This window comes from Mya arenaria, chromosome 15, assembly GCF_026914265.1.
Source record: "Mya arenaria isolate MELC-2E11 chromosome 15, ASM2691426v1".
Classification (NCBI taxonomy): Eukaryota; Metazoa; Mollusca; class Bivalvia; order Myida; family Myidae; genus Mya; species Mya arenaria.
In genome coordinates this window covers 34,612,258-34,756,436 of record NC_069136.1, presented here as the reverse complement: position 1 = coordinate 34,756,436, position 144,179 = coordinate 34,612,258, and the positions used below count along the sequence as shown (strand labels likewise).

Genomic DNA, 144,179 nt, shown 5'->3' with positions numbered 1-144,179 from the left:
TGAAGCAGCTTGTAGGCTTCTGAGGGACTCCAGATTGAATAAAGATACATAAGCCTACACCTGTCAGTAAGTCCTTTTTTCTGTTTAGCTTAAACGACCCGCTCTCTTGTAACTCGTAATAACGACTTCGTATCTCGTTTATTAACGACTTAGTTTTACGTCAAAACGCCAAGTATCTGCTTCATAAATCACTACGTATCTAAGATTACGACAAAGTATCTCGTTAAAACGACATCATATCTCCTTTGAAATTTGAATCATCTCGTAACATACAAATTCGTCCGTACGACAGAGTAACTCGTGTTAACGTGTTAGCATAAAATACTGAAGAAAATTTATATACTTTGACATGTACCTCAACGAAATTCCAAGGTATGTCTCCCACAAGAGCAATATTTCCACCACGTTCAATCATTGTTCATCATTCTTAACTGTAGAGAGTTGAATCTTTGTTTCCTTTTTGAAATAAATTGACCTTTCAACCCGCTGACCCAAAATGAAATCCCAATGCAGGTCTCCTTATGAGCTTATTATATACAAGGGCCCTCGTAACTTCGCCGTTACTAGAAGGATCAAAGACAAGAAGGGACGACGGCGAAAACATGAAAGAACAAATTTACGAAGACGAAGGAACGAAGGCGCACACGTGAAGACACGAAAGGATGATGTCAAAGTACCTAAGTACGTAGGCGAATGAGCGAAATAAACCAGTTTTGGAACTGTATATTCGTGTTTTCGCCTTCATGTCTTCACTCTTTTGCCTCCCTAAGTTCGTACAAGCACTGTACAATTAATTAGAAGCAAATTGACTAATTCGCTGCGGAAACAATGCAATGTTACTATAAGGGAAACAAACTAGTTCTACCGTTCAGCCAACTGTGAATACGATTTGTCTTTCTTTTCAACGGCGGATCATATTACGTGAGAAACTCCTTCATCTGCCGTTCGTTTAATTCGTTTCCTCTGGGATTCTACATTTCTTGAAGAACAAACACTTTTACACGAACATTACTGTATACATTCCTCAATTCCGATACAATTTTGTTCAGTGGCGTACGACTCTTGGCACACTGTTGTCGCAGCAATTACGTACTGTTTAACAATTAAATCGTTGACAAAATGTTTGCATTATTACTTGTTTTACGTTTGAAGTGTTTAGTTATAAAGATAACACTACCAACGCAAAAAAACAAAGAGTACAGCTCGGTCAGAATTCATACCTTGGGGGGTCAAAGTTGGTGAGAAGGTTGTCCTCCTGCCCATTTTATTCATTTGCTTCATGAAAATATAATGATTTGAAGAGTAATATAAATTGAAATGTAGTTTTGAACTTGATCTGTTTTGGTTGACTCCCTCTCTCTCTCTCCCCCCCCCCCCCCCCCCCCCCCCCCCCCCCCCCCCCTATTTTTTTAATCGTTATTGTAAAATATCGCATTTTTGTGTTTTCTATGTACTTTGAATGATTTTTTATACATTTATTATGTTTTGATTTGTTATTATAGTAATGCCAAGCCGATTGGTGTGGGAAGGGGGGGGGGCACGGGCCCTACGTGTGACTATGGGCCCCTCGCTCGATAGACCTGCCACTGTTTTAATTAAACACTCATATGAATTTGCAAATAAAATAAAATACATGCAACAAACATTTATCCTTTACAGACACCATTGATATCGGCATTTATTCATTTTTTTATATATATTTAAACAATAATATTAATTGTGATAATCTTATTTCGGAGTATGAGTGCATCTTTAGAGGTGTAATATTTTTGTGAATTGTTATACAAGTTTAGTATTTTGTGACATAAACTGTCATCATTAACGTATTTGTTATGTAATTAAATTGTATGTTTCACACTGAGGACTAGTTTATGTTGGGTGTGCGTGACAAATCACATATTAAATAAATCCTTGCGCGTAGAAATGAATGAATGGAATTCGTAGTAAATTTACAGCTACTATAACGAATTATTTAAAGGCCCAGTACGGTTTGCATGCAAAAATACAAGCCTCGTTACCGGCTTTCCGCACGTGCCCTGGGGTCGTATTTTATCATGTGAACTAACAGTAAAATACTAATTGACCCTACCTGGAACTACTCTACAAGAGCTTCTGAAACAGCACTGTAAACAGAACTAATGTGCTTGGTTTTATTTTAACTGTGAAATTGAAATAAAGACAAAATTAAAAACAATGAATTTTGACATAAACGAAGAAACAGATGCATATCCTTTTAAACGAGACCTTGGAAAATGATACGCTGCTCGGATTTTCCCTGTTTTTTTAATATCATAGCAGATAATCAAAAATACAATAGCGAATATTAAAATAGTATACAAATGTAGTCAGTTATCCTGCCTAAACTCTTTCTCACTTGTATTTTGAGCATTGTTAGTGTACTCTGCGCAAGAAACTATACTCTTTTATCAGTTCTAGCTTGCATTACGATCAATGAAAATGCGCAACTTTTACACATATTTGATAAACCGGAATTAAAATATTAGTAATTGGTTTTGCAGCTGAATCCAAGAATTGTACAATTAGAATATTATTTTGTCGCGTTCTTCTCTTGCGAAACCTCATGATATTTATAAGTTTAGCTGTGTGTGCATAATAACATTACACGAATGAATACTGCTGTGAAAAACTACAGAAACAAGCTCAGTTGCGAAAAGTATAAACATAAATCCGGTTTAGTGTCACTGGGTAAACGCCAAAAACAAAAAATCACAAACAAGAAACATAGAAGAACAGCACAAAAGTCCACAAACAGCACAAAAACCACACGTAAATAAATATAAACATATTTCACCGATGTAAAATATGGTTTTATGTTTTCGAATCATTTGCAATGTAAATGATAATATACATGAAGAAATTATTTCATTTAATATGTTGATACAAGATTTTGCTGATTAAATATATATTGTTGTTCTCAATCAATTAATTTTAATAGTTCTCATATTTAGATTTTTTGTTATCAGGCAAATATATTTGTTTTAAATCTTACAAACATTTATAGGTTAAAAAGATATAAGTGAAATTAAATCTAATGAAACATAGTACTAATCATAAGAAATGTATTGATGCATTTTCAATACGATGCATGAAACTACTAAATCATTTGATTAAATTGAACAATTTCAGTTTCATGCTGCCACTCAAACTGTTCGAGACAATCATCCTGGAGCCATCCCTCGAGACGGCCACGGTATACGGACCCCTCATGTCAACGTTTAATGACGTTAGAATGTCCCCGCTGGGTGATATCTGCACGATGGAGTTTGATTTCTGACTGCAGACAAATATTGAGCCGTCGGGGCCAACACAGGCGTCTCTCGGTTCGCGTATCCGTCTATCTTTCAGCTCTGTTTCCATGCCGGTCACTGTGTTGTACAGGTATACCGTGTTAGCATATCTAGCAGTAAGAACTACTGTGTTAATGGATGGGATGTAGGTACCCCGACTTTCATTGATCATATACGTTTTTTCAGGAAACTGCACGTTATTGAAATCGCTCACCTTGCCGTCCATGTCGATCATTCGGGCAGGCCGTGGGTCGTTCCACGTGCTCACCACGAACGTGCGGTCGTTTAGTGGACAGATGGAAAAGCAGTACGTAGATATGGTCAGCGTCTTCATTAGCGTGATCGTGTTGCCATTGCACACTTTCAACAGGCATATTGCTCTGACATCTCCGGAACTGATGGTTATAGCAATATTGTTATCAGAGTAACATGTTACGTCCCTAGGAAGTGCCTTAAAGGTATAGTTGACATCCAATTTCTGCAGCGTGTCACTCATAACAAAACATTTCCTATTGTTATTCACGGCAACGATCATTCCGTCCGGTAGAAAGTCTAGTCCGGTAATAAACGGCTCTTCATCTGCGATCCTCATGGTCGTCGTTACCTCCAGTCGTACTGGTGTACAAGGAAATGGTTGTTTATCCGTTCCTGCGTATTTATTAATGCTCAACAATTCGTCAACATATTGTTCGTCATACCTCACGACTAAATGGCATATATTCTCCTTCAAAGACAGCAGACACTTTACAGTCTCATTCCACACCAGATTCATGTATACGGCGTGGTCGTCTTGAAGCAGACCTTCAATCACTCTCCTAGACTCCTGCAGTCTTTTCTTGAGGACTTGTTTCATTATGAACTTTTCAGTAGCTGATCCGTCTTTGTTTACAACGACAAAAAAAGAGCGTGTCATATCAAGGGAGCCTTTTGCCAGGTTTGCCTCCAACTGTCTACTTTCTTGACGGATTTCTTCTTTGTTTGTCGTATCAGTCATCTTCTTTATGGCCTGCTCCTTGGCACGTTCAAACTTAGATGTGATATTTTTTTTGTAAGCGTCAATTTCAATACATATTTCACTCATCTTATTTGTTGTTTGTGTAACGGAATAAATACTTCGCTTGACAATGTTTGACGCTTCGTCAATGGTTGAATTAACTTCCTTGTTAAGAGTCAACATGTCTGAGTTACCTTCCTGCACTAGCTTTGCGACCTCTTGAAGATTGTCACACTTCCGATGATAGGCGAGGGCGCATATTTCACAACACAGATCATCATGATCTTCGCAGAAGAACACAAACAGTTTCTTGTGTTCAAGGCACCGATCCAGACCTTTCATATCGACAACTTTCTTGACACTTTCTGCTTCGCTAGCGAGACCTATGTCGTGGTCTCCGGCTTTGTAGATCGTGTGACTCTCGCAGTAATCGCTACACAGGAACTCTGAACAGGTTTTACAAAACTGGTCAGCAAGGGAGGGCCGCTTCTGGTGACCACACGGATCACACTTTTTTCCACTTCTCCCACCGACCGCGTCATCCGCATTGTCTAACATAACGTCACCTTTATTAAATTTTGCAGCCATTTTAAAATCAGGTTTCACAAAAAAAGTCCACGTACTTTTAAACTGAATTTATAAATGCTTGCACATAAAATGTCCTTCTTTTGATGTACGCTGCTTAATAGTGAGTACAGTCGTTAAATTCAAGTCTATGAGATATATACCCGAGCGTAACGAGGGTACATCTCATAGATACGTCCACGAGGAGTCTATCCGACTTAGACCACGTGAACTAAAGCAATGAGGTTTGGTTCCTGTCTTCAATCTAAAGACTCATAAAACCCAAATACCATTTAATTTTTAATACCGCAGACGATGAGTATTTTGGTGTGGCTCAATTAAGAATTTGCTATGGTTAGAGAATTAATGTGGGAAATTATGTTGTTGTTTTCAGTAGTATTAAGTGTTGTTTGGATGTATAATTGTCACCATTGAACTAGTTACCAACGCTAAAAAATCGGTAAAAATATCTAAAATTAGAACACCCTAATGCACAAGCCAGTCGTAAATACGGCACAGTAGTTGGTGCAGCGGGAGTGGGTCTTTCGGGTCGACCTGATATTTATACATCGGACGATACACCACAGTCGGGGTTGAGAACGCCACCCTTGGACTTTCCTCATGCCAAAATAATTTTACGCAATCATCAGGTTGTCTAAATAACCTATGAGTTCGAGCTAAACACACCAACCCCCGACCCTTACCTAGTGGGGCAAAACTACTATAGGTGCATTTCGTACTGTTATATAATAGTTATGTCGTGAACGACTCGTGTAAGGGTTTTGATAAATGTACTTGTGTCATAATATTGTTCATATTGCACTTTTAGACGGAATTTAACATGGTAGCAACTATTATTTTTTTAAACTAAAATAGCGCTGGATTTGTTTATTTACATCTCAGTTTAGTTACATTTTTTGTATATTTCCAGTATAAAATACTGTTTCCACTTTGTATAAAATTCGTTTAACCAAAACACGCTTTTAGAATATATTCATTGATTATTATTATTAGACCATGATAAAAGTTTTTTATCAAAAATAGTTGCCCAAAAAAATTACAGATTATTTTTCTTGGCCTATAAATACAGTACTAGTATCATGCTAAAATGTTCATCAAAATTGATCCATATGCCTCGAGGAAATCGTGTTTTAGGAGTTGTATTTATACTTCTGATGGTACAACATGTATATGAGAAATGGAGCAATGAAATAGCGAATGCCGATTGATTGGATTAGAGTGAGCGTAATCTACTCGTTGTCTATCCTATACGTAGAACCTGATACCATCATATACAGCCGATATTCGTAGGTTTTATTATGTTTATATAGAGTAAACGTTTGTGAATTTAAAATAGGGTATGGCTATATATTTTGTCTGCATATAGGTTAACTTACCTATTTGAATTTCACTGAACATTTTAATATGTATCTTACTCATAATCTTGTTTATTCTAAACAAAGAAAGTGAATTTATTCTCAAATACAAACGTAAAGATCAATCGGGTTAACATTGTCAAAAAATTTCACAGCAACTTTAACAGGGTGGTACTTGTTAAGTGAGTCTAATGCGATTTAAATGAGCATTGTTAGAACTTATTTCGTATGTGGCGGCGGATAGGTAGAAATCGCCGTATTTTTTTCATACTCAAGAAAGCAAAGTCTGGTAAAAAAAATGGAGAATATAAGCGTTATAATTGTAGTCAGTATATAACACAATTTAGTACCTCAAAGTATATATAAATGCTGTTACTGGAAAGCTTTACCTAATAATCAGTTATACTGCCATAAAAAGGTACCTAATGTTTGTGGGTGGATGGAGGGATTTGGTAGGCCGGATTAGACTCTTACAGCCGACAGGATTAGAATTCTATAAGAAAAGAAGCAACCATAAATTACAGAAATAAACTGACTTTCATTAAAAAAATGGCAACATTTTCGAACAATACATGCAATGTTGTTTTTTACTCTTTGACATAAAACGATAAATTTACGAACTATTACTAGCCACTTAAATTACATATAAAAGTAAATTTCAACAATATTGGATATGTGATTTTAACTGAAAATAACAATAATCATGTATGTGATGTTTATCTATACATTAGTTTAGTATGCATATTGACAGCGTATCAAATCATACATATATACATAGATTTTCCACGCGGTTAAAAAATGATATTGCTTCCATTTAGTGTAGCTTTAATTGTATATAGCTTTGCAGGGCATGGAGATTGTCGTAAATCTGAGAAACGACTAGACTGAGCTCGAAGTGCATAAATCTATCAAAATGCAAAGCACACGACTGTCGTGGTTCAAAAGTTTCAAACATCCGTTTTTACAGTGTATATGTAATGGTGCGACATACACAAACATTCTGTAGCATTCCAGAGTGTTTTCTGTCGTCATTTATATATTTTTATGAATCATATGTATACTATTGTTCTAACAGATAATATCATGTAACAGATTTGATTATGTATTTATTCGTGCTTGTCAAAGATTTTAGCAATGTAGGCATAGAAAACGCGGGAATACAATACTAAGGGTCGATTGTACAGAGCTTTGTTAAAGTTAACAACGTGATTGTCGAAATCGTTGTTAACTTTTAAGTGTAAAATATTTGACGATGTGCTCAGATATTTATATAAAACAAGTATATCTAAAACTGTTGTCTCCAATCTTGTTAGAAATACTGCAGATCATAAGTGTATCCATTAAACTTCCATAGCAATACAGATTTGAAAGTTAACAACGATGACGTGATCAACGTTGTTAACTTAAACAAAGTTCTGAAAAATCGACCCTAAGTGTCTTAGATTTCTAAATATTAATCCGGATTCAGTTCAAATGTTAGCGGTATTATGGATAACCTGAGAAAGAGGTAGACACTCCCCACAATAATAACTTAAGTCTAACAGGATTGGACTACATATTAAACGCATTAAAACATGAAACATACGATACACACACATTTTCTTCGGAACCTATTTAAAGCATTAAACACCACCACCGATAGAATCAATGACTACATTTAAAGGTCTTTTAGTACAAGTTTATCTTTATGTTATGGATGTTTTTACATTCTAATAGTGACAATTTATAAAACAATCCTCAAGAGTCCGCCATAAACTGTTTATTTACCCGTAGGGTAGGCACACTGAAACAGCTGCATATAATACTCATAAACAGCATTTAATGTATTTAGTCTCCACTCTTTACCTAATTTTACTCAAAATATTGGACTTAAAGCTGCATTCTCACAGATTGACCGATTTGACAAGTTTTGTTGTTGTTTTTTTTGTCTCAGAATCAGCTGATCAAAACTCAATCTCAACTCATTTTTCCACCTTACACTATGACACTATTGAAAAGCATATTCTCACATGCATTATGTTGATTAACATGATTGCTCAAAATCCAAAAAAAAATCATTCTACAGCACAAAATGTACTTGAGTAAAACTCAAAAATAATAAATTGGACTCATGTACATTTTTTGTTCTCAAACTTTTTTCATTACAATATTTATTATTGTTTTTATCAACATGATGCATGAGAGAATGCGATTTTAAAATGGGTAAACATATACAATTTTGAATCATGTTTTGCTGTAATTTAATAAAAAGAGTTGAGACTGAGATTGATTTGACTCGAGTATTTTCGTGATATTGAGGCCAGATCATTACTGTTTGGAAAAGTGGCGAAAGGTTTAGTTTCTGTCAAACCGATAGTAAAGCTTTTAGCTATAAAACATGAAATTGCGAGCGTAAATATTAAAAACTGCGACCAGATCTTTCATAAGCTGTCTTATATCACCGATTTTCATACATTTAATCAAAGTTTGGCACATTCCAAGACAAAAAACTTGTCATAAAACGGCCAATCTGTAATCTGTGAGAGCGCGGCTTTAACACCGAACGCAAAGCGGTCGCTATTGTTTTCAGAGTTGTTTTTGTCATATGTTTAAACGTTTCTTTTGACTACAAATGCTTAGTGAAAGCTATCCATTGCTTTTAAACGCCAATGACCTGAGATGAAAAAATGTTCTCGTTACATCCATATCAAATATACGAAATTATTGTTTGCATGAGACGACTGTTCATATATGTTCGAATCAAACGCTTTTTAATGTCTATAAAAGTGATATGATTGTCACTAATACGCCCTCCAAAACATCCTTTACTTTCCAACAAATCGTGAAACCGTACGTTGGTAAAAGTATACATGTCGGAGAATCCTTCAAATGGTAAACGTGATGTGTTCAATCATTAAATGGATATAGAATGTCCGTTAAAATTTAAATAAAAAGTTGCGTGTCCTTCGGGTGGGAAAACATTGGGTCAGTAAAACTCATCAAAATACTAAACTTTGATTATTGTGTTCTTAAAGCTGCACTCTCACAGATTGAACGTTTTGACAACTGCGAAAATGCATGGAAACCAGTAATATAAGACTGCAGACAAAATATCAGATCCGTGATTTTCATATTTAATTCAAATTTATATTTTATGCATTATCTTACACCGTTAGTAACGGTTTTAGCCATAACATATTAATTTTTGAAAGGAAATATGAAAATCTGCGATTTGATCTTTTGTCAGCAGTGTTATATCACTGGTTTGCAGATATTTACACAAATATTGGCTTATTCCAAGACAAAAAAAAAAAGTTGTCAAGACGACAAATCTGTGAGAGTGCAGCTTTTATAAAAAATGACCATGGCCATTATTTGACCGATGTGCACTAAGTACTGGAATTGAATATTTTCATAAAGTGCGCAATCTATATTAGGCAAATATGTCTCTTACATGTGAAATGACACTCGTTAATAATAGCATGTACTATAATTCGGTGTAATACGTAATTCCATGACAACTCTTTGACAAGAATGCGCAATGACCATTGGCTAGCTGGCAAAAATGTGACAAACAGCCGGACAGTAACCGGCTGTTGCTGACATCAGGCACCATGTCACAGGTTGAGACCACCGACGGTCATGGAGGTATGCGTATAAAATGGAAGTATATTTTGTTTTGGTCGTTGTTTTGTTTTACGTTCCTGGAAAAGTAAGTTGTTTTATCTTATTATGACATTACACTTAAATATGATTGAAATATATTGTTATAATAACATAAAAAATGTATATACATGAGGTATTTTTATAATCAACAGTTACTGTAACATATTGATTACAAACTTTGTTTATCATGAATTGCGTAATTCTGTAACTTGTTTGTTTTTATAACTGTATTATCTCTCGATTATAGTTAATTGGCCTTTTTATTGTTTCCGAGGCTTGTGCAATACTTTACAATATTAAATTTAACTGTGTAAATTCCTATTATCTGTTTTACCGTGCAAGGCACGAATTGGAATTCATTTGAGTAATTTTTCGAAATGTTTTTTTGTCTTTAGCATTATGCCAACTTCTTTTCAAATTACATTAAAAACCGTCAAATCCGTTCAGTAACACGCAAACTGCATTCAAAACGATTGAACGTGGTAAATATTAAAGGCCGATAGGCGATTAAATTGGCTGAAAAACTAGGTCGTTATCTAATAGTTACTATTAACTCTTATAACAATAATAATACAACGAACTATCTCAACATCTGAGTGTAAATACTTGCATATTGTTAAATCGTAAAAAAAATCAATTAGAAACTCTTGTAGTGTAAAAACTGACATGCAGTTAAATTTGGTAAATTAGACATAGATAAAGCCTAAGCTTTTATTATCACAAGAAACAAGTTAATGTGGCTTTAAGTGTGAGGTTCAGTACTCGTAAACTGGCTAAAACTCTGCTACCCCATCCCAAGTCAATTCCCAGTGAGCTCCTTTGTCACTTCCCGTTAAAAGGCTGGTAACCAAATCATTTAATATAAATAAAAAATATATGTGACGTTTGGTTTCGTCGTTTTTGTGACGTCGATTTTATAGGTGTCTGTAAGGCCGGTAACTTGTGGCTCTTAACAGGGTATTCGATTTATTTATAAAGTGCTGGGCTGGTCCCTATCGCTTTCATTTTATTTTGATATATCTGATTGCAGGTAAACCGAAATGATGAAATTTCTGATAACTCTGGTAGCGCTTGCGCTAATTGTCTCCCTTGGCGAAAGCTTGATGAGCCCTTGCTACGGACAGAAACCCCGACCAGTGGGCTTCTGCCCGCCCGCTAACAAAGACTACCTTTGGCACTGGAATGGGAAAAGATGCGTGCGACTTCCGGAAGCATGCTATGACACCAGGCCGGGAGACAACGCGTTCCTGAGAGAAAGCCAATGCAGGAGCATGTGCGACAAGTGGTTGGCATCCTCTGGTCAATAATTCACTGACATCAATTTAATGGATCTATATTAACGATGACAGACTGATACTACTTTATTAAAGATGCTCTCTTACTCCCAAATAAGATTTACCAAACTTAATACAATTTTTGAATACACAAAAAAGGATGAATACATGTCAAAAACAATGTTTTTTATGAAGGATACAGAGTTTATTTTGAAAGAAATGTGCAAAAACGGTATTTCTACGGTAGTAGTTCACAGTAAATTTTAGCACTCACCAAACATTTAATATTTCTGCATTTTCAGCTATTAAATGCACGGTTACAATCTTGTTATTAGAAATGAATTGTTTCTATCAATGCATTATTCAGTATGTAGTTTAAAGTGTATCACTCAAAATTTATGTTTGTTTTACATGTTTATGTATTGATTTTGAATAAGAGTGTCACTTTAATGATGAGAGACTGAACTCCATATTAATTGAAATCTAATCCATTCGTCAATTACATATCGATTTATTATATTGAAATGTTAATGAAATATATTGGATAAATACAGTGTTTTTATTTCATTCTATCAGATCAATGTACGAATAATCATTAACTGTCATTTGAGCTATTCGATGTACATAAATATGAGTTTTCGATGTTTGCATGGCGACCCCTTGCAATTTAAGGTATCATATAAAATGGTCTCATGTGAAGAGGGGGAATATGTAAATATGATATATAAAAAAGACCAGAAGTCAAATCACTTTCGTCTAAATACGTGGATAATGCAAGTTTTCCTAACATTTTAGACTAACTATCCATTTGCGATCCAATTTGGCTAACCTATGTATTGCCAAACTAAATATATTTCCAGTAAAAAGGCAATTGTTGGCACATGCGCAAGACACAATAAGCGTCGTAACCGGTTAACGCACGTTCCCGCTCGGGTTCCATTCTTTACTGATTTCAGAACGCGTATTGATTCAAGTTCAATTTTGATCTCAAATAGTTCCGCTTTAATTGCGTTTTAAAAGCTTGCTTACTTTCATTTTTGGATAAAAAAAAATATTGCATACTTACATATATAATCGATCGAGCTCTTTTGAAAAGCCATGATGTATACAGTAAAAAAGAGAACGGGCGCGTTGATGCAAGCGACTCATCTGGCATGGTGGGGTAATGCAAGATGGTATTTTCCTGCATACCAATTTATTTGTGCCAGAAAGCACGTAGTCTGGAGTACCTTCCCCTATCGGTACTGTATGGAATATCAGTAAGCAGGGAACCAGACTAGAAAGCACGATGCTGCTGCTGCGAAGGAGATGGTTAAAGACGACGTGTGATCACCTGAGCGCTTGGTTTACCAGCCGACAATTGTTGCCAAAATGGCAGCAAGATACGCGATTGTCAGTTAAAATGATTTATTGACATTAGAAACACCAAAAGTAAATGACCTTGTCACTGTAATAGTTATTTGTTATAATTTGTTCAAAATTAAATTTTAAATATATATTGACTGCACTGAGTGTGAATGTGCATAGTGGCAACCTTTGGAAAATACAGTCTGGTTAATATGCACTATATGCCTTAACGTAGTCAATAATAATAATAATAATAATAATAATAATAATAATAATAATAATAATAATAATAATAATAATAATAATAATGACGATGATCATAATATCAATAATAAAAGTAATAATAATAATAATAATAATAATAATAATAATAATAATAATAATAATAATAATAATGGAAGCATAATTATTAGTGCCTTAAACATAACCAAGGGTAAGATCCCTCAGACGCATACAAAAGTGAAGATAGCAGGATTACAGGGTACATTAACTATGGGGTTACAATAGAATATGGTTATAAGGTCTGCGTTTTGATCAGTTAATGTTGTATTCGACTCGAGTGGACTTTTTCAGAGGCCAAAATTTCCAAAATCAAATAGGACATTTCGGATCAAAACGCAATTCTAATACTCCGTTTATTATATACATTACTGGTTTAAATCACGTAAAAGACAAATATTTCATGGTAAATGTCATTGAATTGACGCACGTGTTTGTTTTATGACGCCATTTTAACATCGCGCAATGATACTTGTTATGACGTCACATGTCGCCAGCAGAATGAAATTGGGTCGTATTGTACTGGAGTGTATTATAACCAGTGCGTGGACCGTGTGTGTCTTTTATGTTATTTACCATGTGACTTGAACTTGAATAAGCTTTGTAGATTGTAAAGCTCCGCAGCTGGAATAGCATTTACTTTAATTATGCACCATAATCTTACTAATGTTCACTTCACAAATAACCTTAGCGAAACGTTATTTGCAATCAGCTGATTTTGCACCGATGACGAGGTCATGTTATTCTGCCCAAACCAAGTCAGTCTCGACATTTTATACCCTGTTGAAGACGTCGAGTTGAGCCTATTGAGGTATGTCAATCATTTCAATGGCACACTCAAACACCTTAAAACGCAATTGGACAGTTTTGTCACGTGATACTTATGGATACGCAGGTTATGTTGGATTGGATTGCAGTTATCACCGCCACTTCTCAATGATTCAAAACGCTTAAATCGATTTGCAAACCGTAGTATTGGGGCCCAAATGACGTAGCTCATACATGTTATTTTTGCCATTCGGAATACCTCGGCCATTTTCCATCGAAAACAACCTCGGATGTGTATGGACGGTTTACAATGTCAGAAATCTTGACATTTAACTACGCTGCAAGTAGATCGAGTAGTAATTTCAATTTAGCAGATAAACTTTTTTTTGATTTTGCGCTTGGTTATCTTACTTATATATGCAAAAATAGACTTCACTGGCAATCAATTTAAACTTAGTTATACAAAATAAAAAAATACATTTGATTAATACTATAATTTAAAATTTTACGAACTACTTCTTCTGATGTACCGGTAAACATCCGTGGTTGATTTCGATGGAAAATGACCGAGGTGTTCCAAATGTTATTTTGCATTTTGCTTGAAGGCACCACCTGTGGTATTTCAATAATTACGCCATTAAGGACACCATCTTCTTGGTGGGCGTATTTCTTAAAAATGTAAAACATAAATTCCATTACAAGACAAGGAAAATAGTACACACAGAATAGCGATCGACAATTAAAAAAACAAAAACATTTAATCAACATCATCTATTCAACAATTTATTACACATATACATCAAATCAAAAAACAATGTCAACAATATATAAAATAATGTTTATGATCATATCAATAACACTTTACGTTCTTAAAAGTGTAAATATCTAAGAATTGTATATACAACAAAAATCGTCATAAAAATCCATTATAACCCTTAGCAGCCAAATAGTAAATTTAAACAATACATACATTATATAATACAACTCTTCTTGAAAAGGACATTCCCCCCACCCCCACCCCAACAGATAAATGTCTGCTCTGAGTGGCCGGACCAATTTAACAGGTTTGCCCATACGTATGCGTACCAATGGAACAGGTTAAAGGGACTAGATACCAGATGATACAAGTGAAAGAAAAGAAAATTAACATAAAATTGATATCGTTGTGTATCGTTGTTTCCTGGTGTATCATATCACTTACGAGTTACGACACATGCATCTTTCGCAGTTTTTGCGTATTGTTTTCAAATTCGAAATTTACTTGGTATGTCTACCAAGTATATCCAAGTAATTTAAAAATAGCATCGGTATTTGTATCTGCACTAATCATGTTGCTTTCACATGCTAAATATACACACTATAAACTGGAAAACCATTATCAGCTATTTTAAAACGAAAGTGAACTCAGCTGAGCCATACACAAAATAATTTATAAATCATGTAAAATGATATATTATCAGCCTTATAATAGCTCGTATTGACAATTCTAGGCTTGTTTTGTGGAAATAATGTATTTGCCGATTTTGGGACAACCTGGTGTCTAGTCCCTTTAAAGGATATATATAAACAATAACATTTTGACAATTAATGTGTTGGATAATTTATAATGCATTGTAAAGGGGATAACAGTGAAAAGGTATGGAATGGTTGATGTAGAAATTCAAATATAACTGTATACATGTGTAAGTATCTGTAGAAAACATTTAAAAATGATATACTTCAAACTATATGTTAGCAAAAAATAATCTTTGGAAATAAAAGCCTATTTCATAAAATTACAAAATCATGAACCAACCACAATTGTAAATTCAACGACCATGAGGTAACAGTGCATGATATGAAATTTGTCTTAAATGACATTAAAAAGCTTGGTGTTTAGGCCAATATAAATCAATAGCTAGATATTAGTCCATTTCCTTTTTAAATGGGAATGTGTTGGCATTTTTTTTTGATGACTGTTTCACCATTGAATATGTCTTCACGCTCTTTCTTATTGCATAAAGGACTATATATATGAGTAGGAAGATACTCTTAGTCTCATTGGTAGGACTTTATATATGAGTAGGAAGATACTCTTAGTCTCATTGGTAGGACTTTATACATGCGTTTTAATCGAACCACGAACACATCAACACCGAAGCTATTAATTTACGCAGTTCCTCTTAGGTGCAACAGAGCAAATGGGGCAGATGGGATGAAAATCTAGTAATTAATCTATAGTGGCCTTAAATGTTGTTTGCCATAAAATAATGTACCACTCCAAGAATGTTTTTGAATGACATGTTACTTAATTCTGCTAGCCAAGTTTACAATCAATTAAAACAAAATATTTATTTACTTGTTATATTTTTGTTCAACGTGGAACAAAACAGTATGATGTATTTACATATGTCTACCAAAAACTATTAATTTTAAAATGGGTAAAAGCAAAAATGATATATAAAGGTATAAAAACCCCAACTTCTTTCACCTCTAGAATTGAGTACTGTAAGCTTATGAGCTCTGCAATAGTGGAATGCTACTTTTTTCAAGGTAAACTTGAATCTTCTTCAGCTGAAAAAACTTAAGCAGCTTATTTTGGTTTAGCAATTTTTCTAACTTTAACCTGATTTTGATAGATAAAACTAAGCTTTTTGTGCTTATCAGACATTTAACTTCAATAAACTGTCAAAACACTTTTAAAAATGGTCAATAAATAACAGGTTATAGTGGAACAAAAAATTAGTGAGCTTAGCTTAAGCATTTTATTTAAGGATTTGTTGATTTTTTTCTTGCCTTTGTGCTGTATCAACGCAGTACTGAACGCGCGCTATAGCGCTTCTTGGTAATTTGCTCGCTTGCCCTACTGCATTCATACAGCATGTGTGCAAGAAAAAATGCAATCAATACTTATATACATTAAAATTAGCAGTACATTCTGCAATTGCGTTAATGATTTAATAGAAATGTAACCAACAAAATATGTTTGTATAAAATTATAGCAAACTTTGTAAAGTCATACATCTTTGGTTTAACTATGCTTCTCTAATACAACCTGAGCGCAATATTGAGACAAACCATGAGGTAAAAGCTACTTTGGTGTTATGCAATATTAATGTCAAGTTTCATCTGTACAAAAGACTAGGCAAATGTTAATAAAGCAGACTTAAGTAGTTTCAAAAAAATAGCACCAGGCCTGTTAACCTCTTTCTCTCAAATATTTTCAGATTTGTCACTAAATCATTTATCTGCCTTCATGTCATGATATTTGCCACTGTGTCATGCTAGTTGATCATGGAAGAAGTGTAAATGTTCGTGATCATACCATATTTTACATATCATCATACAAAGAAAAGCATCATTCATGGAGCCAACCCAAACTATTATCTCGTCCTGATATCTTGAAACTTCTTAAGCTTAATAGGCTTAGGTAGCTTATTTCAATTGGCCAAAATTCATGCTTGAATGCAATTTTGATAAATTAAAAATGGTTTAATGTAATTAACATACAGATAATTCCTTTCTAAAGTATAAAAACTAAATATATTTCCCTAACTATTGAAAACCAAAAATAGCGAGTTTAGCTTAATCCTGTTAAAAGGGACTTAAGAAGTTTCGAGAAATTGGGGCTCAATAAGTATTGCACTCCCATACTATTGTAAATTCTACTGCTGTGTCTACATCTATGTCATGTGATTTCTCTAATTCTAACAAAGTGAACCTAATGATCATATAGTCCTAGTTTGTCATGTTCCGTACAATCTAAAATATTTCAATGTATAATAATACATTTTACAATTATATAAGGCCTAAGCTATCTGCTCTAGAAGGTCGTTTTACCAGGCCTTTCTACTACCAGATTGGATTCACAATTCTGCCATTCTTTTCTTGAGAAATTCAATGATATTCAACATGTCTGCTACATGTATGTTTAATACAAACGTACATACATTCATTCTAAATTTAACCTAACAAATACATATGCAATGGTGTGGTATTCATAATACATCTTAAGTCATTTCTTAACTTAACTCAATTTCCTATGATTTTCATAGATTTCAAAGAATAGTATAAATGTTGTTTTTTTACATAAAAATATGTATTTTGAATCAAATAAATAAAGAATTTCAGATCTTATGAAGTGATTATTTCATATGATAAATGAGATACTTAAGAAAATAACTTAAGTTAGGAAATGATGTAAGCTTGCCTGCTCTGTTCTGTTCTGAATATTATTTGCCCATGTGTCAGAAGTTCTCTCAGACATTTTTATATCATTCAAATGGTCAATGAGCTATGCAAGTTTAAGTTAGCCAATAATATGTTCTATAAGCAAGTGAGAGTTGTCAAGTGCTATGTATACACAAATTCCGGTGTTTATACAGTAATGGTTTCCACCCCTCATCCAAAATACTGCGGGACCAATCCCCACTAAGGCACTTTCTCATAACCTCTCAAAATGGACACCTGTTAAGGTTTCTGCATAAAAATCAAAATGGTTCCATTTCTTTCGTCACAATCAAACTTTTAACTTAAACAATGTTCAACTCTGTCAGGTGTGTCAGTGATTCATGTTTTCCATGGATCCCCGATGCTGCTCGTTTTGTTTCTCCGCGGCGTCTAACATGGCCTTGAACTTAGAACTGCTGCTCGCCATCAGATCTTTGGGGCGTCCATACTCCACAACCTGGTAAGAAGGAAAAGGAAATTACATACTTAACTTGATGAATTCATACTGAACTGAATAGTTTTTAGGCGTCTTTAAGACTCAAGACTTCAAGGGAAAGGTTAATGTTTTGCATGACAATGATGCCAACAATGAGGAGACCAATGCGACTTTATAATTCCTAACAACGTAATTTGTATCCTTATCCTTAGACATGCCTCAGTGATTCCACTGAGATTAGTTGCAAATTAATATTATAGTCCTATCAAAACCTGTAGATTCTACTCTTTAAATTTAAGTTAAATCTAAGACAATTAAAATACAGCCACTGGACATTTTTTTAGGACAAAAAATTAAGGGCATATCGCCACCTTCATGCAAAAACTCAATAACGGCTTTTATTTCCATATGCAGTTATTGAGTTATTGCACTAGCATGTCAATATAATTGAAGCCTAATAGGACAACCATGTGACATACCAGCCCATCTTCCATGACCAGGATGCGGTCACACCCAAGCACTGTGTTCAGCCTGTGTGCAATGATCAACATTGTACAGTCAACAAAGGCTTCCTTGATCGTCTGTTGTACGAGGGCATCTGTCTCCGTATCAATAGCTGCAGTGGCCTCATCTAGCATCAGGATCTATAAGACACAGAATATAATAAGCCCAGAGATAAGTTTTTCATTTTTATGGTTATTAAGTTATGGCACGGACTTGTACATCTCATTAATAATCACACCACAGATCTAAGATTGAGATCCCGCTGCTTGCATTAGTTTGAGCTAAATGCTATAGGCACTAGAGGGAATTTCAAAGGTGTATAGGTCCGTCGATATGGCCAAAAGTTTTGCATGACTTCTTTAAACTTCCAAGGGGGATAACTTGACAATTATTCAAGGCAATGGCCGTTGCTACACTTGTGTATTGTAAAACCAGTTACTAGCAAATGTGTATAAAGTTCCATGTGAATAAAAAATAAATGTTTTTTAAGTTATGTCCAAGGTAAAGCTTTTGCATGACTTTTTCAAACTATCCAGAGGAATAACTTGTGAATCATGACAGCTAACATCAAGGTACATTCTGTACTTGTGTGTGTTTATTTGACAATATATAAACCAGGTTCCATTCCAATATGTCTCGTTGGAACAATTTAACCCGAGAGTGTGGTCTTGTGTTGTGGGGAAAACCGGAGTATAAAGGATTCCAAGTACACCAAAATTAATCAATTCATTGTTTTTGCTGATGTTCTTTGACAAATTCAAAGTAGGTACATTACATTGCAGCAGTGCCCACACCTTACACATGAGGTGAAATATTTCAAGTATTGTAGGTAGGTACATTACCTTGCTGTTGCGTAGCAGTGCCCGCGCCATACACATAAGCTGACGTTCTCCGACTGAGAAATTCTCCCCGTTCTCTACAACCTGGTGGTCCAACTGCAACTCCAGTGACTGGATCTACAACATTAAGTAAAATTAATGATAAGGTAAATATGTAATGCAACACTAAACCATACTGCAACTGCAATTTATACTCTAATGATTCACTCTTCATACCTAAGCTGTCAATAGAAAGTCAGGAAACTTTAACAGTATTTTTCTACAAACAATTAATTTAAAATTTGCAGCTTGAATTCTCAGCCTATAGTGTAGAAGCATTACCAGTAGTAATCATTAGGCTGTAACAGCTGATGCGATTAGGTGGCTACATTTCTTTCTTTTATTTCATAATTACATAACTTCAATTTAGCACAGTATTACAGCAACTTACGGTGTCTTTAATATGACATTTCCCGAGGGCTTCCCACAAGGCACTGTCTGCATGCTGACCAAATGGGTCTAAGTTGTACCTGGGAAAACGATAGATCGGGAATTTAAGGTAAGTTTGATTTGAAGTCACTATGGCAAACAAGTAAAATAATAAGCTCCGAAGAACGTTTAAAGTTTACATAATTTAATGATTTAAGGGCTGATCACATTTTTTCGTTTTATCATTTTAATAAAATGCAGGAGGGCACGTAAGCAAATCCTTGAATGGCAGTACTAGCACATTCTGGAAAATTTGCAAGCTAGCACTTGTATATTATAACAGCATGAATACACCAAAGAATGTGATCAATCCTTAAAAACTATCAATAATTTATTGTAAAAGAAAGCTTATCAACAAAAGATGTATAAAAGACACAGTTGATAACAGTTATATGCAAATCTTTAATAGTATGAAGTTGTGAAACAATTTATTACAAAATTATCTCAAAGCTGCACTCTCATAAATTGAACGTTTTGACAACTTTGTCATTTTCTGTCTTGGAATGAGTGAGTTCTTGAGTAAATGTCTGGAAACCAGTGATATAAGACTGCTGACAAAAAATCAGATCAAAGTTTTCATATACATGTATGTTTTAAAATTGAAGTTTTATGGCTAAAAGCGTTACTAAAGAAAAATAGGTTTTCTGACAGTTTTCCATCAAAATTGAGATCTGTTCTATTGTGAGTTATCTTTTATGACTCAATCGAAGGCATTGATGCCAAAATCAGCTGATTCTAAGATAAAAATTTAAAAAAAAGTAAAGACTATGAATCCATGAGAGTGCAGCTTTAATATAAATAACTGTAGATGGCACAATGTAACCACAAGTATGGTAATACTAATATGCTATGGTGGACATGAATTCTTGAAAGACAACCTACTTGTCCAGCTTGGCACTCTTAACAAACTGTAAACTAGAATATTTTTTTGAAAAATAATATCATTCAACAAGCGATCTTAACCTCAGTATTGAGCATTACCTAACGGTGCCAACGAATAGGACGGGATCCTGGGGAATGATGGCGAGACGTGATCGAAGGTCCGACAGCCCGATAGTTGTGATGTCGACATCATCTATGAATATGGTGCCTGACATAGGCTCTACTAGTCGGAATAAACCAATCCCCAAGGACGACTTGCCTGTAAGATGCCAAAGCTAATCTATTGTTGTCGTTTTTACATTCACACAACTAAACAAAACATTCAAATCAGAGTACTTAGACTTTTAACATGTATATGTGTTTATGTGTATCAACGCTGCATGTGAATATTTTGAATGGTGTTCTAAGTAATTTTTCAATAAAGCTGACCAATAATATTAAGTTTCCTGGTATATGCATGGTAAATCTAATTTGTAACGTCATGAAAATCATGCCAAATTGGAGCGCCAAATTTATTTGCATATGGCTGCAGGACTCACGTAAAATACATAATTAGCTTCTTTTGATTTAAATCAACTTGGCGTACTTTTATAATTTTAAAATGATGTCATTTCCTGTATGACATCGTGCTCTATATTACATTTACCATGTTAAGTCTCAAAATGGAAAAAAAATTGTTTCTTTGTTAGTATTTTGAAAAAGGCCTTAGTGCCGAAAGGTCAAGAAAGAGTTAAAACTGCACTCTCACAGATTGCACGTTTTGACAACTTTTTTTTTTTTTGCCTTGAAACGAGCCAATTTTTGCGAAAATCAATGGAAACCAGTAAATATATAAGACTGCTGACAAAAAAGCAGATCGCAGATTTTTTATATTTAAGTTAAAAAATTGATGTTTTATGCATTTTTCTTAAACCGTTAGTAACGGTTTAAGCCATAAAACATTAATATTCGAACGGAAATATGAAACTCTACAATCTGATTTTTTGTCAGCAGTCTTGTATCACTGGTTTGCAGATATTTACGCAAAAATTTGCTCTTTCCAAGACAAAAAATAAAAAAGTTGTAAAAATGGTATATCTGTGAGAGTGCAGCTTTAAAACTTAAATAAGGAATTAATAATTAGTTTCAAATTAAGATTTGGGTGCTACTGTATGCATTTGTAAGGAAACAGAAAAATATGAGCCAAGCAATCGATACATTTTTTATATAATATTATTTTAACTTTCAACAATGAAGGATAATTTCCTCCATTATATCTACCTGAGCCTGATCTTCCTACAATTCCAACCTTGTCCTTGGCCCTGATCGTGAACTTTAACCCTTTTAGTGCAAGGGGCAGGTTGTCACGGTAACGCATCTTGTAGCGGTCAAACCTGATTTCCCCGTTTTTGGGCCAGTCCGCTTGCGGGCGATGATCTTTGATGATTTCTGGGCCTTCTGATTCCACATTCTTGGGTAGGGTAAAAAAAATAATATAAGAAAGGAAAAATCACACATTTTTCATGTTTTGTCTGATTTTAAATCCCTGAATAATCATCATATATGCTTAACATCCATTACATGATTAATATTAATCACATTTGTCTAAAAACTAAAACATTGATCATAGCACGCCTTTCACAATATGCCATTCAAGTAAGTCTTCTAAGTATTCCTAAAGGCTCTAAAAATGCGGTTGGAGAGCAGTGTCCAGCAGTTTTGAAACGTTTTAATTTAAAGATTTTCTTATAAGTACAGGTATAGACAGAAATAATATTACACCGACTGAAACAAGGGGTCAAGGTCTTATGATTCTTTTATTATTAAGATTGTGATATCATGAAGATATTGCCAAATTGGAGTGCCAAATGAAGCAATCTTTTAAGCCCAATTGTCGCTCAGTGAAAGCAGTATCTGGCATTTCTTACGAAACACACAATAAATGTGTTTGTTTCAATTTGAATTAACTTATATACGCGAACTTGGAGCACAAATATTTATAGTAAAATGATATGATATCATAGTGTGTTTTGAAAAAGAACAAAAAAATTAACATTGAAAAAAATAGACCACATGAAAGCTTTTCTTAATCAAAATTTTGTTAATTTCCTTGTTGAAATATAAATAAGCACTATTCTCTCATTTGAAGCCATCTTGGAAACTTTACAAAATTATTTCTCCGTGAGGAACATCATCAAAACCAGACAAACTAGGCTAGCATGTGTTTGTAGGAGTTATCTTGCATGGAAAGGAAATCATTAATAAAGAACAAATCATACCAATTCTGAGGTGACTACTAAATTTTTCTTCTTTTCTAACACATGACAGTAAATCAAAAGCATGGTTTGACCATATCAGACCATTGGATGCTTTTCATCTTTATAGGCTTTGAAGCTGATTGTTTTGTCATTTCAAATGCTGAATCTACTTCATTTTTTGTTTAAATTAATTTTTTACCGCATTGCTTGTGCATCTATGTCAAAATTTGGTCACTTTATCAAATTGATAGTTCTTACAAATGTATGTTCAGCCAATTTGATTTTTCTTATAATTTTTGATAATGTAGTTAACTGCCCGCTACTACTCTCCATCTCTAACTGCTTTAACCAGTACCGCCCCCTTTGAAGCTGCACTGTCACAGATTGAAAGTTTTGACAACTTTTTCATTTTTTTGTCTTGGAACGAGCCAATTTTTGCGAAAATCCATAGAAAACAGTTAAATAAGAATGCAGACAAAAAAATTAGATCGCAGATTATTTATATTTAAGTTCAAAAACTGATGTTAATTTTCAAACAGAAAAAAATCTGCGATCTGATCTTTTGTCAGCAATCTTATTTCATTCGTTTGCTGATATTTACAAAAAAATTGGCTCATTCATTCCTCATTCCAAGACACAAAATAAAAAAGTTGCCAAAACGGTTCATCTGTGAGAGTGCAACTTTAAACTGCTCCTTTATAGAAAACTGATCATTTGAGCAAATCTGATAGTTTGTAGGACCTTGCAAGCCTTATAAAACCCCATTTCTTTCCTTTAAATTCCTGCTCGTGTTGCTACAAACCGCCCCATTATTTCCCACCTACCTCCGAGTACTGTGTCAGCCTCTGGACAGCAACAAACTTGGCCTCACTTTCAATTGCCTGCCTGATTGTAAACTGGAACAACCCTGTCATCTAGAATGATCGAATAGATAAGTTTGTAAGGAATATTGCTTCCATCAAAGTATCATCATTTATACAAAACACATGAGGTTACGGCTGAGTAATCGTCCATACAGTGGGAGGAATAGGTCGCTTATGTTGGAGTGTCACCATCTATTCAACTGGTGGATTTAGGATAAGGGGGTAGAAATTACATGAATTACACGGAATATTAAAATGTTTTGTAATGTGGCTGCACCCGCCACCAGTGGTCATCATTAGTATTTCAAATACAAAGAATACTGTTTAAATGTTTTTGATGGTAAGATGCAGCCACATTATTATTTAATTAATATGCTTCGCAGACAACACAAAAGGTATGACATACATTTAGACTGCTACGAAGGACATGTATATTAGTTTAAACTTATTTATTTTTACAACGATTGTGAAACAAGTTATTTCAACTTATATTAATCAATCTCGTTGGCACAATGTTGCACGAGAGTGTGGTCTTGTGGTGTGAGTACCAGAGTACCCGGAGAAAACCTACTTGTCCGGCTTGGTGACCACAAACCAAACTCACATACGCCCAGGCCATGATTCAAAACCTGATCACCTAGGTAAGAAGTGAGTGCACTAACCACTGCCCTAACCAGACAACCAAATGTGCATTCAACTCTGAATTTATATGTATGTATACATTCACCAGACACATAAACATATCCAACAGTACATCAACTCATTGACAGAAAATACACCACTAAAAACATTTACAACAAACAAGGATAAAGAATCCATTTTCTAACCTGTATTGCGAAAGACATAGCGAGCCCAGCCATGGCAGGGTTGATGCTCTCGTATGTGAGAACGATACACAGGCCCGTTAACGCCACAACACACGTGCTGATCAAATCGAGACGGAAAGCCAGCCAGCGGTTTGAGCAGAAGAACAGGTAGAAATATACACTGTTCTTGTCAACCAGCGTGTTAAACCTGAAATAGTAGATGATATTTATAAGCTTTTAGCTTTCGATCAAATTCCTTAATATATGAACAGAAATATTCGTTCTCGTTTATACATTTTCATGAATTACAATATGTTTCAACAAAACCTGGAATATGAAAAGATGTACAAATGTATTAAAATATCTACTTTTCTTAACAGTGGGCTTATTGCTGATTGCTTAAAAACTTTGTTAAATTTAACAGCGTTGTTAATCTTAGCTTTGTTAACCTTAAATCTTTACTCATCTGGTACTAAAATGGACATATTTGTGATCTCAAGTATTTTCAGGGCTTTTTCTGCCCATTTTGGGAAAAAGACCCTAGACATTTTGGGAAAATTTGCATTGTGAATATGTCAAAATTGGGAAATTGCACAGTTAAAAGAACAAGCTTTTCAGTCTCCTGCGAATGAGGAAATTATAACATAATTAGTTTCTTTTCCCTTTCAAAAGACTCAAAACGGCTGAAATAGCAATCATTGGGGTGTATTATATCTATTGCTATCATGACAGATAATATTTCGTACTGATCTCTGAATGTGATGAAAATATTTTTTCCGAATTCAATTATCCCCAAAACTTTACATCACATAATTTATTAGGATGTTGAAAGAACGAGTACAGGTAAAAAAAAAAATTTTTTTTTTTTAACTTTTGATTGGGATTATTTTCTGAAGCTGGGGAAAAGTATCATATAATTGTCTTTGGGAATGGGTCCGATGGTCGGACTTGTGGGTACTACAGAAAAAGACTTGATTTCTTACACAGTTCGAGACAGCAGTTTCTGATATATGTGTTTTATCTAAATATATGAGCAAAAAAAAATAGTTACAAAATGTTTCACCTTTTAAAGTTAACAACAACCCAGTTAACAACGTTGTGAACTTTAACGAAGTTCTGAACAAGGTTGTTAATATTTCTGAATAAGATTGAGCCCCATTTATCAGTTCTAACCCTAAATCCTATATACTGTTCTGGTTCTCAATCGTATTAATCATGCAATAAATATGTTTAAAGTCAATTGTTTAGAACAAGATAAGCCAACTTATGATATCTTAATTGTGCAAAATTGACATATTTCCTGTTATTTATTTTTTTAAATTTGTTACAAATTTGCCACTTAAACTTACAATATTTTTTCTACCTATCTCAAGAAAAAAGTTTTTTTTTCTTTGATAAAAAAACTGTTTCATAATTTAACCACTTATTCTAAAATAACAGTGAAGTAAGGTTATCCCAGAAACATCAATATTAAGAGTAGAGTGTTAGTCTTCAAGGGGCTATACACCGTATGATGAAATAGCTAAAAAAAAGAAAATTGTCGAAAACAGACATAAACTTGTTATCGATGTGTACAATGCATTGAAACTAACTAACTGAAGTACCACATAGTTTACAACTAATTTGTTTTTCGCAGTTTTTTCTTATTTTTCCATTAAAAAATATTACTAGATATGTATACCTAGAAGAATTCATTCTTATGCGTGATTGTAGTCGATGTTATCACATGATATTACCAAGTTAGGTATATAGCTTAAATATTCCAATGGTTAAGGGTAAGCCTTCCTAGCACAGTGGATACAACACTGGTCTGTAATTTTGGCGACACCGGTTCAAAACCGATCTCCGACTCAATTTTTTTACATTTTTTTTTTTACCATTATGATATCAAAGAGTAAAACATTTTATTAAATAAATGTCCTGAGATTCATTACAGAAAAAAACATTTTTTGGTGCCAATCTGGTGTATAGTCCCTTTAACTAAATAATATTTGAAAGCACATTGTGCCTACTTATTTAGGAACTGGTCAGTTTTCCCAAAGGCGTGGATTGTACTGATTCCCTGGACAGAGGCGGTCACGTGACTTATCACCGGCGACTTGGTAATAAGGTTCATCCTCATCAAGTCACGCACCTGAAACATGAACAACGCAACGTATTAGAAACTTGTTAATAAGGTTCATCCTCATCATGAAGACCTTGTTTAGGATCAGGAAAAATTATGAATACCTAACCCTGACATGAAGACCTTGTTAAGAATTGCATTAAACTATGAGCACCTTTCTCTCAAGCGAAGACATTGTATAAGATCAGGAAAAATTATGAATACCTACCCTTGAAGTAAAGACCTTGTTAAGAATTGGGATAAAAATTATCAATACCTACCCCAGACATGAAGACATTGTTCAGGATCGGGAAAAATTATGAATACCTACCCCTGACGTGAAGACATTGTTAAGGATCGGGAAAAATTATGAATACCTACCCCTGACGTGAAGATCTTGTTAAGGATTAGGAAAAATTATGAATACCTACACCTGACGTGAAGACATTGTTAAGGATCGGGAAAAATTATGAATACCTACCCCTGACGTGAAAATCTTGTTAAGGATCAGGAAAAATTATGAATACCTACCCCTGACGTGAAGATCTTATTAAGGATTGCAAAAATAATTAATACCTACCCCTGACGTGAAGATCTTGTTAAGGACCAGAAAGCAGATGAAGAGTGGCAGAAAGGCAATAAGGAACCACTGGGAGACGTAGGCGATGATGCAGAGAGAAAATAGGATCATGAAGAAGTTCTGGATGAACATCTCGCTAGAGCTTGGTAACCGCACATCAACTGTTAAAGGGAATGTGGGAGGTAATGTAATGTAAAGACTAAAGAGCCATCTTAACATTGAGAGTGTCGTTCAACCGTTTTATCGAATCCTTGATTCTTGGTTTTAGCTTGCATATTTTGAAACAAGTAGGTTGGTAGTATGTTATTTCAATTTGCATATTTTACATGAACTCGATATCTGAATCTCGCTAAAGAATTCAATCCTTTCAACCTTCCGATCTTTAATCGAAAAGATGGGCCCAAAAAATTAATGTATTTCAATGCATAATGATGAAATACACATGTATAAGGCTTGTATAAGGCTCATTAGTAGAAGTTACAGGTGACTTCTATCATACAGGTCTCAGAAAAATGTATTGGTGATTTTTCCCCACGGGTGTTTTATAAAACACAAACTTAAAGGAGAAGATTTCTGGCACCCATTTCTCATCCCCCAAAATGGAATCAAGTTAAGCTAAGCTCATTATTTCTGTTTTGGTATAAATTCTATACATGTATATTGTTTTTCTTTTTAAAGAGTTTCGAAACATTCAAAGAAAATTATTTTCCAAATAAACAAAAACGATGGTTTGGTTTATAAAACTGATTCAACAAGTATTTTTTTAAATGAATTATAATACTTGATCCTTTTATGCTTAAGATATTTTAAGAAATTTGGGCCAGAAGTCTAAAAAAATATATTGATATTTCTCCATAAAGCAGTTATATCAAAAACTTCATGAGATACGAAAAAAATGTTAAGTTATAAAAATGAATTCACTCCAAGTTGATTTAATCAAAAATAAGACTTAGTTTAAAATTATTTATCAAAATTCCTTCCTTCAAGTCACCGTAGACAGCTGTATATAATAATCTGTCGATTTACTCTTGCTGAAGTTTGAAAGAATCTATCAATATTTCTGCATACAGGGGTCATATCAAAGCTTCATTTATTCATTATGTATTTACTAACTAACAAGTAGATTTACTCTAACCTGAAGTCTGAAAGAGTCTATGAATATTTCTGCATACAGGGGGTCATATCAAAAGCCTCAAGGGAGAAGTTACTATTTTGATGCATTTACTTTAATCGAGGTTTTAAAGAATATAATAATATTTCTCCCAACACCTAATGGGAGAAGCCATCATACTCCTACACTAATCTTAAGTCTGAGGATAATCTAAAAATAATTCTCACCAAGATGATCATATAAACAACTTTATGGGAGAAGTTATTATGTATGGTAACCTATTTTTATCAAAATTGGAAGGAAACTCACTTATAATTATCCCTACACGGATCATGTAAAAAATCATGGGAGAAGTAATTATGTACTGACTCTCATCAAAGTCAGAGGAGAATCTATTAATAATTCTCTCCAAAATGATCATATAAACAACTTCATGGGAGAAGTTATTATGTATATATTTTCATAAAAAAATGTAAGGGAAATAACTTATAATTATCCCTACAAGGGTCATGTAAAAAATCTTGGGAGAAGTAAAAGTGTACTTACTCTCATCTAAGTCAGAGGAAAATCTATTAATAATTCTCCCCACAGGGGTCGTATCAAAGAACTTCATGGGAGAAGCCAGTACCTTCTTGAAGATATTGTTGTGCATGTTACTGGAAGCCCTCAGGGTCACCTGAAATTGAATCAATAAACAAATAAATATAACTTGAGTGTTTCTGAAAAATGGATTTAAGTCAAAATAAAGTTAAAATTGCTTGTGTCAAGAACTGTACACAGAAAAGAAAGGCAAAATTGAAAACAAAATCATGATGCTTCATATTATCAGTTTTATCCAAAGCATATTATAATACTACTTTACACACATTCAGCTTCATAAAGATATTTATTAATATTAAGAAAATACTTCTATAAAGCACCATTAATAAAATTGATACTTGATATATATTTTGATAAATACTTTAGACTAGCATACCTTCATGAACAAAAATGCTCTAAATGCTGTAGTTACAATCATGACTCCAACACTGGCTCCGTATACAGTCGTGTAAAAGTGTAGATTAGGATGGTCTGATATGCTTTTACTGATGTATGTTAAGTTGCCGTCTGTTATTGTTGTATTCTGTAACAGAAAAATTACCAGAGTTTATTTTAGAGTGCTTTCTTTGATTTCCTCTCCTGGTAGAATGTTCAATTCTGTGCGGATCTATTACAAATTTGCCACACATGTTTTCCTTATACCACACATTATTCATTGAACATTATCCTTCACAACATGGTTCAAAACATTTACGTCACCCACAACCCTTGTAATTGATATTATACCCTTGCACTAAAACATTCCAGTATAATCTCGATAACTGCTCTACATGTATTGGTAATATCCACAAAATAAATTCCTACCCCACTGCCTTGGCTGAGCCAGAAGGACAGCCACCAGTTTGCGAATGACTGAGAAGCTATGGCTATGAAGAATATGAAGATGACAAATGCTGACAGTATGTAGCCTCCGGCTGCCTTCATGTAACTTCGGTACACAGACCAACCCACTCTACCCTCTTGCTTCTCTTCCGCAACGATCAGCTTACCACCTAAACATAGGGTGAAAAAAGGAAGTATTGTTACACCTAACTAAGCATGGGATGAATAAGCAGTATTCTGACACATAATCAAAGGGGAATAGTAAATATTGTAACATCTAAACATAAGGGAAGTCTTGTAACACCTAAACATAGGGTGAATACTTAAAGCAACTATTGTTTCACCAAAGCAAAGTGGGGATAATTAGTCTTCTTACATAAAACATAGAAGGCATAGTAAGTATTGTTACACCTTAACATGAAAGGCAAGTCTTGTTACACATAAACAGTAACTCCTGTATCACCAACTCATAGGGTGAATAGCAAGTCTTATCTACAGAAACATACACATAGGGGAATAGTAAATCTTGTAACACCGAAACATAGGAGGAAGAGTTAGTCTGAAAAACCAAGACATGGGGGGAAGAGAAAGTCTTCAAACACCAAGACAAAGGGGGAAGAGTAAGTCTTCAAACACCAAGACATAGGGGGAAGAGTAAGTCTTCAAACACCAAGACAAAGGGGAAAGAGTAAGTCTTCAAACACCAAGATGTAGGGGGAAGAGTAAGTCTTCAAACACCAAGACGTAGGGGGAAGAGTAAGTCTTCAAACACCAAGACGTAGGGGGAAGAGTAAGTCTTCAAACACCAAGACGTAGGGGGAAGAGTAAGTCTTCAAACACGAAGACAAAGAGGGAAGAGTATACTATGAAACACCAAGACATAGGGGGAAGAGTAAGTCTTCAAACACGAAGACAAAGAGGGAAGAGTAAGCTATGAAACACCAAGACATAGGGGAAAGAGTAAGTCTTCAAACACAAAGACATAGAGGGAAAAGTAAGCTATGAAACACCAAGACTTCTCAACCCCTCACCCTGTAAAATTTTCTCCAACCCATTTTATTAATAAATTACCCAAAATTTAAAGCCCCTACCTTTTTGATCCTTTGGCTCATCTACACTAACAGTTCTGTTGGACATCACACTGAACTGTCGTAGGGGATCTGGCCTGCCCTTGCTACGGCGGGCGGAGCCAGGGGACCCCTGGGACCCAGATGAGTGGGTCCTCTGTCGTATAAGGCCCTGGGACCCGGATGAGAGAGTTCGTTGTCGCATTAGATCCGGCCGATCGACCGACCACTGCCGCATGGCTGACTTTGGATGACCTGAGGTAACATGCAAAACATTAGCCAGAATTTCTAAGTCAATTAGTAAAGGAATATTTTAAGAATTTTATTCAAAATATTGTTACATAATTTCATTAATTAAATAGGTTGGATAGTAACACATGGCGTATTTGGTGAGATAAAGATAAGGTGCTTACATGCAAAACTTTAACCAAGATGTGATGCTGGCACTAGGGAGAGTAGAATAGCTCTCCTGTTTGAATAGTCAATCTCAAAACACAATGCTTATCAAGGGAAGTCACTGCATGGAAGGTGAAGTGTTTAGGGGCCATCATTAATTTGGTCAACACGATTGTTCCCGAAACTGTCATTCATTGATCATAGTAATAGTACGCCATTATAGCACTTGTATTTGTACCACTATGAGCAAATCTTTGAATTTATATTGTAAATGGGGCATTTTAAAGAGTATTCACACCAATTTCAACATTTATTTGTAGCTCATGTCATGAAGCCGTACAATTGGGTTTTCTAATGGTACTCAGGTTTCCCCCACAACAGAAGACCACACTCTTCCGGAAAATCGTGCCAAGGAGAGTGAGTTAGTATATAAGTATTCATAACTTTCTTCACAATTGTTGTAAAATATATGTTTTAACTATTTGTAGCTCTGTAATACTCATTATAATCTCCATAATAATGTCCACTGACCACCGAGGCTGTCCATGCTTGATTCCTTTTCCTTTTCTTGCGTGTAAAACACCTTGATGAGTGCTGCGTACTCTGTGTCTCCCGACATGAGCTCTTTGTGAGTCCCAGCATCCGTTATCATTCCATCGCGCATGAATAACACTCGGTCACACTTTGACAGGTACTGAAAAATAAAGGATACAGGCACCATTAATTAAACGTCACTGACCGAACATCTGGTAAAATTTGAATGTGTATTTTTATTATCAAATGTATAAAACTAAATATGGAACCACATTTTAAAGTCAAGTAAAAGCTGGCAGTCCTTTGTAATTAATGAAATAACATAAGCTCGATAGAAATTTTGTGGCATTTAGTGACAGACATATGTCCAGTTTTAAAGTCTGCTATAAAGAAAGGAAGCAGAGTATAACTGTTGTTCGCTCCACAGAGCTCTTGATGTCTTATGTTGAAACGTATTCCACATTGCAAGCAAATTTGCTCTTCAACTAAAAAATGCATATGACTCCAAAACTAAAAAGACAAAGCATTCACCTGTAGTTGATGGGTAACAAACAACACAGTTTTCCCCTTCAGCTGTTTCATAATGCACTCAGAAAAGATATGGCTGCCCACATGTATATCTACGGCAGAAAGAGGGTCATCCAATAAACACACGTCCTTGTTACTGTAGACGGCCCGCGCCAGACTGATACGCTGCTTCTGACCCCCAGACAGGTTAATGCCTCGTTCTCCGATCTGTAAATTTGACGGATGACAGGTAAAGAGTTTTATCTGCTTAAAGTTTTAACATAGAACTGTTAAGCTTTCATTCTACAATTTGCCAGTGGTTATAATAATTCTTTTCATGAGTTTTTGGTCAGGATTAAAATTCCAGCCTGGTGCTGTGAGAAAATAACAAGTGGCTTGTTGCTGCGCGTGACTCATCTGGCATGGCAGATGCCGGACAAAATTTTCCAGCATGGCCAAATTCGTGGGAAATGTCTGTTATGTGTGCAAAAATAATGTTTCTTACATACAGGGGTTCTAAAAAGCTGAAAATTATCATTATTAATTCTGAATTCTTGAACCCCTGTTTATAAAACAAATTGTATCCACTTCTTCGAATAATAAACATATTTTTCATCTCAATTGACTGTCTGAAATGTAATTTTCAGTTTCGAAAACAAAACAAGGAAAATCAGCAAAAAAATGTGTTATTAAAAGTCCTTATATCTGGATAAACATTTCACTTTTTTCATCTTTTACCTGAAAAGCAAAATTCCCAAAAGAATAAAAAGGGTACAAGTTCCTCTAATCATGTTGCATATTGAAACTTAATTTTGAACCATTTTATGTCAGAACAAAATGCATTATTGAAATAGATTGACCCTATTTATTTCCATATTACCTATAAGAATTATGAGACAGGTTATTATCACTACAATATAACGATCACTCTCGTTTGCATTGTTCTACAGAAAAGTATGGTCATATGCTGTTGAGGAAACCATGCAGAGTTCCGAAAATAGAAATCTCTGACATCAGACTTGGTACCAAGAATTCAAACTATGCATGAATTAAACCAGCCATCATTTGACTGCAGTCATCTTTTCTTGGATACCTTTGTCAGTCAGAATTTGCTTCTAAACCACTTCTATTTTATCCATTTTAAGATATCCAGTAGTTTAAATCAGGATTTCATTGTTTTCAATCAGGAGCTGATTAATTGAAGCAAAGTTTTGCAACGTGAAATTTGGTAACAGTCAGTAAGGGCAAAAATGACTTTAGTAAGAACTTTTAAACATCTCTATTCCAAACACCGTTTATAAATCCGAAATTATCGCTATTTCAAATTTATTTTTCAGTTCTGATGTATATCTTAACTATCTACAAAGCTACTATGTGACAACAGAACTAAATTGGGACCATACCTCAGTCATGTCACCATCGACAAAGTCCTCAAGGTCCTGACTCAGACAACAGGCCTCCACAACCTCATTGTACCTGTAATATAAGATACAAAGTTATTACATATCGTCACCCTAGTGCAATAACACAATAACAGCAAATAAAACAAGAAGCAGAAATTGAGTTCTTGCATTCAGGTGTCAATCTGCTTTCAGGTGGTTAATTAGATGTAACAAGTGAAATAATCATACAGTTTAACACCGTTAATCCCAAATCGTAGGGACCCAAAAAATTATTTGGAATAGCGATATTTCGGATTAACAATTTTCGGAAAATGACAGCGTTCGCGAATTAAAGATGACGTGAAATACTAAGTCGTGAAGATTGCAATGTCGGTTACATGTTACCAATACGATACATTTTGTTTTAGTGATCTTTCATATACATAAATATTTGTTAATTTATTGTTTAATAAATGACAAATAATTCATAAGTATACTTCTTTGTTAAAACAACATAAAACATTTAAAACAAAATGACGGCACATGTTTGCATTCGATCATGGCTGGGATTGTTCGGTAGCGGGTCGAGTGAGTAATGCGGCATCGAATCTGATGAGATAGACATTTTTATATACACACTACATCACCCAAATTTTCTAACATCGATGTCTGTAATTTACACGTGCTCAATGTCATTTTTTAAGAAGCGCTTATTGTGCTCCATTGTCACCTCAAGTCGATGCCCGAGTGCATTATTTCAGAATAGCGATTATTTTGGACTAGCAATTTCGGATTAAAGATTAAAAATTAAGTAAAACAAAGAAGGAGTAAAATCGGGACCGAAAATTAATTTCAAAATAGCAATAGTTTTGGATAAACGGTGTTCAGAATAGCGGTGTTTAACTGTATGTTCACTGTTTTGACATTTTTGTCCACTTTGTGGTCAAAATCCCAATCGGAATGAATGGCCTAAAATGGTGACAGAACAATTTGTACAATTAATCATCTGATCACATGAGTATCACTTAAAGTGGCCTGCAACCCAGTGGCAAAAGTACCAACCTTTGTTCATCATAATCCTCTCCAAACAGTATGTTATCCCTCACTGTTGTGTTCATTATCCACGCCTGCTGGGCCACATAAGACATGGAGCCTTGAACAGCTATTTTCCCTGACACTGGGATCATCTGGAATATATGGGAGCTAATGCTACACTCTCACAGAATGACTGTTTGACAATTTTTCTTATTTTTGGTCCTGGAATGAGCCAATGTTTGCTAAAGGTCTTGAAACCAGTGATACAAGGCTGCTGATACTAACATTCGAGAATTGATGTTTTATAGCTTAAAGCGTTACTAAATGCCTAAAGAAAATTTTTATTTTCGGCAGTAAAAATATGTCAAAACAATTTATTAATCTGTGAGAGTGCAGCTTGAAATAATAGGGAAATACAAAACATGTAATTATTCACTTAAGCATAAACAGCCTAGCATTACATTACTCTACATACAAAATACTTACACATAGAATAAATGCATGCATAACAACATTATAATGCTTTGTTAAAATTATTATATATTATAAAAAAACTTGAATTTGATATTCAAATAACATAGAGCGTAGTAATTTGAAAAAACATAGCTCCTAATCAACAAACATTGATTGATATGTTAGAGAGCTGTACATGACAGCAGTAAAGCTATGACATTTAATTTACTAAGCTCAGCTCAGAAAACAGAAATTTTGAGTTGACTAAAAAGTCTTACCCTTCCCAGTACAGCAGAGAGCAGGGACGACTTCCCACACCCTACACTACCACAAATACCAACCAGCTCGCCCTGTAAGATGAATACTAATAATTTAGAATATAACCTACATTTACAGCCAATGAAATTGCAGATAGACAATCATTTAGTACTAGGTTTAATCATTAAGAATTTCAACTTTTGCATGTGTTTAAAGGTCCATCCACTGCCACCTATCCGATACACAATCACTGTGTCAAATTTGGTGTTGACAATGTTCCAGCCAATGAGATTGTATTCTAAGTCAGTTAGATGACCTGAATTAAAATCTTAATGATTAAGAAGAGCTTGTTTACTTCGCGTATTCCCCCAATCTTAATCATTAAGATATTAATTCATATCATCTAACTATCATGTATGTTAAATGATACAGTAATGACTATTATACTTAGGCATACATAATTATTATCATTGTAAAATTAGCTTTCCCATAGGAAAGTAGTGGGGGGTTTCCCACCATATTGGGAATGGGGAATGCCATTCTGATAGGCACAAAAGCATCATTTTGACTAAAAATTGGGAATTTCAGTTTGGCCTAGAAATGAGAAAAATGCTTTGAATAGTAGACAGAAAAGTTAATAAAAGTAATTAAGTTTGTTTCATAAAAAAACACCAATAAAAAAATGATTTGATGGTCCAATTCTTTTATGTTTGTTCAAAACAGATACCGGTATTGTTAATTTTACTTAAAATCATATGTGTTTTTTTGGCATGGCAATGGAGCCCCCAAATTGGTCAGCAAAAAACACTGAATACTTTACCTTCAACTTTCCTGTTTATTCATTATTAATTGCAGACATCAGCCAGCTCACATTTGAGGGAAATTTGAATGAGGTTGCAAAGTATTTACCTCGCCAAAAAAATTGACTTTGAATTCTTATGTAAAAATAATGGTGAAGCAAATTTAAACCTCACAAAATGGGTCGAAACTAAAAGCATGCAAGGAATTTAAAACAACCTACAGGAAAACTTTTAGCGCACAAATCTGAATTTGTCACTAAACTCTGAAACATCTCTTAAAGTCGTACCTTCTCCAGATTGAATGTTATATCCTGAAGGGTCGGAGTGTTTGTGTGGTTTGTAATCCCTGGCCCGTTCTCGGCAGATTTAAGGGTGACTTCTTCCTCCTTAGTTAAACTTTCTTTACCAGTATGACCTGAAAAAAATACATGAACTATACATAATGTTTACAAGAACTGTAAGATATACAATAACTGTACATAGAGTAAACAAGAACTGTATATAGAATATGCAAAAACTGTACATAGAGTATGTACAACAACTGTTCATAAAATATAGAAGAACTGTACACAGAGAATACAAGAACTGTACATAGAATATACAACAACTGTACATAAAGTAAACAAGATCTCTACACAAAGTGTACAAGAACTGTCTGTAAGATATACAAGAAGAACTGTCTGTAAGGTCAAAAAGAACTGTCTATAAGATATATATACAAGAACTGTCTGTAAGGTCAAAAAGAACTGTCTATAAGATATACAAAAACTGTCTGTAAGGTCATCAAGAGATGTACATTATAGATTATAAAAGAACTGTACAAAGAGAACTGTTTGTAAGATATACTAGAGCAAGATCTGTCTTTAAGATAAGAAAGAACTCTTCGTAAGATATACAAGATCTGCCTGTAAGGTTTTATAAGAACTGTCTTTAAAATATACAAGAAAAAGAACTGTCTATTAGATATGCAAGAACTGTCTATAGGGTATACAAGAACTGTCTCTAAGCAAAAGGCTGCCATTTTCATGCGTATTTCTCATTAAATGCACATCAGCAATGTTAAAATACCTTTACCATTGGGTTGGTTGTTGACATTTGATGTTTTCTCCCAAGTAAATGAAGCCTTGTTCATTACAAGGGCATGTTTTTCGTTGAACACCAGCCAGCGATAAGGCTCCATCTCATCCATTAGCAGAATGTCCTGAAATTTCATCAAGGTACAGTAAGGCAATCCCTAAACACGAGCGCCGCTGAGTGAACACCAAACACTCCTCTGTTTGATTGTAGTCCAAAAAGGGGCATAACTCAACAATTATTAAAGCCATAGTATGGGCTTAACTTAAAGCAAATTGTCACTGGCAACAGTTGTACCAAGTTTCATTTGAATATCTTGAATGTTTTTTTAAGCTATGGCCAAAGTTAAAGTATTTGCACACTAACGCAGACAACGCCATGGCTAAGAAAATAATTTCCTTTTTCGTTAAAAAAAAATGACAAGCTAAACAATAGTTTTGTGCCAGACTCAGAACTCTTTTATCTTAACTTGGTCTAAACTCAGATATAATGTTTTTTGGGGATTGGTGTTGACTAAACATTGAACAAAAGCACAACACGCCTAAGAGAGTAAGAATATTTCAAGAGCCAATAAGAAGCTTCAGCACACATGTTGAATTTGCTGTTTTCATGACGCTGATGTCGTCTGAGAAAATGACTCCTGTTGAGATTTCAAGTTGACAACAAAAACTAATTTTAACAACAAGATTTTTACATAACAAACTATGAGTAAAATTTTATTAAAAAACCTTTTTGAAAGTATGTTAGCTTATCCCTGATGCCTGCTTTTGGGGCAGGAACCTCACAAAAGTGAAACGTCATTTTTCCCTTCACAGAACGCATTTTCACTGACAGTGTCACATATTGTTTAGATAATTAGCTGGCCCCAATTTCTCAAAATAGGCCTAAGGAGCTTATTAATTTCAGTGATTAATTATTCAGTTAGAAATGTTAGTATTAATTAAAGTAAATATTAGGTTTCAACTGCCACATATGTCAAGTTTGTATGAATTTAGAATCACATTAATTTTTCAAGTTTCAATCACATAAATGAAATATTTGAGCATTTAATTATATAAAACAAGAGAGTGCACATACTGGTCTCAGGCTGAGAAGGGCAGAAGGGAGCTACCAAAAAAGGGCAGGGTGTAGCACCCTTGCACAACTCTTAAGCGAAAACCCTCAATTGTTTAACCTTTTTGATTGTAAAGGTTTACTTTTTGGGGAGGTACTGTGAATTATCTCAACATTTATACATGACCTACCTTGTATCGTTTAAATGAGACCATTGCGTCAGCGAGCGCCTTTACAGAAAAAGGCAGGACAGCAAGCGAAAACCTCATGGAATTCAGGACAGCAATTATGGTAAACGCCTGTAAGTGAAATGCTTGTGTTATTGTTATAGGTTTCAGTCTTTCAGCATTGCCTAAAAATACTTCATAAACAACCCTATTGTTTGAAAACTACGTAAACCAGACTTATACTGTTGAGGTCACAATTTCTTCAATCGAAAGACGCAAAACAAAAGATATTCACATAAATGAGGTTGATATATCGTCAATGTTACAATGTCAAAATTTACTTCCTAAAATCAAATTGTTACTATTGTTTAAAATATAAATAAATAAAGTATACATGTTGTCAAAGTAACAATATCCAAATTTACTTAAATGTTAGTGCAAATATTGATTAAAATATAAATAAATGAGGTTATTATGTTGTCACAGTTACAATGTCAAAAATTACTTAAATGTAAGTGCAAATATTGTTTGAAATATAAATAAATGAGGTTAATATGTTGTCACGGTTACAATGTCAAAAATTACTTGTTAAAAGCTCAGTGCTAATATTGTCTGATATACACAAAAATTAGGTCAATAAAATGTTGTCATGGTAACAATGTCAAAAATTACTTTGTGATATCTAATTGATAAAATTGATTGAAATACAAAAAAAATATATTAATAAATAAATATCCTGTTAAGATTGCTTTGTCTGAAAATAATTTAGTCTTACCACAACAGGCGTCAGATCATTCCCAGTGAGGACGTAGGCGAGAAATGTGAATATCGAAGCCATTATTGGAACAAGGGGGGCCGTGGCTGTGCTGATACTCTGGACATATGCTCCCTTCTCGAGTATTGACCGCTCATCTGACCGGATACCTACAGGAGCAGATAACAGTTTTAATATTTAACACCTTAAAGTTGAAAAAGAAAATAGAATATGATATGAAATTCTTACAAATCGTTAATTTAATATCCAATACGTAATTTGACTGCTTTTGATGTTCTTTTTACTACAGTATTTTTGAATTCACATTCAGGTGCATTTATTTGTATATGGATCTGCATTTGTTTAACAGTAAAGAATATCAAATCAGGGTAGCTCTGCATTAGTTTAACAGTTATGAACATAAAAATCAAGATGTTTCAGCAATGCTTTAGCAGTTATGAATATTCAATCAAAAAAGGGTGGCTCTGCATTGGTTAAGCATTTTTTGAATTTTAAAACCAAGGTGGCTCTGCATTGAGTTAATAGTTATGAATATTCAAATCAGGATGGCTTTGCATTATAATCAGATGTTTCAATCAATCTAAAAGAAACGAGAATGACATGAAGGGAAAGCCAACGCTTGGTGGCTGTAGTTGTTTAGTCAAAAATGAAGCATAATTTGCCAATTATTAAAGTCAAGAATAACGTGCCTTTCTTTGTATATGTGCATAAGCCTGCAAGCAAGATTAGGCTTGTATATGAAAAACTGATATGTTTATAAAATCAAGCTTATTGCTTATAACATTATTATAATATGTTCATATATATAAGCATTTGTGCTCGTTCACAAAAAAAATAATTTTGATGACTGATAATGCTCAATCTGATAACAAAGCCATCAACAAGACTATTAATAAACATAATAATAAAATATCTTATTTCTTTGATAAAAACGAAATGGTAGAAGTACAATCCAAGAGCGCAAAGGAGAGAGTCGGTGGTACCTGCTATGGTTTTGGCAAAGGACTTCTCCCATGCGTACATTTTGATCAGCTTGATACAGGAGAGTAACTCATTCATCATACGCACCTGAAAGAAACAGGAATAACATAGACAGGTTTATGAATTAAATCAATACAAATAATAATCATTATTATTATGCAAGACAGAAATTGTAGAAGCATCAAATTAATGCACTTATTTTAGTTAAGGAAAACGTAAAAATAAAGTGTGAAACAAAACTGATTTAGATCTGTAATTATGCCAAAGATATGAAAACACTTTTGAAAAAATCACTTTATTATTGTATAAAACCCTTTCCTAATTCAAATAAGTAAAAATTATACAAGTATATAACATAATAATAACAGAACATAACCCCACACCAAATTATGGCCTAAATTTAATAATCTGAGTTTAGGGCAACGGTCACAAAAAAGCTTGGTAGAGGAAGGACAAAGTTTTTTGTTGTTTTGTTTATGCAACTCCAGTCATAAGCTAAGCAAGTCGTAAATGCATACATGGACACTCAGTTCATTGTGTATTAAATAAATAAGTCAACAACAACTTGTATCTGAAAATTGGGAAGAGTTGAGTTGGCCTTTTTTTAAGATTTAATAGTTTAAAAAAGACTGATTCAGGGCCAAAGCAGGGTTAAAGGGCCCAGACTAATTATATCTATTTCAAAATACTTTGAACTATTTTAAAATGCTAAAGTTCAGCAAAAAGTATGAGTTACAACTTAAATAGTCTGAAATTTAATTTCACCATCATTGATATTAAGAAAAATATTCAAACAAAGTTATTATAATAATAAATGGAGTATTTATAAGAAGAAAAGTGTTGAAAGACCATACCCGCTTGTCCGTAATAACTATGCATTTTCTTCTGTAGTGGTTTGTCAGCTTTGATATGAAATACTGCAACAATAAAAAACACACAATACAATACACTTAAATAGGCCTGAACCAATGTTGAGATCGATTAAATTATTAATATTTTTTAATTTCCTTAAAAGTTAAATTATTAACACATTTTAAGCAAAAATCAATATCAAACAATCATTCATTAAAAGCTCTTTAATAGTTTATTTCACATAATTTCTAACTTTCCAAAATAGATTTAAAATGAACATGTTTAAAAAGTTTAAAACCAGAACGAGTTTTAACATTGTAACTAAAACTCATGATCTAAGCCTGATTTCTTATTAAAAACATAGTGTCCTTATATTAAGTTTGAAACTAAATTATTCTAGACTTTTTTTATCAAGTCTTAGAAGTTCACTTAATAAGCAAAGTTGTTTTAATCTTAAGATAAAAGATTTGATCCCTTAAGCAGAACAAACTTTTTTGCATTTTTTTTAAAAACACCCACCATGACTGGATAAAATGCGAGAAAGGTTCCCATGGCGATGAGAGCCCATGGACCAATGAGAAGGACCATGTAAATGAGCCCTGCACAGAGAACGATAGGGCCCGGTATCATCAGGGGACCAATGGCCACCGCTTCGAATATCCGCTGAGCATCGTTTCCCAGCAAGTTTACCAACTGAAAATAGACATGTGCATCAGTATATAGTGAAGTATGATATTGGATTGCATTTTTGCAAAATGAGTTCATTATCAGAATAAAATGGTAAAGCAAGTTCAACCTATGTACATATTGCCAGCCTTTGGCGAGAATTGAAATTGGTGAAAAATGTCAGTTTTGGGATAACAAATGTTAAGTGGAATATCATTAAAAATATATTTCCATGAATGCAAACTGTTTGTTATTTGACCAAGGTTATATCACTGGATATGAAGCTATTCAAGTTTTAAAAAGAAAAATGTATGATTTTCACATATTGTTACCTCCCCGACAGTTTTATCCTCAAGGCTCCGGAGTTTCAGCACCTTCTTATACAGCAAGCCCATGGTTGCGCTTCTGACTCGAACACCTGTCCGCAATTGATTAACATTGTGAGCAAAATTCTAAGGAGTAGAATCTGAGAATTTTCATTAGACAATAAAATCAACTGATACTCAGATAAGAATCCCTAAAGCTAAAGGGTAAGGATTAGAGTTTAACCTTGATAAAGGACAGGATGAGGGGGGCTGTAAGTGAATGCAGCAAGGCTGATAAATAATAAATATCTTAGTGTTAGGCGCCAATGACTTTATACTAGTTAGCTTCCATGCTCTAACCACTGAATAACCAACACGCATGAATAATAACGAAACAGAATTTTGGCAGCTGTTTTACGTTAGAAGGTTATTAAACGATTTAATCAGAATCCGACTGGCAAACCTATTGGTAAAGAGACATAAGGGTAAACACTAAGTGCTGGACATTTGCTCACCTGTGGTGTAGTTATAGTACCAGGAGATAGCGAAAAACAATGACCGTCCCATCTCCGTTACTCCTAACGCAACCACCAGCCCGATTCCCACTCCAGTGTCTACGTGCCCAGTGTTAAGATAGGCCAGTAGGCGATGTAAAACGAATGCCTGAAATCCACCAGAAATCATTCAACGTTTCGCAAATACCTAAAATGTGTCAAAATAACTGTAATGTGAATGCCTTATATATTTAAAAATGAATGCACTGAGTTTTAATTAATGAACACGCTTATATTCATAACTGCTTTTATATTTTATAAATATTTTTTATTCAAGTAATTTAATAAAAAGGAAAATATCAAATACACATCTATAAAAATATCCATCTATTATAATATTTCAGAACCAACACATTCTACATAATTATGTTTTTAAAATTTAGAAAATGTTACGTGCTTAAAGCTTAATACGTTAAAAATCATTTTCCATATATATAATAAGATAATAAACTAAAAAAAAAATTCTTAACATTATAAGCAAATTATTAAAATAATCATATAAAAAATACAATAATTATAATTATTATTGTGTTAATACATATAGAAAATGTTCATTTGGATACAAAAATCATTTAATTCTAGCATTTGCAAATATAAGCATTATTACAAGCATGAATAACTTGATACAAATTTGGCAAAAAATGCAAAAGTGCAAATAAATAGAGTACAATTGTTTGTATTAGCATAAGATCGCAATATACTTCACTGAGTTTCTTTATGAAAACACCTACTATTCCATACAAAATTGGTGCCATTTTTTTATATAAAAAAAATACACTTCTTGCTTCAAAATTTAAAATTTCCCTCTTTTTTTTCGGGAAAAGGATTTGTTTAAAATAGCATGAGATGAGCAAAATTTTTGCCCCAAATTGGTCGAATAAAAAACAAATGGATATCAAATATGAATGCAATCATTTAGAGTTATAATGGAATTCATGTATCTATAACATACTGCAGATTTATAGTTTTGCAAGATTCTTTTTTTCGCTACTTTTTATTTTTAGCTGATATCATGAAGTTAATAGTTCTTGAGGCCATTTACTTAACAACATGAAAAAAATAATATTCTGTTTGATTTAAAAAAATTCTGATCTTTTATTTCCACAAATATCATTGGTAATTAAAACCTTGTGAAATTTAAGAAATGTAAAGTTAAAGGAAAGCAGATGGGGTTGGGTGGGGGAGGGGGAGGGCGAGAGAGGGTGATAGAATGGTGAATTTTTTTTTTCTGAGTATAATTATGCATCCATACTTCACGACCTACTCACTGGAGTGCTAAACGACATTAAAGTGGAAAGAGTCACGAAAATGATGGTTAACAAGAGCCTTGTGCTTGAAAATTGCCAGACGGCGCGTAGAAACGAGGCACGTTTTCTCCCCTTCAGCATTAACTCTTCCTTCCAAATGCGTTCAAGGCTACAAAAACACAAAAATATGCTTATCAGAAATTATATTTGTTTGATATTTATTTCGATCAATCTCACAAATGATAATCCACGAAAACTGGCATCATAGGAAAGTTTAAACTGCTTTGTTGAAACTGAAAGAAAATGATAGAATGTATATGAAATAGAAAAGAGAACTTTTTTCACAGTCACTGACCACCATTACGATAGAGGTCACCTGCTGGTCATGTCCCCAAACCCCCCACAAAGTTTGAGGACCTTAAGCTTACTCTAGTCATCAATTGGACAAGGTTTGGTCTGCCGACCGACCCACAAGTGCAACACAAAATATTAATTCCCGCTTCTTTAATGGGGGAGCATAAAAAAACAACAGACAGAAGAATTCTTTTAAATTCATACTATCAAATATTGGATTTTAATGATGTTCTTATGCGTGTAATTATGCTAACAATATTAAAGGGATTAGACACCAGATGTATAACTGCAAGAAAAAAAAGACAATTGCCCAAAATTCAAGACATAAAATTGACATCACTGTGTAAATCAAAGCATTGAATCTTAAAAAAATGGCAACCTTAAAATGTGTTTAAGTTTTACTGGTTGATATCTTAATACGTTTTTATTTCTTGTAAATGTAAAATTAGCAACAAAGGCTTTGAAAAACCAAGTTTTCAAACAAAAATTGACAAAGACCGGCAATTTTTTTTTTGGACCGACAAAATATCAGAGGCTTTTTCTGAACTTTCGCGATGTCCGGTACAATAGACTTATTAGTAATGCAATTTGATCGGGAGGTTGTATTGTATTGCTGCAGGTACAGATTTCATGAGGCGCAAGCGGAGTGAAATCAATATCTGCATAAAACCACCAGAGTCAAATATGACAACAATTCTGGATCATTACGATATTAGTACGAATGTTACCCTTTTATAATATTTACTGGTTAAAACACTTAAAAGCCACTTTTTTTCATAAAAAACGTCATGTAATTGATGCACTCTTTTGTTTTATGATGCCATTTTAACATCACACAATGATAAATATGATGGGACGTTGTCAGACTGAAATACAGCAATTGCACTCAGGAGTGGAATTTGAACTACCATATTTTGTGATACGTAAATTGCATGTTGATTTATAATGGGTATATAATAAATAAAGATTATTGTCTATGATAACTATCTAAGATAAGGAAACTTGTCTCATAAAAAAAACAGCATTACACTTCCACAACATGGTCGATCTGTTTCAAGACATTAAAAAGATTCACCATTAGGACGCCCTTTTCTGGAAAGCTTTCCCTCAACCAATCAGAGGCTAACAGTACAACAGCTATTGTCCACAATGAAATTTAAATTAGTATATATGGCTGGGATTCCAAGGCAACAATTCATCTGCATTACTCAGAAGCTTGAATAGCCCATTTGGTTGCTATAAAGAGCAGTCAAGGAATACAAATAACAGACTGCTTCGTAAGCTTGAATCACACTGTCGCTCTGTTTTTGTCAATCATTTTTTTTAAGATATTCATTTCAGCAATTGTTTATCAAATAGACTATATATATTCTTTATAAAAACGTTGGAGCCGCCTACATTCCATTTTAAAAAGAAATTTTGCCCCATTTTCAGTAGAAAATCCCCACTGCAACCAAACAATAGGTTTACATGATGCAACATCTGGCTTTAACTAAGGAATCACAATATATCAAGAAAACTAGTTCATCAGCCCTACTCCATGCTACACGTTACATTAGGCAATCAATTATGTACCATAAATGCTCTAATAGATGCACTTCTAGACTTCTATAAGGGCATGCAGGTTTAAAAGGAACTTTAAGGTAATTGTGACATCATGCTATAAATTTCAAAATGGGAATTACATCGTATTCCAGAAAACCAGTTACCAATAGTCAGAGTTACACCAAGATATTAAGGGAGGTTAGTCTGTGTTACACCCAGTTATTAACCAAGGTTAGTCGGGCAGTGTTACACCAAGCTAACAGTGGTTAGTCAGTCAGTGTTACACCAAGCTAACTTACAGGCGTTGAAAACTGAAACGCAACACAGATGAGCAGTGTTACAGTCGCGACAATAAGTCGTGTGCGCATAAATCTCATCACGGTTCGGACAAATGACGCTTTGGTAGGTCCCTTGACAGTCAGCTCCTCGCGCCATAACTTATCTAAACTAAAATATAACATTCTGTTAACACAAGTCAGGTGTCAAAACCTAGATATGAGATCTCTCCACAAATGGCAGCAATAAGCTGTAATAGTAAATCGTTTCCCATCAAGTTATCTTTTGGGCAAAATTTGATTTTTTGACCTTTTTTTCAAACCATGTAAAAAAAAACAAATCAATACTTTTTTATATGCCTGTCAAAACCATTAAAAAACACAAAGCCGTAACCCTTCCAATATACAATGTTTCAAATTTTTAGTAACAATGACCTTGACCTTGACCAGAGGGGACCCAAATGCAATCATATGTGATGGTCTTCATATATTAAGTGAACTTGATGAAGGGTATTGGAGTTATAAGTGTTTAGCCAACTTTAAACTTTCACTGGACGTGGGGGTGAGTAGTACAACCTCCTAATAAAATCAATAATGTTGAATAGGCAAGCTAACAACTGGTGCCACAATAACAAAGCTATTACAGAAACCAAGAGTCGAAACAGATTTCATTTTTTATGAAAACTAAATAAAAATACAGATCAAGTAGTTCTTATATAACTAAATCCATCAATTGATGTGAGTGATGTCCCTTTGAAGTGAAACGTAAACAAACCCCTTTACTTCCATTACTTTCTGTATAGTTCAAAAAGCTAGGCCAGAAATTGACTTCGAACAAATTGTGACAAGCCTTATTCTATAGATGTAGGGTACATGTATAGACGAGGTTAAAGAATTTACATGAGACAAAAACTATACCAATGACAAAAAACTACAATGCCAAGGCTATGCCAATATCCTTACGATTTTCTCTTCCAAAACAGGCATTTTTCAACTATGATAAAACAAAGAGATTTGGGAGCGCCTTACCGGTCTCTGTTCGGTTCCGATTTTTCTCGAAAACCGATTGTGAGATCCTGAATGTGTTCAATTCCTTTCCGATAAATGTTCCACATCATGGATGTCTGCCAGCCAAATGTCATCTGAGACAGGAATCCAGCTTGTGTCATTGGAATCTCGGTTCTGGACCTGAAATTTGACTTTGGTTATTGTATGCTTGTGCCGACAGATTCTTTTCATCGGAATTCTTTTTAAAACAAACATCTGAATAAAGATATCAACATTTTTAAGTAAAGACCTGTAATACTTACGTTTTTTTAAACCTTAAAGGTCTGGCCCCTTTAAGGGCCTCATTGTAGCGTATGAGACCCCTCTTTCCCCGTAAACTGGGAGCCATTTCACCAACTTCGTCCAAGCCCAACAAGCTGAAAAACAAATAATCTCTTGTGAATAATTACTAATACATCAATTCATGCAGGACCTTTCATTCCCTCATATATTTCATAAATCGTAATTATAAGTTACGCGGTTAGTTGGTGACCCCTGGATATGGGATAAACTGGGCAAAGGACACCATATTGGGTCATCTGATAACCCTGTTACGTATATATCACATCAACAACACGTATACATGTTAAAATGTTTCATTTATTCATTGAAATATTTATCGGAAAATAGACGCCATTTTGGTTCGATATAAATTAGGTGACCCAATATGGAAAAATATGGGGTCACCCCGCGACCTGCAGTCCTGGACCAATGGCGGTGTGTCATTTATGTTGGAGGCGTGATATACTAGTATATTTAACAAGAGCCGTCGTAAGACAGCGCGCTCGACTACGTCGCTTTGACTTATTAGTGAATACAATAACGATATAATGTTACCAAGTTTGGTCTCTTTATGTCAAACCTAACTAAAATTATTTGATACATAAGATGACTGATGCTGCCCTCCCACCAGCCCGCCCGAACAAGGACGCAAGTCATTCAAATAACTTGATTTCCCATTATGAAAATGTGGCTAAGAGTATATACAAATATGCCTTTCAAAAGAAATAAAAAAAAAAATATTATAATAATAAATTCATGGGCCAAACATTGTATTTAGGGTTAAAATGGAGTTATGTTTCTTGTTGTAAGATGGTCGTAAATAATTTTGAATTCTATAAAGTGCATTGAATGAACGGTATAGAAGTTTTTTTATTAAAATCCCAACTTGCCCTTAACTTTTACTTGCCTAAAACTTTAACCTAAGTCAATCAGGGGCCATAACTTGTATTAAGGATATGGAGTTATGAAACCTCATTGGGTAACGGTCCTGAACAATTGTGTGAAGTATTAAGTCAATTGAATGAAGGGTATAGAAGTATTTAATAAATATCCCAACCTGCCCTTAAACTTTAACCTAAGTCAATCAGGGGCCATAACTTGTATTAAGGATAATATGGATTTATGAAACCTCATTGTGTGATGGTCCTGAACAACTGTGCGAAGTATTAAGTCAATTAAATGCAGGGTATAGAAGTTATCAATAAATATCCCAACCTGCCCTAAAACTTTAACCGAAGTTCCATAGTCAATCAGGGGCCAAAATTTGAATAAAAGATAATATGGAGTTATCTAACCTCATAATGTGATGGCTCTGAAAAACTGTGTGAAATATTAAGTCAATTGAATGAATGGTATTGGAGTTTTAAGTGAGAATCCCAACTTGCCCTAAAACTTTAACCTGCCCTAAAACTTTAACACAAGTCAATCAGGGGCCATTACTTGTATTAAGGATAATATGGGGTTATGTAACCTCATTGTGTGATGGTCCTGAACAACTGTGTGAAGTATTAAGTCAATTGAACAAAGGGTATAGAAGTTATTAATAAATATCCCAACCTTCCCTAAAACTTGAACCTAAGTTCCATAGTCAATGGAAAGTAATGGGCCATAATCTGTGTAAAGAATAATATGGAGTTATCTAACCTCATCATGTGATGGCCCTGAACAATTATGTGAAGAATTATCCCAACTTGCCCTAAAACTTAAACCGGACGCCGACGCCGGGGCGAGTAGTATAACCAACCTATTCTTCAAATAGTCGAGCTAAAAAGGGTGTCACATGTTTAGTAGACTAAATGACAGGTCATAAATTCAATATATGATATAAATAGCCACTTGTTTGATAAATGGGTGTAACATTCACCTATACTCCAGCAGTTGTTCTGAACAAACAGATAGACAGAGAAAGCAAGAAGGTCAAAACTCTATACATAATGAAAACTGTTAACTCTATGTTACAAATTTCAATGTTACACATTGTTCTTAAATCATTATAGATTTCAAAAATTAACATCTGAATATCACTAAATAGTCCATATATAAAGTGATTATATATATATATATATATAATGACATTTAATTAAATAGTTTAAATAATTCTATAGTCTTGTAACTATTTAGGTAACTTTTATAGCATTGCGTTATAGCGTCTCTACCTGCAGTGCAAATTTCTCAATTTGTATGAACCATTACATTAATAGAATATAATCATATTAAATACTTTGTAGTATTCTAACATATAACCTACCTCCTGGTCAGGTCCTCAGCCCGGTCTGCCACATTTGCTTCCATTGTCATGGAAGCATTGTCATCTTCTTCTCCACCAAACAAAGCAGCCCTGTCATTCACCTTCTCCTCCTCATCAATATTTTCAGTCAAAAGCTCCAAACTTCCATACTTTTCGTCTTTTTCATTGTCTGACTCTATTGGGTCTTGTTCCACAGTTCTTTCCAATTCATTTGCATCATCTTTCTCAGCTAAAGACTCATCTTTTGTATCACCAATACCATCTTCCTGTGGACTAGTTTCACCTGACTCTGCTTGCTCATTTTCAGCATTCAATTCAGGACCATTCTTCTTGGTATCTACCAATTCTTTATTAAGCTCATCAGCTTCTCCTGAATTCTCTAGTAAAGTGTTTGTATCACCACTGCTTGGATGGCCTGCAGCCATTTCCTCAGAAGGATATCACTTAGCGATAAAACTTTTTATTCTAAATATACTCAGTTCCCAAATATAGCACACAGTGTATTATAAATAAAACTGAGTGTAATCAAATAAAGCTTTCAATCATCAATATCTTCACGATTTTTCTTCAGTAAAGACCTGAAAGTAAAGTTACATGTTTAAATTTTACAGTTCTGTCATTTATTTTTGCTTCCAAAAAAGTGTGTTTAAAAAAGAGAGACGATTTCTAAATGAAAAATGTTCGTACTTAATGTTACATAGTCCAGATATTGCATGGCCATTGTATATTAAAAAAATATACCTTTATACAAAACTACTTCCAAACTGAATGTCTTTTTATTACTTCATGAATTTCAATGATATGGTTGTGTTTTGTTTGTAGATAGAAGTTCCAACAATATGTTCAAATAAAGTTTTAATTACATTTCAAAATAATATATCATTTATCATATAAACTTTTAAAGTACCCACGTAATTAAGCATGACAATCAATCACTTGATTTCCCTCCCATATTAAAAAAAACTGTTAGCTAGATTTCTCTTCCTTAAAATGTGACACTCAATTGTGAAGCCAGTTTAATATTACAACCTTATAAGGTATAAATAGTAATCACTACATTGCTAGTCAGCAAGATATAATGCAATAGTGTGCATTACAGCATGCATGGTCTCATGTTGTGGCTGAAACTACTAAGGATACCCTGACTAAACTATTAAACTTGTCCGCCATGGTAACCAACAATCAAACTCATTTAACCTAGAGAGGCCTGGAATCCAACCTAGGAAGTCATCTTTTGGTAAGAAGTGAGTGTGCTAACCACTGCCGTAACTTAAGCCAACCAGTTTGCTTGTGTGCTTAAATATCACTCTAATCTTACAAACCTGGCCCCAATTTCTCGAAATTTCTTAAGTCGCTTTTAAGCAAACCTATTATTTTGTTTTGTGATACCGAAACTGCAGAAAGAAATATAAAGTAAGCCCAGCTGTAGTGGGGAGCGAACCGATGACGACACAGTCCAAGAAAAAAATGAAATACTGACACCTTATCCACTTTGCCACCTGACAAATATTTAAACCTTAATTGAATACATTGGTAGCATCACAGTCATGAAAATGTCAATCAACCAATCACGCAACAGCTCTTTGCTGAATCGCTTTGTCAACGAGAATAACCAAGCCTAACTATGATTCAGTGTTACAAAATTGTCATGTTGTAGTTTGTCATGAGTAAAATTTGTTTACAGATTTAAGGCCTAAAAAATATATAAATTATGGTTTGGGTAACCTATCCCTACCTACAAAATATGTGTTGACATTATTCTTGTTAGAGTCAGTTACAAAAACTAAATAATAAAATATAAATATATAAAAAACATCTTAATTTATTTTGTTATTAGTTTTGTGTTTTAATGTGTAATTAAAAACCTTTAAAACATTATAAAGACGATTACTTTAAAACATATCTCCACTGATGACAATTACGTATTTACAAACAAACTAACAAAAAAATTAAAATGAAAAAAAATAAAAAGCCTAACTTATATTACCCTGTAACCTGTTTATGAAAAGGATGTAACCCTAACCAAACCATTTTTTGGCCATATCATTGCACAGGGCACTTAAGGGTCAAGTGATAAACACACAATTTCAACCTATCATCTTTAGTTCTTTAAGTACCTTAGGAAAATCACACCATTTAGAGTGACTCTCAAAATCAATACATATACACATATATATATATATATATATAACAAACATATTTTTTAGTGATAAACTTTATCTACTTAATAAATAATGCATCTATGAAAAATATTAATTACTGATAACAATATTGTAACCGTGTACACGAAAAAATATTGAATGATTGGTGAGTGCTAAAAGATTTAACGGTACTGTGATCTGCTATCATCTCATAAGGTAGAAATACCTTATTTTCTGCACCTTTCTTTCAAAATAAACACAGTGCCCATCATAAAAACTATTGTTTTAGACATTTATTTATCCTTTCTGGTTTGTTAAATAAATTATATTAAAGCTGCAGTCTTACAGATTGAACGTTTTGACGTTTTTATTGTTTTGTCTTGGAACTATAGCCATTGTATGCAAAAATCCATGGAAACCAGTTATATAAGATTGCTTACATAATTAGATCGCAGTTTTTCATATTTAAGTTAAAAAAGTTTTTTGCATAAAATTTTTTCTTAAACCGTATGTAACGGATTAAACCATAAAACATTAATTTTCAAACGGAAATATGAAAAACTATGATCTGATTTTTTGTCATGAATCTTATATCATTGGTTTGAAGATGTTTACGCAAAAATTTTCTCTTTCCAACACAAAAAAAGTTGTAAAAACGGTAAATCTGTGAGAGTGCAGCTTTAATTGTGGAAAATCTGACTTGGGAGTAAGAGTGCATAGATCAAGTTACTGAAGAAAGCAAACAATGTCAGATAAACCTGTATCGAAAATGTGAATTCACATTTAATTCAGACCCATCTTATCAACTTAATATTGTAAGATCAGGATTTTCCGTTAAAGGCAAAGATCCATGATAATTGAGTGACCTTCCATTTAGGGGACTTTGCCTTTAATATTATGTCATTGTTACAACTTCAATTGAAACTGTGGCCTATAATCCAATCACTTAATATAAACAATGTTTGAGCTCAATGACAAAACTTTATATAACTTGGTATCTTATGTTTGAAATAATTGGTAGATATTATTTAAATGAATCGTTTAACAGTGGTCGAAATTGACACAAGCCCGCAAGCCCTGGACTGGTAAAATATTTTTCGGGCTTGCTCAAATTCTGAATTTTATATAGCAAGGATTGTTAAAAATTTGATGTCTGGAAGCAATAGTATAAGATTTCATTGTCAGAGATAGTTATTGATTCTATTTTTGCATCATTTTGACATGGCGGACAAAACATCCCATATGATTTAAACATGGTGGACAAAACATTCAAGATCATTTTTACAAGGTGGACAAAACATCCCATATGATTTAAACATGGTGGACAAAACATTCAAGATCATTTTGACATGGCGGACAAAACATCCCATATGATTTAAACATGGTGGACAAAACATTCAAGATCATTTTTACAAGGTGGACAAAACATCCCAGTTCATTTTGACATGGTGGAAAAAACATTCCAGATCATTTTTACAAGGTGGACAAAACATCCCAGATCATTTTAACATGGTAGACAAAACATTTCAAATTAATTTTACAAGATGGACAAAACATCCCAGATCATTTTAACATGGTGGACAAAACATTTCAAATTAATTTTACAAGATGGACAAAACATCCCAGATCATTTTAACATGGTGGACAAAACATTTCAAATTAATTTTACAAGATGGACAAAACATCCCAGATCATTTTAACATGGTGGACAAAACATTTCAAATTAATTTTACAAGATGGACAAAACATCCCAGATCATTTTAACATGGTGGACAAAACATCCCAGATCATTTTTACAAGGGGGACAAAACATCCAGATCATTTTGACATGGTAGACAAAACATCCCAGATCATTTTAACATGGTGAACAAAACATCCTAGATCTTTTTTTCAAGGGGGACAAAACATCCCAGATCATTTTGACTTGGTGGACTAAACATCCCAGATCATTTTAACATGGTGGACAGAACATCCTAGATCTTTTTTTCAAGGGAAACAAAACATCCCAGGTCATTAAAACATGGTGGACAAAACATCCCAGGTCATTTTCATGTTTGACATGGTGGACAAAACTTCTCACATCATTTTGACATGGTGGACAAAACATCCCAGACCATTAAAACATGGTGGACAAAACATCCCAGATCATTTTCATGTTTGACATGGTGGACAAAACTTCTCACATCATTTTGACATGGTAGACAAAACATCCCAGACCATTAAAACATGGTGGACAAAACATCCCAGATCATTTTCATGTTTGACATGGTGGACAAAACTTCTCACATCATTTTGACATGGTGGACAAAACATCCCAGACCATTTTAACATGGCAGACAAAACATCCCAGATCATTTTTACAAGGGGGACAAAACATCCCAGATCATTTTGACTTGGTGGACTAAACATCCCAGATCATTTTAACATGGTGGACAGAACATCCTAGATCTTTTTTTCAAGGGAAACAAAACATCCCAGGTCATTAAAACATGGTGGACAAAACATCCCAGGTCATTTTCATGTTTGACATGGTGGACAAAACTTATCAGATCATTTTTACAAGGTGGACAAAATATCCCAGATCTATCATTTTAACATGGTGGACAAAACATCCCAGATCATTTTTACAAGATGGACAAAAAATCCCAGATCATTTTGACATGGAGAAAACATCCCACAGGTGGTATTTTACAAATTATTAGATTATTTCTAAATTACTTTTACGTACATGTAACTGGGCTTTGAGTGTCAAATAACTGGGGATGTGTTTTTTAAATAATATGATCAAGTCCCTATAAAAGTTAAGGCAAAATGAATCAATTTTAACATTTAAGTTTGAAAAGAAATATTGCCTGTGAACTTTAATTAAATTGAATCATACCTTGTTATTTTCATATTAAAGCAATAAAACTGTGTCAAATTATCCTCAAAACTAGTGTCAAATTACACAGATTCATACCAAAAAATTATTTCTTGTTAGTACAGATTGATGTTGGACGCCTTTTATTTACATTTTAAAGTTTGATCTTCCATAATAATGTTCTAATTAATGGCAGATAATTATCTGGTTTGTTCAAAAAAAAAATTAAAGTCCTAGATTTTAACCCCTTCTTACCTAAATATTTCTATATCACTAATATAACAAAGCAAATATTTTTATCAAGTTTCATCGAACAGTGCTGTAACTAAAAGTGGAACTGTTCAAAAGTACTCACTCATGTTCGTAAAAGGCATCCCAATTTCTCAAAACCTCTTTTGGTAAATAACAGGCTTAAGTAGGTAATATTTCAATTAGCCAAAATACATACTTTAATTTGATTTTGATCAATGAAAATTGAATGGAATGGAATACTTAAAAAAATCTTAACAAAATACAACAAGAACAAAAGTGTATACACTACTTACTGTACCTTCTTTAAGGAGAATCAGCTATCTTGTATTTCAGAAATTAAACAAACTTATTTGGCAAAACAAACCGAAATAAATTTTTATACATTAAGTTGAATGGAATAGATCAAGTTTAAGTTTAAAATAGATAGCATTCTGTTTATGGTCTAATATTACTACAAACATTCTTAAATAAAAAAAGAACATATATAAGTGTATAAACTACTTGCTTTCTTTAAGGAATAATGAGCTTTCTGACATTTCCAAAATTAAACTTACCTAATTTGCAATACACATTTTTGTGTCTAGTCAAGACTACCAATGTTGTTTTTTTTAATATGTAATGTCAAGAAAATGAATAAAATCTTGCCCTTTTAACCCTTTTTAAGCTGTAAGAATGTAATTTTTAAAAAGCGGCGTTTTCCGTGTATATATATATATATATATATATATATAGATTGGCTGCGCAGCTGCATTTTATACCGCCCCAAACTGACCCCATGCAGTGTATTATTAATTCAAATATACAAATCATTTTCATATAAATTATTTTGAAAGGAATAAAATAATAAAAATTATATATATAAATTTGAAACAGTATTCTATATCTTTGAATACTAATAATATTTTTTGCAACTTCTTTTATCTGGATATGTTTAGAAAAAAACAAAAATTAAATTGAATAAATACCTTGTTATTTCCATTAAAACCATGATTTAATTATCCTCAATCAAATCAAATTACACTGATTCATACATATAAATAATGACTTGTTAGTACAGATTTATGTTGGACATGTTTTATTTCATTTTATAGTTCAATTTTCCTGAACTGTTCTAATTTATAGCCGATAATTATCTGGTGTGTCCATCGCCTTCAGTCCTTGATTTTAACCTCTAAATATTTCTAGATCACTTAATATACAGTATCTTTAGAAGCAAATACTGTTATCAAGTTTGTTCGAACAGTGCTGTTGGTAAAAGTGGAACTGTTCAAAGGTACTTGATAATGTTTTTGTAAAAGGCACTGTAAAAAGTTTATACATTGAAAGTGAAAGAAAGAGTGCTTGAACAGAATTTTGAACCCAATACCTTTCGTCCTACAGTAGGCAACACAACCACATCGCTATAAAGGTTTACTCAACAGCGAGACTGTTGGAAGTGCCCTATATAATTACGGCTGACATTACACATTTATGTTCAGTAATTCCAACAATTTTAAGAAAACTGTAATATCGATCCGGAATTAGTCAACTGACCAGTAGATAGATAGATAGATTTATTCGTGCATATATATGTCATTGTAACAAACCAAATATCTCATAAAGTTATAACACAGACTGATTAACAAAGTATTAGTGATGATATCTATACTAAAGCACAACATCATTAGAATGCTTTGGATACATACGTGCGTTAACAAAGATTTAATTCAATGTGACAAATATATAACACAGGATAACCCATTAAAGTTATTCAACTTATTTCCAATGGGGTCCTTATGACAAATATAATTATTTGCCAAGATCTCAGTTGTAAGCTGTTTAAATTAGGTTTACTTATACAAAAATAACATGCATGTACTCTTGACCAGTTAAAGAATGATTAAATGTTTGATATCGAACTTTTACAGTTATAATGCAACCGACTGTTAAAACCATATTCATGACACTTTAGCATAATATGACAAAAATCTTTGGACTAATATGCAAGATTAAATGAATAACAATTAATAAAATAGGAAATCTTCCATTTCTGCACATTTCATACCAACAATGAGATTTATATTTATATAATGAGTATTATATTTATTTTTCTATATAACAGTTTTAATTACTTACAATATCTTTCAAAAACTGCAGATCATTCAGTTGGTCAAAAAAAGGTCCAACACCGTAAATATTCAGATTCAGAATGAAATACAGGCACTGAAGGCCTGGGCCAGTGAAGGCTATTTATAAATGAAAATGTCGTTCCCAAAATGTTATGTTTAATAGCCTCCAATTAGGATCTAATAGCTTTTTCCGCAATATATCAAACATTTATCGAATGTGGCTTATTCCAATGTATGCCATGTATTTCATTCATGCTCTTGCGGAAGAAATAACATTAACTAGAACATCAGTAAGGATTGACATTTTCTCAATTTCCACTCCATTTTTTGAACTTTCATTAAACGCTTGAATAAAGCGCCTCAACCATATTGATCACGAGCTCAGGGAAAATCTCAAACGTACAAATCTGGGATAGGCACCATACTATTACGTTTCTTCCCTAGATAGTTCGGTCACGCTACTCTTTTTTTTAAATCGAACTGAGGACTTGGCCAAAACAATTATCGGACAGCCTTGTCCAAAAAATAAGTATGTAGTAATCAGTAATATATATATATATATACACTTGATTAACAATGATGACTTCCAAAACCATATCATTTTAAATAATAATTATGGTTTAAGGATCACGTACTGTTTAATTATCTCAAACCACAGAACGTAGGTCAACAAGAAAACTACAATATTTATGCTATATCTTCAACAGGACCAGTATACCGATGTTCAAAAAACAATTTTGAAATATATCAGTGAAACCCACAGTCCTAATTGTATAGCTTGCATACGGGAAATCAAACGATTAACCATTGACCCTGTTCCGTCTCTCTATCGCAATGATCCCGGCTTACTATGAGACCAATAAGACACCCCACGCCACGGGTGTCCGAACCTGAAAACCATAGAAGCTCTCGCACATTGCCCCACTTTAATTCTCCTAGTCTCAAATAGTCCAGAATCCGCTCTTAACAGTACAAAACAGGAACCTCAAAGTTTCCCTACATATGTACGCGATGCTCTTCCATCGGCTTCCACAGACGAACTAACTATAACGGTTTTGTTTGTTTATTTGAGTTTATTAAGGTCTGCCCGCGCCCATTGTCTGCATTATTGCTTGACCCCGCCGTGACGTCATTACGACTTAAATTGTGTTAAAATGCCATGAGTGACATGAGATAAAAAAATACAGCAATTCACAGTCAAATCCAGACATTGGAAGACTTGAAGAAACAGAGTGAGATACTAGAGATCCGGGTGCGATACCCTAGCTCTTTGCGAAGAGACCTCTTGGCTCTTAACGTGCTCAGTGTAAAGCACCGATACACGGGATACAACTTTTCTGGGTTGAACCAGTACTGAGTACACCACTTTTCCAAGCACTACCCTTCAAATGCCGAGCACCAGGCAAGGGAGCTACTTGTACCAACTTTTTAACGTGTTTCGGTATGACGTGGCCCGGGATCGAACACACGACCTCCCGCTCCGTAGGCGGACGCCTTAACCACTAGGCCACGGAGACGGTAAACTATAACGATAGTGTAAAAGCTTATTTATACTCGCACTCGGGTCTTGGCCATTCGGCGAATGCTCCGTTAAGAGTGTTAGTAACTTTAGGTTGTTGGAGCATAGTGAACATACATAATGTAACCCTGGTTAGAGCTTTAACGTGCACCAGTGTATAGCACTGTCACACGGGACCCCCATTTCACGCTCCTCCCTAAGGAAGACGATTAGTATGTTTAGTGATACGACGGGGAATCGAACCAGCGACCCCTGGATTGATAGTCAGGCAAGTGTGTTACCACTAGACCACGAATCCGCCACACTATGATGTTTGTTTGTTTACTTGAGTTTATCAAGGTCTGCTCGCGCCCGTTGGCTGAATTATGGCTTGACCCTGCCGTGACGCCATCACGACTTAAATTGTGTTTAAATGCCATAAGTGACATGAGATAGACTACTTAATGACAGCAATTCGCAGTCAAATCCAGACATTGAAAGACTTGCTGAAACAAAGTAAGATACAAGAGATCCGGGTGCGATACCTTAGCTCTTTGCTAAGCCACGCCTTAACCACTAAGCCACGGAGACGCTGCCACACTACAATGAATGCATCTCGCTGATTTATATAAACTGATATCACTTGTGACGGTGTGAACCGTTTTAACAACTCTCTTGGATAAACCTTCTATATTTACATTATATTACATTACCGAGTATGGGGTGTCAGGTTCATGAATCTTCAAAAACGGTAGTAAAACCATTAAGAATATACCTTCTTTCGTACCAAATATGATTTCCAGGCTAATATTAGATGTTTAATACGAAAACCATAACTTTTATATTAATTACACAAAATCGTCCTAGATAAGTAATAGCGATAACGGCGAAACCCGTAAATAGTCAAACTCATTCACTCAGACAGAAGAATTAAGTTTATTTTCCGGGCTTCGGACTTAATGATTCCGTGAACATTATATATAATAATAACAATAATATTTTAGTAAAGACTAAGGACACATTGTTTGGAAGGGTTTGGATCCTCGCTTGCCACAGAAACTTCTCCCCATCGGTTCGTTCGATAATAGTGTTTATCTTGCAACTGGATTTTACAATAATAGAAGTCGATTCATGCAGTATAATACAACCAGAACATTTGAGTTCGAATCATGTTTACATAACAATTATGTTTACATAAGAAATGTATAAGTGTTTTAACGTTAAAGTATTGTATCATTACATAAGAGAGATACATAAGTTAGGAAAATTATTTAAGTTAGGGAAATGACTTAAGATGTTTTAGGAATACCAGTCCAGATTCGCTAGCAGCATTCTTCGTAACAGATACGTATTTTCTTTTTTAATTTTGCGAAATGATCATCAGGTCTTTATTCTGATGATGTCCACGTGTTAGATACATCATGCCCCTTCGATTCCATCCATATGAGAAGATAACTGATTTGTGATTCTTCATCTCTCTCTTTTAATTGACCTGAAAATATTAACTTAAATAAGCGTTCAGGCTTATACCTCCGTCAATGGGATCCTATTTCACATTTAATTATTTAGAAGGACAATCAAAAATTCATAAAGCATATTAGATCCGATTTTGTTTTATTTAGCCTGCCGACTTAAATTTTTAAAACACTAAACATAATTACTAATTATTTCATGTTGTTGAATTGTCTTCAAAACTTGTGTGGAATTGGAACTGTTCCATTCCATCACTGCCTGTGGAACGCCTGTTAATTCCATGGTGTTTCTCTATTTTCTGTCTTTGCTTAAGGTATCGTTTCACAATACAAACACTCCTGTATTTATGCTATTGAGCTTCACTACTTAGACAATGTTTTCGATTCGTCTATGAGGTAAAACAAATTGATGATAGATAGTATTGATGGAGAGGGCTAAATAGTTCTTTTTTATATTAGAGTTATAAAAATGCAACAACCTGCTCCAGAGTTATAATACTTGCAAGGTGAACAATTTACAATCACTATCTATTTATGTTCTTATTTTCAATCAGTTTATTCAAGTAGTTTTTAATTTAGTGCCAGGACAAATTTTACGATGTAAAGAAAAAAACAAAGGGAGATAACTATTAAATAAAGTGCACCAGACTTATCATTCTTGCAAGATGCATAACTAAACATCGCTATATATCCATGTGCCAAGTTTTAATATATTTATTCCAACAGTTTGTTAAGTTAGTGCTTAGACAAAGTTTGCATTATAAAAATAAACAAGGGGAGATAACACTGCGGTAAAGCGCCCTATAATTATTATTGCAGCAAAGGGTCCAAGAGTTAGAATTCTTCCAATATGCACAACTTCACATTGGTATACTTCTATGTTGCAAGTTTCAACATTACCATCGTGTGTAAATTGCATTTATTAAGTTAAAATGATAACTTTCTGACATATATATTGTATCAATAACATTTCATAGCTACACTATGTATATCTTTCCTACGTAACAACCAAATGGAAACTCGCTGATTCACTCGCATATTTTAGAAAATATTACGGGATCCGTACCGTTAATACATATCAAATGAATGTTTGGGGTCAAAATTTATCTTTTAACAATTTTTTGTGAAAAAGCGTCGCCTTGTCATTTGACTGAGTGGAATGACTCTTTTACACAAAAATGCTCCTAAACCAGCATGTTATGTAGTTACTTGTTTCCTGAAGTACGAATGTATGTCTTACATTCCCATAATTTTGCCTGTTTCCAAAACTCAAAACGTACCAAGAGAATTATCATTGCTGGGCACGAAGTGCCATTGGGTCTACCGTCTTCCAATATCTTTGCAAGGTGCCTCAAAACTTTCCGGAAGTGGATTAAACGTCCGAAGTTGTTTTATATAAGTATACGTTTCGCAGATGGTTCTCGTATACATAAATTGGTCAACAAACAGTATTTTAAGAAAAGAATGTACTACTATAAAAAAATAATGGAAAAGAGACACACTCACCACGTCACGTACCCCATTTAATTGATATTGGTCCAATGCTAAAACTACCCCAGACAATAGCTTGGTTAAATGGGGAATAAAGCAGACATGGGAGAAGAGCAAAAGACAAGCTCTAATACATGTATAAGAATTTCAAGAAATTCAAGTGAGTCGATTAAACATCATGAAGAAATGAACCCCTGTCGTTCTCGTAGGTCGATATAACTTATTTTATGAAAATGTGTTAAATTGGTCTTTGATATGTCATAAAATGCCACTGCATGCTCTTTATACCACTAGAAAAAAAAATCCAGGGAGATGTTCCCATGCAGACTCCACTCAATGTTTTTTAAACAGTGCAATGGTGCAAACTTATCGCTAGTAATTAACATTTATAAGTATACATCTTAATTAATATTATAAACTATTTACTGTAATCTTGACATAAGAACACTTGCTTTAAAACTACATGTATTTGATTGATATAATGTTAAGAAACAATATAAACGTGCCTTGCTTAATTAATATCATATACTGTACTCCGTTTAGTATTTTCAAAATAGCTTTGCCAATTTGTTTAATAACTACATGTGTAGTTAACGCAGAAAAGATCAAAGAAGTCATGAATTGAAATGAAAGATAAGAAAGGTTATACTTGTTTAATAGATTCGAAAAATATATTATATAATTTCTCAAAGGTCTCATTTGCCTTTATTAAATGATTGGTGAATGCTAAAATATTTACTGTGATCTCCTATGGTCTCATAAGGTAGATATACCATGTTTTCTGCGCATTTCTTTCAAATTAAACTCGGTATCCTTCATAAGAACCATTAATGGCGTCATTTATTCATCCTTTTTTGGTATATCAAAACATAAGTATAAACTTTGGTAATATTAATTGTGAGAAATTGTAATTTGTATTTTTTTTTACTTGTTTCATGGATGGCTGTATGTTCTTTCAAACATACTTATTTATTAAATTAAAAAAACAAACATGGTTAATAGGTTCGTGATTTAGGGGAGAATATGTCTTCAATATGACGATAAAAATATTTCAAGAAGAGATTGGAGCGTTTCAATATTGATAAGGGATGAACTTTCCAACCAGGTATGTTTAAAATAGAGGTTGAAAGTCTAAGGGTTGAAAAATCTTCGTTTTGAGAAATGGTTGAAAAGTTCTGCTTCCTTTTATAGTTCCCATTCTCGTTCACCAGAGTGATGATGCTATGCGTTAGATTTATCCTTATCAAACCTCTGGTGAATAAGAATGATAGTTCTATGCGGTGTGATATTTCAATCTTAACCATTTTGAAATGACCCCTTAGCAATAGTTTTTCCGGTGATGCTGAGCATCCCATTGGAAGCTATTTTTAGAAACATCAATTAGTGCAATGTGAGTGTTTGACTGATGGAAAACAAAGTGAAATTTCATATTATTCTTTGAAGAAAATGGCTCTTTGTTGAAAACGATGTCTGGTTATATAACTACTTAAGGTAATTTTGTTATCATTTTTGTGGGTAATCATACAACGAGCGAGCGTTTAGGCGATGCCGGGTGCCTGCTTCACAGACTGTGGAAGAAAATGGCTGCAGTCTGCACTCTGATTCTTACACTCCTGAATGAGTCACGTCGACATTAATTTCAAATAATTAATTCGTGCATTTAAGGACATACAATCATTTTGATCGACTACTTGCAGGTTGATATTTTGTTCATTTATTTATCAAACTAAATGCTTTAGAAAAAAAACAAGTGATCTTTTTTACAGGTAGAGGTTAAACTGTTAAAAATTAATAACACATTAATTTATCAGACTGGTTAAATGTACAGACACCAGAATGTATCATGCAAAGCCACATTTTGGACCGTTTATGGCATGGTACATATAAAAATGGCTTTATAAGTACTTTTGATCCAGGATGTTATATTTGATAAGAGAGAAGAGTGGATTTTGCAGATTTGGAATTCACGAAGCGCAAGACAAGTGAAAATCAAACTCTTTAAAAATCCAGTAGAGTCGAATATAACAGTACTGACCAAAAACCATTACTAATAACCCTTTTATTACAAACATTACTGGTTAAATCTCTTAAACCCTTTTATTACAAACATTACTGGTTAAATCTCTTCAAGGCCACACACCGCATTTTCATAAATGCCATTTTAATGATGCACCATTATTTTTTTATGTTTTATGACGTCATTTTAACATCGCACAATGATCCATTTATAATGTGAGGTAAGCAGGGAGGAATACAATGGAATAAATTTCCCCATATAAACAAAGCTAAATATCATTAAGTCAAGGGTTATAAAAGATGGGAATCTTTACATTTTACGAAAAATGTCCACGCACGGTTCATAAACAAAATTTATATTAATGCAAATTTATCAATTTTTTTATACATGTATATGCTATTGCTGTTTTCAGTGCAAAGAATTTTCAAAACTGCATCTAAGCACAACAACCTGGCTTGTTTGTCCAGACAGTAGAAGAAATCTGTCAAAACACACAGTCGGTTTAAAAAGCCTTTTAATACTTGCCAATTTTTGGTAATTTCAAATGTTTTTTAAAAATAGAATCAGGTATTATCTCAATAGTTTCCGTGTTGCTTCAATTTTGAAAACAAAAAGCCAAGCACTGTTCGACCCCCAGTACTTTTTCACGAAGTACTATTGTACTATCGTATATATATCACAGCTTGTTGAAGATAGACCAATATTATCTTAACAATTTCAATGGGTGAATATTAAGACCATCCAGAATATTTGATGCTACCATAGATTGAAAGTAAAAGGGAATGATTTGATCATTGTGAAGAACACAGATCTATGTAAAAACAATCTTAACTGAACATATGATGATGGGCAAGTGTAATTTTTTTATCAAATGTACATGATTTCGGCTTCAGTTAAATGGATTATATATTGAGGACAAAAAATTATAATAATAATAAGATATATTGCCCCATTTTCTCAAAAAATCTTAAGCATAATGCACCAGTCAATTGTAACCACGCTCCCCCCTTCCCCCCCCCCGGTCCGGGGAATAGCGTGGACTTTTACTTTTGGTCCAGCCAACCCAAGGTAAATTCCCGCCCTGCGGGGACGAACAGAATCCCTGCTAAATGCCCCCGCACCCAAGGGACCCTAGATTAGGCCCAATTACCGCTTTATTTTTGCGAAGACAAAACCACCACATTCACCCGTCACTGCGGGGCCACCTTGAAGGTAAAAACATGGCCCTTTTACCTGGCTATCCCCGGTATACCCCGGGACTTGGGGGGCTGTGGTTACAATTGACTGGTGCATAACTCACTTAAGTATCTTATTTCAGTTAGCAAAATTACTGATTTAAATATGATATTATAGTTCTTGTTCTACAAAATTTAAGGTAGTTTATCTTATTTATCTAAAATAATATTTCCTATAAAAGCCTTAAAACTCTTCAAAAGGAGATTATAACACAATTAATACCAAATCAAAAATAGTGTTCTGAGCTTGATCCTGAACATTATAAGGAACTTAAGATTTTTCAAGAAATTTGGGCATGGTAGGGTCGGGTAACCTGAAATCAACTTTTTTTTAATCCTTTCCATGGACATCTTGAAAATTATGATGATACAAACCCACCATGCTAGCCAGAAAGCAGAGCAATTATTTTCCTACCACTGAGCAAGGAAGCAACCAGGAATAATAATTAGTAATAACTACTCATTCTTCTATCTTGTAAATCATTATTTTATCATAATCCTAATGAGCTGGGACTTACTCTGCTTGGATTACAGTTATTGTTTTGATTGTAGTGGATGAAACAATAATGACGATGAAACATAAATTTCTACAATTTTTCAATAGTTGTGCCATTCAGAACACCTCAGCCATTTTCCATCGAAAACAACCTCAGATGTATACTGTTATATCAGTATAAGTAGTTTGTAAATTTTAAATACAGTAGAACCTCGCTATGTCGGCGTCGGATAAGTCGACTTTCCGGTTACATCGACTTTTTTTTCCGGTCCCGAATTTATTCCTTCTTATTCTATATAAAATAAATCTGTTTGTGTCGAGTTTTTTATCTCGACTTTTTCGCTATGTCGACCTCGTTTTTCAGTCCCAGTGGTCGAATTTCACACATTTCCTATGTTCTTTATGTCGAACTGTAGATCAAGACGTAGGTGTGAAAATATTCATGACGGTTTGCGGCATGTCGCAAAATACTGTGCGTGACAATATAACAAGCTGTCATAATTGGGGGATACAAAAATGTAATTGGTAAGTGCGAATAATTAAAGTTGTTTGTTTATGTATTTAATTAAAGAGACATTTATTGCTCAAGCTCTTTGGTATTGTATAAAACATGAACGTTTTATTGATTCGATATCAATCCCGAATGGGAACATCGTACAATCCAACTCAAACGTGTTGGGATTGTTGATATTTTTTGTAATTCGGATGAGTAGAGTTTTCGTTATCTCGACTTTTTTCACTAGGTCCCGAAAAAGTCGACATAACGAGGTTTTACTGTAATAGTATTAATTTATTGTAGTGTTTCTATTATGTATGAAAAGTGTTTAAATTGATTACTAGTGAAGTGTATTATTGCATAAATGATAAAGATTCCCGAGAGCAAAGTCTTTCAGTTTAACTGCACGATTGAAGTTACTACACGATTTACTTGCAGCGTAGTTAATTGTTAGATTTCTGGCATTGTTAACCTTCCATATACATCTAAGTTTGTTTTTTCGATGGAGAATGGCCTAGGTGTTCCGATAGTATTAGTGCTTGACATATTTTTGGGCCCTAGTAACTAAGCCAATTTTGTCCTAAGAGTTCTAATGTTCTCCATTAGGTGATTTCATACTTGCCCAGTTATTTGTCCGAGGTCAGCTGTATTAATTTTGCCTTCGCCCTTTTGAATTAAGTGGGGCAAATCATAAGGTACTAAAGGAGTGTTAAAACAAAAATATCAAAAGCTGGAGAACCTTCAGCAAATGTTTATATTTGCTCAAATATCGTCTTTGAAGACCACAATTTTCATAAGCATTTATAACAGGATTGGGAATGAATTACAACTGAGGTGTTGTGTGATTGGTTAATTGACTTTATCATGTGATGTTATCAATGTATCCTTTAACAGGTTAAGATATGCACCACCTTTGTTAAAAGTCAAGGTGGCTGTGTGGACTAGCCTGGTGTTTTCTATTTATTTCTTGACTTTACTCCTGTAGTTTCAAACTACCACTTAAACAAATTACTTTGTATGTTTTAACTGTATTTTTTTCTGCAATTTCGATATCAGCATAGAGTAAAATATTGATCAAGTAAGTGTTTTCAGATGCATTACCGGGAAACTAACTTTTGATCCAAAAACATGAGTGAGTCACTTAAATGCAGCTTGGTATTTTTTTATATGACTAAAGATTGAACATTCTCATGAACAGTTACTGTTAATTTGTCTATATAATTAACAATTGATCAAAATAAAGCCTCACAGATTGTTTCCAATGATAGATTATTATGATTTTGAGGCAGATATCCAATCCCTTCTAATTATGCATCAGTGTCAGAGCAAACATGATGATCTCAAATTTAATGATCTCTTTTGCTTGAATTTACTGGAAGTGGTTAACTTAAACATATGTTTCCGAAACTCACATGATTTGTGGCAGAAAATTTGCTGAAGGTAGCAAAGGCCTCGGTCTTAGGCTCATGCAGTGTCTCTGATAACAAGAAAATTCTTTTGATTTGGCTTCAGATAGCAGCCCAGTGTCTGCTAGAGATGGTGCTGTGTTTTCCAAGGTGAAACACTCCAGGTTGCCTTGAAAAAATGTTGTACCGGGTTAATATACATGTAATATAAATTATTTTAAGAGGTTTTGGACAAGCCAAGCAGACAACAGTTTGATACTGACATGACCAAAGCAGTCAACAGTTTAATAATAATAATAACAAGTATAGTATTCTAAATTGTTTTAGTAGGTGATTTTATAGTAAAGAGCTAGTAGGACAAGTTGAGAGATACTGCTGTTAGGTACATATTAAGATGAAGTAATTAAGTGCCGGTTTTATGGCGTATGTGGTAAATGTGTTCTCACCACAGGACAGATAATAGGACTTAATATAAAACGGACGTAACAGTTGTAAAATGTCTGTTTTGCACTAAGCCCTCTAAAAATATGGCTTACAAAGTAATGTACCTTGATTGATTTAAAACAATTGTAATTAATTAAAGAATATCTAGAACATCTATAAATGCTTGTGCAAGTTTTTAGGAAAACTTCAATTGAATAGACATAACTATATAACTATACCTGCTGTCTAGGGGATCTGCTGCAGTCTACAATTATTGTGGTGTGGCAAAGTGCCTTGAATATTCCCCCCCCCCCCCCTCCCATTTTTTTTTAAATAATTGATAAAAAATATAAGAAATCAAAATGTGGCACAAGACTGTTCGTAAACATGGATGAAGGAACTTCAAGACTGTCCGTAAACATGGATGCAGGGTGTGTTGCGTCTGAACTCAGACTTCAAGACTGTCCTTAAACGTGGATGAAGGGCGTGTTGGGTCTGAAATTAGACTTCATGACTGTCCTTAAACATGGATGAAGGGCGTGTTGGGTCTGAACTCAGACTTCAAGACTGTCCTTAAACATGGATGAAGGGCACATTGGGTATGAACTCAGACTTCAAGACTGTCCTTAAACATGGATGCAGGGCACATTGGGTCTGAACTCAGACTTCAAGACTGTCCTTAAACATGGATGAAGGGCGTGATACTGAACTCAGACTTCAAGACGGTCCTTAAAAATGGATGAAGGGCGTGTTGGGTCTGAACTCAAACTTCATGACTGTCCTTAAACTTGGATGAAGGGTGTGTTGGGTCTGAACTCGGACTTCAAGACTGTCCTTAAACATGGATGAAGGGCACATTGGGTCTGAACTCAGACTTCAAGACTGTCCTTAAACATGGATGAAGGGCGTGTTGGGTCTGAGCTCAGACTTCATGACTGTCCATAAACATGGATGAAGGGCATGTTGGGTCTGAACTCAGACTTCAAGACTGTCCTTAAACATGGATGCAGGGCACGTTGGGTCTGAACTCAGACTTCAAGACTGTCCTTAAACATGGATAAAGGGCGTGTTGGGTCTGAACTCAGAATTCAACACTGTCCTTAAACATGGACGAAGGGCGTGTTGGGTCTGAAAAAGTTGAACTGGCAAAAATTATGTTTCAAATACTATCTTTTACAATTTTACAATTTTTCTGTCAAAAATAACTAATTATTTATGACATTTAAGAATTTGCTTATCTGAGGCTGAGTCTAAAACTGAAGACTAGACTGCTTGTAAACATTTGGATCCAGAAGTCTTACAGGTTGTTTTTGACTCATCTCTGATGATCTTGACTGTCATTGCTAATATTAGTAATAAAATCAAGGTGTACATTATCAGGTAGTTCGGAGTTGTGTTGTATAGTATGGCTACTTGTTCTAGCTAATTGTTCTGCGTATGATGTGGATATTTTAGGTAACTCCGGGTTGTTGTTTTTCTTGAGTGATTTTTTAAGTTGATATTCTTTTAGGTCACCTCACATGATGCCTGCAATGTTTCAGGTACACATAGCCTAAAATGTTGCCTGTGATGTTTCGGGTACACCAAGCGTAAAATGTTGCCTGTAATGTTTCAGGTACACATAGCGTAAAATATTGCCTGTAATGTTTTGGATAAACATACATAATATTGCCTGTAATGTTTCGGGTACACATATAGGGTTAAATATTGCCTGTAATGTTTCGGGTTAACATAGCGTAAAATATTGCCTGTAATGTTTTGGGTAAAACATAGCGTAAAATATTGCCTCTAATGTTTCGGGTAAACAAAATGTAAAATATTGCCTCTAATGTTTCGGATAAACATAGCGTAAAATATTGTCTGTAATGTTTCGGGTAAACATAACGTAAAATATTGCCTGTAATGTTTTGGGTAAACATAGGCTAAAATACTGCCTGTAATGTTTTGGGTACACAGAGTGTAAAATGTTGCCTGTAATGTTTTGGGTACACATAGCTAAAATGTTGCCTGTAATGTTGTTTTGGTACGCATAAAATGTTGCCTGTAATGTTTCGGCTACACATAGCGAAAAATGTTGCCTGTAATGTTTTGGCTACACATATCGTAAAATATTGCCTGAAATGTTTCTGGTACACATGATGCAAAATGTTGCCTGTAATGTTTCGGGTACACATGTTGCAAAATGTTGCCTGTAATGTTTCGGGTACACATGTTGCAAACTGTTGCCTGTAATGTTTCGGGTACACATGTTGCAAAATGTTGCCTGTAATGTTTCGGGTACACATGTTGCAAAATGTTGCCTGTAATGTTTCGGGTACACATGTTGCAAAATGTTGCCTGTAATGTTTCGGGTACACATAGCCTGTCATGACACTGGTAAACATTCATATCTGTATCATTCTTAATTTTCTTAATGTTGAACCCTGATATATTTAATTCTTTTTGCATAAAACAAACCACAATACATGTACATGTATATTAAACTTGTGCAATAAAATAATTGCTTTGTTGAAATAGCAATAAAGAAGAAGGTAACAATTCTTTGCCAGTCTAGTCTAATTATTTAATTATGATGTAAGCTTCTGTAGGAAACAGGAAGGCATGATTTACATATCGGGAACTCATGTTAATGGAAGACATGATTGGTCTCAATAGTTATGTTATAATGTCTGCAAGAAAGTTTTTTGTGAATGATTATTAGTTTTTTGTGAATGATTATTAAAATGACTTAGAATTCACACATGTGCAGGATTGGATGAATTAATGTGAGCTTAAGATTATTGTATGATTTAACCAGTATTTTGTCAGAATTGTTTTTAATTCATTGAGGGTATTGTATAAAGCACTAATGATCAAGTAAATAACTACGATCAATGATCACTTTCAGTTAAGCGAATGTTTCATCAGTAAATTCAGCCATATTAATTTCATTTGAAATTGTAAAATAATCCTTCCTTCCCCAGGTGCACGGTTTGATATATGCTGTATTTTAAGAGATGTTTTTGCTCTTCACACAGGGAGATAGTTATCGTGTGTAAGCAGAGGCCGCCCCTACGCTGATAAGCCTGCAGGCTGGGCACCAAAATGTAAGATTTTGTTATAATTTAAAGATGGAATTTAATTTTCATCTTTAGTCAATATGATGCTAATATGCATCATTGACTTTCATTAAAAATTATGTCTGTGGCATTTTCTAACTTCACTTAAAGTTTAGTATCTCGCTGGTCCTATATGATATAATATCTAAAATGTTTAATTTTCATAGATTGTATGTGATAAACTTATTCTTTTTTTTACATTTGAATATGTTTTTTTTTTAAAAGTTGATTTAAGTAAAATGTTTAATGAATACTCACCCTAAAATAATATATAACACAGATTTCCAATATGACAAACACTGCATACCACCTCTAATGTGGTTTGATGTTTATATTAAATTTTCATCTCTAAACTGTAAGATTTAATTTGTTCTTTTATTCAATACATTTATTTTATTATTTATAACTTTTTTATGTTGACTGGCTTAAAATCCTGGCATCTTAGTTATACTTTGTATCATGAACCTCATTTTTTTAGTAAACCATTGCTATTACCAAAAGCAAAAGATTGAGTGAATGAAATGCTGAATGTAAAATGGCAAGAATTATGAGGCCGGGGCCTATATTGACCAACATCCTGAGACTTAAGACATATTCAATAAGCGCCTTATGTAATAACAATTTTCAACTTAGTGAAATATTGCCTTTTGTCTAATTTGAATTCTAAGAAAACAAACAATGTTTGTACACCAAGAATATGAAAATAAGCAAGAAAATGGTCTATACAATTATATGCATATGAATAAATCTGATGAAAAGTAGCGGGTATTTAATAAAACTGATTTTGTAACATGATAAAAAATTACGAAATTCTCATTAAGTTGAAAATATATAAGATGCTAATGGAATATGGCCCCTGATCTACAAATTGTCCTTTTGTTTCATAACATCTTTGTCTTGAGTTCCCAACTGAGATTTAAGATGTTTGTGAATTGGCCCTGCTCAATGTTACCCGTCTTATTTCAGTTAAGACGGGTGCGTGCGAAACCAGTTTAGCCGCCAAGCTGGAGCAGACAAGGTTTTACGGGATGGAGAACAACATGGCCCAGGGTCGGCCAATCAAGTGTGTTGTTGTCGGGGACGGCACCGTTGGCAAGACTTGCATGCTCATATCGTACACGACGGACAGCTTCCCCGGAGAATACGTACCCACGGTGTAAGTCTAGATCAGAGAAGTGAGAATCCAGATCACTAGGAATAAGTGGCAGGCATATTTTATGGATTATGAAACTGAATTGTATGAGAGGACAGTGTTTTTTCTTCCACCTAAAACTAGTAAAAGTTGGGTCTCTATAAGTTTGAAGCAAATGTTTTTATTGAAATATTATATTTTGCACCCATTTGTTCATGCACTTTTTAAAAACTTTTACACAATAACAACACAATGACACAACTTAGTCAGTGAATGCTTTAAGTGTTCAGGTCTTGAATTAAGCACTCACAGTCACTCGCAAAACCCAAGTGAAAATTGGAAAATGTGAGTTGAGTTTTGTGGGTGCAAAATCTCGGAAAAATGTTGACTTTGAATTTGCCTTCTTTCTTTTTTCGATAAATACAAATTACATGAAGATGTATTCTCAAGCGACTGGTATTGCTTGTTCAAATTTTAGGCGGAAGTATTTGGCTAAAACCTATGTCAGTTGGAGGCACAGTGAGTCTATCATTGTAAAAAGCAAACAAATCACAAGTTTTTCACAAATGGATACTTAAAATTTGATGACAGCTGATGGCGATAATCAAACTTGTCCGACAAAGAAGTGACTATTAGTGAGAAGAATCTCTGCATTACATTGGAACGTCTGCAAGATGTTTTGGGCAGACTGTGTACCAGACTTTCTCAATATGTGTTTTATGTTTACGATATAATGGCTTTAGAAGGTGAATTGTTATGGCACAGAAACCATTGTTTTGTTTTTAATAGATAACAAAACAAATGGGATAACAAAAAAAAACAAGCTTGTGTGAGGTGAAATTTTCAGCACAATTTTTCCTTGAATTCCAGTCCTGCTGTTGTATGTTTGCTACACCACCAACATCATGATGGTTGGTATGGCCGTCAGTCTTAGATTATACACTTAATGCTTATGATAGTCTCAATGAATCTGTCGATGAAGCTGATCTTTTACAGTTTTGACAACTACCGTATTATATCATGTATAGGACGCTAGCATAGATAGGACGCAGGCAAAAAAATAGTTGAGAAAAACAGGTAAAAACCCTTAATATATAAGATAGGACGCAGCGGAAAAATGGCAAAATCGGAGCCGAAAAATTGATGTTGGTAAAGTAATTAAAACATATATTGTAGTAAAAAAAAATGTATATAAGGCATATTTCGATAACTGTCTTGTGTATTTCGATAATTATCGTCGTATTTCGGTAATTTAACATTTCGGTAATTTAGTGTACACAACAATGATATAAGTCTTGACATTTTGAGAACATTCACGCATATTATAAGACTTCTACAAATGCTGTAATAGCACGCCTTCTGACTGACAGTCAACCGTTGCAACCGTTGCAATAGTTCCGACATATGCCTTCTGAATGACAGTCAACCGTTGCAACCGTTGCAAAACTGTGTATCGTCAAAACTGATGATTGTTTTGATAAGGCTTGTCGCTGCGCGGAATAAACCATGTCAGGCATAATTAATGTGTGTCGGTAATTATCCTTGCCAGCGGAAGGCACGTCGGGTAAAGTGCGAACAAACAACCATACGGTATTACCATCGCAATAGTTCATTCTATTGATGTTTTTCTAATGACAGACAGCGGGTGTTTTTCACACCTTCGCACATTTGAAAAGATTTGATAGTGACAATAATGCTACTTTGCGTTATGCACATTCCTTTATTAATTTTTTAAAACAGTAACATACAACAAAATGTTTTATAAAATATCGAAACATTAAAATCATGAACAACGATTAATTGATATTTACCTCCTTTCACGATTTTCCGTTGCCGTTATAACTCAATCCAGTTAAATGCTGACTCACATTGAGTTTTTGTGAGTAGCGTCCCTTTTGTAAAAAAGTAAACACTCATGTTTGTTTTCAATTTTTTTATCAATAAATCATTTTAAAGTAAACATTCAATATATTTCTGCGTGTGTTAACTTGCGTGATTTTACCTGTCAGTTGTTCTCTTCGGTGACGCAGTACAGATACTTACTAATACCGCGTTCTTCCCCGGTCCGTTATTTTCGACCTGAAATGGACTTGGAAAAAAACAGATGAAATTCTAATAGCATAGAAAAGACGCAGGCAATTTTTAAGACGAGAATTGGGGGTAAAAAAGTGTGTCCTATGCATGATATATTACGGTACACAGCCAATATGATGGTGGACGGCAGAGCAGTCAGTCAGGATAGTTGTACTCAGTGATAATGATAGTCTCAATGAATGTCCTGTCAATGAAGCTGATCTTTTACAGTTTTGACAACTACACAGCCATTATGATGGTGGACGGTATATCTGTCAGGCCTTGTTAATATATTCAATACTAATTATTGTATATTGCATGAATGTCCTGTCAATGAAGCTGATCTTTTACAGTTTTGACAACTACACAGCCAATATGATGGTGGACGGCATAGCGGTCAGCCTCGGTCTCTGGGATACGGCTGGACAGGAGGATTATGACCGACTACGGCCTCTATCGTATCCACAGGTAAAAACTATCACCGTGCCCTGGGTTTTTATAGGATTTCATCCACCAATGATAATTACTGACTTAACAACAAAAGTCTATATTCAATCAAAGTCAAAAGCATTTATGTGTTTAGGGTTATTCAGTTCCAGTTATTCCAGTAATATGGTTACTTTTCTGTAAAAAATAATATTTTGTGTAACACATGTCATTATCAGAGTCACATTTGTAATTAGATACTTACAATTATAGTATAATAAATTAGGTAACAATTATTTTAATTGTAGTCCCATATGTAAAAAGGTAACAATTATATGAATCGTAGTCCCATATGCAATTGGATAACATTTATATTAATGGTAGTCCAATTTGTTATTGGGTAGCAGTTATATAAATCTAAGTCCGATATGTAAGTGGGTAGCAGTTGTATCAATCTAAGTCTGATATGTAATTGGGTAGCATCTAAGTCTGATATGTAATTGGGTAGCAATTATATTAATCTAAGTCCGATATGTTAGTGGGTAGCAGTTATATCAATCTAAGTCTGATATGTAATTGGGTAGCATCTAAGTCTGATATGTAATTGGGTAGCAATTATATTAATCTAAGTCCGATATGTAATTGGGTAGCAATTATATTAATCTAAGTCCGATATGTAATTGGGTAGCAATTATATTAATCTAAGTCCGATATGTAATTGGGTAGCAATTATATTAATCTAAGTCCGATATGTAATTGGGTAGCAGTTATATTAATCTAAGTCCGATATGTAATTGGGTAGCAGTTATATTAATCTAAGTCCGATATGTAATTGGGTAGCAGTTATATTAATCTAAGTCCGATATGTAATTGGGTAGCAGTTATATTAATCTAAGTCCGATATGTAATTGGGTAGCAGTTATATTAATCTAAGTCCGATATGTAATTGGGTAGCAGTTATATTAATCTAAGTCCGATATGTAATTGCATTCGGAGCTCCTCGGCCATTATTTTCAAAAACAACCTCGGATGTATTTGGACGGTTTACATACTCAAAAAGTGGTACGTTTAAGTCCGCTGCAAATAGATCGGGTAGTAATCGTATTTAGTAGTTAAACTTTATGACTTATCTCTTGTGAATCTTAATTAGGTTTGCAATAATACACTTCAATGGCAATCAATTTAAACCAAGAGCAATGAATACAACTCTTAAACACTACATTTAATTAATGATATTATTAAAAAAATTAAGGACTACTTCAACTGATCTACCGGCATACATACGAGGTTGTTTTCGATAAAATGGCCGAGGAGTTCCGAATGATGTAATTGGGTAGCAGTTATATTAATCTAAGTCCGATATGTAAGTGGGTAGCAGTTATATTGATCTAAGTCCGATATGTAAGTGGGTAGCAGTTATATTAATCTAAGTCCGATATGTAATTGGGTAGCAATTATATCGATCTAAGTCCGATATGTAATTGGGTAGCAGTTATAATAATCTAAGTCCGATATGTAATTGGGTAGCAGTTATATTAATCTAAGTCTGATATGTAATTGGGTAGCAGTTATATTAATCTAAGTCCGATATGTAATTGGGTAGCAGTTATATTAATCTAAGTCCGATATGTAATTGGGTAGCAGTTATATCGATCTTAGTTCCATTTGTAATCGGATGACAATGGTGGGAATAATATTGATATTAGTTCAATCTGTAATTCTACCATGAACTGCATGACATGGCAAAGTATTGTCATTTAATCCTGAAAAATGCCAAAGATAGTTCACATTCTTTTACTCTTGCAAGCTCAAGAAATTTGAGTTTGAAATAAAACTAAAATCCGTCCCATCAGTAATAAAACAAAGCATTAAAATGCCAAGTTTCGTGGTAATATGTGGATTTTTTTGGCTTGCTCGCTCTTCAAAGAAAAAAGCCAGATATCTCTGTCTAGGGTCTTTTTCCTTATATGGGCAGAAAAAGACCTGCAGTGTTGTATTGCATGTACATGAACCTTGGACATCACTTGAGAGGATAGGCAAATGTAAAGCAAGGCCCTTAACTTTGTATTAAATAATTGCAGGCCTAATTCTGCCATCTCACAGGTCAGAATATCGGACCCATTCCCAAAGCCAAAAATGTGTATTTTTTCCCAATTTCAAGAAAAAAAATCCCAAATGAGATGAATTCGCTGTAACAAAAGGCCTGTCTTCTCGACTAACACCATTGCCCCTTAGCCGGGGTTTTAGCGCAGGAAGAATTCATTCGGCACAATTGTTCAGTTACAATTATAAACGCATTTATCAGCGCCTTTGGATGACATTCATGGTTCTATACATTAATTTCAGAGAAATGTTGCCCAAAATGATGATTTTATTGAGTATTTTTATTCTCAATATTGCCAATTATTAGGCCTCTTGAAAAAAACTTCATCCTTAATTGACAAAAAAGACCTGAAATTTCTCCCCAAATCTGTAAATTTTACATTGCAAAATTTTCTCAAAATGGACAGAAAAATCTCGAATTGTCTAGTTATTCCCCTTGTTTGACTGAAAAACAAACAAACTTGCAATGGCACTCTGTGATATTCTTATTTCACGCACAATGGAACTATTATTTGTATATTTCAGACGGATGTGTTCCTGATATGTTTTAGCGTAGTTAGTCCATCTTCACACGAGAATGTTGTCACAAAGTGGAACCCAGAGATTAAACATCATTGTCCCGACGCACCAGTTATAGTTGTAGGTGGGTATGTGCGATAAAGACAAGGAGAGGATAAATTTCAGGGTGGTAGAATTTGAGCTTCGATCATACCAGAATTAGGAATAAACCTGAGGGAGATTTTGGGGACTGTCTCCATATTTTAAGTAAATTGAGACTTTTCTCTATATTGACTACAGAAGAACATGGAAAATTTAATTATTTGAACCAGTCATAGTTGTAGGTGGGTATGTGTGATAAAGGCAAGTACAGGACAAACTTCAGGGTAGGAGTACAGAAATAGAATTCAGGCTTTAACATACCAAAACTAGGAATAAACCCGAGGGAGACTTTGGGGATTGTCTCCATATTGTAAGCAAATGGATAAATTTCTCCCTTTATTGACTACAGAAGAACATTTTTTTTCATGGACAATTTCATTATTTAAACATTAAGTACGAAACATATACAAGGCAAGCAAAATAACATTTTTATGTGCATACGTATTTAAGGTTTTCAATTTTCTAAAATATGAATGATTTTATAATCGTTCTAAAAAGTTCATAGTCTTGTATTTCGGTGGAAATAAGAAGCATCAATAACAGTTTCTGTCTGTAGAAACTTAAAAAGCATTTATGACAAAAGATTATCAACAGTAGAATAGGGTTTGATAGAAATGTCTCCCTATTTGGTGTACAATGTTTCTGTTTTAAAATCTCGTTTGAAATCTCTTGATAAAGGTATATGAGTAATATGCCTCTGATGTATGTTGAATCATATCCTGGCAAGTTGCCAAAAAATAGTGTTACAAATTATCATAAATTTAGAATTGCCATAGAGATGTATCTACAATATACAACAAGTTACTGAACTTTAAGAAAAAAAATGTAGGAAATGATAAAATTGGTGAGTTGTTTTTGTAATATTTTGATTTTAAGTAATTGGAGAGTATGGTTGTGTTGACCCCAAAACTAGCTATTGTATGACGACTTCCTGTTGTTCAAAAAACGAGATTTTCTACAATGGAAGATAAAATTTTATGGGAGAGAGCATCCCCGTTGTTTGTTTAAACTTAATTATTTTACAATGATTGTGAAACAAGTTATAACAACTTTATAGTGATCACTCTTTTTGGCATGATGTTATGCTGGAGTGTGGTCTTGTGTTGTGGGGGAAACCGGAGTACCCGAAGGAAACCCACTTGTCCAACCTGGTGACTACAAACCAAACTCACATGCGCCCAGGCTGGGAATCGAACCCATATCCCCGTAGTTGATCCATTAAGTAGACATGTTCTGCAGATGTTTGCTTGCAAAACCCATAAATTGGACCTTTAAAATAATCCCGTTATAATTAGATATTATCTCGTATTATGTCAATCCATGAAGTAGACAAGTGCTGCACATATTTGCTTGCAAAACCCCCTAAATTGGACCTTTAAAATCATCCCCTTATACTTAGATATTATCTCTCCAAGTTATAATCAGATCTCATCCTGTCATAGGTACGAAGATAGATCTGCGGGAGAACAAGGAGGCGATAGGCCAGCTGGCTCAACAAGGCCTGTCCCCAATCAAGCGTGAACAAGGCATCAAATTGGCCAACAAGATACGCGCATTCAAATACATGGAGTGCTCTGCTCTCACTCAACGAGGTCTTAAACAGGTAAGGTGGTTTAATATTATTCAGTTATTATGAGTTACTATTCTATTTAAATTTTTATGCTCCCATTTCATAGCATTTGGTGAACTGAGTGGACCATGTAACACACTGGTCCCAACATTACGAAAATATGTTGGTCAAATCTCAGTCTTAATTTTCCACATGGAATTAATGGTTATTAAAAATAATATATGTTTTTACACCTTTTATAACCATTTTTGATCATTGAATATGTTCATTTAAACCTTTGGTCTAGATTCCACGAAAAAAAATATTCTACACCCGAAAATGTACTTGAATACAATTCATTGTTTTTTTAACAGTTTATCAAGTATATTTTTTTGCTCTAGAATTCCTTTTCTTTCAAGTATTGACAAAATCTTATTAACACATTCTTTGAGGGAGTACAAATTTAAAACGTAGAAAAAATGCAAGATTTACAATCATGCTATGCTTTTGTCATAGTAAATTGAGTTGAGATTGAGAGTAAGATTTGACTATGAGCATTTTTGTGATATCAGGGCTCTCACTAGGCTGAAAAATTTGGGAGAAGTGACTTCTCCCTTCAGTCAATTTAGGGAGAAGTGGGGAGACTTTAGGGAGAAGTGATACTTTTCGCAACACCTGATAAAAAAGCTATGCCATACCACACACCTAAGTTTATATTCACATTCAAAATGATTGCTATAACTATATAAAATAATGTCTCATTTTTGGCTCAGCAAAAGTGAATTTGTCAATGTCACATAGTTTATCTCCAAATAGCATCTAAAATGAAATAAAAAACCAAGACAGCTAAGGATTTGAAACAATCACAATGACCTAATAAATGAACTGCCAATACAGTAGGGGAGGCGAATCTTATTTTGGTACGTTCGGGATAGGGTACGAATGTCACATTCAGCTATGCTGTTATTTACTTGTCTCTGGCTAAATAATTTTCAATATGCTGACATTTAAGGACCAAATGGCATTTAAATCACTGTCCTTGATGAAAACTTTACCAATACATAATGGGAGGTTGAAAAATTAATTAAATTAACTCGGAAAATTGTTCTGACAAAATGGCGATCTCGCCGACTTTTTGACGTCAAAAACAGGAGAAAATTACTGGAAGTAAACTCTACATAAAGCAAAAATCATTTTTTTTATCATGAACATTTCACTTAAACCAATAAAATATTGGTTGATACGTCATGTTATTGATTTTCTTAGCGCCACCTTGCCGATGGCCCGAGATGGCTATTACCGTCTGCTTCAAAGGCTACAAAGTTTAAAATGTCTTGCATTGTTTTTCAAAACATAAATCAATTACTTTTTTTTACTCATTTTAACGAACTTATATCATTTGATCAGGGTCTTCTCAATGTACATTCTGATTGGTTAACTTTCAATAGCTCCGCCTACTGGCGATGTTTCGGTAATTGGATGACACGGCCCAATTATCGGATTAAGAGATTACCAAATTTTATAAATGGCTAATTGCGATGTTTTGACTAATGGGATAGTGGCCAAATACTCGCTGATTGACAGATTTACAATGTGCTAAAATTTTCGGCGAAGTCAATGTCGCTTTGATGATACAAATGGGCGAAGTCTGGGAATTTTAGGCGACCACTTCGCCCAAGTCGCCCCCTCACGAGAGCTCGGATATTATGATTTTTAATAGGTTTCCATTCAATAACACCGACTGTCTTTGAAATATCAAGGCAGAAAGATTTGTAAACCCTATTGATTTAAAGTCTGAAGGTAAAGGTCACCGAGACTTTCAGATATACAATAGTTTTCCATCAATCTCTTAAGGATGATTGAGCCAATGGTGCGCAAATTTGACAAAGATGTTGGTCTTGACAGGTTAATGATCCCTATTGATTTTTAGGTAAAATGGTCAAGACGTTACCTTCAACATTTAAATGACACAAACTGAAACATGTCGAACCCCAGGGTCGTTCTATTTCAAAAGGAGGTTGAACTTGACCTGAAGATGACTCGTATAGATTTTTGTGTCAAAAGGTCAAAGGCGCAGTTATTTTTAGCAATTAAATGGTTTCCTGTCAAAAATAACTAAGCTTAGGGTCCTGAAATTCCAGCCCATGTTTTATATAGTTAGGAAAACCTTTAATTTGAAAGCAATAAAGGTGAATGCTATTGAATAAAAAAAATATGCAGACATATTTATTATGTGATTTATATTTTCATCTACAGGTATTTGAGGAAGCAGTTCGAGCAGTGATACATCCTCAGCCTTTGAGACCTAAAAACAAAACATGCCTACTGTTGTGAATCTGCTACACTGTGTCATGTTACTCATGTACATACTCTGATGAACGTGCGACTCTGTGTCAAGTTACTCATGTACATACTCTGGTGAACGTGCGACTATGTGTCAAGTTAGTCATGTACATACTCTGATGAACGCGCGACTCTGTGTCAAGCTACTCATGTACATACTATGGTGAGCGTGCGTCTGTGTCAAGCTACTCATGTACATACTCTAATGAACGTGCGACTCTGTGTCAAGTTACTCATGTACATACTCTTGTGAACGTGCGACTCTGTATCATGTATCATACACTGGTTAATGCAGATACAACTGAAAGACAACATAGACGTTTTTACTCTAGAAATGGTCATGCCGCAAGCTTTTTACACACATATGTATACAATAGGAAATTGTTGATCGGTATATTATCATCCGGTCAATCCAACAAGTATAGCCTGTATCACATGGATTTAAAATTCAATACCATGAAAATGATGGAAAGCAGAAACCGGTGGTTGCAGCCAAAGTAACACAATAGATGAGACAAAATATGGGATATTTCTTGTGACTGATCTACTACAGTATGTTGCAGCGATTTGTCACAAAGGATGCTTCCAGATAAACACAATTAGAATCTCTTTCAAAACTTTAAACGTTTTTGTTTGGAATGAACCTTGCTGTTTTACCAGAAAACCAAACTTATATTTCACCAAAATGTTTATATATATATAAAGACATTATTTTTGTCAAGATGTTTATTTAATAGCACTGCTTTTATTTATGAATGTATTTTTGCCTTCATTGTACATAGGTTGTGATATCAGCCAATCAGAATGCTTGTTTTGAAGCATTCTTTCCTCTTTTGCCAGTTGTAATTGTAAGAGTGATTTTCATTGGATAAGTGGTTGGCATATTTTAGCATTTTTCAGCAAAATTCGTATATATGTCTTGTATTGAAACATGTTTGATGGAAGGTTAAGTTAACTCCAAATATTTCATTTAATTAAGTCATCCTACAATGTATGTACAATTCAGTGAATTTTGGACGGCTGGTGACCCCGCACTATTTTGGTATCATTTGAAATAGTTTCATGTGTAGAAAAAGAATATTTAAATTTAAGTACTAAATTTGCACTATAAACAAAAGTAAGGCAAATTATGTTCGATTTCAGTTGAAATTAAGAACAAAAATACAAGCTAAAATTATTTTATCTATAATGTATTTTAAGTCATTTTAGTTGTTTTGTAATATCAGCAAATAGGACATTTTCAAACTCTACCAAAATTACACAGGGTCACCAGGTACCATATAAATGAACTTGATTGCAAATGGCACGATAAAATCACTAGCTTGATTGTACTTGAGATAACTTGAATCATTCTAAGATGCCCAATTAGCCGAAATATTTGCATCTTCATAGATGCTTTAAAGCTGTAGAAAATGTCATGTCACATTGGGTCTTTATATTTTAAACACAAATATGATTTCAAGCTGTAGCAAAAGGTCATATTGCATTGGTCCTTTATATTTTAAACACAAATATGCTTTCAAGCTGTAGCAAAAGGTTATATTGCATTGGTCCTTTATATTTTAAACACAAATATGCTTTCAAGCTGTAGCAAAAGGTCATATTGCATTGGTCCTTTATATTTTAAACACAAATATGCTTACAAGCTGTAGCAGAAGGTTATATTGCATTGGCCCTTTATATATTAAACATAAAGATGCTTACAAGCTGTAGCTAAAGATCATATCGCATTGGTCCTTTATATTTTAAACACAAAGATGCTTGCAAGCTGTAGCAAAAGGTTAAATTGCATTGGTCCTTTATGTTTTAAACACAAAGATGCTTACAAGCTGTAGCAAAAGGTTAAATTGCATTGGCCTTTATGTTTTAAACACAAAGATGCTTACAAGCTGTAGCAAAAGGTTAAATTGCATTGGCCCTTTATGTTTTAAACACAAAGATGCTTACAAGCTGTAGCAAAAGGTTATATCGCATTGGTCCTTTATATTTTAAACACAAAGATGCTTACAAGCTGTAGCAAAAGGTTAAATTGCATTGGTCCTTTATGTTTTAAACACAAAGATGCTTACAAGCTGTAGCAAAAGGTTATATCGCATTGGTCCTTTATATTTTAAACACAAAGATGCTTGCAAGCTGTAGCAAAAGGTTAAATTGCATTGGTCCTTTATGTTTTAAACACAAAGATGCTTACAAGCTGTAGCAAAAGGTTAAATTGCATTGGCCCTTTATATTTTAAACACAAATATGCTTACAAGCTGTAGCAGAAGGTTAAATTGCATTGGCCCTTTATATATTAAACATAAAGATGCTTACAAGCTGTAGCAAAGGGTCATATCGCATTAGCCCTTTATGTTTTAAACACAAAGATGCTTACAAGCTGTAGCAAAAGATCATATTGCATTGGGCCTTTATGTTTTTTAAAGCGCAATGGGCCAACGGGCCAACTCTTGTATCGTACAGTTGTTTACACATCAATATATAGTATAAGTAAAGTATAATTCTGAAGTTATTAATAGTTAGATTTCTCAGCGAAATTTGACATTCTTGATTTTTGCCATTATAACATAGTGTACATGTTGGTAGGGTGATCACATTGGCTTGTTTAAGCCCCTTGCTTTACAACATGATATTATTCATTGTAATGCTGTAAATGAAGTGTGTATTATCGCTTATTATAATACTTAAAGGGATGTAACTGTAGGGTTGATTTTACTTTAAATTGGCAAGAGTTACCTTTAGTACTTGCATAATAACTGGTGCCACTTATCATGAGAAGTGCAATATTGGTATATTTTAGGTTGTCTGTTGTTGTTTTTCTCAAAGAAAAAAACCTCATGGTATCGTCATACCCTAAGTGTTGTTGCGGTTGTAAGCGTTCAAAACTTTAATATTGCCTAGTTAGTTGTACCTTAAAAGCTGTTTGCAAGATATGAAAATGAAACCTTGTTCACATGGAACACAACTCTGGCTTTAATAACAATAAGTTATGTCCCTTTATGAAGACAAAATAACAGACAAACATTGTTATAGCTCCGCAGTGTTCTTCTTTAAGGATCTTTTACAAGATCGCATTTTGTGTTACAAAGGGTAATTTTGAACATTGTTATAAATTGTGTGACTGTATTTACGGAAATAATACATGTTTGTGGTTTCAAATAATTGTTATATTGTTTGATATCAAATATACTCTTTACTCGTGCACTGATTTATTTAAAACTTCAATGTTCGTTGATTAGGCTAAGGAAAAATCTTAAGATTATGTCTTTACAAGATTAAATGTGTGTTACTCTTTGCATTTATAGCGTTTTTCACTGTTTTACCAGCTATGTTTGTCGGATGGTAGAAACACACTTAATTCCATATTTATGTTAAATGTGTAGCTTGGCAGATTCAGTCGAATGGCTTGGCAGACATATAGGAATCTTTACCAAACTTTGTCGCATTTTTTTTCGCATAATATCTTAACTGAAGCTCATCAAAAGCACATTCATACAATTAAATCAACAGTTATTTTTTTTCCCGCTCTTTAACTCAAACATTATCCAATCATTACTAAACATGTTTACACTCTTTTATGGGAACATTTCTCATCCAAATTTGATAGAAAGCCTGTTCTTAGCCTATGAGTAATGGCCCTTAAATTTTCAAAATATGATTGATCCTCGTTTTATTCATTTCTTGTCCAATATTTAGCGAACTTGATAGATGTATGTTTAGACATAATATACCATGTAAGTTTGATTCTCTGCAAACATGCCACCTCGCAACATACGCTTTTTGTAATAGTAATTAGTGATTTTTCAAATTTTAATCGTTAAATAAATATACCAATATATGAAACACATACACATGTAGTATGCATGTTAGTAAGATGTTTTGATATGAGTAAGTGCATACCAACGCAAACTGAACTTATCTGAACTTAACATGTTGGTGCTTCTTCTTAGAAAAGATAATTATTGATGGATGTGGATACTTATCTCTGATTTGCCTAAGAATACAAACTGTAATTTTACGATTATGTTGATATTGTGTTGGTATTACCAGGGTTTATAAGGGGTGCATAACTGAGAAATGTATGGCTTTTACTTTTTATACCTAGTCATTGTGTTGTAGTATTTATATTCCAGAAGCTTTTAGTTTTTTTCCCAAAGACATTTACATTTTTGTATGAAACTTTTTAAGTTATACTTTGTGTTCGTTTTAAGTTTGATTATTCGATAAATAAGGAGAGCTATATTACTCGCCCAAGGCCTAGGCGTTATCATCAGCATCACACGTTGGTCAAGCTTGTGTATGTAAGCAACAATATCTCAGCAGATACATCATGAATTGCATTGCAACTTTAGTGTTCCCAACTATCCATCCTACTTAATAAATGAAGTAAAATAAATGTTTCTTGAATATAATGCAAATTATGGACCTTTATTACTCCATTTACAAAATCTGGTTGAGGTTTGGTATGTAAGCACACATAGGTTAATATCTCAGCAACAACTTGATGTATTGCTTTGAGATTTTTAACAATGCTACTCAACCATTCAACATACTTAATTAACAAAGTAAGATAACTCAGACTAAGAAATTCTGTTAAAAGTTTTGTATGGTCAAATGTCACCACATTAACTCGATTATAATAATGTCAGCAAATATATCATGTTTTGCATTGAAATTATATACAAAGGCCCCAAACATCCAACCTTCGATAACTCTATTTGAATGTATCATAAATTTTGCCCATTTATTATTCAAAAAAGAATTTAAGGTTTTTGGGTATGATCTAATGTAAAATACTGTGATATGTGTATGTATCACTTAAACTTTGCATTCATAAAACATAAAAGTGGCGGAATAGTCGAGGGTAGCTGTCTCTGTGACAGCTCTTGGTTTTCTGCCATTTTACTTGCTATACATGTACTTGTAATGAGGAGACTGTCTGTGAGGGATGATTTTAGTTCGTGAGTTTTTTAAATTAAACATGCTGATGTATTGTCAAAGACTTGGCATCGTAATCATTGAGCACAGAAACATGAATGTTGGTCAAAACTTGTATCCATTAACTATTTGGCATTTGGGAGACTTGTATCAAGTCCCATAATTCTTACTTGCTTAGATGAGTAATGTCCCTTGATTGACTGAACAGAAAGTTGCGCATTCATCTGCTTGTGCAGTTCTTGTTTAAATACGCATTTCTAATGTAAGAATCTTCAAGGAAATGAATATATACAGAGCTCTTGTGTAGGATTCAAAAGGAACACGGAAAATGTCTTTTCATCCATACTAAAAGTAGTAGATATCTCATTCCCGTTTTATTGTCAAAATGCTACTTAAATGAAGTATATAATTTTTTATAAACTTACCTTTGAATAAAAATGGCTATTTTAGACTGATACATTAAGATATGTCAATGGCTATTTTACTACCACACTGTATTTTATATTTTTATGTTTCAGAACAGTTTACTTTTCAAAGATTAAAGCCTAATTTGGAGCCAATTTTACCTAACTGCATTGTCAGAACTGTTTTAGCCATCAAAATGCACACAAACTCTTGCACTCTCTTTGCTGGTATTATGAGATTTTTCATATAGAAAACCCCATGTTAGAAGCTTCAATGATTCAAATATGGCTGACCGATTTAATCAATCTACATCTGAACGTGTAGAACAACGGAGTAAGTCAATCAGCCGTTCGTATTCGATGATGTTTTTTTTAAAGATGTTTGATAACCTGGTATCTTAAATGCAGCATGACTTATATTTGCTATAGCAGAATAACATAGATTTCGACATATTAAGTCAGTTTAGCATGAGTTGAAGGTAAAATTTCGTAATTCCTTAAAACCATGATTTATGTCTGTATGTATGTTATACAATATGTATTCTTTGACATCTCAATGCATGACAAATAAAGGTCTTTGAAATCCGTACAGAGTGTTCGTCCATTCATTGGGACATTTTAAGCCGAACTGCAAGTAAATTCTCATTTTCATGACCACCTAAACATAACAAATCTACTTGCCATATATTTTTATGAACCATGACCTATAACAATTTACAAAGATATTTCAAATTTACCAATGGTCAACAGTTGCTCTTAGGAGGTTTGCTTGTTTGTCATAGAAATATACAAGTGAACACATTTAAAATATTCTTGTCCGAATTCAAGTCACTGGATTGTGGTATTTTTTATGTAGCATCGACAATACAACCTGGAAGCTATGTAGATGTGTGTAGTCACTGCCCCGTGGGTCACTTGTTTAAAGATGGACTCTTATTCCCAAATAAGATTTGCTATAATTAATACATTTATTCTAATATGCCAAAAACAATGTATAAATGTCTAAAACAATGGTTCTTATGAAGGAAACCAAGTGTATTTTGAAAGAAAAGTGCAGACTATTCGGTATTTCTACCTTATGAGACTATAGTAGATCAGTTAATCTTTTCGCATTCACCATTTATTTAATATTTTGGCCTTTTCAGCTATTAATTACAAGGTTACAATCTTGTTATTGATAATTAATATTTTCCATAAATGCATTATTTAGTGAGAAGTTATGTTTGATATGCATGTATTGATTCTGAATAAGAGTGTCACTTAAACATAGACTTGCATAACCTAGACTTAAACACTACAAAAATATGCTCGTCCAATGCAAGGGATTTTTCTTCTCAATAGTTAACCGTCTCGTGGGCCGGCAGTTTTATATGATCTTATCAACGGAAACGCCTTAAAAATATTTAATCCAAAACAACAAGGCATACAGGTTTCATAATTGGTACATAACATCGTCTAGTGGGTGTTTTGGCTTCCTTATTTTCAAATAGTTTACATACATTTATATAACTACTTCATTAAAATATGTTTTGATCAGACCTTGATTTAGGCCAAGGGATTTGATATTTGGTATATGGAATCGTCAAGTTGTCCTTTACATATTTATTTTAAAAGTATGCAAGTTGGGATCAATATCAGCCCTAAACCAGAGGTCACATGCTTATTAAGTTTGACTTAAGGAAACACTTTAAAACTGCACTCTTACAGAAGATTCGTTTCAACAACTTGTTTTATTTTTGCCTTGAATTAAGCCAGTTTTGCGTAAATGTCAGGACACCAGTTATATAAGAAAGCTGATATAAAAGATAAGATCTCAGTTTTTCATAGTTATGGTCCAAAATTGATGTTTGATGGCTAAAAACGCAACAAACACTTTAGAGAAATTTAGAATTTTTGGCCTTTTTGAGATGGCATTGATGCCAAAATCAGCTGATTTAAAAACAAATAATTAAAACATGTCCAATCTGTCAATCTTTGAGAGTGCAGGTTTATGAAAACCTTGTCCAAACCGCTTGACCAGCACATGTTGACATCGTTATTTGATGTGTGGCATCGACTAGTGGTCTTCTACCTCATTACATGAAGTTATGCCCCTGTGGTCATAATGTGTAGAAAACTAGAATTAATCGCATTGGCCACATAGCTTACAACTCTCCACAATTATTTATCTTGTTATTAATCCACATCATAGAAACTTACCTGCATGGACAAATTATGGGCGGATCCAGGATTTGACTTTATTTGGTTTAAAGTATTGGCAAGAGGGTTTTGGGGTATTCCCTGATTTGTCAAGTGCATTTAGGGCGTATTTAATTACTTTTTTAATCTATGTTTAAATAAAAAGTAAACTTTGATGCTTTAAGGGGGCGGGTTTTGCCCCCGCTGGATTCTCTAATGTAAACTCAAAATGATTTTAAAAAGAAATTCATGAAACAGACTATGTTATTAACTTATGTTTTATTACCGATATGTTAAGACAAAGCAAGCATATTCCTCCTGATTTTTGAATATATTTAAAACGATCAATACTAAAGTATAAACATTACACGCATACTTTAAAGTTATTATCTGACCCATTTAAACGTTAAATGAAACCTGTCATATAATAGCGCTTATCAAGTATTTGTCCTTTAGACACATTGCAAATATTTCTATAGCGGAAGTAGGTGGATTTCGATTTATATTATTTACCTGGGATGAGCATACCTAAATCGAAAGTAGACGGATTTTTCACCTGGCTGAAGGTTTATGTTTGTTTTATTAATTAATAGGGCTATAAAATAATTAGAAAACTATGGCTACCGGAGGAATTGATGATAACATTCAGGAATATGGTAGTGACGCCGTCGGTGGAAGAATCGGAAGTAAGTGTGATCCTTGTCGTCATCGGGACAGGTCAGAGGTGGCTTCGTTGTTTTGTAAAACATGCAAAATATATATGTGCGATGACTGCTGTGATGTACACAAGGTGCACATGAAAAACGTAGATGGACATCATATTGTGGCTGCACTAGACGCATGTGTCAAGCCAAATGTCGATATGAGGGGACTGGATCAGTGTTGCGAACATAAACGAGCGTTCATGTTCTACTGTGAAGATCATAGCGATTTATGCTGTGAGATATGTGCAATTGCCTACCATCGAAAATGCGACGACGTCCACGAAATAGCGAAGGTGGCTAAGAATGTGAAAGATGATGAAAGGGAAAAGATCCGTGCATCTTTTATTACTGCCTCAGAAGTTATAATGAAATGCGAGGAGGATCAATTGAACAACGTTTCGCGAGTAGAAGAAATCGTAAAAGAAATTGACATCTACAAGGAAGACTTATTTACGAAAATTGAGGAAGCCAAGGCGCGAATTGTCAGCGAAATGGCTAACCATAACACACAGGAAGACAAACATCTTAATACGAGGAGAAATGTGGCTGAAAACCTGAAAAAAGAACTTGACACGCACTTGGCAATGTCAGATAACGTTCGCGAGAATGGAACGGAAACGGAAATATTCATTCTTAACCACATTCTTAAAAAGACTCAAGACAAGGCATCACAAACACTAAACACTTTGTTGAAGAATGATTACACCGTAAAAGTGGGACTGAAAATAGACGAAAACATTTTAAAAATAAAAACTACTGATGTTCCATTATTTTCATTAAATAAAACACAAGTGCCCAAAACACAATCCTTTCATGACGAGGATTTAATATCTACAAAGGTGAACACAGTCCAACAAAGGCCGGTGAGTCTGGAGCTGGTGAAGACCCTGGATCTCGTGAATACAGGAGACGACAAGATAAAGCCGTATGTTACTGGGCTGGACTTCCTGCCAGACGGGAGGATCGTCGCCGTGGATAACTGGAACTGGAAATGTTTTATCTTGAGTGACACATTGAAGAGGTTCGACTCATTTTATAAATTTAAGACTAATCCTAGGGACGTAACGTCGTACTCTGATAACAATATTGCAGTAACCGTCAGTGGCGTAGATATCCAAACCATCTGCCTGCTGACAGTAGGCACTGACAACTCGATCACGCTGATGAAGACACTGAACACGTCCACCAATTGCTGCTCCATCTGTCCCCTAGACGGCCGCACGTTCGTAGTGAGCACTTATATTGACCTGCGGCCTGCCAGGGTGATAGACGTGGACGGCAAGGAGAGCGACTTTGATAACATGAAGTTTCCTGGAAAGATGTATAAGCATGGTAAATGTACCTACATACGATCCCGGGATGTTCTTGTCCTTACTGACAAGCATGCTCACACCGTTTATATGTACAACACGGCGACCGGCAAGATCAGCGAGGTAAACGATGGCCGTATACGAAAACCGAGAGACACATGTGCTGGCCCAGATGAATCCGTATTTGTTTGCAGTGGAAACACAAACTCCGTCGTCCAGATAGCGCCCGACGGAGACATATTGGCGTCATGTGACATCGACATGGGGTATCCGTACGCCGTTGCCGTCTCCAGGGATGGCTCGAAATTGGCCGTGACTAACAGTGCGGTTGGCGTGGGACAACTGAAACTCTTTAGAATAAAACAATAAAAGTGTTCTGGTCAAGATCGGATAAAGATACAAGTGTTTTATAAAATTAAGTATGAAAGTAAATATAACTTTCTCTTTGAAAATAATTTATTAATAGTTTGTAAATAAGTTCTTGTAACAATGCATTTTTGAAACAAGGACCAGTATTTGTTTTGTATTGATATGTTTATAAAGTAAATATGTTTTTTTTAAATAGAATTGGTTTAAGAGAGATGAAATACATTTAAGGAATGAAAATCGTATTTACTTACGAACACAATTCCCAAGATTCTTATGAAACGCCTTCCTGAGTATTCTATTTACTGAAGTGTATTATTTTAATCACCATGGTTGTGGGTACATTACTTATTATAGAATTCCAGATTATTGAGTTAATTGTAATAATATAATGTCAAACAAGCCATTTAATATTGTCCATTTAACGAATTCTGCACAGTACAATATCCTAAGCCTATATATTTTATAAAGTTTTAAGTTATTAGAACCTAACCTCAAAAAATAGTTATTACTAACTAGAACATTTACAGTGTATCATTGTTACAACATAATGCAGTTAATCATCAAACCCTTTCGCATCACTTTCCGTGCGTTATCATGCTGCTGATGATGATGATGTTGTTGTTGTTGCTGCTGCTGCTGCTGCAACTGATGATGATGATGATGGTGCCGGTGGTTATCGTGGGCTTTTTTCCTAATTTCGACTCCCGTAAAGCTTCCCGCCAGTAACAGGTTTTTTGCTTCTCTATTTTATTATTTCTTGCTTAAGTGTAAATAGGATGTCTGATAAACAGTTACTCTTTTTACATTTAATATTGTTTTTATCATGCTTATAAATTTATTTAGTTACCTAAGATTAATTACAAGACTGTTTGCTTTGATTAATATTGAAGTTTTGGAAATAGAAAATTGTACATGATTTTTGAATTGTTTCCTTGTGTTGCGATTAAAAAAATGTTTCTCGTTGTAGTGTCTTAAAATCAAGTCTCACTCTTTGGAATAGATAATGAAAACAATTATATAACCGTAACGTCGAAAGGTCATAGCCAAGATTTCAATGTGGAAATGTCATAACGAAAGTTTCAATGTTGTACTATCATAGCTAAAATGAAAACGTCGAAATGTCAAAGTCAAAGTTTTCATGTGGAAATGTCAAAGCCAAAATTGCATGTCGAAATGTCATACTCGACTTGTTAAAGACAGTATATATGTCATATTCACAAGTGACAAGGTCAGTGCTTGAAATAGAATAAGAAGATTCTACCACAGTGGTGTAGGTGGTGGTAGTGGTGATGATGAAAGAGGTGGTGGTGTGGTGATGGTGATGGTGTCGGTGGTGGTGATGGTGGTAATGGTGTTTTTTTGGTGATTCTACTGCTGCTTATTAAGTTTTTGTTTATAATGTTTTTGCCGCTACAGCTGCTGCTGGTGATAATGATAATAATGGTTTGGGTAGTGGTGATGGTGTTAAATGTAAATGATAATAATGCTTATGAATATGAATATGATGATGAATATGATGATGATGGTGGTGATGAAGATGATTATTGTTGCTGTTGCTGCTTTTTGGGGTTGGGGATGGGTGGAGATGTTAATTGAAACAAAGAACCTTGTGGCTTTATTTATATGTTAAGTATAATGTGTGTTATAATAAAAAAATGGAATTGATCTATATTAAGCACCAATAAACTGTAATTATGTCGGTAATATAAAATCACATGAATTGAAAATATATTTTCTTTTGGCCGAAAAAAGGCTGCAAAATTATTACACACATATGATACAGAACAATAGCAGTCAAATCACCCTTACATCGGGGGAATGTGAATAAAACACAATACATGTAAATACAAATAAATTATATACATTACAATATTAATACAGTACAAGAAGGCGGGAGGGATGGTAAAAAATTAGACAACAGTTCCCCCGGCTTAAAATATAACAATGAATCTGAGCGCCAAATAAAGGAAATCAAGCGTAGAATTACCAAATGGGAATGAAAGGTACTAGAGGTACAATAGTTAACTCCCTTATAATTGAGATTTTTGAAGCAAAAATTGCAAATTACGTGCTTTACGTATTCTTTCTCTACCCATCAAACACTTTGAAATGATGCCAAAATAAGCCACCATCCACAAAACCCCACATACGTATACATGGTTTACCGTAACAGAAGTACATTTCAAGACAATGTACCGCATTTAACAAATACCAAAATGGCGAGTTTTACGTTTACATTGTAAAAAGTGTATAAGTATCTGTTCATCTAGATAAACAACACCATAAGACAAATCGCTGTAGAATCATCTCACAAAATATAATTGTGCACGAATTCAATCGAACTATGTAGCCAATGTCTAATATATAAGATATTACATTTGTTTATTGATTTTTCTTTAAGATTGTTTACCGATAACAACCCTATACTAGAGTTGGGTTGGAAAGTGAATAGTTTGATAAAACGTTTACAAAGTAGCGTATAAAGTTTGATGTAAACCTTGATTTATATTATTAGAAGCAAATAGCCAATAGTAAATACAGTCACAACTTGTTATGTCGAAGTCGTTTGGACCACAGGAAATCACAAGATTACAAAAATTCGATATACCCAAAACGTGTATAACTAAACCCCAGACACAAAAGTGATAAATAACCAGAACATAGAGATAATCAAGTTCGACATACTGAGTTTCGTCTGTATATGTCTTAGTATTAAAGGCGCGAAATTTAGGTTGATATATATATGTATATGCATAGTACATTTAAATTAAAATTACACACATTATATACATAAATTTATTGCGAAGTCGTGCTTGGTTTGCATTTAATTATCAAAACCAAAAATGGCATATTTTTTAGGTAGATATTACAAAATATAAGTGATATTTTGGCGCTATTTCAACTGGAGAATATATGGCCACGTAGCCATTTATCTAGAAAAAACATAAATATAAAGGCTTAAACTTTTTTATCTTTACCTCAATTTTGAGTTAAACAGGATAATGCATTAAAATGCATCAACCTCTATGTTGCGTCTTTAAAGAAAACTATAACCTGATATGTTCTGATCGTCTAATAGCAAAAGAGTTGTATTAAATGAACTAAAAAGAGATTTTTTAAATCCATCAAAACTAAATAAAATTATTGGTATTTTCATTTCTCTTAATGATTCATGAATACTGAATATTAAAGAAAGGGCGTGGCTTGCGCCATGTATTATTAATATTACTAATTCAACTGATATAACAACTTCGTTCGCGAGCTAATACCAACACAGTTGTACTGTTTATTGAAAGGGAAACCAACGGATAAGTAAACAATGTTGACATGTTTTCTTATAGAAAAAAAGTGATTTATGCGTATCAATTAGAAAGGTTATGACTCATATCGAGTTTAAATAGCCGCCTCCCTGCCAGCGTCTGATACCCGCGATACACACTTCGCTATGCTTCGTTGTGTATGTATGAAGTGTAACGGAAGAAAGTACCGTGGTGGCCGACGATGCCCCCCTACATGAGTTATTAACTTTTTTCCCAAATGTCAGACGTTTTGCAAAGATGTACGTAAACTTAGTGGCTTAGCGGCCTAGCGGCATGAAGTTACCGGCCCAGCGGCGTGAAGTAAGTGGCCTAGCGGCCTAGCGGCGTGTAGTTAGCGGCCTAGCGGGCTGAAGTTGGCGGCCTAGCGGCCGAAATTTGTTCTCTATATCAAAGCAGTTTTGGGGTTAGGTTTGGGTTAGGTTTACACATTAACCTGCTCGAGTTTTAAGGAAATTGCTGATATTCGCTTAAGAATGTTGATTTGTGAAAATAATAATTAAAAAGAAGAGTTGATTATCGCTCCAGGATAATAATTTGTGAATAAAAACATTAATTTTAATTGCTTTTTGAAGAAAACACGTAATCAATTGCTTTGAAAATACAATTTATTTAAGGCTGCTGGATCGAGTTTTGGGGGAAATGCTGATATTCGCTGAAGAATGTTGATTTATGAAAACAAACAATCAATATATAATTGTTTTCGAAAAAAAAAGCATTTACAAATGCTTTGAAAACAATTCAGGTCGCCAGGCCGCTAACTTCACGCCGCTAGGTCGCTGTACTGCTTGACCAACTTTTTGCAATAATGTTTATAATCGATTCAGAATGATAATTTGTATATTTATTATTTATAATTGCTTTCTGAAACGCATATAAAAAGGCTTTGAAATAAAAAGACAATGTTAGGCCGCTAGGCCGCCAGTCTGCTTACTTCCCGCCGCTAGGCCCCGGAACTACTTGTTCGACTTTTTAGGATATTGTTGGTAATTGCTACATGAATAAAACACACCAATTAATCATTGTTTTCCAAGAAAACGCATAAATAGTTGCTTTGAAATAGTTGTTGAGGCTGCTGGATCGAGTTTTGGGTAAAGTGCTGATGATCGCTAATGGGTGTTGATTTGTGAATACAAACCATTAATTTATGATTGTTTTAGAAGAACTTTTTTAGGCTGCAAGGCTGCTAACTGGTGAACTGCTTAATCTACTTTTTAAACAATTGTTGATAATCAGTTGAGGATGTAAATTTATGAATAAAACACATAAATGTATCATTGTTTTCCAAGAAAACACACGCACAATTGCTTTAAAATAAAGAACAAATCTAGGCCGCTAGGCCGCCAGACTACCAACTCCACGCCGCTAGGCCGCTAACTTCACGCAAATATCTTACATATGAGCGGACACGCTCTGAAACTTATCTCTGAAGTATGGTTTCTGAAAAGAGGTTTGCAAATAAACTTAAATTACATGCTAAGACAATTATGTACATGGCCATAAATGCAATTTTAGGGTTAGCTTCACTATTTAACCTACTTGAGTTTTGAGGAAAATGCTGATATTCGCCGCTAGGCCGCTTACTTCACGCCGCTATACCGCTAATTATAACTTCACGTACATAACTTTCATGTGAGCGGCACACTCTGAAACTTATCTCTGAAATGAAGTTTGCTTGAAAAGAGGTTTTGCAAATATACTTCAATTACTTGTTTAGACAAATCATGTACATGGAAATGAATGCGCCTTACTAATAGGGGTCATTAAGTGGCTGATTAAAATAAATTCATATCTAGGCCATTGTATGGACATTCTCCCCTCTCGTTAAAGCAGCACACATAATCAGGGTTAAAAATGGCCTCTCGAAAAATTATTATTATCCTATTACCTGATAGCATCTTTAACCATGAGAATAGCTTTGGTCTACTAGGTTTTTAAAACAACTTGAAACAATTAATACACTATCAAATGTTGACTAGTTTCGTGCTGATCATAATAAAAATACATTCGTCATCAAACATTCGGGTGTACCCCCATTCAAACTGTAACACCGCCGCCCCGCCTCCCCCACTTCTCGTGCGCCCTCTCACCACGCACATCCTCTTGTCCCTGAACACAAATGAGTACCACAATCCTTTTAATTTTGTATTTATTTAAAAGCGCACAATATTGGTTGATACCAATATTGTTGTTTCAGTTATATATCCATGTTTTATATATGCATATGATATGTGTAAAGATAAAAATATTGGCCTTTATATAATATGTGTTTTTTTATTAAATGAATAGCTATGTGGCCATGATATCCTCCGTTAAAGCGCCATAATATCGCTGATGTTGATTTTTTTATCTGTTCACAAATCATATGCATATTGCTTTTTGTTTTTAGTTGTTGTTTTTTTATCATAAAAGTCAAATGAGGTAAACATAATAAGGTATTCAAATTTAAAATATTTTTTTCAATTAACCGACATTGTGCGCCTTTAACCAATTTGAGATTCTGACGGAATGTCCCTTTTTTAGGGCTATTCAACCCACAAATAAAATAGTCATAGTTAAATTTTATATTTTGATTCATAGTGATTAAGGATTGTTTACTACCCTTCCCTACTCCCACTTTCTACTCCCCCGTCCCCTCCCCTCCCTACTTTCCCCTCCCTACTCCCCCTCCTCTCCCTACTCTCCCCTCCCTACTCTCCCCTCCTCTCCCTACTCCCCCGTCTCCTCCCTATTCCCCTCCTCTTCCTTCTTTCGCCTCCCCCTCCCTACTCCCCCGTCCCCTCCCCTCCCTACTTCCCTCTCCCTACTCCCCCTCCCCCTCCCTACTTCCCCCTCCCTACTTCCCCCTCCCTACTCCCCCCTCCCTACTCCCCCTCCCCTCCCTACTTCCCCCCTCCTCTCCCTACTTCCGCCTCCTCCTCCCTACCCCCCTCCCTACTCCCCCATCCCACTCCCTCCCTAATTGCCCCTCCTCCTCCCTACTGCCTCCTCCCTCTCCATCCCATACTTGGCCAATATTCACTGACCTCTACAGTCTGAATGATAGGGAATAGTTCATGTGGTGATAAATCAGTTGTTTACATTTGCAAGAAAGTTACACAATTGCAATTTTCGAGTCTTAAGACTCAAATACACGTCTAGACTCAGAAAAATACTTTTGCCCATTTTTGATAAGTATTACCAGGGGCGAATCAGGGATTTAACGCAAGTGGGGGCGTACCTAAACTCAGAATCGAAATTAATTTGGCCCACGGCTTAAAGTGTTTGCCGGGGGGGGAGGGTACTCCCCATTTAACATTTTGACAATGTCTTATCCGAAATAGTGCTTTTTGGGCGTATTTTATTACTGTCATTTATTCCAATATTGAACTACCTTATGATCTTGGACAATAAGAACGGGGGTGGGGGTGCTACCCCATCCCATTGTCCCGCTAGTGAATATCATTTTACCTGTTATAATTATTTTTAAATTATTTTCCCATATATGCTTCTTGGCTGGTTTTCATGAAACATCTTAAGGTAATTTCTAACTTAGTCATTTTCTAAGGTTAGGACTTTTACTGGTCGAATGATATAATAACTTAATAATATTTGAAATACTTTATTTTCATTAATTTTATGTAATACATATAATTTGATGTTTAAAAACCTGTAGTTTTTCTTAATTTGACCATGAACATTTTAGAAAATCTACTTAAGTAAAGAAATGAATTAAGATGTTGTATGATTCCCAGTTCAGATTTTATTATCATACCCCTTATACACTGGAATAGTATAGAATTTCCCTTATTCGCCCAAAACTTGTGTCGCATCTAACTCATAACTAAAAACATAAATTTAAACCTAAGTTTACAATTGTTAGTATTACAACACCTAAGAGTTTATTGCGGCATGACTGTACTGTTTGGTGTGTGGCGTGACTGTTATGTTTTGTATGTGGCATGACTGTGCTGTTTTGTATGTGGTATGACTGTGTTGTTTTGTTTGTGGCATGACTGTGCTGTTTTGTATGTGGTATGACTGTGTTGTTTTGTTTGTGGCATGACTGTACTTTTTTGTATGTGGGATAACTGTGTTGCTTTGTAAGTGGCATGACTGTTATGTTTTGTATGTGGTATGATTGTGCTGTTTTGTATGTGGTATGAATGTGCTGTTTTGTATGTGGTATGACTGTGCTGTTTTGTATGTGGTATGACCGTGCTGTTTTGTATGTGGTATGACTGTGCTGTTTTGTATGTGGCATGACTGTACTTTTTTGTATGTGGGATGACTGTGTTGTTTTGTAAGTGGCATGACTGTTATGTTTTGTATGTGGTATAACTGTGTTGTTTTGTACGTGGTATGACTGTGTTGTTTTGTAAGTGGCATGACTGTTATGTTTTGTATGTGGTATGACTGTGTTGTTTTGTACGTGGTATGACTGTTTTGTTTTGTATGTGGTATGACTGTGTTGTTTTGTATGTGGTATGACGGTTTTGTATGTGTATGACTGTGTTGTTTTGTATGTGGTATGACTGTGCCGTGTTGTATATGGCACAACTGTGCTGTGTTGTTTGTGGCATGACTGTTATGCTTTGTATGTGGCATGACAGTGCTCTTTTGTTTGTGGTATGACTGTGTTGTTTTGTTTGTGGCATGACTGTGCTGTTTTGTATGTGGTATGACTGTGTTGTTTTGATTGTGGCATGACTGTACTTTTTTGTCTGTGGTATGACTTTGTTGTTTTGTAGGTGGCATGACTGTTATGTTTTGTATGTGGTATGACTGTGCTGTTTTGTATGTGGTATAACTGTGCTGTTTTGTATGTGGTATGACTGTGCTGTTTTGTTTGTGGTATGTCTGTGCTGTTTTGTATGTGGCATGACTGTACTTTTTTGTATGTGGGATGACTGTGTTGTTTTGTAAGTGGCATAAGTGTTCTTTTTGTATGTGGTATGACTGTGTTGTTTTGTAAGTGGCATGACTGTGCTGTTTTGTATGTTGTATGACTGTGTTGTTTTGTTTGTGGCATGACTGTACTTTTTTGTATGTGGGATGACTGTGTTGTTTTGTAAGTGGCATGACTGCTATGTTTTGTATGTGGTATGACTGTGCTGTTTTGTATGTGGTATGACTGTGCTGTTTTGTATGTGGTATGACTGTGCTGTTTTGTATGTGGCATGACTGTGATTTTTTGTATGTGGGATGACTGTGTTGTTTTGTAAGTGGCATTACTGTACTTTTTTGTATGTGGTATGACTGTGTTGTTTTGTAAGTGGTATGACTGTGTTGTTTTGTATGTGGTATGACTGTATTGTTTTGTATGTAGTATGACTGTGTTGTTTTGTAAGTGGTATGACGGTTTTGTATGTGTATGACTGTGTTGTTTTGTATGTGGTATGACTGTGCTGTGTTGTATATGGCACAACTGTGCTGTTTTGTTTGTGGCATGACTGTTATGCTTTGTATGTGGCATGACTTATATGTTTTGTATGTGGTATGTCTGTTTTGTTTTGTATGTGGTATGACGGTTTTGATTTGTATGTGGTATGACTGTACTTTTGTGTATGTGGTATGACTGTGTTGTTTTGTAAGTGGCATGACTGTTATATTTTGTATGTGGCATGACTGTGTTGTTTTGTATGTATATGACTCTGTTGTTTTGAATGTGTATGACTGTGTTGTTTTGTTTGTGGCATGACGGATTTGATTTGTATGTGGTATGACTGTACTTTTGTGTCTGTGGTATGACTGTGTTGTTTTGTAAGTGGCATGACTGTTATGTTTTGTATGTGGCATGACTGTGCTGTGTTGTATGTGATATGACGGTTTTGTTTTCTATGTGGTATGACGGTTTTGTATGTGGTATTACTGTGTTGTTTTGTATGTGGTATGGCGGTTTTGTATATGTATGACTGTGTTGTTTTGTATGTGTATGACTGTGTTGTTTTGTAAGTGGCATGTCTGTTATGTTTTGTATGTGGTATGACTGTGCTGTTTTGTATGTGGTATGACTGTGTTGTTCTGTATGTGGTATGACTGTATTGTTTTGTATGTGGTATGACGGTGTTGTTTTGTATGTGGTATGACGGTTTTGAATGTGTATGACTGTGTTGTTTTGTCTGTGGTATGACTGTGTTGTTTTGTTTGTGGTATGACCGTGTTGTTTTGTATGTGGTATGACGGTTTTGTATGTGTATGACTGTATTGTTTTGTATGTGGTATGACTGTGCTGTGTTGTATATGGCACAACTGTGCATGACTGTTATGCTTTGTATGTGGTATGTCTGTGTTGTTTTGTATGTGGTATGACTTTTATGATTTGTATGTGGCATGACTGTTATGTTTTGTATGTGGTATGTCTGTTTTGATTTGAATGTGGTATGACCGTACTTTTTTGTATGTGGCATGACTGTGCTGTTTGTATGTGGCATGATTGTGCTGTTTTTTTATGTGGCATAACTGTATTGTGTTGTGTGTGGTATGTCTGTGTTGTTTTGTATGTGGTATGACGGGTTTGTTTTTTATGTTGTATGACTGTACTTTTTTGTATGTGGCATAACTGTGCTGTTTTTATGAGGCATGACTGTATTGTTTTGTTTTGTATGTGACATGACCGTTTTGTTTTGTCTGTGGTATGACTGTAATGTTTCGTATGTGGCATAACTGTGTTGTTTTGTATGTGGTATGACGGTTTTGTATGTTGTATGACTGTGTTGTTTTGTATGTTGTATGACTGTGCTGTGTTGTATATGGCATGACTGTGCTGTGTTGTTTGTGGCATGACTGTTATGCTTTGTATGTGGTATGTCTGTGTTGTTTTGTATGTGTTATGACTGTTATGTTTTGTATGTGGCATGACTGTTATATTTTGTATGTGGTATGTCTGTGTTGTTTTGTATGTGGCATGACGGTTTTAATTTGTATGTGGTATGACTGTACTTTTTTGTATGTGGCATGACTGTGCTGTTTGTATGTGGCATGAGTGTGCTGTTTGTTATGTGGCATAACTGGATTGTGTTGTGTGTGGTATATCTGTGTTGTTTTGTATGTGGTATGACGGTTTCGTTTTGTTTGTGGTATGTCTGTATTTTTTGTACAAATGACTGTGTTGTTTGTATATGGCATGTCCGTACTGTTTTGTATGTGGCATGACTCTGTTGCTGTTTTGTATGAGGCATGACTGTTATGTTTTGTATGTCGCATGGCTTTGCTGTTTTGTATATAACATGATTGTTATTTTTGTATATGGAATGTCTGTTCTGTTTTTATGTGGCATGACAGTTTTGTTTTGTATGTGACTTGACTGTGCTGTTTTGTTTGTGGTATGCCTGTATTTTTGGTCTATGGCATGACTGTGCTGATTTGAATGTGGAATGACTGTGTTGTATTGTCGGTAGCATGCCTGTGTTATTTTGTATGTGGTATGACTCTGTTGTTTCGCATGTGGCATTATTATGTTGGTGTGTATGTGGCATGTTTTTGTTGTTTTGTATGTGGCATGACTGTTTTTTGTATGTTGCACGACTCTGTCATTTTGTTATTGTCATGACTGTGTCTTTTTATGTTGCACGACTCTTTTTTGTATGTGGCATGACTATGTTTAAATATATGGCATTACTCTTTTGTACTGTATGTGGCATGACTGTGCTGTTTTGTATGTGGCATGATTATGTTGGTGTGTATGTGGCATGATTTTGTTGTTTTGTATGTGGCATGACTCTGTTGCTGTTTTGTATGTGGTAGGACGGTTTTGTTTTGTAGGTGGCATGACTGTTTTGTTTTGTTTGTGGCATGACTGTGCGGTTGTGTATGTAGCATGACTGTGCTGTTTTGTATGTGGCATTACTGTGCTGTTTTGTATGTAGTATGATTGTGTTGTTTTGTATGTGGTAAGACTGTGCTGTTTTGTATGTGGTATTACTGTGCTGTTCTGTTTGTGGCATGACTGTTATGTTTTGTCAGTGACTGTAATGAATTGTATGTTGTTTTGTATGTGAAATGACTCAAATTCTTTTGAGTACTCCTGGAGTGTAATGACCATTCGTGATTCGATAGTGCTGACAAAGCCTTTAATTGGCGTGAGATTCCCAGTCCTGCTTCGAAAGTGAACAGATACGTTATTTTGTTTTGTTCTTCTTGAGTGCTATTAAAATGCCATTAGCATTATAGGAGTCGGCAGGGGGTGGAGGGCTGCACCCGGTGCGCGACACCCCTGAAATAGTAGTACAAGATAATTGTTCATGTCAATAAGAAGACAAAGTATGCATCCATTACACCACCCCCGCCTCCCCTAAGCGTTAAACCCTGGAGCCGCCTCTGCTTGGGTCTGATTAAACAGTTGTTTTATCCGTTTTAAGTTGAGCTTCACCTTTCCCCCCAAAAAGAATTTATATATATTTTTTTTATTTTTTCTATAGGTCTTGTTAGGAATATAATATATTTATTGGGTCGTGAAAGATAGTTCACGTTCGCAAGATTATGCAATTTGTGTTGTTATTAAATTCACGATTAAAATTTTGAATTGCGTTACTTAAATTGATAAAAGATTTTCATTCTCTGTTCCGACTTCGGCTTCACATATTTCAAATTTATAAACACATTATACACAAACATGTAGTGTAAATGTTCAATTAGGTCCAATTTTACGTCAGAATGATCCTTTTATTCCATATATCATATATTAATGCACCAGTCAATTGTAACCCCGCCCCCACCCCCTCAGGTTCGGTTGTATACTGCGGATAGCGGGGGAAATGGGTCTAAATTCTACCTTCCGGCCCCTCAATGCCGAGTGAATGTGGTGGTTTTGTTTTTTTTTTGCGCCGAAACATGAGTGGAATGGGTATTACCTAGGATTTTCCCGGGGTGCGGGGGCATTTGGCAGGGATTTTACCAGGAGTTTGTCCACGCAGGGCAGGGGTTTTACCCGGGATTGGCTGGACTGTAAATATAAGTCCCCGCTATTCCTCGGACCTGTGGCGCCGTGGTTACAGTTGACTGGTGCATAACTTACATGAAAAATAACGATAACTAACAACTGACCTTTATAAACACTGTACATGTACATGCAACGTCGCTACACAGTGAACATATCTTAATCGAAACTAGATGTCTTTCGATTGATAATATTTTACCTGAAGGTGAATGCATAGTTTACTATACTAAAACGAAAGTAGATTGATATTTGTATATTCACAGCGGATGAACAGGTGCGGAAGATTTATACAAGTTTTATACATAAAGAGGATAAACACTTAACAAGAAAACCATGGCTACCGGAGGAATTGAAGATAATCCGCAGGAATGTGGTAGTGACGCCGTCGGTGGAAGGTTCGGGAGGAAGTGTGAACCTTGTCGTCACCGGGACAGGTCAGAGGTGGCTTCGTTGTTTTGTTATACGTGCAAAATGTATATGTGCGATGACTGCTGTGATGTTCACAAGGTGCACATGAAAAACGTGGATGGACATGAAATCGTGGCTGCTCATGAAGCCTGTGTCAAGGCAGAATTCGATATGAAGGGACTGGATCAGTGTTGCGAACATAAACGTGTGTTCATGTTTCACTGTGAAGACCATGAGAATTTGTGTTGTGAAATATGTGCTTTTTCTAATCATCGTAGGTGCGACAATATCAAAGAAATAGCGAAGGTGGCTAAGAATGTGAAAGATGATGAAAGGGAAAAGATACGTGCATCCATTATTACTGCCTCAGATGTTATCAAGAAATGCGAGGAGGATCAATTGAACAACGTTTCGCGAGTGGACGAAATCGTAAAACAAATTGACATCTACAAGGAAGACTTATTAAAGAAAATTGAGGAAGCCAAGGCGCGAATTGTCAGCGAAATGACTGACCATAACAAACAGGAAGACGAACGTCTAAATACGAGGAGAAATGCGGCTGAAAACCTGAAGAAAGAACTCGATACGCACTTGGCAATGTCAGATAGCGTTCGCGAGAATGGGACGGAAACGGAAATATTCATTCTAAACCACATTCTCAAAAGGACGCAAGACAAAGCATCACAAACACTGAACACTTTGTTGAAGAATGATAACACCTTCAAAGCGGAACTAAGAATCAACGAAAACATTTTAAAGATAAAAAACACTGATGTCGCATTATTCTCATTAAATCAAACACAAGAGCTCAAATCACAATCATTAAATGAAGACAAAGTAATTAAGACAGCAAAAAGCTCAGATGGTAAACAAACAAACCAACAAAGGCCTGTGAGTCTGGAGCTGTTGAAAACCATGGAGCTCGTAAAGGCAGAAGACGACAAGGAGGAGCCGTTTGTTATTGGGCTTGACTTCTTGCCGGATGGGAGGATAGTCGCCGTTGATAGCAAGAACTGTAAATGTTCTATCTTTAGTGAATCACTGAAGAGGTTGGGCAAATCTTATAAATATAAGACACATCCTAGGGACGTAACTTCTTACTCTGACTGCAATATAGCAGTAACCTTAAATGGGCGAATCATATGCCTGCTGACAGTTAGCGTTGACAACACGATCACGCTGATGAAGACGCTGACCCCGTCCACCTACTGCTACTCCATCTGTCCCCTGAACGATCGCACGTTCGTGGTGAGCACTGTTGGCGACCCGCGGCCTGCCAGGAAGATCGACGTGGACGGTAAGGAGAGCGACTTTGACAACGTGAAGTTTCCTGGAAAGACGTATAAGATTGATGAAAGTAAATGTACCTACATACCATCCCGAGATGTTCTTGTCCTTACAGACAGGCATGCTCATACCGTTTATTTGTACAACACGGCGACCGGCAAGAGCAGCGAGGTAAAGGATGGCCGGATACGAGAACCGAGAGGCGCCTGTGCTGGCCCAGATGATTCCGTATTTGTTTGCAGTAGGAACACGAACTCCGTCATCCAGATATCACCCGACGGGGACATATTGGCGTCATGTGACGTCGACATGGATGGTCCGTATGCCGTTGCCGTCTCCAGAACTGGCTCGAGAATGGCCATGGTAAATTGTGCAAAAGGCGTGAAAGAACTTAAACTGTTTAAAATAATACAATAAAAGTATTTTTGTTAAGATCGGATATAGATACAAGTGTTAAGTATTTTCTATTTTAAAAGTAAATATATTTATATTTATATATTTTGTAAATAAGATTCTTGTAGTTGTACAATGTATTTTTTAATCAACGACCATTATTGGTCTTTTTTTATATGTTTATAAGATAAATATGTTTCTGAATATAATTGATTTAATAATAATGAAACACATCTAGGAAAAACTATCGCACTCAGATTCGAACACAATTCCTAACATTCTTAATGAAACGCCTTCCAGAATTATACTATTGTATTTACTGAAGTGTAAGAGAAACATTAAAAATCAAAATACATGTCCTCAATAGAAATAAATATTATTCAACTGTTGTGTATTATTGTATTGCATGTATAAGTATACTATCAGTTTTCAGGTGCGAGTCGTTCAGGATGCTGATTTTGCTACTTAAATTATATTAAACTCGCGCTTCCCGTTCGTGTATCATTTCAATCACCATGGTAGTGATTGCATGACTTATGGTTGAATTCCAGGTTATTATGCTAATAATTATAATGTCATGTCATATGATATATTTTATATAATTCATTTAACAGTTTTGCACATTTCAATACTCTTAGCCTATACAATTAACTTTGAATCTATAACTCATGATTTCACTCTTGTTTAGCACGTGATTGTACCCCTTATAAGCTCCTGATTTTACTCCTAATAAGCTCCTGATTTCACTGCTGTAAAGATCTTGATTTCACTCCTATTAAACTCATGATTTCAATCATGTTAAGCTCCAGATTTAACTCCTAAAAAGCTCCTGTTTCACTGCTGTTAAGCTCCTGATTAACTGCTGTTAAGCTCCTAATTTACTCCTGTTAAGCTCCTGATTTACACCTGTTAAGCTCCAGATTTAACTCCTAAAAAGCTCCTGTTTCACTCCTGTTAAGCTCCTGATTTACTCCTGTTAAGCTCCTGATTTTCTCATGCTAAGCTCCTGATTTCACTGCTGTTAAGCTCTTGATTTCAATCCTGTAAAGTTTCTGATCGCAATCCTGTTAAGCTTCTTATTTTACTCCTGTTAAGCTCCTAATTTCACTCCTGTTAAGCTCCTGATTTTTGTCATGTTAGGCTCCTGATTTCACTCCTGATAAGCTCCTGATTTTACTCCTGACAAACTAATGCTTTTCTCCTGATAAGCTTTTTATTTTACTCCTGATAAGCTCCTAATTGTATTCCTGTTAAGCTCCTGATTTTAATCATGTTAAGCTCCTGATTTTACTCCTGTCAAGCTCCTACTTTTACTCATGATAAGCTCCTGATTGCACTCCTCATAAACTCCTGATTTCATTGCAGTTAAGCTTCTGAATTTACTCCTGATAAGCTTCTCATTTCACTCTTGATAAGCTCCTGATTTTACTCCTGATAAGCTAATGTTTTTACTCCTAAAACCTCTTGTGTTTTTTCCGCCAGTTATTTTTCTTCTTGCTTCACGTTATTATTATTCCTTGCTTTTTTTAAAAACAGTCTGTTTGTTCTAAATAGTCACTTTATTGACATTATTGCTTGTGAGATGTATATCGATTAATTTAGTGTACCTTAGAATATTTAGAAGTTTGTTATGGAAGCTATTGAAAAAAATATTGTAAATGTTGTTGGAATTGTTTCCTCGTATTGCGATTTACGTCTCCATTTGGTGTCAATATACACAGTCTCATTCGAGGGAGCTGATCATGAAACAATTATGTCCCTAACGTCGAAATGCCATAGTCAATGCTTCAATGTGGAAATGTAATAGTCGAAGGAAATCGATAACTTAAGTTGTATATAGACATATATGAGTGACAAGGTCAGAGCTTAAATGAAAATATGAAAATCCCACCACAAGAGTGTTTGTAGTGGTGGTAGTAGTTGTAGTGTTGGTGGTGTTGCTACTGCTACTGATCTACTGCAGCTAATAATGTTACTACTGCTGCTGCAGCTGCTGATGCTGGTGCTGCTGCTGCTGCTGCTGCTGCTGCTGCTGATGATGATGATGATGATGATGATGATGATGATGATGATGATTTACGTTTAACACATTTTCCTCTACCTTTCCAACCATTTGAAATGATACCACAGTAATACCGTGTCAAGATACTCAAAATGAACATTCATAATTATCTGGTTTATCTTGATTAACGACAAAAGAAAATTGCTGTATAATTATCTCAAAAAAATATATTTTTGTCAGGATTCAATTGAAAAATGTAGCCCTGTTAAAGATATGAGATAATGCATTTGTTAATTTAATCTTTCTTTAAGATTCTTTCCCAATGTATCTCCTATACTAGAGTTGGGATGCGAAGTGAATCGTTTGATAAAACAATAATGATTAGTTTACATAGTAGCATAATTATAAAGATTTATGTAAACCCTAATTTATAATAAGAAAAACATTCATCTTACTGTGAGATGAATTGTACGTACGGGCGTATTGTGTGTAACGGCAGCTACGATACTGCAATACAGTATATACAGTCAAAACTCGCTATGTCGAAGTCGTTGAGACGCAGGGAATACTTCGAGATATCGAATATTCGATATGACTAAAACTTGTCTAACTAAACTCAACTCTTCCGATTTTATTTTTTTTAGAAAAATCGACAATCAAAGTGAGTTCGACATAGCGGGTTTCGACTGTTTATGTCTCAATATTAAAGGCGCACAATACTGATTGATAAAAAAAGTGTTTTTTTTTATAATTTTAATGCATTATCGTATTAAACTGATTTGAATTTAATGATTCAAAAGAAATTGCATACTGTTTAGGTACAGATACAAGCTATAATCGAAATTTTGACCCAATTTTCACTGCGGAGTATGTGGCCACGTAGCTATTTATAAAAAAATAACAGTTATTAAGGCACATACTTCTTTGAGCTGTGCCAAAATTATTCTAAAATAAGAAGATAAAATTGTATCAACCCATAGTTTGCACCTTTTTTAAAAAATAAAATCTTATAATGTTCGATTTACCAAATAGAATAGTGGTTAAAAAAACTGAACCAAAAAGGTTTTTTTAAATCCATAAAAGCAATAAAATTGCTGGTGTTTTTAGTTTTCTTAATGACCCTTTATATAAATGAGAGGGCGTGGATTTCCGATATATGATTTTTTTTAATCACATTTTAACTCCAATAACAGCTTTGTTCGCGAGTTAAAACCTATTGAAAGAGAAAACCATAGATAAGGAAAAGATGTTGACATGTTCACTTATAAAGAGGAAGTTAATTTATGCGTATCAATAAGAAAAGTTATGACTCATATCGAGTTTATGCAGCCTCCCCCCCCCCTCTTGCTGGAGATACTATTTTTTTCCAAATGTCAGACGTTTTCAAGAGTCATTTCATTAATGAATTCAGTCAGTAAAGATGTTATTTCAATCTAACACGAAATTTGCAATCTCCTAAAATGAAAAAAAATAAACTTATAACAATGTTTTAATCTCGATACAAAGTCTTCACGGCACACTGTGAGCTACGTGCATTGTTGGCGGTAAGTCAGATACAGATTGATCGGGACAACATGAAAAAAGCGCATTCGGAACTCCTAGGCCGTTTTCCATCGAAAGCCACCTCGGATGTATATGGACGATTTGCAATGTCAGACACCTTTACATTTTAACTACGCTGTAATAGAGCGCGTAGTAATTTCAAATTAGCAGTTAAACTGAATGACTTTACTCTTGGGAATCTTGATTATTTATGCAATAATTAACTTCATTGCCAATCATTTTAAACTAAGATATACAGAATACATGTTCACACACAAAAATTAATCAACACTAGTATAAATATGATCATTATATATATTATTGAATATAAAAATACGAACGACTTCTTCTGATGAACCGGCATACATCCGAGGATTTTTTCGATGGAAAATGGGCGAGGAGTTCCGAATGGACACAACGCATTAACGGGTAATTTTTTGGACATGCTTGGTTCGTCGCACTATTATTTTCATTAAAATTATTGAGGTACCTTTTCCGGAAGTGAAACAATTTCGGTTCAAGGCGGTAATTAGATTGTCAGGGTAATGTTACCTATCCAGGTCTTATAAAGGAGTGTTCATGGCTCGGTAGCGCAGTCTGTATTACACTCACCTTGACAGCGGGTGGTCCCGGGATTGAGCCCCGGTCTGGCTATACGTTAGCTATCCAGGTGTTATGAAGGTGTGTTCACGGCTCGGTAGCGAAGTCTGTATTACACTCACCTTGACAGCGGGTGGTTCCCGGGATTGAGTCCCGGTCTGGCTAAACGTTACATATCCAGGTGTTATGAAGGTGTGTTCACGGCTCGGTAGTGCAGTCTGTATTACACTCACCTTGACAGCGGGTGGTCCCGGGATTGAGTCTCGGTCTGGCTAAACGTTACCTATCCAGGTGTTATGAAGGTGTGTTCACGGCTCGGTAGCGCAGTCTGTATTACACTCACCTTGACAGCGGGTGGTCCCGGGATTGAGCCCCGGTCTGGCTATACGTTACCTATCCAGGTGTTATGAAGGTGTGTACGCGGCTCGGTAGAGCAGTCTGTATTACACTCACCTTGACAGCGGGTGGTCGTGATTCGATAGTGCTGACAAAGCCTTTAATTGGCGTGAGATTCCCAGTCCTGCTTCGAAAGTGAACAGATACGTTATTTTATTTTTTTGTTCTTCTTGAGTGCTATTAAAATGCCATTAGCATTATAGGAGTCGGCAGGGGATGGAGGGCTGCACCCGGTGCGCGACACCCCTGAAATAGTAGTACAAGATAATTGTTCATGTCAATAAGAAGACAAAGTATGCATCCATTACACCACCCCCGCCTCCCCTAAGCGTTAAACCCTGGAGCCGCCTCTGCTTGAGTATGATTAAACAGTTGTTTTATCCGTTTTAAGTTGAGCTTCACCTTTCCCCCAAAAAAGAATTTATATATATTTTTTTTATTTTTTCTATAGGTCTTGTTAGGAATATAATATATTTATTGGGTCGTGAAAGATAGTTCACGTTCGCAAGATTATGCAATTTGTGTTGTTATTAAATTCACGATTTAAATTTTGAATTGCGTTACTTAAATTGATAAAGATTTTCATTCTCTGTTCCGACTTCGGCTTCACATATTTCAAATTTATAAACACATTATACACAAACATGTAGTGTAAATGTTCAATTAGGTCCAATTTTACGTCAGAATGATCCTTTTATTCCATATATCATATATTAATGCACCAGTCAATTGTAACCCCGCCCCCACCCCCTCAGGTTCGGTTGTATACTGCGGATAGCGGGGGAAATGGGTCTAAATTCTACCTTCCGGCCCCTCAATGCCGAGTGAATGTGGTGGTTTTGTTTTTTTTGCGCCGAAACATGAGTGGAATGGGTATTACCTAGGATTTTCCCGGGGTGCGGGGGCATTTGGCAGGGATTTTACCAGGAGTTTGTCCACGCAGGGCAGGGGTTTTACCCGGGATTGGCTGGACTGTAAATATAAGTCCCCGCTATTCCTCGGACCTGTGGCGCCGTGGTTACAGTTGACTGGTGCATAACTTACATGAAAAATAACGATAACTAACAACTGACCTTTATAAACACTGTACATGTACATGCAACGTCGCTACACAGTGAACATATCTTAATCGAAACTAGATGTCTTTCGATTGATAATATTTTACCTGAAGGTGAATGCATAGTTTACTATACTAAAACGAAAGTAGATTGATATTTGTATATTCACAGCGGATGAACAGGTGCGGAAGATTTATACAAGTTTTATACATAAAGAGGATAAACACTTAACAAGAAAACCATGACTAACGGAGGAATTGAAGATAATCCGCAGGAATGTGGTAGTGACGCCGTCGGTGGAAGGTTCGGGAGCAAGTGTGAACCTTGTCGTCACCGGGACAGGTCAGAGGTGGCTTCGTTGTTTTGTAATACGTGCAAAATGTATATGTGCGGTGACTGCTGTGATGTTCACAAGGTGCACATGAAAAACGTAGATGGACATGAAATCGTGGCTGCCAAAGAAGCCTGTGACAAGGCAGAATTCGATATGAAGGGACTGGATCAGTGTTGCGAACATAAACGTGTGTTCATGTTTCACTGTGAAGACCATGAGAATTTGTGTTGTGAAATATGTGCATTTTCTAATCATCGTAGGTGCGACAATATCCAAGAAATAGCGAAGGTGGCTAAGAATGTGAAAGATGATGAAAGGGAAAAGATACGTGCATCCATTATTACTGCCTCAGATGTTATCAAGAAATGCGAGGAGGATCAATTGAACAACGTTTCGCGAGTGGACGAAATCGTAAAACAAATTGACATCTACAAGGAAGACTTATTAAAGAAAATTGAGGAAGCCAAGGCGCGAATTGTCAGCGAAATGACTGACCATAACACACAGGATAACGAACGTCTAAATACGAGGAGAAATGCGGCTGAAAACCTGAAGAAAGAACTTGACACGCACTTGGCAATGTCAGATAGCGTTCGCGAGAATGGAACGGAAACGGAAATATTTATTCTAAACCACATTCTCAAAAGGACGCATGACAAGGCATCACAAACACTGAACACTTTGTTGAAGAATGATTACACCGTCAAAGCGGAACTAAGAATCAACGAAAACATTTTAAAGATAAAAAACACTGATGTCGCATTATTCTCATTAAATAAAACACAAGAGCTCAAATCACAATCATTAAATGAAGACAAAGTAATTAAGACAGCAAAAAGCTCTACAGATGGTAAACAAACAAACCAACAAAGGCCTGTGAGTCTGGAGCTGTTGAAAACCATGGAGCTCGTAAAGGCAGAAGACGACAAGGAGGAGCCGTTTGTTACTGGGCTTGACTTCCTGCCGGATGGGAGGATAGTCGCCGTTGATAGCAAGAACTGTAAATGTTCTATCTTGAGTGAATCACTGAAGAGGTTTGGCAAATCTTATAAATATAAGACATATCCTAGGGACGTAACTTCTTACTCTGACTGCAATATAGCAGTAACCTTAAATGGCCGAATCATATGCCTGCTGACAGTTGGCGTTGACAACACGATCACGCTGATGAAGACGCTGACCCCGTCCACCAACTGCTACTCCATCTGTCCCCTGAACGATCGCACGTTCGTGGTGAGCACTTCTGGCGACCCGCGGCCTGCCAGGAAGATCGACGTGGACGGTAAGGAGAGCGACTTTGATAACATGAAGTTTCCTGGAAAGACGTATAAGCGTGGTGAAAGTAACTGTACCTACATACCATCCCGGGATGTTCTTGTCCTTACTGACAGGCATGCTCACACCGTTTATATGTACAACACGGCGACCGGCAAGAGCAGCGAGGTAAACGATTGCCGTATACGAGAACCGAAAGGCGCCTGTGCTGACCCAGATGAATCCGTATTTGTTTGCAGTGGGAAAACAAACTCCGTCATCCAGTTATCACCCGACGGGGACATATTGGCGTCATGTGACGTCCACATGGATGGTCCGTATGCCGTTGCCGTCTCCAGGGATGGCTCGAGAATGGCCATGGTAAATTGTGCAAAAGGCGTGAAAGAACTTAAACTGTTTAAAATAATACAATAAAAGTATTTTTTGTTAAGATCGGATATAGATACAAGTGTTAAGTATTTTCTATTTTAAAAGTAAATATATTTATATTTATATATTTTGTAAATATGATTCTTGTAGTTGTACAATGTATTTTTTAATCAACGACCATTATTGGTCTTTTTTTATATGTTTATAAGATAAATATGTTTCTGAATATAATTGATTTAATAATGATGAAACACATCTAGGAAAAACTATCGCACTCAGATTCGAACACAATTCCTAACATTCTTAATGAAACGCCTTCCAGAATTATACTATTGTATTTACTGAAGTGTAAGAGAAACATTAAAAATCAAAATACATGTCCTCAATAGAAATAAATATTATTCAACTGTTGTGTATTATTGTATTGCATGTATAAGTATACTATCAGTTTTCAGGTGCGAGTCGTTCAGGATGCTGATTTTGCTACTTAAATTATATTAAACTCGCGCTTCCCGTTCGTGTATCATTTCAATCACCATGGTAGTGATTGCATGACTTATGGTTGAATTCCAGGTTATTATGCTAATAATTATAATGTCATGTCATATGATATATTTTATATAATTCATTTAACAGTTTTGCACATTTCAATACTCTTAGCCTATACAATTAACTTTGAATCTATAACTCATGATTTCACTCTTGTTAAGCACGTGATTGTACCCCTTATAAGCTCCTGATTTTACTCCTAATAAGCTTCTGATTTCACTGCTGTAAAGCTCTTGATTTCACTCCTGTTAAGGTTCTGATTTCACTCCTGTTAAACTCATGATTTCAATCATGTTAAGCTCCAGATTTAACTCCTAAAAAGCTCCTGTTTCACTGCTGTTAAGCTCCTGATTTACTGCTGTTAAGCTCCTGATTTACACCTGTTAAGCTCCAGATTTAACTCCTAAAAAGCTCCTGTTTCACTCCTGTTAAGCTCCTGATTTACTCCTGTTAAGCTCCTGATTTTCTCATACTAAGCTCCTGATTTCACTGCTGTTAAGCTCTTGATTTCAATCCTGTTAAGTTTCTGATCGCAATCCTGTTAAGCTTCTTATTTTACTCCTGTTAAGCTCCTAATTTCACTCCTGTTAAGCTCCTGATTTTTGTCATGTTAGGCTCCTGATTTCACTCCTGATAAGCTCCTGATTTTACTCCTGACAAACTAATGCTTTTCTCCTGATAAGCTTTTTATTTTACTCCTGATAAGCTCCTAATTGTATTCCTGTTAAGCTCCTGATTTTAATCATGTTAAGCTCCTGATTTTACTCCTGTCAAGCTCCTAATTTTACTCATGATAAGCTCCTGATTGCACTCCTCATAAACTCCTGATTTTATTGCAGTTAAGCTTCTGATTTTACTCCTGATAAGCTTCTCATTTCACTCTTGATAAGCTCCTGATTTTACTCCTGATAAGCTAATGTTTTTACTCCTAAAACCTCTTGTGTTTTTTCCTGATAAATTTCTGAGCTCAATCCTAAATTCTACTACTGTAACTGTAAATTTTCCCGCCAGTTATTTTTCTTCTTGCTTCACGTTATTATTATTCCTTGCCTTTTTTAAAAACAGTCTGTTTGTTCTAAATAGTCACTTTATTGACATTATTGCTTGTGAGATGTATATCGATTAATTTAGTGTACCTTAGAATATTTAGAAGTTTGTTATGGAAGCTATTGAAAAAAATATTGTAAATGTTGATGGAATTATTTCCTCGTATTGCGATTTACGTCTCCATTTGGTGTCAATATACTTGTACGTACATTCAATATGTACAGTCTCATTCGAGGGAGCTGATCATGAAACAATTATGTCCCTAACGTCGAAATGCCATAGTCAATGCTTCAATGTGGAAATGTAATAGTCGAAGGAAATCGATAACTTAAGTTGTATATAGACATATATGAGTGACAAGGTCAGAGCTTAAATGAAAATATGAAAATCCCACCACAAGAGTGTTTGTAGTGGTGGTAGTAGTTGTAGTGTTGGTGGTGTTGCTACTGCTTCTGCTACTGATCTACTGCAGCTACTAATGTTACTACTGCTGCTGCAGCTGCTGCTGCTGGTGCTGGTGCTGCTGCTGCTGCTGCTGCTGCTGCTGCTGATGATGATGATGATGATGATGATTTACGTTTAACACATTTTCCTCTACCTTTCCAACCATTTGAAATGATACCACAGTAATACCGTGTCAAGATACTCAAAATGAACATTCATAATTATCTGGTTTATCTTGATTAACGACAAAAGAAAATTGCTGTATAATTATCTCAAAAAAATATATTTTTGTCAGGATTCAATTGAAAAATGTAGCCCTGTTAAAGATATGAGATAATGCATTTGTTAATTTAATCTTTCTTTAAGATTCTTTCCAAATATATCTCCTATACTAGAGTTGGGATGCGAAGTGAATCGTTTGATAAAACAATACTGATTAGTTTACATAGTAGCATAATTATAAAGATTTATGTAAACCCTAATTTATAATAAGAAAAACATTCATCTTACTGTGAGATGAATTGTACGTACGGGCGTATTGTGTGTAACGGCAGCTACGATACTGCAATACAGTATATACAGTCAAAACTCGCTATGTCGAAGTCGTTGAGACGCAGGGAATACTTCGAGATATCGAATATTCGATATGACTAAAACTTGTCTAACTAAACTCAACTCTTCCGATTTTATTTTTTTTAGAAAAATCGACAATCAAAGTGAGTTCGACATAGCCGGTTTCGACTGTTTATGTCTCAATATTAAAGGCGCACAATACTGATTGATGAAAAAAGTGTGTTTTTTTATAATTTTAATGCATTATCGTATTAAACTGATTTGAATTTAATGATTCAAAAGAAATTGCATACTGTTTAGGTACAGATACAAGCTATAATCGAAATTTTGACCCAATTTTCACTGCGGAGTATGTGGCCACGTAGCTATTTATAAAAAAATAACAGTTATTAAGGCACATACTTCTTTGAGCTGTGCCAAAATTATTCTAAAATAAGAAGATAAAATTGTATCAACCCATAGTTTGCACCTTTTTAAAAAATAAAATCTTATAATGTTCGATTTACCAAATAGAATAGTGGTTAAAAAAACTGAACCAAAAAGTTTTTTTTAAATCCATAAAAGCAATGAAATTGCTGGTGTTTTTAGTTTTCTTAATGACCCTTTATATAAATGAGAGGGCGTGGATTTCCGATATATGATTTTTTTAATCACATTTTAACTCCAATAACAGCTTTGTTCGCGAGTTAAAACCTATTGAAAGAGAAAACCATAGATAAGGAAAAGATGTTGACATGTTCACTTATAAAGAGGAAGTTAATTTATGCGTATCAATAAGAAAAGTTATGACTCATATCGAGTTTATGCAGCCTCCCCCCCCCCCCACCTCTTGCTGGAGATACTATTTTTTTCCAAATGTCAGACGTTTTCAAGAGTCATTTCATTAATGAATTCAGTCAGTAAAGATGTTATTTCAATCTAACACGAAATTTGAAATCTCCTAAAATGAAAAAAAAATAAACTTAAAACAATGTTTTAATCTCGATACAAAGTCTTCAAGGCACACTGTGAGCTACGTGCATTGTTGGCGGTAAGTCAGATACAGATTGATCGGGACAACATGAAAAAAGCGCATTCGGAACTCCTAGGCCGTTTTCCATCGAAAGCCACCTCGGATGTATATGGACGATTTGCAATGTCAGACACCTTTACATTTTAACTACGCTGTAATAGAGCGCGTAGTAATTTCAAATTAGCAGTTAAACTGAATGACTTTACTCTTGGGAATCTTGATTATTTATGCAATAATACACTTCACTGACAATCAATTTAAACTAAGATATATAGCATACATGTTAACACACAAAAATTAATCAACACTAGTATAAATATGATCATTATATATATTATTGAATATAAAAATACGAACGACTTCTTCTGATGAACCGGCATACATCCGAGGATTTTTTCGATGGAAAATGGGCGAGGAGTTCCGAATGGACACAACGCATTAACGGGTAATTTTTTGGACATGCTTGGTTCGTCGCACTATTATTTTCATTAAAATTATTGAGGTACCTTTTCCGGAAGTGAAACAATTTCGGTTCAAGGCGGTAATTAGATTGTCAGGGTAATGTTACCTATACAGGTCTTATGAAGGAGTGTTCATGGCTCGGTAGCGCAGTCTGTATTACACTCACCTTGACAGCGGGTGGTCCCGGGATTGAGCCCCGGTCTGGCTATACGTTAACTATCCAGGTGTTATGAAGGTGTGCTCACGGCTCGGTAGTGAAGCCTGTATTACACTCACCTTGACAGCGGGTGGTTCCCGGGATTGAGTCCCGGTCTGGCTAAACGTTACATATCCAGGTGTTATGAAGGTGTGTTCATGGCTCGGTAGTGCAGTCTGTATTACACTCACCTTGACAGCGGGTGGTCCCGGGATTGAGCCCCGGTCTGGCTAAACGTTACCTATCCAGGTGTTATGAAGGTGTGTTCACGGCTCGGTAGCGCAGTCTGTATTACACTCACCTTGACAGCGGGTGGTCCCGGGATTGAGCCCCGGTCTGGCTATACGTTACCTATCCAGGTATTATGAAGGTGTGTACGCGGCTCGGTAGCGCAGTCTGTATTACACTCACCTTGACAGCGGGTGGTCCCGGGATTGAGGCCCAGTATCACTATTCGTTACATATCCAGGTGTTATGAAGGCGTGTACGCGGCTCGGTAGCATAGTCTGTATTATACTCACCTTGACAGCGGGTGGTTCCCGGGATTGAGTCCCGGTCTGGCTAAACGTTACCTTATCAGGTGTTATGAAGGTGTGTTCACGGCTCGGTAGTGCAATCTGTATTACACTAACCTTGAGAGCGGGTGGTCCCGGGATTGAGCCCCTATCTGGCTATACGTTAGCTATTCAGGTGTTATGAAGGTGTGTTCACGGCTCGGTAGCGCAGTCTGTATTACACTCACCTTGAGAGCGGGTGGTCCCGGGATTGAGCCCCGGTCTGGCTATACGTTACCTATCCAGGTGTTATAAAGGTGTGTTCACGGCTCGGTAGCTCAGTCTGTATTACACTAACCTTGACAGTGGGTGGTTCCGGGATTGAGCCCCGGTCTGACTATAAGTTACCTATCCAGGTGTTATGAAGGTGTGTTCACGGCTCGATAGCATAGTCGGTATTACACTTACCTTGACAGCGGGAGGTCCCTGGATTGTGCCTCGGTTTTACTATACGTTAACTATCCAGGTGTCATGAAGGTGTGTTCATGGCTCGGTACTGCAGTCTGTATTACACTCACCTTGACAGTGGGTGGTCCCGGGATTGAGCCCCGGTCTGGCTATACGTTACCTATCCGGGGGTTATGAAGGTGTGTTCACGGCTCGGTAGTGAAGTCTGTATTACACTCACCTTGGCAGCGGGTGGTCCCGGGATTGAGCCCCGGTCTGGCTATACGTTACATATTCAGGTGTTATGAAGGTGTGTTCACGGCTCGGTAGTGAAGTCTGTATTACACTCACCTTGACAGCGGGTGGTCCCGGGTTTAAGCCCCGGTCTGGCTAAACGTTACCTATCCAGGTGTTATGAAGGTGTGTTCACGGCTCGGTACTGCAGTCTGTATCACACTCACATTGACAGCGGGTGGTCCCGGGATTGAGCCCCGGTCTGGCTAAACGTTACCTATACAGGTGTTATGAAGGTGTGTTCACGGCTCGGTACTGCAGTCTGTATTACACTCACCTTGACAGCGGGTGGTCCCGGGATTGAGCCCCGGTCTGTCTACACGTTACCTATACAGGTGTTATGAAGGTGTGTTCACGGCTCGGTAGCGCAGTCTGTATTACACTCACCTTGACAGCGGGTGGTCCCGGGATTGAGCCCCTGTCTGTCTATACGTTACCTATCCAGGTGTTATGAAGGTGTGTTCACGGCTCGGTAGCGCAGTTTGTATTACACTCACCTTGACAGCGGGTGGTCCCTGGATTGAGCCCCGGTCTGTCTATACGTTACCTATCCAGGTGTTATGAAGGTGTGTTCACGGGGTTGTAGCGCAGTTTGTATTACACTCACCTTGACAGCGGGTGGTCCCGGGATTGAGCCCCGGTCTGGCTATACGTTAACTATCCAGGTGTTATGAAGGTGTGTTCACGGCTCGGTAGCGCAGTCTGTATTACACTCACCTTGACAGTGGGTGGTCCCGGGATTGAGCCCCGGTCTGGCTATACGTTACCTATCCAGGTGTTATGAAGGTGTGTTCACGGCTTGGTAGCGCAGTCTGTATTACACTCACCTTGACAGTGGATGGTCCCGGGATTGAGCCCCGGTCCAGCTATACGTTAACTATCCAGTTGTTATGAAGGTGTGTTCACGGCTCGGTAGCGCAGTCTGTATTACACTCACCTTGACAGTGGATGGTCCCGGGATTGAGCCCCGGTCCAGCTATACGTTAACTATCCAGTTGTTATGAAGGTGTGTTCACGGCTCGGTTAGCGCAGTCTGTATTACACTCACCGTGACAGCGGGTGGTCCCTGGATTGAGGCCCGGTCTGGCTAAACGTTACCTATCCAGGTGTTATGAAGGTGTGTTCACGGCTCGATATTGCAGTCTGTATTACACTCACCTTGACAGCGGGTGGTCCCGGGATAAAGCCCCGGTCTGTCTATACGTTACCTATCCAGGTGTTATTAAAGTGTGTTCATGGCTCGGTAGCGCAGTCTGTATTACACTCACCTTGACAGCGGGTGGTCCCGGGATAGAGCCCCGGTCTGTCTATACGTTACCTATCCAGGTGTTATTAAAGTGTGTTCACGGCTCGGTAGCGCAGTCTGTATTACACTCACCTTGACAGCGGGTGGTCCCTGGATAGAACCCTGGTCTGTGTAATATTTCCTTTCCAGGTGTTATGAAGGTGTGTTCACAGCTCGGTAGTGCAGTCTGTATTACCCTCACCTTGACAGCGGGTTGTCCCGGGATAGAGCCCCGGTCTGGCTATACGCTACCTATCCAGGTTTTATGAAGGTGTGTTCACGGCTCGGTAGCGCAGTCTGTATTACACTCACCTTGACAGCGGGTTGTCCCTGGATAGAACCCTGGTCTGTGTAATATTTCCTTTCCAGGTGTTATGAAGGTGTGTTCACAGCTCGGTAGTGCAGTCTGTATTACCCTCACCTTGACAGCGGGTGGTCCCGGGATTGAGCCCCGGTCTGGCTATACGTTACCTATACAGGTGTTATGAAGGTGTGTTCACGGCTGTGTAGCGCAGTCTGTATTACACTCACCTTGACAGTGGGTGGTCCCGGGATTGAGCCCCGGTCTGGCTATACGTTAACTATCCAGTTGTTATGAAGGTGTGTTCATGGCTCGGTAGTGCAGTCTGTATTACACTCACCTTGACAGTGGGTGGTCCCGGGATTGAGCCCCGGTCTGACTATACGTTACCTATCCAGTTGTTATGAAGGTGTGTTCACGGCTCGGTACTGCAGTCTGTATTACACTCACCTTGACAGCGGGTGGTTCCGGGATTGAGCCCCGGTCTGGCTATACGTTAACTATCCAGTTGTTATGAAGGTGTGTTCATGGCTCGGTAGTGCAGTCTGTATTACACTCACCTTGACAGTGGGTGGTCCCGGGATTGAGCCCCGGTCTGACTATACGTTACCTATCCAGTTGTTATGAAGGTGTGTTCACGGCTCGGTACTGCAGTCTGTATTACACTCACCTTGACAGCGGGTGGTTCCGGGATTGAGCCCCGGTCTGGCTAAACGTTACCTATCCAGGTGTTATGAAGGTGTGATCACGGCTCGGTACTGCAGTTTGTATTACACTCACCTTGACAGCGGGTGGTTCCGGGATTGAGCCCCGGTCTGGCTAAACGTTACCTATCCAGGTGTTATGAAGGTGTGATCACGGCTCGGTACTGCAGTCTGTATTACACTCACCTTGACAGCGGGTGGTTCCGGGATTGAGCCCCGGTCTGGCTAAACGTTACCTATCCAGGTGTTATGAAGGTGTGATAACGGCTCGGTAGCGTAGTCTGTATTACACTCACCTTGACAGCGGGTGGTTCCGGGATTGAGCCCCGGTCTGGCTAAACGTTACCTATCCAGGTGTTATGAAGGTGTGTTCACGGCTCGGTAGCGCAGTCTGTATTACACTCACCTTGACAGCGGGTGGTCCCGGGATTAAGCCCCGGTCTGGCTAAACGTTACCTATCCAGGTGTTATGAAGGTGTGTTCACGGCTCGGTAGCGTAGTCTCTATTACACTCACCTTGACAGTGGGTGGTCCCGGGATTAAGCCCCGGTCTGGCTATACGTTACCTATCCAGGTGTTATGAAGGTGTGTACGCGGCTCGGTAGCGCAGTCTGTATTACACTCACCTTGACAGTGGTTGGTCCCGGGATTGAGCACCGGTCTGGCTATACGTTACCTATCCAGGGGTTATGAAGGTGGGTACGCGACTCGGTAGCGCAGTCTGTATAACACTCACCTTGACAGCGGGTGGTCCCGGGATTGAGCCCCGGTCTGGCTATACGTTACCTATCCAGGTGTTATGAAGGTGTGTTCACGGCTGGGTAGCGCAGTCTGTATTACACTCACCTTGACAGCGGGTGGTCCCTGGATTGAGCCACGGTCTGGCTAAACGTTACCTATCCAGGTGTTATGAAGGTGTGTTCACGGCTCGGTACTGCAGTCTGTATTACACTCACCTTGACAGTGGGTGGTTGCGGGATTGAGCCCCGGTCTGTCTATACGTTACCTATCCAGGTGTTATTAAAGTGTGTTCACGGCTCGGTAGCGCAGTCTGTATTACACTCACCTTGACAGTGGTTGGTCCCGGGATTGAGCCCCGGTCTGGCTATACGTTAACTATCCAGTTGTTATGAAGGTGTGTTCACGGCTCGGTAGCGCAGTCTGTATTACACTCACATTGACAGCGGGTGGTCCCGGGATATGCGTATCAATAAGAAAAGTTTTGACTCATATCGAGTTTATGCAGCCTCCCCCCCCTCTTGCTGGAGATACTATTTTTTTCCAAATGTCAGACGTTTTCAAGAGTCATTTCATTAATGAATTCAGTCAGTAAAGATGTTATTTCAATCTAACACGAAATTTGCAATCTCCTAAAATGAAAAAAAATAAACTTATAACAATGTTTTAATCTCGATACAAAGTCTTCAAGGCACACTGTGAGCTACGTGCATTGTTGGCGGTAAGTCAGATACAGATTGATCGGGACAACATGAAAAAAGCGCATTCGGAACTCCTAGGCCGTTTTCCATCGAAAGCCACCTCGGATGTATATGGACGATTTGCAATGTCAGACACCTTTACATTTTAACTACGCTGTAATAGAGCGCGTAGTAATTTCAAATTAGCAGTTAAACTGAATGACTTTACTCTTGGGAATCTTGATTATTTATGCAATAATACACTTCACTGACAATCAATTTAAACTAAGATATACAGCATACATGTTAACACACAAAAAATAATCAACACTAGTATAAATATGATCATTATATATATTATTGAATATAAAAATACGAACGACTTCTTCTGATGAACCGGCATACATCCGAGGATTTTTTCGATGGAAAATGGGCGAGGAGTTCCGAATGGACACAACGCATTAACGGGTAATTTTTTGGACATGCTTGGTTCGTCGCACTATTATTTTCATTAAAATTATTGAGGTACCTTTTACGGAAGTGAAACAATTTCGGTTCAATGCGGTAATTAGATTGTCAGGGTAATGTTACCTATACAGGTCTTATGAAGGAGTGTTCATGGCTCGGTAGCGCAGTCTGTATTACACTCACCTTGACAGCGGGTGGTCCCGTGATTAAGCCACGGTCTGGCTATACGTTAACTATCCAGGTGTTATGAAGGTGTGTTCACGGCTCGATATTGCAGTAAGTATTACACTCACCTTGACAACGGGTGGTTCCCGGGATTGAGTCCCGGTCTGGCTAAACGTTACATATCCAGGTGTTATGAAGGTGTGTTCATGGCTCGGTAGTGCAGTCTGTATTACACTCACCTTGACAGCGGGTGGTCCCGGGATTGAGTCTCGGTCTGGCTAAACGTTACCTATCCAGGTGTTAAGAAGGTGTGTTCACGGCTCGGTAGCGCAGTCTGTATTACACTCACCTTGACAGCGGGTGGTCCCGGGATTGAGCCCCGGTCTGGCTATACGTTACCTATCCAGGTATTATGAAGGTGTGTACGCGGCTCGGTAGAGCAGTCTGTATTACACTCACCTTGACAGCGGGTGGTCCCGGGATTGAGGCCCGGTATCGCTATTCGTTACATATCCAGGTGTTATGAAGGCGTGTACGCGGCTCGGTAGCATAGTCTGTATTACACTCACCTTGACACAAGTGGTTCCCGTGATTGAGTCCCGGTCTGGCTAAACGTTACCTTATCAGGTGTTATGAAGGTGTGTTTACGGCTCGGTAGTGCAATCTGTATTACACTAACCTTGAGAGCGGGTGGTCCCGGGATTGAGCCCCGGTCTGGTTATACGTTACCTATCCAGGTGTTATGAAGGTGTGTTCACGGCTCGGTAGCGCAGTCTGTATTACACTCACCTTGAGAGCGGGTGGTCCCGGGATTGAGCCCCGGTCTGGCTATACATACCTATCCAGGTGTTATAAAGGTGTGTTCACGGCTCGGTAGCGCAGTCTGTATTACACTCACCTTGACAGTGGGTGGTTCCGGGATTGAGCCCCGGTCTGACTATAAGTTACCTATCCAGGTGTTATGAAGGTGTGTTCACGGCTCGATAGCGTAGTCGGTATTACACTTACCTTGACAGCGGGTGGTCCCTGGATTGAGCCTCGGTCTTACTATACGTTAACTATCCAGGTGTTATGAAGGTGTGTTCATGGCTCGGTAGCGCAGTCTGTATTACACTCACCTTGACAGTGGGTGGTCCCGGGATTGAGCCCCGGTCTGGCTATAAGTTACCTATCCAGGGGTTATGAAGGTGTGTTCACGGCTCGAAATATTTGGCTTACCTCTACAGCATAAACACAAACAATCCGTTGTTCAGTCATTGAAATGGTCCAGTTCCGCACCAAAATCGTGCCTCAAACCTCTGTTGGATGGAGTTAAAGAGAAGACGAGTGGAACCACCACTTCCCAGTTTATAACTGTAGAAATCTCCCGGGGATTCTCTGACAGTGCCATACCGCCTGTGACGAATGCCTACAATTTGGAACAAGAACTTTTTAACAAAATATTCTACCTTGTCGGCAGGATTCGAACCTGCGCGGGTAAATCCCAATGGATTTCTATTCAATCGCATTAACCACTCGGCCACGAAAACTGATGACAATACCAATTATAAAATATGTGTAATAATAATTTGATTCAGATTTGATCACAGAATTAATGCAGAGTACGTATGATCTTCTCTTTGATATGATCTTCGATATAACTACAGTGTGTGTATACCACGTGATAAATTGCGTCCTAAATGCTACGCCAGAAGGCAATATTTTGCTACAAATGAATACTTTTAACAAAGATTACGTAGTGCATAGTGATTAAGCTGTACCCCACCCCTCCGCCTCCCAACTCCCCTCTACGCGCCTCCTCACAATCTTGCCTTCCTTGTATTATTTTACAAATGTGAGTCTCCGTCGGAAAGGTACTTTAAGGTTTTCAACCCACATATAAGCTCGTCATAGATAAATGTTAATATTTGATGCCTGATAATCGCATCAAACATCTCAAACTATTATAAAACTAACTTACCGAAAATACATAACCGATAAAGTATTTGCATATTGTATTTCAGTCTTTTATTTCAATTGAAATCCGGCACGAAATAGCCTAAAAAGCTCATTTGTTATATTTATCTCGTTTATCATTTAACTGTGTATCGGATACCATGATGAAACCCTTTAAAATACTTAGGAAAACTTATATCTAAGCAGGTATATGAATGGCCATATCTCGGTTAATATTGGGTTGAGCTTGCTGCAATAAAAAAAAAAAATGAACGTTAAAATAGGCGATACACAAAATTCCATGCCGGAATATTGATTAATCGACAAGTTATTCGATATCAAAAACGGCTCAGTTATGAGTTTTCTAAGGTGTATATAAAATACCATTATACCAACGTTGTAATATTTCCATATTTTATATTTTCTATAATTCATGTGAGCCTCTACATTGGAGTCTATATCATGTACCTCAATATTCTCATGATGTAAATGAATTTGAAAGAATAAACGTGTTGAGTTGACAAGGCCTGTTCTTAAAGCTGCACTCTCACAGATTGAACGTGTTGACAACTTTTTTGTCTTGGAACGAGCAAATTTTTGTCTTTCATCACTGGTTAGCAGATATTTACGCAAAAAATCTAATTCAAAGACAAAAAATAAAAAAAAGTTGTCAAAACAGTAAATCTGTGAGAGTGCAGCTTTAATAATTTAACTCATTTATGTCTTGGAATACGTAACTGTATTAATATATTATAAAACTGTAACGAGTATTGATCAACATTCGTTTAGAAGTTATAGACATATCGACGAAGGCGAAATAACAATGTCCAAAACTACCATTATCACCAACAACATCAATCTATATGTTAGTGGAGCTTTTATGTGCTTATAATTTTAACAGTTATCGCTGGAAAGAAAGTGACACATTTGCAAATTTGAGTCTTAAGTCTGGGTTTGGGCTAATATGATTACGGACAGTCGCATGTACAAGTCTAGACTCAGACACAGAAAAATACTTTTATTAAATTTCAAAGAATCTTTTTCATTCGTTTTACAAAAATAAAAGTAAATATTAATGAAATTTCGAATAGAAAACACCTCCAGCCAATTTCATCATTAAAACTCAACTAGAAAGAAAGTAACAATGAAATGAAGATTTGCAATTTTGCCATTTGAGTCTAAAGTCAGACTTGAGACTGTTCGTAATCATGGCCCGACAAGATCTTGGAAGCCAGGATTGAACGCAATGGTTTGTTTCTAAAATAACCCCTAAAGCGATAACTAACTAGCCAACGAACGGTAGGACACGAGTCTTCCAAATTTAATTTTGAATATGTTGAAGGAAGTTTTGGATTGACTGAATTCAGTTACAATCATATTAAATTAGATTTACTCATTTATTTGACTAATTAAAGAGTTGAAACTAATTTGAGGCAAATTGGCAATAACTTTTAAGGTGTCAAGTCTTTGTCTATTTGCTTCAATATCTTCTAAGTTAATCCGAACAAGAGACATCTCATAGCTTAATTTTAAACGTGATCAAAATAACATAAGTAAGTTTAACTTAGTTACATTGAATCATGTGTAAGTTTCATCAACACAAAAAAGGAATGATAAAAAGAAAGAAAATATTCATGAATTCTTTCAAGAACATTCAAAGTTTCTAAGAGAGAAGAAAATATATAAACCTCCGCGAGCCTAAGCCGTCTAAATGTCCCATCTATTTTTTACATTTGATTATTTTTTTAAGATTTGCGAGCGAACCCCACACCCTAGTGGGGATGAACACTATTTCTTACAATGCATATACTATTGAAGTATATCTACATGTACTCCTCATTTAATATTGTATTTTAAATACGCAAGCCCCTATTTGAACGTCAACGCCATAATAGGATGAACGCGAGTATTGATCACCTAAAGCTCCTTATCGAGGACACTATTCGACAATAGGTACGCACCGGCATGACATGTTTCAAATGTGATTCTTACAAATTAATGTATTAAATATATATCGAAAATACACATGATTGTAGGTAATGTAGCTTTCAAAATTTACATCAGTCAAGCCTTTCAATTTTAATTTAGTTCGCCAAAAGACATTGTATGCGTCCTTTTTATTTGCATTGCTAATTAAGATAACCTATAAACATTAAAATAAGGATAGTCAATGAAATAAGATGACATATACTAAAACCTCATCATGGAAATTTAAAATATTTTCTAAAATGTAGCTTTATTAAAATTAATTGAAAAGTATGAGTTTTTTAAATTTACAAATTATATGCTATTTTAGGTGTCACCGATGACGCGTGTGGACAAGGCGGACAGCCTGGAGATCACCGTGTTCCATATGAAGCGGCTCCAGCATCAGCAAAGGGCAGTTCGTGTCGCCAACGAAGCCACAGAAGCCGCCTCATCCGCAACCTCTTACCAGACCGGTTTCCTGGATTGCTTACGGGAAGCTGTCGCATACAGAGTATCAGACGACGCTTGTGATCCGGTAGTGGCGACCATTGTGAGTGGACATTTGAGGAGCGTCTATGCGCAGAAGCAGAATAGCAGTCAGGCTGCTAAAGGACGAATTGAAGCAGAGGAGAATCGATTTCCGCTGATTGAGAATCAAGAGCCCTAAACATATAGTCATTAAGGCCATAACCAACAGGCCGTGTTCATGTCAACGCCGAGAAGATCGGACGAACGGTTGAGTGGATTAACGAGTCAAATCACAATATCCTCTATGAGAATTCCAGAATATTCGTCGATCTCGCGGATGACAAAAGGCGACGATGACGTCATCATACATAATTCAAGCATTTCGGGTTTGAGTTTCGAGAGCAGTGATTCTGGATTTTCAAATTTCGACCTGTCCGCTGACAGCCAATTACCAACCCGATGTAAATCTTTGGGGTCAGATGGTTGTTTGTCATTTTACCGAAGTAACGCAGATGCAGTCAATGAAGTGTCCAAAGACAATGTATGGCGCCCGTGGTAGAATATTGATTTGTATACATATAATGTATATCAAACATGTTATTGAATTTTGTTTAATAATTGTTTAAGTAGTAAAAATTAAATATGGACTTAAGGACCATGGCCTCTGCATTTCAGACAAAGCTTGATACATCCATGTATATGATTGGCAAAAAAATAAATAATTAAGGAGACCTGCCAACTTAATTTACTTCTTATTTTTAGTTCCCTTCTGTATGTAACAACAACAAAATTTATAAGCTAGCAGCAGTTCAAAATAAATTTCATATAAGTAATACTCAAATTAAAATACCTAGAATAAAAATGAATCCCAATTTCCTAAATGTCACACAATATCTTCACTGAACCACTGGATATCATCAATGTACACAGAATGGAAACTGTGAGCAATACTGAATGCACTATATGAGCAATGTTTATATCCAGCATAAACACCCTCAAAAGATTGATAGATTAACCTGACATATCTTAAAAATGTTCTTTGTAAAAAAATCTTTAATTTTCTTCATAGATAAGAGAAAATTTGCACTTATATCAAAAGGAATGGTCCTGAATATACTACAAAAATCCTTTAGATCTTTACCTCATATTCTTAATAAAAGTTTTAGCTATCTTAATGTACACAAACTATTGTATTATATGTGCTTACAATATGTGTGTTTTCACATATGAAAACCCATGTTAGAAGCTTCAATATATTGTTCCCTTGGTGATATTCTTTCACATTCCTTGAATGATGAAGAACTCTCGTCGTCATGACGACAAAACATAACAAATCTTTTTGCTAGATGATCTGTATGAACCAAGGTCTAATAACTACTAACAAACTTATTTCAAATATATCAGTCGTCAAAGGTTGTCCCTGGGAGGTTTACTTGTTAGACATATAATTGTATAAGTGTACACGTTTAAAATAATCTCGTCCGAATCCAAGTAATTTGATTGTGGTATTTTCGTGTATCATCGTCTGTTAGATCCTTACCAAACAACCTGAAAGTTATGCAGATGTGAGTTGTCACCGCCCCTTCGGTAACTTTTAAACATATTTGCATTACTTAGATTTTAACACTACACAACGTCAAATCCAATGGAACGGGATATTTGTTCACAATAGTTGCCCCGCCCCGTGGGCCGGGAGTCACTGGATTAGAAATGATCTTATCAACGAAGACACTTAAAAATATTAAATCCAAAACTACAAGGCCTAGAGGTTAGTTGGTACATACTAGTATCGTCTACGTGGACTTTTGGCTCCTATTTTCAAATAGTTTACATATTTATATAATAACTTTTTTAGAATATATTTTAAGGCCAAGAGGTTTGATATTTGGTATGAGGAATCGTCTACCTTAGTATTTTATAAGTACTCAGCTGGGGACAATATTAGCCCCAAACCAGATATCACTAGCTTGACTTAGATTAATATAAGGAAACACTTTGAAGCTGCATTCTCATAGATGGATCGTTTCGACATTTTGTGTGACTTGAAATGAGCCTATGAGTAAATGGCAGTACAATAGTACTATAAGAAGACTGCCTAAAGGTAAGATCGCAGTTCTTCATATTTATGGTCGAAAATTGATGTTTTATAGCTAAGAGCGTAGTTAACACTTTAAGAAAATTGAAATTTTCGGCCATTTTACGAACAATTGAGAAATGTTCTATTGTGGAGTATCTTATTTAAATGATGATTGTTGATGCTTTATTCAGCAGATTTTGAGACAAATGAAATAAAACATGTCAAAACTGTCAATCTGTGAGAGTGCAGCTTTAAGAATTCCTTGCCCAAAACCGCCAGGCCAACATATTTGATATTTGGTGAGTGGCATCGACTTGAGGTCCTCTACAACATTACATGAAGTTATGTGGTCCTATTGTGAAGAAAACGAAAGTGATGACATTGGCCAAATAGGAAACAACTTTCCATATTTCTTTTTTTTTCTTTTTAATAATGCAGATCATAGAAACTCACCTCTCATGAATAAACCAGGGGCGGCTCCAGGATTTGACGGAAAGGGGGGCTAAACTGAGGAGGCGTGACGTTTCCTTGACTTGCACCCCTCCCTCAGAACCGGAATTTATTTGACTTATAATGTTGGCATGAAGGTTTTGGGATACTTTATTAAGCAAATTTGAACAATGTCTAGTCCGAAATAGTTCATTTTGAGTGTATTTTATTATTTTTTCTACTATGTCGAAGAAGAAGGTAAACTTGGAATATTTTGGAGGCGGGGCGGCGGACACCGAATGCGCTAGTGTAAACTCAAAACGATTTTAAAGAAATTCATTAAAAATATAATGGTATAAACCAAGGATTTATTAGCTGAAGTGTAAACGCAAAGTCATGCATATTCCTCCATATTTCAAATATTTTTAAAAACGATCACACTCAATTCATATTGAAGTTTAAAGATTGTACGCAGAAGTTTCATTATCTGGCCTTGTTGAACGTTTAAAGGAGCATTTGATATAGATACGCTTATCAAATATATGGACTTTTGAAACATTCTACATTTTTTTGATCGGAAGTGGGTGGATTTCGGTTTAAACTATTTTTAAATCGATAGTGCATGAGTGTTTCATCCCACGCCTGTTTTATACATTAAAAGGCACTAACTTAACAAGAAAACTATGGCTTCAGGGAGAAATGACGATAAACTTCTAGAATGTGCTAGTGACGTCGTCGGTGCAAGAATCGGGAGCAAGTGTGAACCCTGTCGTCGTCGGGACAGGTCAGAACTCGCTTCGTTGTTTTGTAATACATGCAAGGTATATCTATGCGATGACTGCTGTGTTGTTCACAAGGGGCACATGGCAAAGGTAGATGAACATGATATCGTGGCTGCCCATGAAGCCTGTGTCAAGCCAGATGTCGATATGAAGGGACTAGATCAGTGTAGCGAACATAAACGAGTGTTCATGTTTCACTGTGAAGACCACGAAGATTTGTGCTGTGAATTATGTGCCTTTTCTTTTCATCGTAAATGCGATAATATCCACGAAATAGCAAAGGTCGCTAAGAATGTGAAAGATACTGAAAGGGAAAAGATACGCGCATCTATTATTACTGCCTCCGGAGTTATAATGAAATGCAAGGAGAATCAATTGAACAACGTTTCGCGAGTTGAAGAAATCGATAAAGAAATTGATATTTACAAGGAAGAGTTATTAAAGAAAATTGAGGAAGCCAAGGCGCGAATTGTCAGCGAAATGACAAACCATAACACACAGGAAGACGAACGTCTAAATACGAGGAGAAATGCGGCTGAAAACATGAAGAAAGAACTCGACATGCATTTGGCAATGTTGGATAGCGTTCGTGAGAATGGAACGGAACCGGAAATATTCATTCTAAACCACATTCTTAAAAGGACGCAATACAAGGTAGCACACAAACTGAACACTTTGTTGAAGAATGATTTTACCGTTAAAGTTGAGCTAAAAATCAACGAAAACTTTTTTAAAACAAAGAATACTGATGTCTCATTATTCTCATTAAATAAAACACAAGAGCCAAAAACACAATCAGCCGTGCGTCTGCAGCTATTAAAGACCATGGACCTCGTTAAGACAGGGGACGACCAGAGGGAGCCGTTTGTAAGTGGGCTGGACTTCCTGCCGGACGAGAGAATCGTCGCCGTGGATCAGATCAACTGTAAATGTTTTATCTTGAGTGACACACTGAAGAGGCTCGACACATTTTATAAATTTAAGACATATCCTAGGGACGTAACTTCTTACTCTGATAACAATATTGCAGTAACTGTCAGTGCCGGAGATATCCGAACAGTCTGCCTGCTAACAGTGGGCAGTGACAACACGATCACACTGATGAAGACACTTACCACGTCCACCTACTGCTACTCCATCTGTCCCCTAAATGACCGCACGTTCGTAGTGATCACGATGGACGATCCCCGGCCTGTCCGATTCATCGACGTGGACGGCAAGGAGAGCGACGTTGATAACGTGAAGTTTCCTGGAAAGACGTATACGCTTGATGAAAGTAGATGCACCAACCTACCATTCCGGGATAGTCTTGTCCTTACGGACAGGTTTGCTCACACAGTTTACATGTATAACACCGTATCCGGCAAGATCACCGAGGTGAAGGATGACCGGATACGGGAACCGACAGGCGCCTGTGTGGGCCCCGATGATTCCGTATTTGTCTGCAATGAAAATACAAATTCCGTCATTCCGATATCGCCCGACGGGTATATACTGACGTCATGTGAGGTCGACATGAAGTTTCTGTGCGCCGTTGCCGTCTCCAGGGATGGCTCGAGAATGGCCGTGACCAACAGTGCGAAAGGCTTTAAAAAGCTGAAACTGTTTAAAATGATTCAATGAAAGTGTATTTGGCAAGATAAAAATAAATAAAAGTGTTTAGTAATATATATTTTAAAAGTAAAAATAAGAATTCTTTAAACATTATTTGTAAATAGTTTGTAAATAAGATTCTTGTATTTATAGAATGCATTTTTAAAACAACGACTATTTTTTGTATTGTATTGATATGTTTATAAGAAAAACATGTTTCTAAATATAATTGATTGAAAAATGAAACATCCCTTAGGACAGAAAATCATTCTTAGGTACGAACATAATTCCTAAGATTCTTTATGAAACACCATCCAGAATAGTATATTTACTGAAGCGTAAGAGAAACTTTAACAAACAAAATACATGTCCTCAATAGAAATAAATATTTTTCAACTGCGATATATTATTGTATTGCATGTGTACATATAGTATCAGTTTTAAGGTGCGAGTCGTTCAGGATGCTGATGTTGCTAATTAAATTATATTAATCTCGCGCTTCGCGTTCATGTATTATTTCAATCACCATGGTAGTGTGTGCATTTCTTACAGCTGAATTTCAGGTTATTATGTTAAAATTAAAAATGTCATGTCGAGGAACATCTTTTATATTATTATAAGACATTTGCTCAGTGCAGTATCCAATACATGTATAGATTACAGACTTTTAAACCATTAGCTCCTGATTTTACTCATGACATGTTCCTGATTTTATATCTGATAAGCTCCTGATTTTACATCTGATAAGCTCCTGATTTTGCTGCTGTTAAGCTTCTAATTGTACTCCTGATAAGTTTCTGATTTCTCTCCTGATAAGCTCCTGATTTTACTCCTGTTAATCCCCTGAATTTACTCCTGATGAACTCCTGATTGCACTCTTGTTAAGCTCCTGATTTTATTCCTGGCAGGCTCCTGATTTTACTCATGGTAAGCTCCTGATTATACCCCTGAAAAGCTCCTAATTTTACTCTTGGTTTCTACTGCTGTAAATTTTCCGCAAGTTATGTTTTAATGATGTTCATGTACGAACTATTATTATTTATTACTCTAGTTTTAAAAGGATGCTTGTTTGAATAATTGTCACTCTTGTTTACGTAATTGGTCGTGAAAGGCATGTGGGTTCTTTTATGAAAATTGAGAGTTTTATTTGCTTTATTTACAATTAAAGTTATAAAAATAAAAACATGTAAATGATCAAGATTTGTGTCCTAGTATTGAGATTATAAGTATCTTCCATGGCCGAGAGTGCAAGATAGGTTCATCCCGACCCGAGCGTAAGGTGTTTTGCGGAAACGAGGTTTACCAAGGGACATTCTAAACAAAACTGTCCTCTAAACTTGTGGAATTCGGTTGGGGCGCATCCGGCTTCCCACCCTCTTCCAACCGCTTCCACCATACTTTTTATATAGATATAATATAAAAATATACATATTTCTTGAAGGTATCATTTCCTAAAACGATTTTTTAGGAAAAGTCCCAAACACCAATAACACGTTTAGAGATTAACTTGTAATTGTAAGGTTCGTGGCGGGAAGGTGCATGTTTTAAATTTTTGCCCAGAGCGTTTTCCTCTAACGTAATATCTGTTCTGCCCCTGTTTTAAAAGCTATTACCAGCCATACAGTCAATGAAATGGTCTGGAACGGAAATGAATTAAACAGACGATCAGTGGAACCACCGTTCTGACCGTGTATAACTGTAGGTCTCACCCGGGGGATCTCTGCCAATGCCATACCACCTGTGCCAAATGACTGAAATTCGGAACAGGTAATTCACTTAAACAAAATAATACGCGTTGTCAGCAGGATTTGAACCTGCGCGGGTTTAAGATGAAATTCTAGTTTATCGCCTTAACCACTTAGCCACGATAACTGCTTATCCATTACCAAATACAATTATTTTGATAACGATGACATACACCTTGTATCGTATAATGCGTGTACAAGAGCATGGACTCTTTTGGTAATATATCAGATCAGATAGTTGAGTTTCAAAATATCCAAGCTGTATCGACAGCATTAGTTTTACGTTTAAGTTCACAGTTTAATGGCCATATGTTTATACTAGTATTACGTAAGTCACTCGCTTAAACGATTTATCCATACTTCATAACAATCGATGTTCTACAAAGAATGTGCTGAAGGGTTTAACGAGTAGATGGTGGTGGTGTGTAAGCTTATTTATACTCGCACTCGGGCTCTGCACATTCGGCGAGTGCTCCGATAAGATTGTTAGTCATTTTATGTTTTAAGAGCATTGTGCACAGACAGACTGTTGCCCTGGTTAGAGCTACCCTGGTTCATTGACTTGCACCAGTGTATAGCACTGTCACTTACCTCCCGAAAGACGATTAGTATTTGTTTAGTGGTGCGAGTGGTTAAGGCGATGGACTAGGTGCGGCGGGGAATCTAACCTGCGATCCCTGGATTTACAGTCAAGTGCGTTACCACTAGACCACGGATCCGCTAAGAGTAGATAGGTTGCGAAACGCCATTTGTACGCATAACCAGAAAAGTGATTTATGCAAGTATCAGCAAGTTTGAAGTGAAATTTCGCGAACGATTTTTGAACTCAACTTCATCTTTTACATATACGTGATATACATAGAAATACTACTGAATTTTCACTGGAGAAATAATGAATTTCATTTACAAAAGAATTGGAGCCTCAAGGCGTATGTCATAGCCGTAAACGCTCTCTCGGAACACGTATATTCAGGTACTTGATGAGGCCCGGCATCGAGTCAGGCTGTCCGCATTGCTGACATAAAATGAGTAGACATCTTTATTTCGCTTTTATGTTTTACCTTGAAAAGGGAAAGTAATTATGTGCAAAGGTCACTTTGCTTGCTTTCTGGAATATGTGTTGTATCAATACGTTTTATCACAGGTGTATTTTACTTTTATAGAATATTTAAACATATTAGTAAGTGCTGGAATTGGCGTTGTATCAATACGTTTTATCACAGGTGTATTTTACTTTTATGGAATATTTAAACATATTAGTAAGTGCTGGAATCGGCGTTGTATCAATACGTTTTATTACAGGTGTATTTGACTTTTATGGAATAATTAAACATATTAGTAAGTGCTGGAATTGGCGTTGTATCAATACGTTTTATTACAGGTGTATTTTACCTTTATGGAATATTTAAACATATTAGTCAGTGCTGGAATTGGCGCTGTATCAATACGTTTTATTACAGGTGTATTTTTTCTTTATGGAATATTTAAACATATTAGTGAGTGCTGGAACTGGCATTGTATCAATACGTTTTATTACAGGTGTATTTTACATTTATGGAATAATTAAACATATTAGTAAGTGCTGGAATTGGCGTTGTATCAATACGTTTTATTACAGGTGTATTTGACTTTTATGGAATAAGTAACATATTAGTAAGTGCTGGAATTGGCGTTTTATCAATATGTTTTATTACAGGTGTATTTGACTTTTATGGAATAATTAAACATATTAGTAAGTGCTGGAATTGGCGTTGTATCAATACGTTTTATTACATGTGTATTTGACTTTTATGGAATAATTAACATATTAGTAAGTGCTGGAATTGGCGTTGTATCAATACGTTTTATTACAGGTGTATTTGACTTTTATGGAATAATTAACATATTAGTAAGTGCTGGAATTGGCGTTGTATCAATACGTTTTATTACAGGTGTATTTGACTTTTATGGAATAATTAGCATATAAGTAAGTGCGGGAATTGGCGTTGTATCAATACGTTTTATTACAGGTGTATTTTACTTTAATGGAATGATTAAACATATTAGTAAGTGCTGGAATTGGCGTTGTATCAATACGTTTTATTACAGGTGTATTTTACATTTATGGAATATGTATACTTGTAATTGCTCGTCGTGCACATGAATCGTTATGTAAATGGACACTGGCCTCTATGCACGTATGAGCCAGACAACCATATCGATGTCGTGAACACCAAGGTCCGCCAATATGTTGCAGCCGGTGCTGTCTTAAACCGAAACGGTAGAGTTATTTACCAAGTAACCTTTGTGGTCATTATTAAAGTTACAGGAGGAGTTCTAATGTTCAAGATTAATGTTGAAATCCGGATTGAAAACTTTAAGACTATTGTACAGTTGTGAAGAGTGTTTTTTTGCTCGGAGATTTGCAATGAAAATTGTAGTAAGAACCTTGAAATGAATATTAATGCCTTTGAACATAATTTCAAAAAGAGTTTAAGTCCCTTACGTAACCCTGCTTTGGGCATGAATTCCCTTACAACTCACACATCCCTGGCTATTATTCAGGAACAGACATTATTGGCTGTTAGAACCTCTATTTCACATAAACATATCAGCTGATAGTTGTCTTAATACGTTTACTTGAACCAACATGGAAGCAAACACCGGCGAACTTCAGAAACTCGTTCGACTGTTTTGGTAAGTCTCTGGTCGTGATCTTCCGTAGAAACGTCGTTGCTTGGAAATAAAGGTGTTTTCCTATTTGCGTTCTATTTCCTATGCTGTAGCTGCATTAACAATTTAGAACAAAAGTATGTCATTCTTTTTGTTCACAGTATGTTCTTTAATTTGTACGAAATAAAGCAATATGCTCTGTAAGGTTTGGTAGCATAAACTGGCTTGAACCCAAGAGGACTTTGTTTCACTGACTGTTCCAAAACGGTAACCCCAATGTTGGGACAAGTGTGAGGTCGGATGCCAATAAACTAGTTTAAACCCTAGTGGACTCCTGTTTTACTGTCTGTTTGAAGGCGGTAACCCCAATGTTGGGACAAGTGTGAGGTCGGATGCCAATAAACTAGTTTAAACCCTAGTGGACTCCTGTTTTACTGTCTGTTTGAAGGCGGTAACCCCAATGTTGGGACAAATGTGAGGTCGGATGCAAATAAACTAGTTTAAACCCTAGTGGACTCCTGTTTTACCGTCTGTTTGAAGGCGGTAACCCCAATGTTGGGACACGTGTGAGGTCGGATGTCAATAAACTAGTTTAAACCCTAGTGGACTCCTGTTTTACAGGATTTTAGGCGGGAAACTATTTCTGGTGTTCTAGTTCTTTCATGAAACTGGCCGCAGGTTTTTCGGTATCATTAAAATATAACTTAGCTTCACCTTAAATGATACTAGTACAGTAATGTAACTGTGCTGAGCCCCGTTTCAATACAGATTGTAAGACTTATGGTCGTTACTTTCCAGGCGCAACACCGTTTTCTGCTTAATGTGTGGCGATAAAATGTCCTTAGGACATTCTGCCCGTAACTTGACGCCCTTAAACTTAGCAAGGTGTACGACAAGGTATATTATTGAAACGGGGTTCAGGCTTATTCAAATCAGAGTGTATAGCGACAGTGAGTGATAGATTAATTGGACATAATACTTTAACTCACATGAGTAGTGATATGTATTTTAAATGGTGGTTTAATTTCTTATGAAATTTGTGTAAACCATTATAACCAGTTATTATTTTATGAACTGTTTTTTATTTCGGCTAGTATAGAAAAACGCCAGTCTTTGCTATACTTCGTTTTTACCATAAAAACAACAACACAAATGTGCAATACCAGACGAGTTGTTTATTAGATGATGACGTGCAGCCAGGTTAAGTAAGTATAAAACGAGCACATGTATTTATGTAGAGCACAACACAATGAAATTCACTGGCTAATAAAGTCCTATGCAGTGCAACCGACCGGCCAGGCAAAACCAGAGACGTGTTAACTCTGGAAACCTGTGTTCGTTTGCCAAGTGTCGATCCACAAAGTATGAATGTCGAACCTCATTCATTTGTCTGGTTTCAAATATGGATATAAAACAGTGAAACAAAATCACTAAAAATATTGAAGTGAAAATTTAGGTTACGAAGTGAACTGAGTGAAGTCGACCGGTAGAATGACTCTACACGCTAATATACCATTATAGCACGAAATCCTTGTGCAAGACTGACCACTACTGTATTAAAATACTATCATTTTGCCAAGACAAATATTTCACGCTATACTAACGAAACGCGTGAAATGAATAGTCTTTGCTATACTTCGTTTTTACCATAAAAACAACAACACAAATGTGTAATAACAGACGAGTTGTTTAGAATACAAAAAGAGCGGGCTTGAAAAATGAGATGAAAACAATAGCTTATCAAAAAGATAATATGTTTTGCAAAAAAAAATGACGAATTTCTAATCATTACTCTTAAAGTAATCTTTAAAAAAACTACAAAGCTAAAGATTTAGACACTTGCAACCTCCTCTCCAAGGAGTCACAGACATATCTGTCCTTACTATTTTCGCTCTTCCAGCGACCATGACGTTTCCAACAACGATCATTAACACCGGCATTCGCCGCGCACGTGGCGCCACCTGCACGCAAAGAGTGCAAACCTATGTTCGAATCCCCAACCACTTCTCTCAATCTAGCCAAAAGACACTCACGAGTTCTCGTGTATCTCAGTGGCTTATTCTTTGAAATGAGTTTGCATTTATCTTTCGATCTATTGATAGACCGAAAAAGAAAACTATTTCACAGACTAAACAAATTTGCCGCGCTAAAATGCCTTTGTAACAAAGTGTATGGACAAGCCGCTGTAGCACCCATAGCAATATCTACTTTATCAACCCTGCGATACTGGTCAGTCTTGCTTCCCCTTATAGCTATCGTGAAGTAATCATCGTAAAACTTTATATCGTTACAATGCAAATGAATCAATTCATCAAAACGCAAGAATCCATTAAACGCTAAAACAATTATACATAAATCACGTAGAATGTAAACATCTGTAGTGCTCGAATAATTGTTACACAAACTTATTAACGTGTCAGTTAAATGGGATCCTTGCGTTGTGTCGGTTTTGAAAGAGTTCTTTTTGCAGTTTCGAGCAGGTTTGTCACAAATGAGTTAGCAGTAGGATCCGGTAAACTCCTGAGTGAATGTGCCCATTTAATGTTGTACACAGTTGCACTTATCACAGAACTAGAAATGCGTCTGTCGATTAATTCAGTCAAATATAAGGCAACGTGAATTGGTGAAGCTGGAATTGCGTTACCTCCCTTTGATGTAATGAAATGCTTCCACTTATTAAAATAACTCATATACTTGATGTTCGTATTGTCACTCCTTGAACCCGCTAAAAAGTTCGCCATCTTGTCCGACAGATCACCGAATACGTCACCATCCAATCCACTGGTGCCTAACTCGTTCTGAATACCCTCTCTCAGGTTTAGGCCTGCGAAACATAAACCTACATGAGTTACATAAATCTCAAAGCCACAAATCCAAATTTAAGCGGCCTGCCGTCAAAAATCCCGTTCCTTCCGCGTCCCCGCCTTGTGAGACGACGAGGCTGAAAAACAATACAATCATGTACAAAACCGGCCTTTTCGCCGTCACTCTGAAAACATATTGGCCAAAACGGAGCAGATTTCCACATAGGAACTAACAATGTTGCTTTACACTGTTCTTTCTTTATCTTAATAATGCAGTCATTGATCAATCTCGGTGTAGGAACTAGCCAATTGTTCTCTCCCGACCATTGTACACTGAAAGCGTCAACAGACGTAGTACCCGGACACCAGTACTTTGAATTAAAATTGGCACATTTAGCATTGTAGCTGCATGCAAAACGATCACATGTATGCGGTCCCCATACACGTTCTAAGTCATTAAAAACAAATTGCTTAATAGACCAGTCATCACTATCCGTACACCTACTCGGAAAATCAGCTTCAGTATTGTTTTCCCGAGGTACCCACTTTGGGACGAGTGTAATATTGTGCGTGTTACAAACATTGTCAACATTCAAGGCAATATCATGCAAATAAGGCTTTTTACTGCCAACCTTCAAAATGCTAGGCACATTTTTATTGTCTGAATTAACAATGATCTCACGCCCTTCCAGGCAGCCAACTGAGCTATGTAAAACTCTATATACAGCCTCAAGCTCTCTCCAAGTCGAGCTTAAACCACTCTCAGTTTCAGACCAACAACCTACCACGACGCTGTCGTCAATGCCTTTAACATAACCACCAAACCCAGCTCCACTGGCGTCACAAAAGACGACTGCTTGATCGCTTACAACAGGCACCTCGATCGTGTTATCGGGCTCTAACTTGCCACAATTTAATCTCTTTATATTTGACTGCCAAAACAACATTTCGTCAAAAACAACACTACTCACCATGACAGGAGCGTTCTAACTAGCACGACTTAGCACACATTGATACAGTGACCTTGACCTTAGACGCACAAGAGGCCCAACAGCACTTTGCATTGATATCAACTGACCAATAAGACGTGCGATTAAACGTACTGGAAAAGTTGTCTTGCCACTTGCGATTTTTGCAATCAAATCACTCAAAAGATCCAGAATGCTCTCAACACGCTCAATGCTTACAACACACGTACCTTCTAACGTGTTCCAAACGTAACCAAGCCACGTAATAGACTGACACGGCTCCCAATGACATTTTTCCTCCGCAATCAAAAACCCAAAACTTACTAGATCTCTATGAAAGAAGTTTGATGCAGAAACCGCATCCTCGTAAGTTGTTGCACCACCTAGACCGACATCAAGAAATAAAACAATTTTATGGTCTAAACTTCTCCATTTTGTAATCAGAACTCTCAGTACTTTAGTAAATATGAATCCTGCAGTTGATATCACGTAAGCAAGCACGTTATAGACGTAGTATTTTCCGTTCCAACAGAATCCTAGAAAAGTTCTATGTTCATGAAAAATCATGATATGGTGATAAGCACTGCGAATATCAAATGCAAACAAGTAATCTCCCTTAAAGAACATTCCTTTAGCAACTGACTGATCTTCAAAACAACATATATACTTGAAAAGCTCTGGGTTTATATGGCGACTAACCGCACTAGTACCATTGTGGACAATGACCAGTCTCGGTCAAACCGAGGCTGCTGTTTCAGTACTGTTCTTACAATTAAGGACAATGAACAGTCTCGACCAAGCCGAGGCTGCTGTTTTATACATTTGCGGGCGTGGTCAGTGCTGCACTTACCAGTGTGGTCAATTAACAGTCTCGATTTAATGGGTTCGAAGGATCCTTATCCAGAATGTAAACTGTTTTTACCATGCAGTCTATCTTTTGACAAATCTTTTGGCACATGTACATGTTAATGGTTCTTCAATGTCGTTGAACTTTACTTCATATTTTTACTATTTAGTCCAATGCTGTTTGGCATTGACAGCGTTTCCATATAAATCAACAAAGTATCAGTCAAACCGGAGCAATGAGGGGAGCTATGTTCAACAATATTTATTGCTCGAACGAAACAAAGCATTCTGTTTTCCCGTGTAAGTTTGTATGTCTTGTTTCGAACCCAAAACACTAGAAAGAACCAATACATAACCAACTAACGCACATGCGGCAATTTGGAGGATCCTTGGTCCAGTAACAGAACAATTGTCTCTCGACTCAGGGCTTGCAGGTTCGATTTCATGACACACCACTAACACATCTACCGTCTTCCGGGAGTGACATTAAATGAAGGACTCATGTGTCAACGTTATACAATACGATACGTTAATGAACCAAGGTAGCTCATACCAGTATTACGTCCGTGAATTATGCCTGACAACAAAAAAACACACTAATATCTCCATTGTGGCCGACGCAGTCACATAACCAACCAAAATCATTGCATTGACCTTATAACATACAGTTTATTTCCGACTTATTCATTGTACAGCGATAAATACTCATAAAATATATGAAATGAAATATGTCAATATGTACGTGCATGGTAATAAACGCATACAGTGTATATACAAATGTCTGACATACCTGTATTGTAAATTATTTTGCAGAAAGTCAATTCAGTAACTGATAAATATGATGTGTTTTTTTCACTTTTACCCATTCATAATAAACTTCTTTCTGGATAAATTAATAATTTGTGTAACGGCTTAACCGAAAACCGAAGAACTATTTCGGTAAGTTTGGTTTCGGCAGACTAGTCGAAGGACGATTAACTCCGCCCGGTAAAACATTAGCTGGGTGGGGCTGTGGTCCCGACGTTCCACTATATGGGTTTGCGTACAATCTGAATGACCCTGGAATTATTTAAAATGACATACATTATATTTGTGATGTCCACAGAAACATTGTTTATTTTAAAACCTGCTTTATTTCATAGTCCATGAAAAGCGGATTATTTTTATCGCTATATCGTAAAGTATACATAGCATTTAAACGTGGAATATTCAAGAAAATGTGAATGCTGGAATTAATTTGTTGTTTTAGAATAAATGCTGGCTTGTTAAAGCTCGAATGTGTTCGATCTATATGCTGAAATGTATGTACCACGATTCGGGCCGTTTCCTGGGTAGTAGCTTATACCACTAGAAAACCTTTTTTACCTATTGTTAACAACTTGACTTAGTATTCTGACTATAATAATAATAATTATGGTGCTTACTGTCCCTACCTTTTTTCTCTGACGCGGATTTCCCACCCCCGCGCCTAATTCTCTCAAATAATTTGCCTTTTGGTGTGGATAAACAGCTAAAACATCAATCAGACTAGATTAAACGCTATTTCTCAACATGGCAACGGTCACGAAAAAGGATATATTCACATATAAATAAATAAAAAAATAAGGATTTACCAAAAAACTTTGTTACGGTATGTCTCAAAGAGTTTTATGTATCTCATGAGTTTAATAATAATTTATGCGCTTATAAAGGGTTTAATGCAATAAATATATTGGGCGTCGCCTAGGACTGGTGTTTGCTCACACACAAGTTGTATTTAATATTGAAATGGTTTGAAACGTAAGCATAGCTTATAGAGTCCTTCTCCGTAGGAATTAAATTACTCGTTTACCAGAAAAATGTGCATGATTGACGATTAGGCGATATATATGTTTTAAGCGAGAAAGCATTTTGTTATAATAAGTTACTTTTATAACACAATCTTAATATATAGATATAAATACATTTTTTTATGTACCGTTTCGATTTTAGTCTAAGTTCATCTCTTGTGCTTACTCCGGACCTTGATTTCTTCGGGAAAGTCCCTGAAAAATGTGAAAATTGCCGTGTGTGGTGACCGCTGAAACATCGAATTATTTTATTTTTCTATTTATTTATTTATTTATTTATTAGTCCATGGAAATCGTATTTTTTATCATTATATTGTTAACCTCAAACAGTAATTAAACTTGGCCTATTTAACACAATATGCATGCTGTTTTTTATCTCTTTTTTCTTCATCTTTGTTTTAAACTTGTATACTTTCAGATCGTGTTTAACCAATCTATCATTTGACATAAATCAATCTCCGGTCGTAAACTGTTTTAATTCATATGCTAAAGGAACGTCCCTGGTGTGGCTCGAACCTTTAGAATGAGAGGCAGATACTTCTATCACTAGACCGTCCTTTTGGGTTTGATTGTTTAACGATATGACTCACTAACATTGAAACAGTGTATAAACAATATTTCTGTTCCTACCTCTTATTTTCTTTTCAGTCTTGCATCTTGACTTTGGTTTGCGTACTGAACGACCTAGATCAAAAGAAATAGAAAGGATAAAGTTAAAAAATATACAAGGCAGTCGGAGCGGAGCATCAAATATGAACATAAAAAAGTCGTAGCGGTTACGCCCTCCCTTGTGCCAAATGCTGGAACCCTGGGATCGTAGCTCCAAACTTGTAGAAGTGTTTATATCTAACGTAATAATTGTTTGAATGGAATTTGAATTGGTAAAAGTTTTACCAATACAACCACAAATAAACCCTCCCATGTGTGAATTCATAAAAAAACTTCACATTATTAAATGATTTATCAATACTCAGTTTCAACCTCGTGCTATAAATAGATATGTGCAGAAAACAACGGGATCCCACCGAATTTCAGTTTTCAGAAAATGCATAAACCGCTTTGATCACTGTGACTAGCTCTCGATTAAACTAACAAAAGTTGCATCAGTAAAATAAAATACTTACTAGTACGGTTACCCTGTGCTTTTCCCATATCTGAAAATATTAAAGAGTATATCCCAACAAGCAAAGGTCACGATTAAGAAGGTGGTTTACAGGAATATAAATCAGGATCAAACAAAAAGCTATTTTAAGGTATAGTCTAAACATGAGCTG

General features: G+C 35.8%; 8 protein-coding genes across 14 annotated transcripts in view; 5 read left to right on the top strand and 3 right to left on the bottom strand.

Annotated features, from left to right (window-relative positions):
* Positions 1-3,093: 3,093 nt before the first annotated feature.
* On the bottom strand, positions 3,094-4,890 carry LOC128219322 (uncharacterized). The gene is made up of 2 exons (XM_052927131.1): positions 4,465-4,890; positions 3,094-4,335 (listed from the first exon to the last, which is right to left on the bottom strand). Exons 1-2 carry the CDS (start codon positions 4,888-4,890, stop codon positions 3,121-3,123), a joined length of 1,641 nt encoding a protein of 546 aa, XP_052783091.1. The 3' UTR covers positions 3,094-3,120.
* A 9,432-nt stretch (positions 4,891-14,322) lies between these two features.
* Positions 14,323-57,613, bottom strand: LOC128219920 (ATP-binding cassette sub-family C member 5-like). Of its 4 annotated transcripts, none has more exons than XM_052928094.1 (33): positions 57,242-57,613; positions 49,874-50,451; positions 47,607-47,720; positions 47,326-47,484; positions 46,321-46,468; positions 42,837-42,984; positions 42,349-42,434; positions 41,870-42,043; positions 41,353-41,415; positions 40,501-40,585; positions 39,518-39,666; positions 38,767-38,874; positions 37,517-37,649; positions 36,736-36,863; positions 35,669-35,740; positions 34,965-35,089; positions 33,924-33,996; positions 32,545-32,748; positions 32,011-32,173; positions 31,108-31,338; positions 29,999-30,186; positions 29,571-29,717; positions 29,141-29,270; positions 27,484-27,644; positions 26,812-26,933; positions 24,821-25,007; positions 23,955-24,044; positions 22,154-22,343; positions 20,993-21,152; positions 19,974-20,052; positions 19,547-19,660; positions 18,680-18,844; positions 14,323-18,221 (listed from the first exon to the last, which is right to left on the bottom strand). In XM_052928094.1, exons 2-33 carry the CDS (start codon positions 50,296-50,298, stop codon positions 18,096-18,098), a joined length of 4,647 nt encoding a protein of 1,548 aa, XP_052784054.1. In that variant the 5' UTR covers positions 50,299-50,451; positions 57,242-57,613; the 3' UTR covers positions 14,323-18,095. The 4 variants fall into 4 exon arrangements, with proteins under 4 accessions (XP_052784054.1, XP_052784056.1, XP_052784055.1 ...); XM_052928096.1 differs by having other exon boundaries at positions 37,523-37,649; XM_052928095.1 differs by lacking the exon at positions 46,321-46,468 and adding an exon at positions 44,144-44,291.
* A 5,435-nt stretch (positions 57,614-63,048) lies between these two features.
* On the top strand, positions 63,049-87,078 carry LOC128219794 (ras-related C3 botulinum toxin substrate 2-like). The gene is made up of 7 exons (XM_052927809.1): positions 63,049-63,186; positions 70,786-70,854; positions 71,833-72,022; positions 74,425-74,539; positions 77,126-77,243; positions 78,703-78,863; positions 81,066-87,078. Exons 3-7 carry the CDS (start codon positions 71,895-71,897, stop codon positions 81,141-81,143), a joined length of 600 nt encoding a protein of 199 aa, XP_052783769.1. The 5' UTR covers positions 63,049-63,186; positions 70,786-70,854; positions 71,833-71,894; the 3' UTR covers positions 81,144-87,078.
* A 2,124-nt stretch (positions 87,079-89,202) lies between these two features.
* On the top strand, positions 89,203-92,014 carry LOC128220310 (uncharacterized). The gene has a single exon (XM_052928663.1). It carries the CDS (start codon positions 89,286-89,288, stop codon positions 91,050-91,052), a length of 1,767 nt encoding a protein of 588 aa, XP_052784623.1. The 5' UTR covers positions 89,203-89,285; the 3' UTR covers positions 91,053-92,014.
* An 11,224-nt stretch (positions 92,015-103,238) lies between these two features.
* On the top strand, positions 103,239-106,996 carry LOC128220193 (uncharacterized). The gene has a single exon (XM_052928475.1). The coding sequence runs from the start codon at positions 103,620-103,622 to the stop codon at positions 105,396-105,398; it is 1,779 nt and encodes a 592-aa protein (XP_052784435.1). The 5' UTR covers positions 103,239-103,619; the 3' UTR covers positions 105,399-106,996.
* A 3,836-nt stretch (positions 106,997-110,832) lies between these two features.
* On the top strand, positions 110,833-114,650 carry LOC128220254 (uncharacterized). The gene has a single exon (XM_052928575.1). It carries the CDS (start codon positions 111,214-111,216, stop codon positions 112,993-112,995), a length of 1,782 nt encoding a protein of 593 aa, XP_052784535.1. The 5' UTR covers positions 110,833-111,213; the 3' UTR covers positions 112,996-114,650.
* Positions 114,651-130,369: 15,719 nt separating this feature from the next.
* LOC128219321 (uncharacterized) lies at positions 130,370-132,091 on the top strand. The gene has a single exon (XM_052927129.1). It carries the CDS (start codon positions 130,370-130,372, stop codon positions 132,089-132,091), a length of 1,722 nt encoding a protein of 573 aa, XP_052783089.1.
* Positions 132,092-137,619: 5,528 nt separating this feature from the next.
* LOC128218952 (uncharacterized) overlaps positions 137,620-144,179 on the bottom strand; it is a 7,477-nt gene continuing 917 nt past the window's right edge. For 2 of the 4 annotated variants that reach the window (XM_052926728.1, XM_052926730.1), the window contains exons 2-6: positions 144,030-144,059; positions 143,536-143,589; positions 143,034-143,100; positions 142,510-142,586; positions 139,297-142,135 (exon numbers count right to left, since the gene is read on the bottom strand). In XM_052926728.1, the coding sequence (XP_052782688.1) occupies positions 139,307-140,236 (930 nt within the window). In that variant the 5' untranslated portion in view covers positions 140,237-142,135; positions 142,510-142,586; positions 143,034-143,100; positions 143,536-143,589; positions 144,030-144,059 and the 3' untranslated portion in view covers positions 139,297-139,306. The other 2 variants (XR_008258519.1, XM_052926729.1) reach the window with 2 other exon arrangements.

Coding starts and splice junctions, on each gene's coding strand:
- LOC128219322 (XM_052927131.1), bottom strand. CDS start 4,890: ATGGCTGCAAAATTTAATAAAGGTGACGTTATGTTAGACAATGCGGAT. Junction 4,336..4,464: donor TGTTGACTCTTAACAAGGAA/GTTAATTCAACC, acceptor ATCACATCTAAG/TTTGAACGTGCCAAGGAGCA.
- LOC128219920 (XM_052928094.1), bottom strand. CDS start 50,298: ATGGCTGCAGGCCATCCAAGCAGTGGTGATACAAACACTTTACTAGAG. Junction 40,586..41,352: donor TAGTTATTACGGACAAGCGG/GTATGGTCTTTC, acceptor TGTTTCTTTCAG/GTGCGTATGATGAATGAGTT. Junction 31,339..32,010: donor AAGCATGGACAGCCTCGGTG/GTCAGTGGACAT, acceptor ATGTTACCTCAG/GTCATCCAAAGTCAGCCATG.
- LOC128219794 (XM_052927809.1), top strand. CDS start 71,895: ATGGAGAACAACATGGCCCAGGGTCGGCCAATCAAGTGTGTTGTTGTC. Junction 74,540..77,125: donor GGCCTCTATCGTATCCACAG/GTAAAAACTATC, acceptor TGTATATTTCAG/ACGGATGTGTTCCTGATATG. Junction 78,864..81,065: donor CTCAACGAGGTCTTAAACAG/GTAAGGTGGTTT, acceptor TTTCATCTACAG/GTATTTGAGGAAGCAGTTCG.
- LOC128220310 (XM_052928663.1), top strand. CDS start 89,286: ATGGCTACCGGAGGAATTGATGATAACATTCAGGAATATGGTAGTGAC.
- LOC128220193 (XM_052928475.1), top strand. CDS start 103,620: ATGGCTACCGGAGGAATTGAAGATAATCCGCAGGAATGTGGTAGTGAC.
- LOC128220254 (XM_052928575.1), top strand. CDS start 111,214: ATGACTAACGGAGGAATTGAAGATAATCCGCAGGAATGTGGTAGTGAC.
- LOC128219321 (XM_052927129.1), top strand. CDS start 130,370: ATGGCTTCAGGGAGAAATGACGATAAACTTCTAGAATGTGCTAGTGAC.